The sequence below is a fragment of the Atractosteus spatula genome, chromosome 11 (assembly GCF_055471065.1).
Source record: "Atractosteus spatula isolate fAtrSpa1 chromosome 11, fAtrSpa1.hap1, whole genome shotgun sequence".
Lineage (NCBI taxonomy): Eukaryota > Metazoa > Chordata > Actinopteri > Semionotiformes > Lepisosteidae > Atractosteus > Atractosteus spatula.
The window spans coordinates 4,819,732-4,960,238 of record NC_142716.1 but is presented as its reverse complement, the minus strand read 5'-3'; the positions used below and the strand labels follow the sequence as shown (position 1 = coordinate 4,960,238).

Sequence of the window (140,507 nt, the reverse complement as noted above, 5' to 3'; positions counted from 1 at the left end):
AAGGTTTAAGCAGTTCTTGGTCAAGAGTTCCTGTTCTGTTTTTATTGTGACTGCAGTATATGAACCTATAGTAGGGTAGTTCCCTAGAAATACAACATTATTGTTTTACCTCAACAGAAGAGATACTGGAACCTTAAGGCAAGTTCTAACTGTATTAAAATTTGTTGGGATGTACTGTACTGTACTGATCCTGTAGCCAGTAGGGATTCATGATTAGAGGAAACCACCTTTCCTCTGCCCTGAAGAAAGACTCAAAAACAACAGCACATTCCAAAGGAAGCAGGTGCTCGCTGCTTTCTGTCAATAGCACAGGAGAGTCCCCTATTACTAATCAGCTGCTAATCAGGCAGATGTATCCTGCCTGCCAAGCCAGATCAGACTCTCATTCTGTCAGGCACTGATTCACAGGTGGCAGCCTGGACAGGGAACTCCAGGATGGAGGAGTGGAATATCGTCAGAGGAAGCCAAGCAGGTTTCGGAAGCTCATTCTCTTACTGGAGGATTCTGCTAGAACACACGGACCTCTCCTGAATGATCAGTCGATAAAGTGTGTGCCTGCACAACCCAGTCTTGTTTATATGTGCGTTTTCTTCTTGAAGTTCCAAAAACATGGAAAATGTGTTGCTGTCTCTCACTTTTGCTCAGGCAGAGCTCCGTTGGTCCTGTGTAGGGCTGAGTGTGAGCTGCTGTTGTGTATTTGGTGAAAGCCTTGCAGGTGGTTCTGTCCTGTTTTTGCAATCAGAGCTGGAGACCACAACATCGGCCAGTGGGTCAGTGTCAGCTGAGACTCCTTCCCACACTCACATATCATCCACACACTGTAGCAACACTCCCAGGTTGACTGGGACCACACTGAGCGAATTCCTGTCTATAATTGCTCTCTCTCTCTCTGATGGAAGTAACATAGCAAAGGTGATGAAAAGACATTATCGTTTTTTTTTTTTTGCGCTGCAGTTTTCAGTAACATTAGAGGATGTTTGTGGTCGTCTGTCTCCTGATTTATGCTTTTGCTTTTTATTAAGGCATTGTTACCAGGAAGTTCCTTTGAGCTGAAGTAATCCAGTTTCCTGGAAGGTCACTGCCGAATGCAGGGGCACTTGTAAACCAACTGTGATGTCAGTCAGAATTAAATATTGCTCACATTGTCATTCAGGACTGCAGCAGGGTGCACATTCCATAGGAGGGAAGGATAGAGCTATGTACATACTCCAGAAGTGGAAAAAGCACTTCTGCCAGTGGACAGGGGAGCTGTCTAAACTCCCCTTGACTCTGATGCGGTTTATCTGTTGGAAGTGTAGAAAGCACACAATGTTTAATTTTTTTTAGCTTTAAAAACTAAGTGGTGAGGCTCAGTGCAGGTTTGTTAATACCCCGTGTCCTTCCCTGATCCTTTGATATTTAGTGGGAAACTTTCTGTTGTGGTCTAATGTAGATGAAACGCATTTACAAGCAGAGAATTGAATTCTTTTTGACAGTGTCGTGTATTGCCTGGATTAGGAATAGACTGCTTGTGCTGTAAATAACTTCCCATTCCAGATTTCTTTGTTTTTCCATGGGTGATTTGCTTACTGGTGGGTGACATCTGGTGGTCAGCAGGTTGAAGGTGTCGCTTCAAGCCTGTCCCACGTATGGCTGTGAACTGGTGACAGGCCCTGAGTCTCCTTCCTCACCTGTCCTGTGGGCCTCTTCTTACATAATCAAGGCGTCAGCCCTGCCTGCACCATGAGGCAGTTTAGTCAGGACTAATGAGGCAGAAAGTTTGACCTGGCCTTAATCTTCATGATGACGACAGCTCAATTCCTAACCACAGGGAATCCCAGCACGCTAACACAGAGTAGTCAATAATAAACTAATTTTCTTTTTCACGGGGAAATTAGCTTTAAGTATCCTTAATGCAATTTGGGATAATAATGTAACTTACTCTTCATATTGTCTGCACGCTTTGTCACTTCCTATGGATTGGTGAGTTGGAGCTCACAGGCACCAGGACACATTAAAGAGCGCCCTGGAGGGGTGGCATGGGAATATGGGATTGATGGGAAGCCAGGTAGGTGCCCAGGACCCTCTGCCTTTTTATTACTGAGATTGGCGCCCTCTGCTGCCCACGAGCCAGTGGCAAACTATGGGAGGCTGGTGCAGGGCTTGGAGTTTGGCTGCTGCTTCAAATGACTGTATCTTGTATTTTTATTTTGAGCTCTGTATTTCGAGCTTCTATATTTTAGCTTTTGAGCAGATGAAATACTTTTAATTAAGTGGCGCCCAGTATGAATTTCAGAGTACACTCATATTATTTGTGATGTCTTCTTTATCATAAACTAGGGTGCTGAGCATCTCTAAGCATGAATTTGTTGTGAACAATATCCTGAAGAACCGTATAATTACAAATGGTGTTTAACTTATGTGGTGCATCATGGTGTTGTTTATTTCACTGCTTCGGAAACTGTCAGACCAAAAAATTAGTAATAAATATGGTTACAAAATAAATTTCTTAGATGCGATTTTGCATTAAAATGAGGATTTATGAATAGAATGAATGCTTATATGGAAATCAGCACCTTCTGGAAAAGTTGAAATTTTATTTCATTTGGTTAGCAGTAATTTTATTCATCCCTTTCCCAACTGCTGTACCCAGTTCAGGATCAGTGCAGAGCCATAGCCAAACCCAGCAAGCAACGGCCATGACACAACCTGGACAGGACACCAGTCCATCACAGGACACACACAGACACAGACACACACTCACACAACCTGGACAGGACACCAGTCCATCACAGGACACACACAGACACAGACACACACTCACACAACCTGGACAGGACACCAGTCCATCACAGGACACACACAGACACAGACACACACTCACACAAACTGGAGAGGACACCAGTCCATCACAGGACACACACAGACACAGACACAGACTCACACAACCTGGACAGGACACCAGTCCATCACAGGACACACACAGACACAGACACACACTCACACAAACTGGAGAGGGCACCAGTCCATCACAGGACACACACAGACACAGACACACACTCACACAAACTGGAGAGGGCACCAGTCCATCACAGGACACACACAGACACAGACACACACTCACACAAACTGGAGAGGGCACCAGTCCATCACAGGACACACACAGACACAGACACACACTCACACAAACTGGAGAGGACACCAGTCCATCACAGGACACACACAGACACAGACACAGACTCACACAACCTGGACAGGACACCAGTCCATCACAGGACACACACAGACACAGACACACACTCACACAAACTGGAGAGGGCACCAGTCCATCACAGGACACACAGAGACACAGACACACACTCACACAAACTGGAGAGGGCACCAGTCCATCACAGGACACACACAGACACAGACACACACTCACACAACCTGGACAGGACACCAGTCCATCACAGGGCGCACACAGACACAGACACACACTCACACAACCTGGACAGGACACCAGTCCATCACAGGGCGCACACAGACACAGACACACACTCACACAACCTGGACAGGACACCAGTCCATCACAGGGCGCACAGAGACACAGACACACACTCACACCAGGGTCCATTTTCCCAGAAGCCAATTAACCTGCCAGCATGTCTTTGGACTGTGGGAGGAAGCTGGAGCACCCGGAGGAAACCCACACAAACACGAGGAGAACATGCAAACTCCACACAGACAGCACCCCAGGAACTGAGCCCAGGGCCTCAGGGCTGAGAGGCAGTAATCCTAACCTTTGTGGAGACACAAATCCGGAGTTTGGGGGTTTTCCTTTCAAAGGACATGCTGGGACTAAATTGCCAACTTGCAGACACAACTGGCCTTCAAAGCACAGCAGTCACTTGGGTATTAAGTACAGCTAAAAGCCCTGAACGAAATTAAATTTCCTTTTCAAATAAATGTAAGGAGTGCTGGAGGAGAAAATAGGAGAGGGATAGCAGTTTGTGGGTGGGGCGAGGAGGGTGGCAGGACCTCGGGGGGGGGAGGGAAGCAGAGAGATGAAGTGCATGGGGAGGGAAGTGTTTTTGTATGGTTATTCCTTCTGTCCGACATACACAGTGAACACAAATATTATTCATTAACAGTAATCTGCCATTTTAACACTGATATATGGCCCCCAGGCGCTCAGCCGCTGGTTCATGTCCTGGGCTATAAAACACAGGGACAGTTTAAATATGGACCTGCTGGGCTGGGGCTCCAGAGCGATTCGTCTTCACCCCCTCCTCCTCTCAGAACGCAGGTGCCTCGCCTCTCTCCGCAAATGAACACATTTACAGCGGCCTCACTGCTTTGATGGCTCTATGATTCCTGATGGATCGATAGGTAGCAGCCAGAGCTAGCCCGAGTGTGTCAGCTGGGAGATAATGGACCATCTCCCCCGCGCAGGCAGGCCTCTGACCCGCTCCCAGCTGCCTGGCTACTGCGCGCGTCTGCGTATGTGTGCGCATGTCTGCGCGGGTGTGCGCAGGCCGACGTGCCTCTGCAGGCCCGGGGCTCAGCCTGGGCCTCCCTGCTCTCCCTTCGGAGAGAGAGGGAGGAGATGCCTGGTCAGGCTAGGCCTGGCATCAGGATGCCGCACAAGTGAGGCGCCCGATGATTTTACAGTATAAGCGAGTCAGTAACCGCAATACGTAGTGACCACCAGGAAAAAGTTAATGAAGTGTGGACTCGATAATATAATCTCCTCTGCCTTTTAAGTAGAAATTTTCACTTGTAATCCTTGCTTTCTGTTCAATGACTGTTACAATTGAACAAAATCTAATTGACATAAGAAATCAGTTTATTTATTTCGTTTCGGTCTGCCGCACGCACTCGTGATGAATGCGATCACTGTCTTTGACTGTGTTGTATTTCCCTTTGGTCTGCTTCTGCTGGAAATGGTCAGTAGCTTTGAACACTGGAATTGCATTACAGCAATGTGTGCTGTGGGCTCTAATGTGCTGGGATGCGAAAGCAGCAATAAGGGAGGGCTACGTGGCTGTAAAGTACACTATCCATTCCCCCAGCAGGAGGCCAGGGCTGGCTGTGGAGTGAGTGTTGTCTGTTTCCAGCCAGCAGAGCTGTGGCCCATGTCAGTCAAGGTCATCCTTTATAAGGGCTGTTAGCTGCCATCTCAGTCTTGCTCAGATGTTTACAGCCCCCCAGGTATGTGTCCTACCCCCCAGGTATGTGTTTTGGGGGATTTGTGTGCCTATTTGTAGACCGCAGCTTTCCTCCTAAGTGACCCTCCGGCTCTGCGGAATGAGTGCGGGGTCTGTGGGTCTGCGTGGTGCTGTCCACATCGCATGGGGACTTGTGTGTAAAATGTGAGCTGCTGTGTTCTCACAAGCACCAGTGCAGGATTACCCCAGGAAAGAAGTGCAAGGGCTGTCATGAAGCCGCACGCTCACTTCTGCTTCTATCCTGTGGAAATGCATTTGAATCTGAGAACGGGACACACTTCTGTGCCCAGAAAGGATGTGTGAACAAGCCATCCAATCATGTTGTCGAAGCCGACACCCTGGAACAAGAAACACTGCAATGAGATCCTGGGATCAATTACTTACAACCAGACAGGCGAGATGGGCTGAATATCTCCTCTCATTTGTGATCTGCTGTTCTTATGCGTCGTGTTTTAAGGCCGTAATGCAGCAGATGAGCTACTATTACATGATATTTTTTCGTTAGCTCAATGTGTTTATTTGCAAATAATGCAAACTTTGTCAGTGGAGTTTCATTAATTTAAAAAATACGAGAACTCCACTTGGTAGAGATCATCCATTTAAGGTCAGCGATAAATGACAGACTAGGGTGTCTAGCTTATTGCCTGTCACCCAGTTTTGGCACAGTGAGTCTCTGACTGTGATACAGTATGTTGGATATTTCTCAGTACCTACAGTGCAGAATGCACTGAGGGAGTCCATCAAAAAAAGTTTTTTTTTTTCTCAGACACCTCTTTTTTTAGCGGGTTTTAATGCCTAGTCAAAACATGTGTCTGGTAAAATAAATTAGCCGATGTTTTAATCCATTTAGTGGATCACGGCTTTGAAGCAACAGAGAAAAACTACCAGTGCAGTGTAGCTGTCATAACCTTGCACTGCTCAGCCACTGAGGCTATTGAACTGCTGCCCAGACTGGACCGATAGGTATTGGTGATCAGGACGCACTTTGACAGGTGACTAGCCAGTAATCTCAGAGCCACCCTGTAAGCCCACCAGTAGCAATTACAAAAGTGGACAAGTACAATATTGCAAGAGTATGAGGATTGATGGTTATTAATTATGGATGACTCTTCCGTCTTCTCATTTTAATATGAGGTTTCTGTTTCATACAGTGAAAATCCATAGTTCTTCATAAGGTGGTTTGCTCTCATTAGGGCCCTATTGAATGCAAAGCACCGTGTTTGTGTTGGACAGCAGCGTAATCTGATAACCCAGTCAAGTAGAGGAAAATCAATCTCTTTAGCATGTCAGCTTGACGAGAGGAACGCATCCGGAAATGACATCAGGAGTTCTCAGGAGGAGCTGCTGTGTCCTCTGGTGAAAGTGAGGAAACACATCCTGGTGTCCCAGGCAGTGGGCTGACATCTTTCTGTCCCTTCATGCTCTCCGTCGACGAGGGCTCGATTTCGTGCCGACCGGAGGACGGGCGTCACTAGCAACGTTCAAAATCGTTTCTCTTCACGTGTATTCGTTTATTTTGTTTGTGGTTTAGTATTTTAATCACACAATCAAGAAGGAGGCCAGTATCCCTGTGAGTAACAAATAGCAATATCCACTGTAAAAAAGTGTCTTCATTCACTGCACAAAGAAGATATGAATTAATCTTTCAGGCCTGTAGTGTTGGGGAAGTTCAACGAAATGCCGATTACAGTCATAATTACACTATACGTTAAGGGCAGTAGGAAATAGTTGCATACAGATACTTCTCTCTGGTAATAGCATTACGAAAAATTTAATGTAAGCCTCCCTCTCAGTTGCCTGATCTCTCTGAGACTTAAATGTGTCAGTGTAACAGCGGACAAGGAGAGAGGCTTCTCATCCGTGATTGCTTCTCACTGTGGAGTCTCCCAACGGAACGTCCTCTCCGAGCTCCGGGCTCTGTCCTGGATTACATTCGGTGGTGTTGCTCTTGAAAATACCTCGGCGAGAGCCCACACTGGCATTTAGAAAACTGAGGACATGTGGCTCTTTCCCAGAATCCCCTCCAGGGCGAGTCTTGTGCTGCTCTTATGGTCCCCTGCACTTCCTCTGCGTCTTGGTTGTTAGGACTGGCTTACCTTTGCCTGCGCCGAAGTGTTCAGAAGAGAATTTCTGAGGCAGGCTGGCTCAAGAAAGACCGGATCTAGGCCCATGTTAGCAAAGGTAGGACTGCCTGTCCTATGAATTCTGTATCGTTCTGCTTCTTAAAAACTCTACAAGCACCTTTTGACCAGGCCGATCTCTGCCCAGCTTGACATGGGGAAGGGTACAGCGAAGGAAATATACACGATACTGTCCCTTTCGTGCTCCCTCTGCTTTCCTTGCTGAAGTGCATGCGCACGTGATGCAGAATTCTGGCGGGTCGCGCGCTGTGCGTCACGGCGCCTACGGATTTCTCAAAACATGAATCCCCCCCTTTCCAGAGTCAGCTTTCGTTTAGACCAAGGAGATCCATGTTACTGTCAGCTGTGAAGACTCTGTACTCGGGTGTGGAGATTTAATTCTCTCGGCTGGCTAGATTAGTCATACTTTTCTGCCCCAGGGCTGTTCTAGTGAGTCCCTTCAGCACTCTCGCCGCTACTCTGATGCTTTTGCCTTTTTTAATGGGCTGCACCAGTCACAGCTAAAATATTATGTTATGTCTGGTTCATTTGGTAGCAGTACAAAGTCCTGGCATAACCTATCTTGATTCATAGAGACGACACAAGGAGACAAAGAGGTCAAGCCCGGGCAGCTGTGGATCAGTCTCCTCACTGCACACACCTGACACTCCTCTGTGTTTCTCACTGCGCCCGTGAGGTGCATTAACAAGGCCTTGCCTGCTGATCAGACCCTCCCTGAACACCGAGAGGGCTTCAGCAGCCACTACACAAGAGCCTTATGACAAGTGCAGACAGCTTGATTTACTGGACTTTCTGCTGATAATAATCCCCACAAACTGATATTGTCCAACGTCTCCTTTTTTTTTCTTTTCGTTTAAAAAAAACTATTTAGATTATCTTTGAAATTTATGAAACCTATGTTTCCAATATCCCATGAGCCAGCCTGTAACGGCGTTATTAAATCAATTGGGGATGATTACATTGAAAAATCAATGCAGCCCTGTAATTGCATATTAAGAAGTTATTTTCTGTATTGATAATGATAATACGCGTGTTTACATTTCAGATGATTAAAATCAATGTTATAAAGTGAGTTATGACAGCAACCCCTGACAAGACATGGAGCTCTTTATGGAGCGTGTTTAATAGGGTTGTTGATGTCATGCAGGGATTGCCTCAATCCATCTACACAGACGGCTACTGGCGACTGCAGCGATGAGCTCTGCCTGTGTACAGCTTTCAAGAAAGTGATGTAACTTTTCACTGTCTCCTTTGGCTGGAAGGGTTACACAAAGGCAACAGAAAGACCAGACCCCTCTCCCCTGCAGAGTTTGAACAGCAGGTCCTTTAAACATTTTTGCCTTTTTGATCTTAGGTGTCAGGAGAAAAAAAAATGCATTGACTTTGCTTCTTAGAGGCTGTTGACTCCTATCCTTTTCTTAGCCAGGCTCATCCATCCATTTTCTAACTGCCTCTTCCGATCCAGGGTCCTGGGGGAGCCGGAGCCTATCCCAGCAAGCAACGGGTGCAATGCAGGGTACACCCTGGACGGGGGACACGCAGACATTACAAACACATACACACTCATACCAGGGCAGATACTTCTAGCCTGCCAGCATGTTTTGGGACGGTGGAAGGACACCAGAGCACCCAAAGGAGACCCACAGGGGAAAGCAGGAAGAACATACAAACTCCACACAGACAGCACCCCAGGTCCCGAACTGAACCCAGGGCCCCAGCGCTGCAAGGCAGCAATGTTAACCACTGCATCACCACGCCACCCTAGCCCAGATCAATTACAGATATTGCACAGGTACCTCTTCAAGAGCTGTGCTCCTCAATTTTACCCCTATGCTTCTGTACAGAGTTTTTTTTTCCCTCTCTTGAACAATTTAAAGAATTCAAATGGCCCAAGTTCTTGGAAGTAATTTTTTTATCTTCAACAGGCAAATTAATGGTTTCCCCCAAAAGAGGATTCATAATGAGATCGGTATCTTTAAATTGCTCTTCATCTGTTTGTTTTTCTTTACATGCTTTTTTTAAATTAGCTTAGAATGATATGCTTGTGCTTTGCTAATAATTATTACTACTGCTATTCATAATAATAACTTGTTTAGCAGAAGTCCTCATCCATAGCAAAATAAATTTGCATACAATCAATATCAATAATTGATTCTGCTTATTCCTTAAAAGGAGTTTAGTTTTCATCTACTTTTGCAAACAAAAAGCCTTCTGAGAAGAATGACTAAATGTAAATGTTAAGGTTCCTATTCCCACAGAGAGAAACTGGAGACCGGAGTTGAGTTTTTCAGCAATGCTTTCTCTCCTAGCTTTGTGGTGATGCAGTCTGCCAGGGCTGCTTATTTTGTGTTTTTTAAGAACCCATGAAAAGGAAACCATAATCTGGTTTTTCACTTCTAAATAAAAATTCCCCCATTGAATATAAATAGCTTTATGGTTTTTACCAATCACGTGTACATAAATGATTGATTTGATATGCGTCTTTCATCTTTTTATTGAATATACACAACCTGTCTAGATTTCCTTCAAAACTGCCGTTCATGTTGCTTGAAAAGGAAGAGCATGCATCCTATTGTAGAAGAGCTGAGCACAAGGGAAGATTCGGTCAGTGAAGCCATCCTTATACGGTGCCGTGTTTTTATAAACTGAGGCTCGGGATGAGAGTGTGTGGAGGAGGAACATAAAGAACGCTTTCTGTCTCGGAGAGCAATGACATCATGCCTGTCCTTGCTGTGGTACAGGCTGGAACACAGTGTCCAGACACCCAGAGCTGCTCCCCAGTACTTTTAAGCGTGTTGAAGGTCATTCACTAGTCCTGTCACGGCACCGTCCTTTCCAGAGTTACAGTCGTGGATTCTGTTGGTGATTAAGAAGCATGAAGAGTTTTTTTGTTGTTGCTGTGAGCTTATTTTTGTGACGAACACCTGCAGCAGCCTATAGAACAGGGATCACTGCACTGCTGTAGAATGAGACAAACCCCACCCTTTTCAAAAGCCTCTGTCCCTCAGTATTCAAATGGATTGTGCTGCTGGAAGCCATGGTTGAAAACAGGCTGCAATGGGTTGGGATGCCTGTTCAGTCTCAACAGAGATGATGTGCGCTTTGCCAAGGTGCTTTATCTGCCACAGACAGCAGACTTTACAACCTATTTAATGGGATTGTGTTTTGTTTTTAATTTTCTGTCAGTGATGGTTTAGGTGATGAAACCTGATTAGGCTTGTGCTTAAAGTGTAGATAATGCTATGGTTTGCCGCTGAGCTACTGTACATTATGTGGCCCAGAGATCAGTTGCTTCTCTTCTTTGACACCTTATTCACAGGGCAGCTCCTGACGTTATGGGCCTTTTCTAGAGTGTTTCTGAAACAAGATCTACCTCTGGGAGTCTGTGGTGCCGACACAGCAAACCGAGGCTCACTGTATCACCGGCACACAGTGCTGTCGTACAAGCAGCAAGCCACCACGTTTCTAAAACCACTCTGTGCGCCCTGTTTGAAAAACATTTGGATTCATCTCCAGGCATCCTTTTACAGCTGAATGAAGGACGAAGGCGGAGAGCTCAGCTCTTCGCTTCGGGAAGCTTCGACGAAAGCTTTCAGAGTCGCGGGAGACGAGGGACATCGAGGCCGGACGAGACAACCCGACGCGTCTTCTTGAAGGGGGAATCGAGAGCCTGGCTTTGAAATGGCGTCTCAGGCAGTGGCCCCACAGAGTGTGTCATTGGCAGCTGGAGTCTCCAGAGGGCATCATTGCGGAGATACTGGGCTCTGGAGGGAGGCTGTGCTGTGGGTGGGGGGTGCTCTTTAATCCATCGCTAGATATTGGGGACATAACCTAGTCCATTAGCTGAAATTTCCGGAAATTGCTCGCCTCTCTTACCTGTGCAGGGGCCTGCTGGAGGGGGGCATGCAGCAGCACCGGGTCCAGGAATTCAACTAACCTCCCGATGCTCTGCTGCAGGGTTCCCGGCGGCTCAGGAAGCTTTAACTTTAATTAAAAGTTTCTTCATTCTAGGTGACCTATATTTGCAGCCGGGAAAGAGGAAGACTGGGCTGATTACAGGGCAAAGGGGGAAAGGAAGACAGAGCAAGCGGGAGGCTGTGGGCTTCAGAAGAGCAGGGACCGGGCTCTGGTGACAGGGTTGGTAGCGCCTCGTGTTTCTCTTCCAGAAACAGGCCCGCCAGACTATTCTTCTTCATTAAGATATTACAGCCGTGCTGCCGCGGCTCAGCAGTGGCAGTGCAAGCCCTTCCTCGCCACAGAGAGCTGCTGGCGTATCTCACGGAGAGCTGGAGGCAGGCGCGCGCCGCGCACTCAATTACACTGACCAGCGCGGACAGCCGGGCCACCGAAACAAAACATCCGAGGGGACAATGATGCCATTTCCCTGACTGTCGGACAGCCATCTTTACTGCCGAGAGAGCCTTGTACGAGCAGGTGGAGACAGCAGGCAGTGTGTTTCTTCTTAGTCCACAAAGCACACAAATCAGGATGGATCTGCCTTGAATGTAAGAATTCTAAGACCGATGAGCATTTTTGATTTTGTTTTAGAGAGGACGAAGAATTTTGTACTGGTTTGTACTGCAGAGGATGTCAGGGTTTTTCACGAAGCTAGTAGATGGTGCTACTAGTTTTCCTGTGAAAATCTTCACATTACTAGTATGCATAGTTATTCCCACACAAAGAAGTAGTATGTTTTTTATAGATTAGAGAGCTTTATAGACATAGCTTTCATTTTTTTCTTCTTATAAAGACACTTTTCCAAACACAGACAAAAAATATATGTACAGCATATTTGAATTTTAAGTAAATACATTTTTTTGTTGGAGTCACTCTATCATTTTAGGCATTGACAAAACGTACTGGTACTTTATGTTACTTCAGCGACTAAATGGAATGGAAACAAATCTTTCTCAGAATTAAGGGCGCTATTTAATTCAAAACCCAGAACAGAGTTTTGTAGGTGAGGCTAAAGATTTTGGTGCCCCGTATGACAAAAGTTAACAGTATTTTGGTTTTCTAAAAAATCCAAATAGAGCTGGTAACAAAACTGTTCTGAATATTCAGATAAATAATTCTGTACCATTAGAAATCGTTGTTGAATTGTCTATTTTTTTCCTCTAGCTCTCTTGATGAATAAACAGTTTCATATGGGATATCACCCAGCCTCAAATGTGTTCTGACATTACATCCCGGGCAGCTGCCAGGCATTAGCTTTCTTATTAATGACAATTATCTCCATTTAGAGTCAGAGAGTGAAGCCAGTTCAAATATATGGATGCAATCAGAGCTGGGAGTGTTCAGGAACGTGTTCCCATTTTTCCTGAAGTGCAAGTGGAGCTTGAGGTAGACCTTTGGAATATTATGCAGGTTTTTGAATACTGGGTTTTCTTTAAACAATTCCAAACCCCTTTTAAACTCCCGATGGATTTGTTTTGTTAATTTCCCGGCACAAACTGTCCCAGAGGCTCCTTTAAAAGAGTTAGGGGTTGTGGCAAGTTCCCAAAAAAAAGCCTCTGACCTGCCAGGAGAGAGGAGAGAGAGAGAGAGAGAGAGGCAGAGAAGCCCCACTGACCGGCTGAGGCCAAGATTGGACTAAAGAGGAATCCATACCATTTAGTAGAAAGATCGAAAAGCCCCTCTGTATCACTTAGTACCTGTCTCTTTCTACCTCCCAGCAGAGACATCCTCTGTCTTAACTTTATCTCCGTTCAATCAAGCCCTCGCTCCAGCAACCCGCATCACTCACTGGGCGGCTCTGGGACAGTGAAAGATGGCTACAATTAGCCCAGATACAGTTCAATTATGATAAACAGCATTCGCACCCTTTAGACCATGATTAAAAGGCCTTCCTACCCAGCCTTTGATAGAGAGAACTAATTTCACATTATTATCGCCACCTCTTGATTATAAAACACTCTCCCATTTTTTCCCTCTTTTTTTTTCCCTCTCCAGTAGCTGTAGATAGATGTTGGGGCATCTTTATCATTCACACATCAGTAGCGATGCATTGCTCCCTTGGCCGCCCCATTTATTTTGACTTTCTTTTTTTTTTATTAATAGCGATGCTGCGATTTTTTTTTCTCCCTTTGATCCCGTCTTCGTATGGACCACAGCTGTCTCCCCCCCCCCCCCACCCCCGCCGCCTCCTTCCTCCCACCCAGATAAATACAGTAGTGCAAAAAAGTTAAAGAGATAAAGGAAGGCCCCCCCCCCCCCCCAACAACCAAAATCCCCTGTCACCCCCCCCCAGACACACACACACACACACAAACATGCACACACCTCCCCAAAAGTGCGTATGAACAAAGTCACCCTTTTAGTAACAGGTTGATAAATGGATGTGCAGTAATGAAATGGAGACATCAAGGAGCATGAAAAGGAAGGGAGAGAAGGGGGGGGGGGGGGGGCTCAGTAATCCGACAAGAACGAAGCTGTCCACAGAACGGGTGAGAGAAAAGAAAGAGATAGAGAGTGAAAGAGAGAGAGAGGGGGGAATAAGAAAGATCGCCTTTCGCCTGTGTTCTGTCAAGGGAGAAATTACACATTTACTAAGGTTTTTTCTTAAGTCGACGGCCCCCATAGATCAAACCTCTGGATTTACGAGCCAATTTTCAACATGAAATATAGACACCAGGAATCAATTTTACCTGTGTTTTCTACCTTTTTTTCTGTCTTCCAACAGAACACAGCCCTCAGCTCTAGTGAAAAAAAAATACACCATTCTACATTTCATGTGCTTGTCATCGCGCCGCACAGAACAATATTTTAGCGGCTCCTTTTTGATGTGGAGGGATCTGCAAAAGTTCGGGGTTTTTTTTGTTGTTTTTTAATTTATGGAGATGTTTTTCCCCCCCAGGAAACACATTCTCGCCTGCACGGTTCGTCTGCAGTTTGGAAGTGTTTGGAGGCTGAATGGCCTCCCGCCCGTGTGTAACCTCTCCGACACTGTTTCAAGATTGCTTCAGCGGCAGAAACGACACCCCTTCGCAGTTTTGGATATAATGTTAAAAGGCGGCTCTGAAGGGCGGGAGTGGAGGACAGTGAGGCAGCTCTCTTGAAGGAGAATCGCAGAGGTTTTAATTAAAACGAGTCTTAAACAAGCCAGACAGGATTTCAACGCCACAAGTAACCTACCTGCCTCACTGAATTCGCTTTGATTAGAGCTGATTTCTTATTCCATTTCCTCCTGCACATGACAGCAGGAGCATTGCCCAGCATCATGGAGGAGACTTTGTATAAGACCACAATGCACGCTGTCTGTCTAAAGCCTACCTGTGCTCTTTTATCCTTTATCAGGCCAGTTCCCTTTGCACCGCTTCTATGCCTGTGATTGTCTTATTCCAGTTTTCTGGAACTCTATAGGCTGTCTGTTTATCCACGACTGGTTACCTGGAAACTCAGGTGCATGGAACAGACACTCAAACCAGGAGAAAAACTGGACACCTGTCCAACAGCCTCTGTCTGCTTCTCTGGGGAGAGAACTCGATTCACTCCGAAGATGTGCTGTTCGATCCTCTGAGCTGACATTGAAGCCGCTGATATTTTATCTCTGTAGCCGCGCAGATCACTCTGGGAAAAAGAAAAGTTTTCCATTTCGGGCTCGTTAGAAAAGAGCTAGAGCTCCCTTTAGAAATGTAAAAACCGGATCTTCTTTCAATTTCTGCGGCCTACAAGTCAAGTCTGGGACAGTGCTGAGCGCTTCATTTCACTACCTGACGTGATGCCTTATCAAAACCCTGCCCCCCCCCCCTTTTATGTCCAGAAAGCAAGTATTTCAAGTTGTCTTCTGAGTCCACGGTACTTTCCAAAAAAGAGGATTTTTCTTTGAACGGGATTAGGGCTTTTAAGTGGGAAACCAGACGTTTTCCCTGAAGAGGGACCTTGCGAGAAGACGTTTTAATGGCCCAGACGGCAGCTGTGACATCTCTTTCTCCAAGTCCGTGTTCAGCTGGTTGTAGTGTTTGATCTGCATGTCTTTCCCTCCCCAGCTCGGGGGTGACTACTGCTGTAGCATAACGATCTTAATAGCCTCCCTCTGCTCTGCTTTTCCAGCACCGGGGGCCCCCCCCCAAAAAACAAACTTCTGATTCTCCGCTGCCTTGTACAGCGCAGTTTGGGCGGGTTAAAAAAAGGCATGCAAAACGACCCGATTGATTGGAACCCCAGAGAGAATGAGAGACAAAAGGAGAGAGGCACAGAGAAGCACACACAGAGAAGGGCCCTTCTCTGCCTGTGAGGCCTTGGCAAGTTGCGTTTGTATAAATTTACATTTAAACCACTGGGATCATCCTTTGTACTTTCTACTCGACTTCCTTTAAAATCTTCTAGACTAAGACGGCACCAAGATTCCCACAACATCCCCTCTTCCAGAAGAAGACTACATCTATTATGAGACACTGGCTTTGTAGCAAAGAGCTACAGAGATGCGCTTTCATTCCGGTGAACCAGGGATGTCGCTGTGCTTTTGCGGCCCGTGTCCTGGTTGGTGTTATTTTAACCGAGGCAGATGTGGAGTGCCAGTCTGACGAGGAGGGAGGGTGTGGCCACATCCTGACCCGGAGACAGCGATACAGGCAAGCATCTTCCGGCTGGTAGACATTGGGTGATTTTCTGGGTTACTCTTGCAGCTGCCCTTCAGTTTAGCCTTTCATTGAGAAGCAAATGAGTTGAAGCTGGCTGGACACACAATAATGACAGAGTGTGTCAAGGATTCGCAAAGGGGAAGGCAGCAGTGTAGCATAGTGGGTAACTCCCTGGTCTTGTAACCTGTGGGTTGTGGGTTTAAGACCCTGCTGCAGTTACTACAGTCTGCCCCACTGTATAAGTAGGGACCTGCATTGCTGGTGATGGATGGGTGTCCCATCCAGAGAGACTTCATAGGCTCTCTCACATGTTTAACACTACAGAAACCAGGACGAGCACTGGACTTTAACTTCCTTTACTTACTAACAGGAAGTCAAAATTAAACTTACAGTAAGCTCACAATCATGCATTGCTAGTATTACTTTCTACGCTTGATGGAGAAGTAAAAACCAGAAGGAACATGACTCACCTGGCTGTGATTTGTGACTTTCATGGAACATGGGTGCAGATGGCATCAGTCTAAGCAGGTGGATTTCCAAGCATGCCGTAGGTAATGTTTGATCACAACATATAACGGAGTGATATTGGTACAATGCCGGATGTGGCCACACACTCACTATGGTCAACAGAGAAATTGGTGCATGAACTACTGGTCTAGATAGAGCCACTGGGAAAAGAGAGGTTTGAAGCCTAGGCTTGAAATGGCAATAGTTGCCTTTAACTGCTGTATCTGAAGTGCTGCTAATCCTGGGCGGCAGTTGATTAACTTGGGTGCAGTATTCTTTGACCACTGGTTGCTCTTTTTGTGGCCATTGGATTTTTGTATCCTAGTGCTTGTGCATGCATTTTTCTCCATATTTATCTCCACACTTACGGGGCCCTAATCAATAGGCGTATTAATCATCTGGGGAAAAAAATCTGACAAACCAATTATTAATCTGCCCTGTCAAGTCCAATACAGTAATGAATTTACTAAAAATTGTCTTAACTTCATCCATTCATTAACTGCTGATGGGTGGCAGACTTCACAATGTCAGTGGATTTTCTCTGTTATTGATGCCGGAGCTGACAGCTAATTTACAACCCTGCTCCTTTAGCTGCGCTGTGCTCTGCGCTAATAAAATGGAGCTTGATAATCATTAAGGACCTGATGGAAGGAAAACAAGCTTTGCGATCTGTATCCCTCTCCCTGGCTGGCTCTGGCTTGTGTCTTTAAACAGAACATGGTCTTTGGGGGATGAGGCAGGGGGAGGTTGCATGGTGGGTGCGATAGGGGTGAAGCCTCTTCTGAAGGATCCTCTGGAAGGGCACTCGTGGCTGGCTGGAGAGTTTAATGTCTAACTCAGTTTTCTGATGCTGCTCCAAAGCTGGGTTTATGAGGAGAAACTTGTGTTTCTCACGTAACTTGGAACTGATGCCAAGCAGAGCTATCCAATTCAGGCTATCTTAAACCGGATCGTCATAGAAGCAGTCCGCCTTAGTGCACCTCTTTGATTAAGAAGATATTTATTCTCGGTTTTAAATCCACAAGACACTTGTAACCCAACACTGAAGGGCTGAAAAGGCATGATTTCCTATCAGCAGCAGGACTGAGCTGTTACATACTGAGCTCACTGTATGTAGATGATGGCTTTTTTCCTCATGTGCCCCAATGGTATTTTGGCACCAGAGGCGTTTAACAGTTGGGATTCATTCTGTACCGAACCAGATAGATACTCCTCTCACACTTTCATTTATTTGGCCACTTCTATCAAACGCCTGTACCCAGCCTAGATCTGCAGTGCACATTCCAAGTACACATTTCTACCATCCCACAGCAAATTAAACTTGAGTGAGAGAGCTGAGAGAGATTGAGAGAGGAGGAAGGGAGGAGGGGCGGCAGGACTTTAGTGTTTAATTTTTGGGAAACAGAAAATAAATAATCTGGCATTTTTCAAACATATTTCCAACCAAGTCCATTAAAAACAACCGAGTTTGCTATATACCGTTTGGAAAGGCCTTTCATTTTCTTGACTCTTTTATCTTAGCAAGCAGCGAGCTGTTACTATCATAGCTGTTAGTGCGAGTGGCTCTTCTAAGCTCGAGAAACGAACGCAGTAACGAGGCTTTCGAAAATGGAGAGATCGTCACCGGTCACGATGACTCAGCCGCCCGACTGGTCCCTTGACCCGACAGCTGCGGCGGAGGTCGCAGTGTAGAAAACAGCCTTCGTCCGGTATGGGCACAGGCCAGAGGAGAACCGGAGCAGGCAGCCTGGAGACTGCTTCTCGAGCTGTCACACTGCCTCGCTCTGCTTGTTTTGGCTCTGCTTCAGGTGACCTTGCAGCAGAGATGAAGGAAAGAAGACCGCGGTGTCATCACTTGCCCAGACAGCCTCACGTAGAGCCCAGAGCGCCAGACAATGGCTTGGAACAGCGTCCTGGGCAGCTGGGTTCCTCACTGGGAAAACATCGGCCTGGAAGTTCAGTTCCTCGGGGCTATTCCTCACTGAGACTCGGCTGAAGAGATGTTTCAAGGTTTTGCCCTCACCCTCCTGTCCTTTAAGCACAGCATTCTCCAGATCCCTTCGGTGGATACATTATGTCATTCCAGAAATCTCTCTCGCAGTGGACATAAAGGTATTCAGTTTGATATAAGAAAAAAATTGCATAACTTCAGGTTTAGCTGACAGATTTCCAGATAAGAATTTCTGGGGATCAATCATATTTGGGAGGAGTGCTTTGGTGGCCTAGTGCGGTCATTTCAGTTTTTCCACTTACGAATGTTGAATTTCAGTGTCATCTCCATTCAAGCCTGTGAACTGTTACAGTCTGTCTGCTTAAATGAGTTATCTGTATTGTTCTTGTAATTCAAAGGTAAATTAAGTTTCAAAAGTAAAGGTAGATTTAAAATTACCACTTACAGCAGCAATTTGTTTAACGGTCTGCTTTTCCTCAAGGTTTATTCAGGCTAAGATGTACGAGATGTGAGAAAATTGAGGCCAGTCAACTTCTCTCTTTTTGACTGAGACATTTTTGTCTTCCTCTTGTACTACTGGTATTTAGTAAATGGCTTTGCTTAAGCCATTATAGATGAGGCTTTTTGGAATATTTAATGGCAAAACTACCCATCTCAGTTAATCGCCAGGAGAATAAAAAGATTATGATTCAGTAAAGAGAATCATAAAAGCAGCATGTTTTCTTACTGATCTTGCAGTATGCAATGAATTCCACTCATTAGAGGTCTGGTTTCACCTACGCACTCCATCTTTAAATAGCTTCATCACTAAGAACATGTCCATTTTCACTTAAGACACCCATCAACTTATTTGCTGATAGTTTTGATAACATGAGAAGGGATATCACAACTGAACCTGAGCACAGTAGGTGAGTTAATCATAATGCATTTCCCACTGGCCTTTACCAATCATGGCCTCCTAATAATCCCCATGTTTGAACTGGCTTTATCTCTCAGCTCTCCTCCCCACTGAGAGCTGTTGTGTGGGGAGCGTACTGGCGCAGTATGGCTGCCATCGCATCATCAAGGTGGGTACTACACATAGGTGGTGGTGGAGGGGAGTCCCCATTACCTGTAAAGCGCTTTGAGAAGAGTGTCCAGAAAAGTGCTATATACAGTGCCTTGCGAAAGTATTCGGCCCCCTTGAACTTTTCAACCTTTTGCCACATTTCAGGCTTCAAACATAAAGATATAAATTTTTTATTTTATGTGAAGAATCACCAACAAGTGGGACACAATTGTGAAGTGGAACGAAATCTATTGGATTTTTGAAACTTTTTTAACTAATAAAAAAATGAAAAGTGGGGCGTGCAAAATTATTCGGCCCCTTTACTTTCAGTGCAGCAAACTCACTCCAGAAGTTCAGCGAGGATCTCTGAATGATCCAATGTTGTCCTAAATGACTGATGGTGATAAATAGAATCCACCTGTGTGTAATCAAGTCTCTGTATAAATGCACCTGCTCTGTGATAGTCTCAAGGTTCTGTTGAAAGCGCAGAGAGCATCATGAAGACCAAGGAACACACCAGGCAGGTCCGTAATACTGTTGTGGAGAAGTTTAAAGCCGGAGTTGGATACAAAAAGATTTCCCAAGCTTCAAACATCCCAAGGAGCACTGTGCAAGCAATCATCTTGAAATGGAAGGAGTATCAGACCACTGCAAATCTACCAAGACCTGGCCGTCCCTCTAAACTTTCAGCTCAGACAAGGAGAAGACTGATCAGAGATGCAGCCAAGAGGCCCATGATCACTCTGGATGAACTGCAGAGAACTACAGCTGAGGTGGGAGAGTCTGTCCATAGGACAACAATCAGTCTTACACTGCACAAATCTGGCCTTTATGGAAGAGTGGCAAGAAGAAAGCCATTTCTCAAAGATATCCATAAAAAGTCTCGTCTAAAGTTTGCCACAAGCCACCTGGGAGACACCCCAAACATGTGGAAGAAGGTGCTCTGGTCAGATGAAACCAAAATCGAACTTTTTGGCCACAATGCAAAACGATATGTTTGGCGTAAAAGCAACACAGCTCATCACCCTCAACACACCATCCCCACTGTCAAACATGGTGGTGGCAGCATCATGGTTTGGGCCTGCTTTTCTTCAGCAGGGACAGGGAAGATGGTTAAAATTGAGGGGAAGATGGATGCAGCCAAATACAGGACCATTCTGGATGAAAACCTGTTGGAGTCTGCAAAAGACCTGAAACTGGGACGGAGATTTATCTTCCAACAAGACAATGATCCCAAACATACAGCAAAATCTACAAAGGAATGGTTCACAAATAAACGTATCCAGGTGTTTGAATGGCCAAGTCAAAGTCCAGACCTGAATCCAATCGAGAATCTGTGGAAAGAGCTGAAAACTGCTGTTCACAAACGCTCTCCATCCAACCTCACTGAGCTCGAGCTGTTTTGCAAGGAAGAATGGGCAAGAATTTTAGTCTCTCGATGTGCAAAACTGATAGAGACATACCCCAAGCGACTTGCAGCTGTAATTGCAGCAAAAGGTGGCTCTACAAAGTATTAACGCAAGGGGGCCGAATAATTTTGCACGCCCCACTTTTCATTTTTTTATTAGTTAAAAAAGTTTCAAAAATCCAATAGATTTCGTTCCACTTCACAATTGTGTCCCACTTGTTGGTGATTCTTCACATAAAATAAAAAATTTATATCTTTATGTTTGAAGCCTGAAATGTGGCAAAAGGTTGAAAAGTTCAAGGGGGCCGAATACTTTCGCAAGGCACTGTAAGTTTAAGCAATTATTATTATCAGTTGTGTTTCTTTGCTGTAGCCCTCAGTGAATAAAACTGTATTCATCTTCATGACTATCATCCCAGAGCGTTTCTTGAAAAGAGCAAAAGACCAGGGGTGTTCCCTCAGTGTCCTGGCCAAATTTCCCCCTAGCCTTTACCAGTCACGGCCTCCTAATAATCCCCATGTATGAACTGGTTTCATCACTCTGCTCTCCTGCCCAGTAATAGCTGGTGTGTGGTGAGCATACTGGTGCACTGTGGCTGCTGTTGCATCATCCAGGTGGATGCTGCACATTGGTGGGGGTGGAGGGGAGTCCCCATTACCTCTCAAGCGCTTTGAGTGGAGTGTCCAGAAAAATGCTATATAAGTGTAAGCAATTATTATTATAACAGTTTGGGTCTCCCAGAAAACTACAACCTTCTTCGCACAGATCACACTTCCAAATTAAACCACATTAGGGTTCTCGTTAGAAAACTGTATTAGAATCCCCTGTTAATTGCATTTATAACGAGCAACACCCTGGCCAGAGCTGAACCAGCAGTGCAGCACGGCCCCAGTACCCAGGCCAGGCCAACTGGAACCACTCTGAGCAGGAAATGAGCAAAAAATGAGCCAAGCTAGTTTTGATCACATAGTGTACATACTGTATGTTGTTGAGAAAGAGTTCTTTTTTTTTTGCACACCAAATTTGCATACAAATGAATTTCAAAATGGGCTCAATGACATAATTGACTTGCAATTAGAAATTTTCAAGAGACTGGTCACTTTGCAGTGGCCGGAGCGAATACAAATTGGAAAAGGCCTGCTTAGCATTTTAATGAAGCCTTACAGTAAGCCTGCCTCATTCGCCGTCCCTTTCTGATGCCGACAACAGAAGTGACAGACGCATTTGCCCCATTACTGTGATGCATCATGTGCACTGTCAACAGTTAATGCTTTTTGGTCTAAGTTGTTATTATGAAGAACCTATTTACAGGAGAGCTCCAGAGTTTTTCTAAAATGCAGTGAATAAAATACAGTAGCCAAAGTTGGGGAAAAAAGTGTTTACTCTGTTGTGCTACATCCATTAGGAGAAAGACGTTTATTCCTAGTTTGGGGGTTACGCTAACCTCGAACGTGGGGAACAAGGCGGGACTACACCCTGGGCGGGATGCCAGTCCATCATTAAGCATGCTCACACAAACACAATTTAGAGACACAGATTCACTCAGCAGCATCACCACCTTGCAGCCCCAGATCTCAGAAGCTAAGGAAAGGTGGGCCAGATCAGCACTGAGATAGGAGACCCTAAAGTAAAATCGCTTGCTGCTGTGATGGTGGTGGACCAGTAGGTGGCGGTCTCTTTCACCTAGACCAGGATTTCTTACCAATACCCCCAAAATGGTCACTGGACACACTGTCCTGCGCTACATACCACCTTGCGGATGAGGTACTGGAATAAGGTCCTGAGTATTTGATCATTAAAGATACAATGATGGTGTCCCTACTCTTACGAACATGACCCTGGTGTCCTGTTTAAATTCCATTCTGGGCCTGCACCATCTGACCTACCTAGGGAGCTACCCCTTAATTCAATTGGCTAAGCAAAGTCTTACCTGATCTGCTGTTGTCACATAGTGACGTCACTTCAATGGATGCTGTACTTTGGGAGGAAAAGCACCATTCAAAACGCAAGGAGTTAATCAACCAAGACATAATTTCTTTGGATGACAGGTAGAATCCTGAGCAGGAGAAGAGGAAAAAAAAACTGCGCACTTCCCCTCATTGCTTTCAACAAATTTAGACCTTTTAGAAAAAGGTTCTCTATAATTAAAGTACAAACTGTGACAAGACGTATTATCCTCTTGCTGCAGTCATTCTAGTAAAAAAAAAGGGGGCTCTTGATGTACTTTTTGATTAAACTTACTTAAGAGGGAATAATGTGCTTGGATCACTCCAACAGAGCTACGGCAGTATTCATTCCACCAGCAGGACTGTCTTTATTGCTTAATTTACTGAATTTTTAAATGTGCCTTATGTCAGATGCTATGCATCTTCTAATTAGTTCTGTATAAGCCATGCTGGTCTGCAAAACCACTGATAAATCCTAGGCCCAGGTCACACAAAATGAGAACTTGCCATTTTAATTATTCCTGGTATTTATATACTGCTTGTCATGCCAAGCTCTTTCCGTGTAGGAAGAGGCCCACTTCAACCACACCCGGAGTGCAGCAGCAGCCTGGGTGACAGCCATCCAGTGACAGCCGCCTCACTACTTGAAAATTAAGAGACACAAAAAGTCGGAGAAGCCCCAGTGTGGTCATACTTTTAGGCATCACTGCATGGTCACTGGAGGCGCACAGCTTCCTCTCTCTTTCCGGGTTTTCCGTACAATGCGAGATTCAAATAGTACAAAAAGAAAAAAAATAAATATATTGGGGACTCGGCCCCCAGCCCAATGACAGTGGCAGTATCTAAAGAGTTACCCACCGCTCAATTACTCACTCTTACTCACTGGCTGACACTCTTTTTTCCCCCCCCACCCTCCAGTGTTAACGATAATGCCCCCACGATGTTTTATCGCCGGGGCGGGTTTAGTGCTGCTCCGCGCGCCGCCGCGCTGTAAACAAGGGCCCCAAACGAAGTAATTCACAGAGCTCGTTAACATCATCTCCGTCACTCACCGAGCCGTTAGTGTCAGGCCCCTCGCAGTGCGCCGCGCAATCAGCATTAACCATGTCAGGGCCTTAATGGCTGCAGGCTGTAAAAGCCCCGACAGCCCGAGCATCAGCCGCTGTAGGGATATGACAAACTGCCCTCGCCTCTCCCCTCTCTCTCGCTGTCGTTTTAACCCCAGGTGACAGACTCTGCAGGGATAAACCCAGTTAGCGCGAGACACCTTCCACCCAATTAACCTGAGATATTAGGCTCGGTAAACCCTAATTCCTGCCTTTTTTAAATGCCATTTTCATTTGCTTTCTGTTGCAAAGTGATTTTCACCCTGCACTCTGGGCTACCACAGGGACAGACAGACAGCAGCAGGGATACGCAGGACGTAGGAGAGGGATTGCTTCCTGACATCTCATTTGTTCACGCTTAAAGAACCTCCAGAACCTGAAAACACATGGACATCTGGCGTGACCACAACAGGCTACAGGACTGGAAAAACCTAGAAATCTTCACGCGCACAGTATTGTCCATCATGTACAACTGAAGGAAATTTTGCAGATTTGTGATGAACTGCTCCCTAGCTTTAACAGATTGTCAAAATAGTAATACGTGAATGTTTATAGATGATACCAATGAAATAGTTGAGCTGAGCTCAACTAAATAAATAAATAAAAATAAAGAAGGATGCAAGATGAAGATGACCTCTGGCATTGCATTCAACCTCCACAATAAGCACAACAAGGTGTTCATGACAGTAAGTACACAAATGGAGGAAGCCTTTTTAAGCATGAAGATAAATAACATTTTGGTTTACAGGGAATAGACCTATTTTGACACAGGGGAAGCTCAATCAGGAATTCAAATGCACTCTAATTTTAATGCAAAACGGGTAAATGGCATGATTTATAAATTTGTATTCCTCTCTGGGAAACGGCATCTCAAAATGCCTTGAACATTAAACGTCCACTGAAGTACAATTTCGAAGCAGGCGCCCGCAGAGACTAACGGCCCATGTGCAGGTACACATCTTAATACATCTGCCTTCACTGCAACTTCAAAATGGACATTCAGATTGGCAAGCGATGCATTGTCTCTGGGCTAACTTTGTGGTTCATCCAGGTTCATTTTGTCTAGCAAGCAGGAAAAACAATAATGGAATGGAATGTCAGTCAAAGTCCATGTGCTGGTGCAGTCTGGTTGCAGTGTGACAGACAGATACAGGAAGTGGAGTGTGTGTGTTTTGAGTTGGGGCCAGTGGCTCTGGCAGCAAAGATATGGTCAGTCTGGACCCAGCAGGTTGTCTGTGCAATGACGAATGTGAATCCCAGCGGAGCTGAAAGGCTTTGCAAATCTGCTATTCCTGGTTTGAGGCTGACCAGTCCCTGTGCAGCTCCGCAAGTTCCTTTCTCCTTGTCCAAGGTACAAAAACAATCTGCATCAGAGTTTCTTGGCTTTCTTAATGGAGGAAGAGCTTGAGGCCGATTCCCTTCGTTTCCGCTGTAAGAAAAAAAGCGGAGAAAAAGATCACTGTGGTATTTTTCCAGTTCCAAACAATACTGCGAGCCTAGAAATAGTGCACCACCCTTTTGAAACCGCGGCTTCTACAAAACAATCCGGTTTCATAGGAATGATCATGAAATCCAAGGGATATTTTGGTAGGAAGAGTCACTGCCATACAGAAGGGTACAGTGGGAAAATCACGAGGACATGAGGGGGAAAAAAGCAGATCAACTGGGCGCTGAATGTTGGCCTCTGGATGTTGAACCTGAAACGACGGGGGGGGGCAGGAGAAAAAAGAAAAGCTAAACAGCTCTTCTCTTTCACTCAAGGTGGAGGAGGGCGTTCAGATTTCCAGGTAGACCAAAACGGCCACAACCGTGAATGCGCTTGACCTTTCTCTCCCTGGACTAATCTAATTGTGTCGTCTTTATGTAATCAGTCGGTAAAGGTCAGGGCGGTATTTAACATCGGAACCCTTTAGCTATGGAATTTGCCTTGCAGTAAATTACCTTTATTATGTTTCATTCACATATGTCACCCATACAAAGACTCAGCTTAACTCCTTGGGTGTCAAGAGGCACTGCTACACTGTTAATAGTTAATTCATCAGAGGAACAGACTTGATGGAACCGTGTGGCTTGTCTGGGGTAAACGTGCTTCAGAAGAAAATTTCAGAAGCATAACTGGGGATGTACTAATGTGCTCTTAGTATACCGGGTGTAGGAATAAAAACTATATGACTTTTTACAGGCCTATTTACTGAGCAGTTACCGAATATCTAGAAGACACAAGTGTTACCCATTTCAGCATTATCGGATAGTATTGCAGAAACACAACAACATAAACTATTGATTTACTGAAATGAAAATGGCAAAGCCCTAGTGTAAGGCTCCACATGGATCATTAAAATCTCCCTGATTTTAAATGAGCAGAAACAAAATACGTCTGGATAGATATCACAGCAAACGTTTAACAGAATAAAATCGGACTTGTTTTTCGTTAGGCATTGCAAGTTTGAATGTAGCCAATGAGCCTGGGACTCTCCAAGCATTCCTGTCAAGTGTTAAAGGCAGAGTGGCTCAAACGCAGGCAAGTTACACGAGCCTAACTACAAATCCTCACTCTCCCCTGTGTGCGGCTCCAGTGGTCTTTGTTGAGACACGAAAAACACCACAACGGGCGACTCCAAACCGGGCACGTATACCTCAAAAATATTTTTTTTAAAAAGATTTTTTTTTTGTGGCAAATATTAGCGCTATAATTGACCAACGTTGCTAGTAACAAAGCTGTAAAAAATGTGATTATCCAAAAAAAGTAGCGGGATCGGGAGATTTTCCCAATCCACCCATCAGAATTCCAAGGCTCGAAGGGAAGTGTGAACACAAAAAGTGCTCAGGATGGAAACTGCCTGGAAATGCACGGCCAGCAGCACGATGAGTAACACTTCTGGGAAGACACAGCAGCCCGGTCATGAGGCAGCAGCAACCGGATGGGAATCTAAAAAACCCTGCAGGAGAAAATTCCACACTTCCGGAAAGCGGATATGAGCAACACAACCTGAGTGAGGTAGCCAGACACCTGGGAAACCACTTTCGAACCGAAGGAGATTGTTTACCAGTTTTTATTTTTTATACTGTATAAAAGGAATACTGTGAACAATGGGAGTTGCTAATACATAGGACATTTGGTGCAAATCGTGTTTTTCTTATTTGCAATTTGGGAAGCATTAATTGATCTACAGGCTTGAGTTGCAAGCATAAATCGATCAGATTTTTAGGAATTGTAAAGGTCTAAAACAAGCTGTCATACAGAACACTTTCATCAACACTAGGAATTATTAGGAATTAGACAATCGCATAAGAAAGCACAAACAGGCCTTTTAAGTTATGAAGGCATTGCATGATAATTAAGTACAATTTAGTAATCACACCTATTTTTATTGAAGTAGAAATGAGGAGTTTATGGCACCTATCTGTAAAACCGTGAAACGGTTGACAAATGAAGGGGTTTGCAAAAGCTTGTCAAAGCTTATCGTGATGCTGAGCTGAAAAGTGTGCACAGCATGGAGAAGGTTCGCAGTGTTACTTATGGCCAAAGCAATGCTTTGTGCGTTTTCAGGGAATATTGCTTCAATTTTATCGGCACTCCAACTCAACATCTCGGAATTCTACAGCATCTCTAATTTAAACCCAAAACTACCGCTGAGCAACCTACCACTCTCCGTTCGAGAGCTTGTAACTCTCAATTTTGTCTTCAGATGTTTACGTGATGGGCTTTGTGAAAACAGGGTGCGATAGCTGGCGTCTCTTGGCTTCTTGTGAACTTAACACTGTGGCATCCAGAGATGAGGTTTCAAAAAATCTCCCAGATCAATAGCTTATTCTACTAATTGTCTTGATTAACCTTTTAATCAGAACAGTCCTAGTTTTAACACAACATGCTTTCACACTCCTAGAACCTTATTTAACCCTTGTTAGGCCTAACGTATAAGAAAGATCTTTTTGTTCGACAGCCTTATTTAACCCACCCACTTCAAAGCACCACACCACTGTAGCAGAAGACAACAGCAAAACAGTACTTTTGCAAGAGCATCCTGTGCCTCAATAAATGACTGAAACATTGCCAAAAAAAAAAGTAAATAAAATGTATTTATATAAAACCTCTTTTTATGGTTGGTGTAAAATTAAAGGAAGTTTATGACTGGCACATAAAAAGGCCTGTTATGAAAGGCTGGGTGAAAGTCTAATCCATTTTGCCCTTCATATTGCTGTCACTGGAAAAATGAATCTCTTAAGTGCCTCACCACACACTGTACTCCACTGTTACCATAGGACTGAGGCACCTCTAAACCCACGCACATTAATCCACAACAAATCTGAAAATGTTCTCCATGCCATAATTAAGACTGTGTAAGAGGTCTGAACGAGAAAACCCTAATCCATTTTCCATTGGAGGCATATTAGAAAAAATGTTTCAAAGCATTTCCAAGAACAATGAAAGATAAATGAACACCGTTCTAAAGGAATACCTTTCCCATATGTTCTTGTAATCCTGAACCAATAGCAAACATTGCCTCGGTTGAATCTACAGCAAGGTTTGAAAAAAAGAAACCTTCCTGGTAAGACGCCTTCCCTCATTAATCACAGATTAATGAGATTGTTGCTTCAGTGGCGATTCACAAAGAAACCTGATTACCCACGTTCTGGGCAACTGGTCATTTTAATAGCATTCAACAATAGTTTTAAAACTGTTGGCCTAGTTCTAATTTCAGCCTCTTTCTATCCATACAGGGGCTATTTTACAATATTTGCACTGGCCTTTACCGGCTACAAAACCAGCCACCACTCAGGCAGTGCTGTCCGACTTTACAGTCTGCTATTTCCACGCCGACGTGTTAAATTCACCTGCAAGATCCACAACTCTCTTGATCAAGTCACCCTGGCAATTTGCTCCAACGGATCTGAACTGTAGGCTTCGCCACGCATTAGGGCGAGTTTGTTTTGTGTGTACACAAAGAAACCTCATCCTTCGGGAATGTAATCAGAGAGACGGCCTTGGGATACTCACGGAATTGGGGGTGAGTGGCGCTCCCACCACGTCAATAATTTGATCTTTGCTGTCCCCTTTGGTGTCCTCGGCCCCGCCCCCAGGCTGTCCGTCAGCCCCCAGCCCCTCCCCCATGGGAGCGCTGGCCCCGCCCGCCTTGAGCAGCGCCTCGTAGCGATGCCTCAGCATCTGCTGCTCGTACTCGCAGTTGGCGTGCGCCTGCTTCAGCTCGTACACCAGCACCAGGTCGCTGCGCAGCTCGTTGAACATCTGCACTATCTCCTCCGTCGGCATGGGGTTGAGATCTGCAGGGAAGGAGCACAGGAAGAGCAGTCAGGAGCCTGAGAAAGCAGGAAGAGGTAAAGGAGGAGGCAGGAGTCTAACGTCCAATAACTGGATTAAAGCAACTGCCCAAAAAAATATCCCTGCTGCCTCTGTAGTTCTGAGTGCTTGATTTTAGCTAATCCACTTTAAATTTCAGTTTGGTTCTATATATATTTAATCAAATAACCCTAATATAACTATTAATTGAGAACCTTAACAGTATTCTAAATATAATTTGAGTTCAAATATTTTTGCTCCCGAATTATTCTTTGTAGCTCATGACAAAGGTTTCCAGTAAGACGTAAAAGCTTATACCACTTATACACGCACAAATCTATACCACTGCTGCATCTTAAGGAATCCCTTCATTGTGTAAATACAAAAGTAAAATGTAAAAACACTTCCATAAAACCTATAGGCAACCATGACGGTGTACCATAGTGTGCTAAAAAAATACTGTCTTCTGTCAAAAAAAAAACTATTGGGACTGGGATACAATTCTAAAAAGTGTGTGGCGCTTAAAGGTTTTTTCATCACATAATGATAGGGAATAAACGAGTTATATTTTGAAGCCTGCCCAGAGAACACAGGACAAAACAAATAAGACACAGCTCAGAATGCTTCAAGGAGAAAAAACATGCTGAAGATATTTGCAGTACATATACAGATTTGACAAATACGGGCAAGACATTGAGACGACGTCCTTCGACAACAAGCGAGAAGCGCTTTTCATTGGCCATGTATTTAATTAAACGCTGAATCACGGAGAAGCAAAAACGAACGGGCTAAAAGCCGCAAAAAAATCCCCTGCTCGGAAGCACCTCTCCAACGTGAACCGTTTCTTAAACTAATAAGAAGAATAATTTAAAAGAAATAAACCTGTTGAAGGCCTGCTGCTTTGACAAAAAGTCTACCCTGCAGTGATCAGTGACCATTATGCATTTCCATCTTGCAGACTTTGAGGCAAATCAAAGCCTGGCTCTCTGGGCACAAATCTGATTTGCAGAGATGTAGCCTCTCTTACTGAGGCTTGTTCCCTGCCTCTCGCTCCTCGGTTTTGCATTTGTATTGGATTTAATTGATGATGTACATGCACCAGGCCCCTGGAGGGGGTCTTGCTGTGCTGATGAGCTTTTCTGCTGCACAGGAATACAATCATTTAGAGACAAAGCTGTACGCTTCTTTATCTAAACGCCACTGCTTGCCCCCTTTTTTTTTTGCTTAAAAAAAAAAAGAAACAACAGACCTCAGAGGGATGGTGTTAATTAATCAGACACCAGGACGAGCCGAGAAACGGGGCCCGACCATGAGGCGGGCTAGAAGAAGCATAACAGTGGGACCACGCATGCAAACCACGAGCTCATGATCTGCCAACTCAAAAGCATTTTCAGACGGGGGCTTGCAATTGCATCATGTAACAGAGTGTCAGTGACTTCCCATGAACAACACCGCTAGCCTGGCCATTGTCTCTGGAGGGGCTGATGGCCAAAGTCTTGTGTACATAAAAGGAGTAAGCAGTGGGGAAGAAGAGGTTAATATCCCTGCAGGACAACCACATTCCCGGAACAACTTGATAAGAGGATGCACAGCAGATGGGATCTGTGGGCTCCTTCAAAGGCAGCAAATTGGAACAATCTTATTTTCTTAGACTTTTAACCATGAGGGAGTAGAGTCCTAAAATTCCAGAGAACTATAATCCAAATAATTATGTACATTAGATCCTATTAGCTGTAAACAAATGTATTTAGAAGTATCTTTAAATAAGATAATCATGGAGAAGCAACGGTGTATTAAATGAAAAATGGTTCTGATGAGACATCTCTTTCTGGAGATTTAGGAAGCTGAAAAGGGGCAGAAGTTTATACTTTTAAGGAAACAAAAGTCAAAATTCAGTCTCAAGGGATGAATACTCAACATCATTAAAAACTGCTAAGCAAACAGTTCCAGAGCTGAGTACTTTGGGATCGGACTTTAAATTCGAACAGTGAATTCTGACAAGTCAGTAACAAGCCAGAATTAAGAAAGAGAATTATGCATCTTCAGAGGTTAGGTAAACAGTTTATAGACTATACATTATAATTACAGGATTTTTTTGAGCTCACGTTTCTATTATTTAAATGAAATTCCAGCTTAAGAAGCACACTGGCAGCGAGCAATGCCAGAACAAGATGATTTAGTGTAATGGAAGGAACGAGGCTTCATTAGTGCAAATTACCTTTTGTCTGCTGAAGCAATCTTGCTCAGTGTACACTACAGAGGGTAACACTACTGGCAGCTATACAGGTAGCAAATTACTCAGAGGGTAGGGTTAAGTGAAGTGTGCTGTGTAATGTATTACCTTTAAATGGCAAGCTCGATCACAAGATTTCAAGTGTTTTGCTCTCTGTTTATACACTATGGAACACCTATGTTTAATTCATGCATTCATGTTTAATTCAATCCAGATATTACTTTTAGTCCATTAATTAGCAATAGTGGTTCTTCAGAATAAGATCTGCATAGCAGGGGTCACACATCTGCAGCTGAGCATGTGCAGATCCAGGCGGTCCTCCCTCCTCTAGCTCAACCGAAACCATGCGCACTTCTGTCTGAGCAGCGGCTCGAGACACATGGAACTACAGGCACTCCTGATTCTTTGCTACACCTTATCAACAAAGCAGAACTGGCACTCAACTACACTAAAAGAAAGAAGTTAAAGATACTGCTGGAGACATGAAACACCAGTATGCTGCACAATCAAAACCAACGCTAAGGCCTGGTGGGTTTAATCAAATATTTTACATATGTAAAAAACGCACAAATCAAAGAGTCACGGTAAATTTACAGCATGAAAAGTGACTACTTTCCAAATGAAAACAATTACCACGAGCTAGACCAGGCGTGACCTCCCTGAGTATCAAAACAACGCCGGCTACTCTGACGCAGACCTGATCAGGCCCTGGAGAGGCCGCAGTGGGCTGCTCTGCTTCTCTTCCTGTTCAGCTGCAGCCAGATGGCTGCTCATGGCTGATGGGACTGACCGGTTGGTCCCACAGATGTTCCAGAAGAATAAATAGTCCCGGCAAAACCTTGACATCGTTTTCCTGAAGTCATGCCGCCGTAGCCCTGTGCTACACGTTGATTGGCAGGCAGGAACGGAAAGCACAAAGGCTGCCTTCAATCTGCACCCATGGCGCTGTTGTGAGATGTCCTTTAATATCAGCACCCTTGCACCACCCTCGCAGGACGGCTTCAAGAACCAACACACACATTGCATGCCGTCCTGGGTCGCGTCTGTCCAGGGCCGTCGTCGAGAGAATCAAGCTCTCCCCTTTTCTCTCTGCCAGCACTTCAGTTTTCTCCACGCCGTGAATCCAAGTGACCCTTGAAAGACCGCTGAGCACGCAGGTCATTTACAGACAGGTGGAGAGCAGCACTGGAACAACCGCGGTCTGAAAGGGGCTACAGACGGATCAGGTGGACGCACCACTTCTGAACTGCTGCAGCGGCACTCTGCCTTCCAGGAGCTGGCCTGCTTCGGAGCAGACTTCATGCGCTCCCTGGATGCGTTGTCCGATTGTGGAACACAGCTTCTCTCACAGACAGACCCCTTTCAGCCATGCCAAAAGCATCCAGCTGATCTTCAGCACTCAAGAGGAGCACAGTCATATCTTCTGCTGTTCTTGCATGAATCTCATTCGTGTCCTTTTGAAAGGCTATTCTGACTCAAGTCAAACACTGAGCATCTGGAGTTTAAATGAAACCACATGACCTGAGGACAGTATTTTAGTATCCAAGGGAATACTACTACTCAAATCAACAAACTGATGTAAAATGGATTGTTGCATTTTCATTATGCATCAGAAAGTCCTCTTCGTGCAGCGAAAAAAAACTGTGAATCTTTCATCTAATAATGCAAGAGTGCAAAACAATCCCAAATTTGACCTTTGAAGAAAGCTCTCGTGTTAAACTCCCTTCGCACAACTCATGGCTTTTTAAGTTCAAATACAAAAAAAATCCATGTCACTGTTTGGCTTTCTAGTAAAAGAAACACTGAAAAGCCCCCTTGCAACCCATGGACTTGATCACAACACACTTACAATGACAGAGGCTTCTGTAGGACACTCCATTTTCCAATTCAGACGTTCGACACCAACAGAAGCAGCTTGTGAATAACTTCAGGCAGAAAGCACAGTATTGCAAAAAAAATGACCCACTTAGAGGTAACCAACTCAATTTGTGTGCAACATACAAAAGCGGGGATAATTTCCATAAAAAGAAAGTGCAACGCTTTAAATGAAAAGAATTGAGAACACGTAATGCAGCGCCTGGTGCTGGGAAGCAGTGGTCAGGTTAAACAATCTCCCAGTTCTCGCACTGGGGGTGACTTCACAGGTTTGAAATCAAAGCGCTGAGTGGCTCTTTGAACCGCGCCCCAGTCATATCTCTGTGTTCTGCGCCGGAGCAGGGAAACGGCACAGGAGAAAAGGTTCACAAAATTTCCACAACAAAGCCGATGGGCCTGTCTGTCTTGCAGCCTCTGCCTGTCTGTACTCACCCACTCCCTGTTCTGTGAGGATCTGCTCGATGGCTTTAATCTTCTTCTGTCCCACAGAGCTGGGGAGTTTCATCTGCGGCACACACCAACAGAAAATCATTATAGATCCAGCACCACAGTGAATGAACAAATCTCTCTCAAGGTGCACTGCAAAAAGGTGACTTGGTTTCATTTTAGGCACATTTGAACAGGGTTTTAAATTTTTTTCCTTGAATTAAAAATGTCAAATATGGGTTTTAATGAAGCATAGCAGGACTGCATAATGGAAACTCCTGTCTTTTTATACCAGGTTATTTATGAGGTGAAAACAGTCTTACCTCAGTAGATTTCAACAAGAGAGGTATGAAGACAAATCATGAAAACGACTCTTTGGTGGACCTAGACAATATTTACAGCGGTATTCCTATTACTGCTACCCTGTTTCTCTTTCTTTTCTGAAGAGCAAAACATGCAATGAGGTATTCTATGATTAAAAAAGATTCACACTCAAGGCATACTCGGGATCAGTGCCAAAATCCTGTGTCACTAAGTCATTCTTACTCTACTGAGGATAAATCCTCAATTTTTAATTACTTGATATTTTCATGCTGAGAAACAAGTGATTTGACCAATAACTATCAATGCCTTAAAGAGAATGGTAAATGCTTCTTTTACTGCATTACCATTCCTAGGCAGGTGAACAAATTCAAACATTACTGGATGCCATTCAAAATCTAAAGTTATAAATTCACCTGCAATTTTTAATATTATTAAATCAAGCTGATGAATCAGCACTGGATTACAGAAAACATATAGATACCATGCAAGAATCTTCAAAACTTTGATCTACATTTAAACCTGGAAAGTCAATTTGGGTTATCTGGGTTACTTTACAAAAAAGCAGACACTACAGGCAACAAATATGCTTTTCACATCCCCCCTGTGACACGTGCAGAGTGCATGCGAATGAGGCAGGCAGAGGGCAATAAAAGCTGAATTGAAAACAAATGTAAATTAATTTGCTGAAAAACCCAGTCTTAAAATTAGCAGAATGTCAGAAAATGGAGGAACAAAACACTTAAGTTATCAAAGTTAATTCCTGTGTAATGCACTTCAGAGACGAGGTTGTCACTGCAGTGACACGTCCAAATCTTTTTAGTTAGTGGAGTCTAGCTAACGGATTATCAGCCATATTTGAGTAATAGACTCCTCATTTAGCTTTAATGCGTTTTGCATAGAGAGCAATCTCCTCTCATCAGTCTTAAAGATAAATCGGCTTTCTTGGCTAAATTTTAAAGATATTAGTCTAGCGGCAGCTGCATAAATCATAACATTTTACTAATGAGAGCAAAGTAAAACACACTCCCGCGTCTTAAGCATCAAGCAATTATTTCATGATTTTCCTTTGTTTTCAAAGCAAAGACCAGATCATTTCATACCTCTTTAGAGATGTGGGATATGTGATCTTTGGAATATAGTTAACCCATTCGGGTCATATTCAAAGTCACAGAAGGTAAAAAAAAAGGGGATTGCCTGTACAATGAATTATACAATATTCTATTTGAATATTATAAAATATTCCATAAAAAGAAAGGAAAATATCTTACACTTAGGTGCAAGTACTATACCAGCTGCGTAAATTCTAGACAACCATTCATATTTTCATCACCATTGTACATAAAATATCTACAGTTTAAAGGCGGCAAGTAGGTAATTGAATTCAGTTTTTTACTCTTTTTGACTCTTCGTTCCAGCTGTGCATAGCCATCTAGTTCAATCATTCAATCAAACTAAGTTGTTTTAATTTGCAATAATACTACTGGAATAACTCATATTTCTGGACATAATTTATATTTTGATTAGATACTGATGAATATAGTCAAAATAATCAATTAAGATTAATCGTTTTTTGAGAAATATCAGCATTGGCCAAAGCAGGAATCAGTATGCACCAGATATTGCTTCTTCTTATAATACTTCACATTATTGTGTTTACTGTGCTTTAAAACAGAAGAAACTCACAGCTGTCTGGTTTTGCCTGTAAGCGATTGCATCAGCAAGCAACCCACAATCCTTCCAAAATATTTAAATATTTATTCTGCTCCAGAACTGCTGGCAAAAAGCAGTCCCAAATTAGCAATGCATGCACTCAAAAAAACCATAATTGCGTACCTTAGTATAAACGTACGCCATTTAATATAATGCAATACTTACTAAATCTATATTCATATAGAGATCAAAGTTCATTGTGAATTAAAGTGTCCCTAAGATTAGATTAAAGCATCCAGTTCCATTTAAAAGCATCTTAAAAAGTACTTTTAACATCATTACAATTTTGAAAATACATTTAGAAATGTTAGCAATTTCTTAAATAAAACACCAAATTTGGCCAACTCTTGGCATGATTTAGGTGGTTCAGTTTCTATATCAGGGAGACGTCCATGCTTAAAAATGGTTCATCTTGTTGACTGCGATGTTGATGTTGAACCCAACATCATAGTCTCTCAGTTGAACATGGTTGGAGGTTAATTTAATTGCTGGCATTTAAAGTGCCTTTAAGCCCTAAGGACGCCAAAGACCCAATTCATCCTCCACTGAACTGCAGCCCCACCTGGCTGACGCATGGCAGGCATTCTGCACCAGCAGCCCCACTGCCCAGCAGAGTACATGGAGGAATGAGAAATTGCTTCACTGATTAAATTCAAGGAGAAATTTGGGGAGGCTAGCTTGTGCAAACCTGAAGGGGAATTCAGCACCTCTGTGCTTACAAACAATGCCGAACAATGCTGAGTAACCAGGACTTCACTTTAATGACTACTCTGGAAGATGGCACCTTCTAGAGTACTGTGTGCCCAGTCAACAGACTGGAACACAGGACCACTAAACCCAGTAGCAACCAGGCCCAGCCTTGCTTAGCTTCCAATAGCTGGAAAAGCTGCCGGCGGGTTATTTACCATTTCACATACTGCACATCAGGGGAGGTGTCCATCAATAACAACTACACATCTCGGGCTTCGCAAGCAGCTTAGTCAGTACAGGCTTTCAAGAGCAAAGCTCGGTGATCCCGGGTTCAAGCCCGGGTTGTGTCACATTTAACAGGCATCCCCCCCCCAAGCCGCAGACATCTGCCTGAGCACAGCTGTGGACAGAGTGGGATGAGTGTAGAGTGGAACGACGCTAAAAGAGGACTCCCACGTTTGTGAATGACGCTATCATAGCGTGCCTATCCCAGGTTGGCAGAAGAACAAAAAAAAAAAAAGATGAGAAGATGCAACACAAGATTGAAAGACACACTTACCCTTTGACTTCTAAGCGTGACACCTGCGGATTTGAAGTCTGGGAACTTGATGCCAGCAGTCTCAGGAACAGCCTGTGATGGCAGGGAAGGCAGAAGAAGTCAGACCACAAGCAGGAAGGTGAAAACCCACTTTCTTTAGACACTCCTACTCTTGGAGAAAACCTTAAAGCCAGTCATTTGTTAAGAGTGCGCTGTCAGCTGTATCGCAACGATTGACTACTTAATGCCCGTACCTGTAAAGGTTAGAGTATGGTAAAGGAGGAGAGTGGCTCTCCTTCTGTCCCCATCAAAGAGGGACTGAGAAACAGGGTGCCTGCTACAGCACTGCGCTCAATTTCAAAGTCACAAAGGGGAAAGAAAAAAAATGATCAAATCAAAACCAATTAACCTGTAATGCTTGTACTGCAAATAATCTCCCTGTGTAATTTAACACAAAGCCGAAAAAAAAGCTGAAAAGCAGCCCGAGTGGTTTGAACTTACAGATTTCTTTTTTGAAATAATGAGCCAGGTGAGTGGTTGGCACTTGTCACATAAAGATGCTTGTATTCTTTCAATACAGGGTGTTAAGTAGGAGTCTGGGAAGCGTGTTTTCAATACAAGTGCCCACATTTCCATCAGAGGCAAAAAACATTTTTTGAAAGTTGCCAAAGAATGACGCACCTGCCTGTATCAAAAGCCAGTTCCTCTCTTTGCTGCACAGCTCCATGTATGAATGTGCTTCACTGAACCTCAAGCTGACAGGTACCCCAGCACATAGCCCCTCATTAGAACGGGCTTCCTTTCAGATCACCACTCTTGATGCAAAGCTACTGTTCCTTGGCTCCCAGCTAGATTAAACACTTAATCTAAAATGGTGTGGGTATACAGACATCACACTGCTGTAGCTGTGACATGTAGTTTGTTTTGTACATTGTACCGTCCTGCTAATTTGTATAACTTGTCAGAATCCCACCGTTTGCAGATGTGACGCCTCAGCTGGGATGGAGATATTCATTTGAAGATATTTATAAAGGGCGGTTCTTTTGAACCTTCCCCCCCCCCTCCCCCAAGACGTTCTGTTCGCATGCTAAGGGGTTTTTTTTCCCCCCTCCCCATGGACAGTGAGTTGGGGGGTTTATGTACTTTTGATGCAACCAAGACACCGTGCATTGATTAGTCCTGCTATTCTTTGGTAAAACTCAGCAGAAGCCTTTCATGTCTGCAAAGCGGAAAGGGCTTTGGTTTTCAATCTAGTGTTAAAAAGATCATATAAGAACAGATCCTTCCCATAAAGCACACTGGGCGTCTGAATGCAAAGGTTGCAGAAAACCCCTGATGCTTACAGATGTAGAACTGTGTGCAGGACAATTAAGAACCTGGAGTATCACTTCTTAAACACAGTGCATCCGAAGGCTTCCAGTACATAGTCATATGTAACATACCCTACCAACATCTTCATGAAGGAACAGTTAAATCAAGCTCGCAGTACACTGTACTCTGCGCCAGGCATAAGGGGAAAGAAATTAAGGATGTGAACAGTGCGTAAATAAAGGATAACAATCTGTTTCCTGACACAGACATCTACATTTACAGAGCCCAGACAGTCAAGGCTAAAAAAACAAAGGCCCAAAAATAAGCTTGGAGGTGATGGAAGGACTCTGTCTGTAACGAGGGCAACCAGACTCTGCAGTTTACATTTAATACTGAAATCTCCTTGTTGTGCCGGTGTTTACAATGCAGTTTGACACTGGAGAGGGAAAATCTGTTCCCTGTACATGCATTACCTAAACCCTGTGTTGGGGACAGTGCAATTTAATTACTTTCCATCACTTTAATAGAGCAAATCGGGGGAGTATGCATTTCCTAAATTCTGACCCACTCATAACTCCTTGCGAGAGAAGTGAAAATCACTTTTGGTAAGTGTCCATAAAGGACGGATCAGCATTTAAATAACCATTTCCTTCAGCTGAAACAGCTTTAAGTCCCGTTCTGCAATTTGTGATCTTTACACATTGGTTTGGTTCATATTTCAGTTTGAACTGTTCCAAAAGCTCCAGAGACAGGATAATGCAGACATCTGTTAATATTTTACTACAATGTAGCGTCAAAAAGTAAAACACCATTATGCATCAGATTAGAGAATTCCGCATTCTGATGCGTTAGAACGCGTTTACATGAAAAGTCCCATGCAGACATCACAAAAACCAAAGGAATCGCTGAGGTGAATGATAACTAGTCTGTGTTTATAATATAACATTACAAAAAAAGAGAATGCACTAAAAAGAAAAAGAATCACAATATATTAGTCGTTTTTAAAGCATCTCAAAAAAGCAAGAGCTGCTACTAGATCTCTTCTCTAAAGATGTGCAAACTAGAATGTGTACTTTTACACTGTTCTTTCCCTTATACCGCGGTATTGTCTAAAGGTTTATATAAACTAAGTGTATTTAATTAAAAAAACAACTGAAAAATTAGATGAATATTGTTCAACAGCTAATGCATCGTGTTCATTCCATTAAAAACTTTTTTTTTTAAAGTTACTCATCATGTTTAAAACGGACCAGTCAAATCTGCCCTTGTGTGCAATTCAGGCTACATGACTCGCGTGAAGTTGCTCGCTTCCCAAGTCGGGTGTCAACCATTAGAAGAGGAATCATTCCGGAAGGGTCATCCTGAGGTCCTCTGACTCACTGAAGCCAGGGTGGTCACGAATTTTTTAGCCAAAGAAAAACGTGGATGCAAATGGAGAAACTCCGCTGCCTGCAGTTTGTGCTACAGTCATTAACAATCGCCCGCATAGTCGTCAAGAAGTGCACTCTTGAAAACTGAGCAACGTCAAGCACCAGATAAAAAAACTGAGGGCTCTCTGTGCAGGAGAGCTGGCTTAATGGCTTCCCGTTCCAGATTCTACCCCCTCCCGTTACTAGCAGTTTCACAAGAAAGCTTGCTGGGGGTTCTCCCTATTAATAAACCATTACCTTCAACCATTCTGTGCGGTGGGCAGGGAGGCTTTTATAATATCATCTGCTTATTTCATTAGCGATCGGTTATTTTATTCTGTTTAACCATAAAAATATATATATGACGCTTAAATCCCCATTAATGAAATTAGAAGTGGGTACATCTGCAATGCAAATTAAAGCTCGTAATAGCCTTTGCAGAAACTGCTTTCACAGTGTTCAACTCTTCATAGACCAGCAGATGTCACTAGAGGAAACTGGGTGAATTACAGCCTTAGTGGTTACAAACAATGGGAACACCTGCAATCTTCTTGAAATACAAAATAAAGAAACAGCACAAACTATGGACTTATGTGAATGTTTCTCCAACTTTCTTTAAATGCACGAAAGGATAGGATCTGCTCACGTTTATGCAATTATTAAAAGTCATTACAGCTGCAGGGACTCCAGGCACTTTGTCACACAGCCTCAGGAGCTGCATCAGCTATTTGTGCAGATTGCCCAATTCTTTTGAACATTTCAGTCACGTTTATCAAAAAACGTTTCAATGAGGTTAAAAGTCCGACAATCGGGAAGGTCAGTGCAGCATATTCAAACTCTAGTAGTTCAGGTGGGGAGCTGCGTCAGCATGCGTAGGCTGCAAAGGAACAAGTAATAGGTTTATTCCATGCTGAAAAAAAGAAGAAAGAACACAACGTTTCGGCCGTGGAGCTCCACGGCCGAAACGTTGTGTTCTCTTTCTTCTTTTTTTCAGCATGGAATAAACCTATTACTTGTTCCATATTCAAACTCTGCTGTTCTTCCATATTCTTAACTTTGTGCAGGTTAAGTCTGGTTGTGCATTGAAGGACAAAGCTCCCTCAAACCACAGACTGACTTACCAAGGTAATCAGGTGTCACCGAAGACTGGAATGATATTGGAACATGAGAATGCAGTACCTTCTATTAAGTATATTAATAGCTAGATGTGCACTTCTAAATGTATGTAAAAACATTGCTATGCTCTACACAATCAAAAAGTGAACTGAATATCGACAGCTATGACTGCATTTCAATCACCGCTCATTAATCAAGGTATCAATGCTGATCATTTAACTACGGGCTCATTTCAACCTAGCCCTGCTTGGGGCACAGTGTCGCTAGAAGGCTTGTGTTCAGGACAGCCGTGCCAAGGTCTTTAGTAAGAAAACTGCCACCTGCACCTGGGAGGGCAGCACAGAGAAGTGAAAAGCACCTCACCGGTTTCTCAGTTTCTCGTTTCTGAGGAAGTTTCTTCTTGGTGGCTTTGCGCTCGGCGCGCCTCATCTCGGTGGTGGTGTCGGCTGCCGTGATGAGTTTCTGCAGGTCTTGGGCTTTCTTCTCCCTCTCCTTCTTCCTGGTCTCGATCTTCCGCAGCTCCTGGATTAGATACTCCTCTTCTGCCACCTGCAGGCCAGACAAGAACACAGCAGCAGGGGTCAGGGCACATCCCAGTGAAAGAAGCCGGAAAAGGCTGGCTATAAAAACAGGTGGAAAACGAATCTGGAAATTCAGCCATGTAAAACACATAGAAAAAAAATGAAAAAGCATCACAGAATTAGGCCTTCCTTTCTTGATAAAATTAGTGCACACACAATCATATTATTTCACCCTACCCACAGCAGGCAAAAGGCTTCTCCCAAGACAATGCCCTTTTCTCCTGGACAGAGCACCCCATTTTTAAGAGCTCCCAACACACTCGTATAACTTTAGAAGACTATATTCTGTTCATGAGTAGTTTCTCTAAACTGGATAAACGACAATGATAAAAACTTAAACCAGGAGTTAACAGTAACATTTTCCAGAAAACAACAGAAAACCCTTGAATCTATCAAATCAATAAAAAAAGAATCTTGCAGTGAATTTCTTGCCGATATTCTGAGGAGTGAGAGGAGATGTCGCAAAATGCCTTACAACATGGTTAACATGAATCATGTATTTAGCAACTATTTACATTTTATAACATGCTACGCAGCAGCACAAACACAAGTACAGCCTTTCATTTAAATTCACAATACAATAACGATGGGCTTGGAGATTTTTTTTCCAGTACTTCTTCATCTCAGTATGCAAAGGAATCAAATTTATCTGCAGCATGCAGCCCTACAACACCTTTACTGAACGCAGCTTCAGAAGTGTTTTTAGGCAGGCATGCTGATTCACAAGCCTGAAAGGTGAAAACCATCCATCCTTTTTTCAAACAGCTTCATCCAATTGCCTATTCTGGCAAGCAACAGGCGCAAAGCAGTGTATACCCTGGACAGGGCTCCAGTCCGCTGCAGGGCATACACACAGACAAACACACACAATTTCCCCAGAAGCCAATTCACCTGCCAGCATGTCTCCGGAGGAAACTGGAGCACCCGGAGGAAACCAACATGAACACGGGGAGAACATGCAAACTCCACGCAGACAGCACCTCGGGGACTGAGCCCAATCCGCGAGGCAGCACTGCAAACCACTGAGCCACTGTTCTGCTCCAGGACAGGATCCGCTGAATAGCGCAGAACTGTCTATCCATTGAGTGCAGATATTGAGAATACTCATGGGACTACAGCCTGCATGGGATAAGGCAAGTTCTTCAGATAAAGGGTGCACAAGCTTCATTTTTGTGTCAGCTTACTTTTAAGGCTAAAACTGACATTAGCTGAGCAATCTACACCTGACTAAAGGGAAGGCAAATACCAGCTGATCAGTCAAATCTGGTATTTCTTTCTACAACCAATTAATTTATTTGATGAACTATTTTAATCCTGGTGTTAAGATGAAGAACACGTTGGGCTATTTAAAAGACATTCCACAGGGGGTAAAGTGCAACCAGAAAGCTGAACTGGAGACGTTGGGGTCCAAGGCAGGGACCTGAGATGGGACAGGTCTCCAGTCTATCCCAGGGTGCACACGTGCCTGTGAAAAACCACGAGATCTCCACACTGAGGGAATCGCAACCAGGACCAAATAAGTGTTACAAATTCATATACTTCCCTTTTTACCAAAATACACAACTGGAGGACCACAGAAGGGAAACAAGGAACAAGTAATGCATGCTAAAGATGGAGGTACCAGTTTTCCTTCACTGCATAACAAAAAAAAAAGCCAAAGTCTGAGAAGGAGAAAAAATTATAGCAATTTTAGAAGAAGAAATGCCTTTTGTCGTTAAAGATTCTGCATATTGGATATTGCTGGGCTTTTTTCTAGCATGCTTAGAGAAAGATGACCCCTTCCTCCAGCCAGACAATGACCTCAGAATGCTACCTCCTCAGCACCGGGCTAATTCCCAGTCCAGGGACTGAGCTGTCAGCAGTATGGGCGAAATGAACACAGGCATCATGGCAAGGGGCTCACAGCCATCTGTGTGAGCACATGGCGCCACCTAGGGGAATAAACTTGGTACATCTGGAAACACATTCAGAAACAGGCTCAACCTTCAAACTACAATAAAGTAACGACAGGGAGGAAGCCTCACGAAAACTGCTCGTTACCTACTTCTCAAGACACTCTTGGCAAATTTGGCCAGCACAGAACACCAAAGCGATGCTGAAGGTGACGTGGCAGGTTCTATGGCACCAGGAGCGATTCCCGCGAGCGCTGGGGCTCACCTGCTCCGGCGTGCGGTTGTACAGCCTCTCCAGCTGGTCCTTCCTGCGGCGCTCGTGTCCCGCGTCAAACACGTAGATCTTCGGATCGGTTCCAGAGGGAGCCCGGACCTTGGTCAGCTTGGCGCAGATATTGTAGTAGCGTTCCTTCAAGTCTTCCACAGAGCGCTTCTAAAACCCGAGGGAACAAGCGAGTTTGTCCACCAAGAAGACCGGGCAGCCAATCGGACACAGATCGTGGTGGGGTTTTGGTGCATTTAAGCTTAGTTTATAAAGATGACACCTAATAATCTGTTAAATTAGCTTGAAATGGGTTAAAAGAAGAAGGCAGACTACAAGAGTCCATTCAAAATTCTCTTGAATTAAACAACACTTCTGAAAGGACACTTGGCATTCACCTCACCTTGAAAACATTGGCACAAAATTATTCAAAAACTTCACTGAATTACCTACTACACCCCATTAGATTAACCCATCTCATCTGCCTGGTGCCATGGCCTATTCCCAAGGGGGAAAAACAAAGGAGACTGACATGCTTTTCTTTCTGGATTTCTTGAATCCCTATCCATTTTCATTTTCCACTCTTTCATGGGAAATGCACTCTGATCCTAATCTTCAAAACTCAGTCGTTTACTTGGCGCACTTATTGATGCACCTGGAATTTTTTTTTTGGGTGGCAAATGATGCCAGCTCTCCCCCACGGCTCACCCTGAACTGCTGGTGGTCGTAGCGGTCGTGGATGACGATGAACCGCAGATCAAAGCGCTTGCAGAGGTCAAAGAGGTGATCGGTCTCCGTTTTGGTCCATCCGTCATCATGAAGGTACATCTGATACTCTTGCTCGGAGTACACGGGCACCTGCACAGTCTGAACGCAGGAACAACAGGTTTTACTCCAGGAGCTGCCAATGACGGGACCCCATTCTCTGTTAAACAAATACTAACAAATTAAATATCCGATGCTCAGACAGAAAAACACTGGCTATTCCTATGAAGTGAAACAGTGACAAGAGCAGCAGGCACAACACAAAACACTTAAGTGGACTGAACTCGTTTTTATACAGGACAACGTTTCTCAAAGCCTCCAATGCAAGGTTTCATTTTAAGGGGAAAAAAATTGAATTTTCATTTATTTAACAAGCATGAGCTAGGCAGCAGTTCACAAAATGCCACTTGCTCAGAAAGTAAGCTTGTGTTCTCCTCCATTGGCCCCACCAAGAAAGTAAAGAACCATACATCCTCGTCCATCAGACAGAGACATTTTGTATGTGTTACATTAAGATTGTGAAACCTGGGATTTCACAAATTCCCTAAATATGTGCAGTACATCGGAGAAACCCTTGGTCATTGTATGGTTTTATGTCCCTACTGTAACATACGATTACAATCCACAACCTCTAGTTTTATACTCTATTTAAAGAGTCATGCTCTACGTTGCACTGTAAAATGTCAAACTAGCGACAGGAATGTACTGATTTTCAAAGCGACAACATCGATATCTGCCTCTGTCTGTCTGACTGGTTAAGGTAAAAGATGGGTTAAAGAAATGATATTTTCATACCTGGTTGCTGCCCAGCAGTTGACACTTAAAAATTAGACTATCTATGGACCACACATAGTTAACTATCAATTTTAGGGGATTTGCTTTCAAGAGCTTTTAATACGGTTTGGGTAAGCTAAAGAAAAGGGCTGGTTAACATGAGTAAATTGTTATAACTTATAATCTACACTGTTGATGGGCAATACTTTAATAACTAGATATTATTGTGAAACACAACACATTTTCAGCCCTGTCAGTATAAGCTTATATTTTTTTAATTTGGGAATAGTTGCCGATATATTACATAATACAGTGCATCTTTAGAATGGTGAGAGACCAAATGATTTCAATGGTTTTATTACATAAAACATACCTAGTTTAGAGCACTGTTTTAGTTTAGAGCATCAAGTCCATTGGACTTCTTATCCCTCCAGAATCATTCAGCTTCCTTACAGAAAGCCCAGCCTGTGCACGTTCATTTCATACCTCACACTGAAAGGTGACATGAACAAAATGAGTGATGAGAAAAAACAAACAGTGCAAACAAGCTTGGGAGCCTTGCAGAACCGAGCACATTGAAGATGTAGTCAGCTAGCTGGTTCCTGGGATCGAACGCAACAAGGCATTCAAAACATTGCCAGGCACGCCAGCCACGGCTGCCGTTACATTCCAACTCGCCGAGACTAGAGCAAAGACACCTCTCATCGCCACGGAAATCTCTGCCGGTGGCGCTTCACTAACCTTGTTGAACCGGGCAAAGGGGTAGTCCTTGCCCTCCTCCGCCATGCGCCTCCAGTGGTAGAATATAGCCCCGTCCCTCCTGGCGGGGTTCGTAAAGGGCATCCACTTCCACGGCCGCACCTTCTTACAGCCCAGCTTGGCCTTGACCGTGCGGTAGCCCTGCGTCGTATCGCTGGGCAGCAAGGGCGGAGCATCCCTGCTGACAGACGGACAACACCATTTCTGAACTCATCTTTACACACCCCCCCACCCCCCCATCTTCTGAACACGCCCTCATCTTTACACACCCCCCACCCCCCGTCTTCTGAACACGCCCTCATCTTTACACACCCCCCACCCCCCGTCTTCTGAACACGCCCTCATCTTTACACACCCCCCCACCCCCTGTCTTCTGAACACGCCCTCATCTTTACACACCCCCCCACCCCCCCATCTTCTGAACACACCCTCATCTTTCCAGACCCCCCACCCCCCATCTTCTGAACACACCCTCATCTTTACACACCCCCCACCCCCCCCATCTTCTGAACACGCCCTCATCTTTACACACTTTTCACACACCCCCGTCTTCTGAACACGCCCTCATCTTTACACACTTTTCACACACCCCACCCCCCGTCTTCTGAACACGGCCTCATCTTTACACACTTTTCACACACCCCCACCCCCCATCTTCTGAACACGCCCTCATCTTTACACACACCCCACCCCCCGTCTTCTGAACACGCCCTCATCTTTACACACTTTTCACACACCCCCGTCTTCTGAACACGCCCTCATCTTTCCGGCCCCCCCACCCCCCGTCTTCTGAAGCCACAGAGCCTATGAAATACGGCACAAGGTGACAGACGTGTAACAAATCAACGTGAAAAAAACAAAAAAAAAACAAAGATGAAGCAGTAGAGGAAATCAAGACACAAACTAAAGTTAAATAAGCTTAAGACAGTTTCGCAAAAAGTTAGCAGAGAGGCAACAGCAACAGCAATTTCTGGGGAAGATGCAAGCACCTAGAGAGGACGAAGAGACAAAATTCAGGCTTGCTGGATGGTTTTGTTATTCAGATTCAAACCATTTCGGTAGCTTCAGTAACCTGCTTTGTTTTCAGTGCTACTGAGCAATTTCCCCGTCATCGCTAGGAAATAAAAAAGAAGACGTGTTGCTGGAGAATGTTCCCCACAGTTTATTTCGAAGCCGTTCACAGCAGGAGGTGTTACACACCTAAACCCTCTCTGAAAGCAGCTCGGGCTTTTAATGTCAGCACCTTCCCTGCAGTTTCCCAAATGAAAGGAAACATTGCAGTTGCTTGCATGTGTGTGTACTACAGGGAGTATTTCTATATTCATCTCCTGCCGAGTTGTTAAATACAGTAACAGTTACATAAGTCAGACGGCTTATGTTCTTACCCCCCTTGAACAGGGAGTTTTGAGATCCAGGCTTAACTGGCCAACAAAAGGCACCCTGGACCCGATATCCTCATGAATCTCAAAATTAAAATACGCTTAAATAAAGATGAGGACTCAAAAACACCCAGAGCGGCAAAAGGAAGAGACAGTCTGGCGTGATCAGCTTCATCCGCTAAATAAGGTCATATACAGCGCGCTCAAGAATTAAAGGCACCCAGGATAAAGATAAACAAAAAAAAGCTGTATATAAGAAACAGCACAGATAATGAGCTCTATTTTATGCTCACCAAAAATGGGAAAACTATGGGCTTTTACTGGAATACAAATATTTTAAAACGAACGTTTTTTTAAATGAATAATAAGTTTTTTTTTCTCAAAAACACGTCAAAATGATTGGAGCCCCTTTTAAAAAAAATAAAACAACATTAAATCTGTAATGAAATCCTGCTTCCTTAAAGCAGAGGTAACATGCATGAGAAAACAATGTTTCTTGTCGTCAGTAAGGGCCTTCTTCTGGCAACACTTCTAAATAGCCTTTCGGCATGGATGTACTGTCTAAATGTTGATTAGGTGATATAGTGACCAAAGCTCACCAGACACTGAAGATCTCCAGCTGTGACCATTGGCCTTTTTTTGCCTCGTTCCATACACCCACAACCCTTTGTGTAAAGAAGCACCTTCTGTTCTCTGACTTTTGCAAGGCACCATAAATGCACATCAAAAATATAACTCCAAACTTTATAAATGTACTCCTTCGTTTCTTGTCAGTGTTTCAATACAGCAGACACCAAAAGAGGAATATTCGTACTTTTTATCTGAATACAGCAGCGCGTAGACTTCTCTGTGCATCCCCTCTGGCCTTTTAAACGTCAGAGTTTCAGTCGATTTCTTTGACTTTTTCTAAAGAGAAAAAAAACAAAACATCCAAAAATGCTTCTGGTTAGAGGTACAGAAGAAAAGAAACAATCCGACTATCAACCGCAACACCTCAAATTTAAAAGCTTGTTTAGCCAGCCACTGTAATTGTTTTTATAAAGTTACCAAAAGACCACTGAAGTACTGAAGTGTACTGCACTGGACTATTGAATCCTACTGGAATGTGCTTTCAGAAATGTCACATTCATGTAGTAATATGGATCAAAACCGGCATCTGCTCAGAAATCCATGCAATACCATGCACTAGAAGCCCTGAAAAAGCCTTTATTTACTACAATTAAAATAAATGTTGATATGCAGTGCTCAAACATGCTTTTTTATGTTAGAATATATTTCAAATCATAAACTAGCCATCTGAAATTACAGTTTAAAAAAGGCCATTTAGTGATGACATGGATTTCAGACAATCATCTTTATCTTTAAAGTTTTTATAGAGAGCATAATACACTTCAATAAAACTACCAGAAACACAACAGTAGACAGAGACTATTCTGGATGCAGTTCTGGTCTGGATTCCTCATCTCTAAGATTTCTGCAGTGAGACTGGCATTATTTTAAAAAGGCATATACGAAGTAAAAAAGGACTCTTCAGAATAAGATCATGTACAACTGCAAAGAAAAATCTAATTAATCAATCATTTAAGCATAAGGGTAGCAATAACAAATGTGCAAAAATGATCATCAGGAGCAAAACCAAATGGCAACAATTGCCACAGGATCAAATTATTGCAGTAATAGACATCTCTGTGATGTCTGGAACACAAACTACGACAAAACCTTCCTCACTTTTCAAGAAATTTACACTGCCTGTGTCCCTAAGCACTCCACTAAATTTAAAAACTAAATGAGTACTGATTAAGAGATCTAGAGTTTTGACATGTCTTAGATAGGTAGTTAAAATAGTTTATAAATGCTTTAGTAAGTAATTGATAGCAAAGACTTGAAGAGGCAGAACTGTAATATTCTTCATCTGCCTTGAGCAGCTCATCTGCTATGATTACAGTCTTTTGGGACACATTTTGCAGTCCAGTACATTAAGCCTTCTGTAAAGTACCATGTAATGAACTTCATGAAATTAAAGGCGAAAAAAATAGGGAAAATAAAAGAATCCAAGTAGAACGAGTTTCCATATAACCTGTATCCACTTTTATTTTTCAAGCCACACAGTCCTCCCTGTTACAGGATACTGGATACCAGCTGCCTGGGTTACCTGTGATGACCTGTAAAGTGGCAGCAACCTATTCTAATGTAACTCAAAATGACAGCCTGGCAACTCAACAGGAAAAACAATAGGAGCAGGATGTGCACGACAATAAGTCATGTTCAGCTGTCTGCACGAATTTGTAAACTGTTTTTTTCTTCTTTGCAAAAGGCCTTCTCTAAAATGATATATGAAGTACCGGAGTGAGCCTTTGTGGAGACACAAATGGCAATGATCTGCTCCCAAATGTCAAATGTGACTCTCCGAGACACTCACTAAGCATCATTCCTTTCAAGCTCCTACCAATCTAAAGCCCTGCTGCCCACACAACGGTTGTCTCTGGGAGAAGGCAAGGGCTGGATTTGTCTGTCTAGAGGTGAACTGTCTGCTTGAGACAAGCAGAAACTGTTATTTACAGTACAGATTATTCTATGAATGCTGTGAGTAATAGAAAAGGTCCTCTTTGCTAGCACACAAATGTAAGAAGTCCATCTTTCACCGTTACAAAATTACTTTAGTGCCCATCAGCACAGTGCAGTGATTAATTACACTTGGCCCCCGTCTCAAATCTGCTTTGACAACTCATTGTAAATTGTTTTAAAGGATACAAAATGACTACCAAACACTGGAAAAAAATATACAGCCAGCTGATATTATGAATAAGCACAGCTGTTATTACTGTGTTTCCAGAATTGTTTACAAGCTAGTATTTACACAAAGCTACAAAGATGAGAATGTGCAATCCATCTGGCCTTTATCTGAAAGCTTCTTGTCCTGGTGAGGATCGCAGCACTCTGGAGCAAGGGACTAAGAACACATGACCGCTCATGATGCGTGTGAACACAAGAGAGCACGCTAAACTCCACAGAGAAGGTGGCCTGGGCCCGAGAGCTACAGTATCAGGCAACAGCGCTAGTGGCCAAGAATCTGTGCTGGCCATGAGTGTTTTATAATAAAACTTTTATAATGCTATTGTAGAACACGTCACAGAAGCAATTTCTCCTTTCTATTCGGTTGTCATAACTAAAACAGATTTTTATGGTAACACTGCAAATCATTTCTGGCAGTAAGTTTATTTTTCAAAAGTTTCAAGTCCTGCGATGGACAGGCGTCCTGCCCAGGGTGTATCCCGCCTTGGGCCCATCGCTTGCCTGAACAGGTTCAGGCTTTCAAATGACCCTGAACTGGATGAAGTGGTTTGAAAATGAATGTATGGATGTTTCAAGTGTTGCTTATCATAGTCTCTACTAGATGTGGCAAGTGTGACGAACTCAATTTTCTGCTGCAAACATAGTGTAAAAATGTCATATACCTACAACATTACAGACCTTTTCTAGATGAACAGATAAGTGCATTACATATTCTGTACATCTGGTCTGAATCTGGGAGTTACTGACTGACATTATTCATTTCAACATGCTTATTAATTTACTCAATGAATACTCCCTGGAGTAAAATAACTAATTCGAAGGAAATAAAGAAATAACTCCAGTCAATTTCTAAAACCTCATTAAGCTCTTCTGAAGAACACTTTCAAGTCTTGCAAGGACTTTCAAAGTCCTTTGCTTTCAGGAGGTAACGGACGCATTCAGGTCATCTCACTGAACCAAGCGAAACCAGACAGAAGATTCTGAAAGCCTGGAAGAGGAAGAACACGCTGTATTTGGCATCACTACTCGTCTTCACACCTGAAGAGGGCTTCACAGCCAGAACGTTGGGTTTTTTCTCTTCAGCATTGAAATAAACCTATTACTTGTTCATTTGCATCACTACTGCGTTTCAACAACTTGTCAGGACAGCCCATTTACAGGGGGGTCTAAGTCTCCCTCAGCGCAGTGTGACCACTGGTGCATCGTAGATCACATTTCCAAACAGGTCTCCAGCACAGGAAAGATCTGGAGCCGAATTTTCCTTTAAGCAGAGCATTCGAGCAACTCCGGCAGCTCTTGGCACCGGAAGAGGTTTGTCAACACCCATCTTGAACTTGAGCATGGAGCAAGCTAAAGACATGCCTTACCTTGTCCGAATTAATGATGTCCTTCTTACTAATCGTCCCTGTGTCTGTGTCCCCACCGCCCAGCTCCAGAATATCCCGAACATCTGCACCCGTCGCCATCCTCAACAGAGCTGGATCTCAACCTGAGGATAGTACAGGAGAGGATAATTCTTCAGACTACACATGCATCTATTTCAACATCATGAGATGGACAAGTACATGCACAACCACGTGTACTGGTATCGGGTGCACTGGACAGAAATGCACAAGCGCACATGTAGAGCATACCAGGCAAGGTTCCCCCTCAGGACAACACCAGCTCAACCTGCCAGAGAGTGCGTCACCACGCAGGATAACCCATGATAATCTTGCTGGCAGAAGAATGTTCAGGTATTTTATCCAGGTTATGATTTCAAGGACTGGGTTGCTGTAATAAGGGATTGGAATATTCTGAACCCTCTTACAAATATACAAATAAGTATATCAGCAATTAATTAAGAATTAGTGGCTAAAGTACTGGACGTGTTGGGTTATATTGGAACAAGATGGCCACTTACCAAACAACTATTGCCTTTCAAGGATAAGGAAAAGGTTTCCACATTAGGATCTCTTTAAGAGACAAATCCATTACATTCACACTTGGTATCAACAAACGGTATTGAGACTTGCGGCCTAAGTATTCGCGGAGTAACGTCGAAGAAGATTTTTTTTTTATTTTTGAAACAATGTGACTGATAGTTTGAGATCAGCGAATCCTAACAGTCTATTACCCAACAGTGAATTTGGTCAGACAGCACTTGCACTGTATCTTTTATCTTGCTAGTTCCATTTACAATATTACTGTAGTTAACAGCAACAATGTCTATGGTAATCATTCACTTCAGTTATGTTTTCGGTTAAAATGGGGATCATATGAGCACCGATGTTTTAAAAGTCCATCCTCGACTAAAAACGTTCACTACGGCAGAAACCGAATGAACGGTGTTCAAAACATTATTCTTCCTTCAGATTAATTGTACGTACAACCTAAACGTAAGACATCTCTTACAATACGCAGAATCACTCGGATAAGAAAAAAGCAAAAACCCATTTTAAAATAAAGGCTCGGAGAACAGGCAAGACCTATAGAAAAGACCGGGGATTCAAACATTTGTAGGCCTCTACAGAAAACGATTAAAATAAAAAGCACGATATTAAATGTACCGTTTACAGATCATAAACAGAGAATTTACCTTTTTTGTGTGTAAACAGCACGACTCCTTTCCTTTACACAAAAAAAAATTGTCCCAAAAAGCAAATATTCTGTTTCGCTTGTTACAGCCTTTATTCTCCTTTAAAAGCAACGAGTACCAGTTGAATTCTGGTTGTCGTAGTTGTTTAAACACTGGACTACAGTCCCCAGAATGCATCGGGTGGCGACACTTCTTAAAAGCAAGGAATGTTGAATAGTGATGGTGGATTCTAAGAAATTCTGTTCTGTTCTAGACTTGCTGCCCTGTCTTTCTCACACCTGAAGAAGGCTCCACGGCCGAAACGTAGTGTTCTCTTTCTTCTCTTTTCAGCATGGAATAAACCTATTACTTGTTCCTTTGCAGCCTACGCATGCTGACGCAGCTACCCACCTGAACAAGTATAGTCCAGTCCTTAATATGAGATTTGCTCTGCCGAAGACTGTTCCACAGAAAGGGCGATACAGCTGTCTCGTATGCAGTATCTCTGGGACTCATTACCACAGTCCGTTAGGGACTGTATAGTGTCAACATTTTTTAAACCTATTTAAAGATCTATTTGTACTACATTATGTGTATTTGTATTACAGGTGGCATTGAATGGTGCTTTGAGTTTCTTAAATCAATTAGAATATTACTGTTATTATAAATTGTGTAGCTAGTTTTTTATGGTGATATTCTATAGTTTATTTGAAATATAAAAAATATTTTAAACAGTCCATGAACTTGTGACAAAAAGGCATATTTTTATAGCTTACAATATTAGTGTAAATATAAACAAATTCACAAATCAAGTATTGTACTTAGTTTCTGCACATTTGTAACATATAATGTAATGACTGTCATTGTTGGCAAGAAAGAAAGTCACTTAAAATGTGAGAATTTCATTAGATCATTTTTCTGCGATACTAAACAAGCTCTAGATTTTTTAAAAAAAAAACTTTAATTCAATTTGTAAGGCAAACAAATTTCTGGTGTGCAATTAGTTAACAATATAGCATTAAGCACAAAGGCACAAATGTCAAAATCACAAACAATGTGAACACATTAGAAATGTCATATGGAAAAGCAAACCAGGATACTCACATGCAGACACACTGAAAGCAATCTTACAATATATGAACATCAACACAGTAACAAGACAGAATCAAGTAGCTTACAGCATGGTATTGTTTCTTATTTTTTATATTGGTCCAAATCACAAGCAAAGTACTGAGAACCTTTGTCTATATTGATATACATTAACAATATGATTTTCCACAAATTCAATAACGGAAAACTTATTTTTCCTGATGATACATTCTTTTTCCTTTTATGTGTATTATCAAAAAAGGATTAATATTTTTAACAGTGTAAATCTCACATTAAAAAAAAGTGAATTGCCTCTCATACATTATTAATTTTGTATAGACTTCAAACTAAAGCTCTGGATTCTTTTATACAAATGTGAGGAGGCAGCCTTTCTATTCAAAATACTGCAGCAGATACTGCTATTCCACAACTGCACATTTTCTAAGGGAAATATGAGAAACAACTGCACTAACAGGGCATTATTTCATCTTAACTCATTTATCGTCTACCATGAACTTCACCTATTTTAAGGATTCGGAACACTCTTAAACTCATTTTTATACTAGGCTACCCCTCATGGTTGAGGGCGACAGCCTATGAATGTCAGAGAAGAGGAAAGAAGACGCAACCTTCACATATCTTATGTGCATCTATAGATTAAAACAATCCTGTCACACGAAATGTTGTAGCGAGACGCTACACTCTCAGACTGGCTAAATTCTAAACACTTCACAGTCGATAAGGCCTTTGGTATGTTTGTACAAAAGTCCCCTTTAAAATGTCTGCCAAAATAAAAACTCAAACCTTCAGTTTGTGAACAAAGCGCACATCGATAAGTTTGTTTGGGAAAGCTGGCACGGGGAAGGCACAGGAATCTCGCCTGGTGAAAATAGTTCAGGTGCTTCACGAGCGTTTCTTCCTACATTTCCAACTCGAAACCTACACCAAAATTAAAAGTATTAAAACTAGAGAGGCGAGCCTTTTATTAAGGCTGCAGTATTCCCCTGTACCTGAGAATTGTGGTCTTGCAAATATTGCTCAAGCACAGCCTGTAATGTGCCGACTTCCACAGAACTGAATTCCTTCAGGAATCTTCTATTGAACACTGACGTTCGACATTTTTAACAAACAGCTTATTTCTATTTTCTGCATCTTTGGACCGTCCTGCTGAAGCAGCATTCTACGCTAGGACACTGAAATGTAAAACTTCATGCCAGGCATTTCCCCCCCCCCCACAGTAGCTCGTTTTTCCAAGGCCTACGATTGGATTTCCTTTGTTTTTAAAAAAAACAGCGTTTCCCTCAGGAGGAGGTGTCGGCGGGGACGGCGAGACGCCTCTTCCCCGGGGCTTCCTCCTCGCTCCGCAGGCAGCTGCGCAGGAACGCCAGGCACCGGCCGGAGTACTCCTCCGGGAAGGCGCGGAAGTGGCACACGTGGCCCGACGTGGCGAAGTCGACGCGCTCCGCCCGGACGCCCCTCCGCCGCCGCGCCTGGGCCATGGCCTCCACGTCTCCGGGGGCGATGACCGCGTCGGCCCGGGAGTAGAGGAAGAGCTGCGGCCAGCCCGAGGGGTCCTCCAGCATGGCGTCGTAGTGGCTCCTGTGGATGTGCCTGGTCAGGGGGTACAGCACGATCCGCAGCACCACCACGGCGCAGGCGAACAGCACCAGGAGTGCGCACCGGAGCACCACGTTGGTCTGCGGCCCCAGGGTGGCCTGCAGGGCCCGGAGAGAGCCCGTCAGGTTCCGGTTCCCTGGGGCGCTGTCCACGACCGTGCCCACCACTCTCAAGGTGCACAGCTGGCTGTGGCTGTGCAAGAGCTCCACGATGTAGCGGTACAGCATGAACCCCCCGTTGCTGAACACGTGGAAGAGAATGGGGCTCTTCTCCACCTCGTAATCGAACAGCAGATCCAGGAGCTTCCGGGCGGTGGAGGAGAGCTCCTTGCTCCCGAAAAGCTCAGAGAAGAACACAGCCTTCCACGGCGCAGTGTAGCGTATTGTGATGCAACCCTGAAATGGTGAAAACGGGAAAGGGTTAGGAGGATGAACCACCTGGCGGTAAGGAGACGTCTCGCAGTTCTGGACTTCAGGACGCCCCCAGGGAGACACATCCCACTCAGCACCAAGGGCATAACCGTGGAAACTGTCATCTGCTTCAGGTTCCTCAGGTCTCAGCAGATCTCCACAAACTTGGCTTGGTCTCACATCACTGTAGCCAGTCTGAAAAGGGCACAACAGCATCTCCACCTTCTGCGGAGCCTGAAGAAATGCGGTATGGGGAAGCAGCTACTCATGAACTTTTACCACAGCACCACAGAAAGTGTCCTCGCTGGTGGTATAGCTGTATGGTACAGCAATACTACCATAGGTAACGAAGATGCTCTGCAAAGGGGTGTAGCAATGGTACAGAGGATTTATAGGATGCGATTTAACATCAACTGATGAGATTCGCACCATCCGCTGCTGCAGTACAGCCCAATCCATCATTCAGGCTGCAGGATCCCAACCATCCCGGCCACAAACTGTCCTCCCCCTGCGCTCTGGCCAGTGGTACCGCACTGTTAAAGCACAGACCACTAGGCTTAAGAACAGCTTCTATCTTACTGCAGTGCGCATCGTTAACAACTAACTGTGCAATGCGTCAGAACTCAATGCACCTCTGCACTATGCACTTTTGACTTGGACTACAATGTATTTTTTATTCACTGCCACATATTTATTGTTCTCTACCATGTATTTAATGTTCTGGTTGTTTATAGTGACTGTACACTCTGTCATTATGTATTATGTACCGTGTTATAATGTACCGTCTACATTGTGCGGTGTTGTCTGCTGTACGGTGTATGTCCTGAGAGATTGGTGACTTCTAACATACTTGTAGAGTATTTTCGGCAATAAACTCCTCTCATATTATTGTCTTCTTTCTTTTTCAGCACTGACCTGTTCATTATAAATGGAGCTGTATTTTGCTAGGTGTTTATCATTGCAACCTGCCCAGCCCAGCAAGATCACGACTGGCTCCTTCTGCCCATACCAGTGTTTTTCTAGAGGAAGAAAGCAGTTAAAGCACATAAAATATAAAACAAACTAAAAGCAGATTGACTTCTGATGACAGTTTACAGAAAGCGATTGGCTTTTCTGATTTGTTCCATTTACTTCTTTTATGTAGTTTATTTAAACAAACTTTGTTAGGTTAAGGTAGTCTGAAATCCCCAAAACAATTCTATTTCTATTAACCTGGAAATAAGACTACAAAATACATTTCTATTTCTATATTCTGGATATTGAGAGGAGGGTCGATGGCCCATCTGCGATTCAGTGTTACAGTGTTATTTGTTGTATAATTTACTCGCTCTTCGCTCAGGGCGGCGCTCTGGTTTTGTAGAGGCCTGCTATGTGTACATGTCCTGATCAAACACTTTCTGCAACCGCTGACCAACTGCTGTTTGACACAACGTCAATGATATCGTCACGGTACACTTCATTCGGGAAAACGGTGTCAGCAAAAATCCTTGTTAGCTACAGACAGGAGGAAGGACTACTAAATACATCACTTCTGCGTCTTAATGTTATTGACCGACTCCTACTCACCTGAAACGTGCGGCTCGGGGAATACGATGTTATAATCTAGGCCGACATCTCCCATGCTGTCACTGTTTTACCCCCTCGTCTACTGTTACTTATTTAGCAGCAATGATATTATACAAACTATTATCTTTTATCTGCTTGTCAACAAGACCTCAACTTCTCGTAACAAACGTATGATCCCAGTGTTTACACTGCAAAGCGTTACAAAACCACCCCCCGTTTTTTTTACACTGTCGCCGGAAACTCGGATCAGCCAATCACATGCGCAGGTGGCGGTTTGCTGTGACGTCACTGCATAGCAACTGCAAGCTTCTCCTGGCAACCGTGTATTTCACAAACAGATCGCAGAGACGCCGTGCCTTTTTTGTCGGCTTCACACTTGATATTGGTTACAGCACGACGCTCTTCCTGGCTATTTGCTCGAAAATTGTCAATCAAAGAAGAGGTGGAGTCTTTCCAAAAAATGTTGAATTAATTTGAGGACTGGCTGTTTTGCGTGTAACCGATTTACAAAGCCTTTCCCTCGGTTCCTTCATTTTGCCTTTTGCAGTCTCAGGAAGTTGGGTAAAGTATAACGTTAAAAGTAAAATTGTAACCCAATTACACTTTTGTCGGACATTGGTAGGAATTATACTGTATAACGTCTCAAAGGTATTTATTTCAGTCTGAAGTCAAAACTGAAATTAAAGGCCGTTTTTTGAATACGGAAACTTAGCTGTATATATGTTTTGCAATATAATATATTTAAGGCCGCAAAATCTCTTATTCCTTAACAGAGCAACATTTCCTTAAAGTGCCTTTCACTTAAGTTAAAGCACGTTTTGTGTCAGCTACTCTTGTCTTCCTCTTGTATCAGTGCAGTACGGCGGATTGAGTGCCCTGGCACTGTGGCTGTCTGCTGAAAACTAAAGATGAGCTCCAGCAAAGAGCAGACAGCGGTCAGCAAGGTGGTGGAATTGCTGCAGGAGTGGGACCAGGGCAACAAGGACGTCCGGAAGCGCCTGCTTATCCGCTTCTTGAACGAGAATGCAGGGAAGACCAGCCCTGAGCTGGAACTGGAGTTTGCCCAGGCTGCTAGTCTCTTCCTGGCCAGACTGACTGCTTGGATGAGGCTGACGTATCCTTTAGCTCTTTATGTAAGGCAACAGTTGCATTTTACAAAGAGGTATACTATAGTATTAAAAAAGTTCCCAACAAAAGGAGGCAGCACTTCAGTACATAAAGCCTTAATAGTTAATGGATCCAAGGGTTTCATCCAGCCAATTGTTTGAAAGAAGCTAGAGCACAGCTTTCAACAACATGGCCTGGCAGCTTGTTCCATACTCCCACAATCCTTTGTGTAAAGACACGCCTCCTGTCCTGACTGGAGGATCTCATCCAGCTGTTTCTGGAAAGAAAAAAGGGTATTGGCTTCAACAACATGGCTGAGCAGCTTACTTGTTCCACACTCCCACAACTCTTTGGGTAAAGTAGTGCCTCCCGTTCGTAGGTTTAAATCTCACTTCCACGTAGATTTTGATTTGTGCCCGTCTGGTGCGTGTTTCCCTTTTCATTCTGATGAAATTCAGATTCTTTCATTCTCTGTTAAAGGCTAAAAATACTGTACCTGAGCAAGTATATAGAAAGTTGCAGCGCGCTGCATACCTCAAACTGGAAATAAAAGATAGCAAAGGGTGAAAAAAACGATTTATTGCCCCTGCCTTAACCTGAATTTTCACAGATACATGATTGGCACACATTTACGTTTGCAGTTAAAGGCTATTGGCGTATTCCTCTCTGCAACTGGAAAGTAAGCATTTATTTTATTAATTTTAGAATCACCAAGCATTTTAGTTAAACCCGCCCATAGTGGAATAGTCAGTAGTAAGAGTATTTTTTTCATGTCTTGGGTTATACAGGCAGGCTCCTATGACCCGCCCACTTTTGAGCCAATCATCTTTTAAAACATCACTTGAACCACCTCCCCCTTGAAAGAATTACAGTGTTGATTGGAGGAGAGGTGCGTCCTTCACAGGAGGCTGCAGGGGTTACTCGGTCACAAAGGTCCCTGTCCATCTACCCTCAGCGGCTCCCAGCCAATTGTGCAACACCCTTTGGGGAATCCCAGTCACTCGAACCCTTGATCATAAAACTCAGTCTGCATTTGGACAAACATCTTTACCCATTGAGCTGCTCGGTATCCTCCCAACACGTTTTTGTATTTTTTGTAAAAAGGAAGAATTTAAATTTCTTTAAAAACTAAATGTTTACAATGTGTTATTTTTTCCCCTTTTCCTTTCCTTTTTTTTCTTCTCCCTTTATGTCTATTCTTGCCCCTCTCAGTCATCGTTACCTGATCGAATTTTTGGAAGTAGGGGGTGTTTTGACTCTCCTCGAGATCCTGGGGCAGACACAGATAAAGGAAGAGGACAAAGCCGAGGCTCTTAATCTGCTTCATATTATTGCAAGTGCTGGGAGGAAGTACAAAGAGCTCATCTGTGAGAGCTATGGTGTGTAGAGTTTTCAGTTTAGCAGAGATAAGTGGACATATCTTCGACAAACATTAATTGACTTGCATACCTTCTATCCATATATACCTGAAACATACCATACTGTATTAATTTTGGCCAGAATACAGGGGGAAAACTACAGAACTCATTTTCGTGAATTATGCATGTCAGGTGCGAGGGAGAATTTTGATCCCATAGCCTAAAATACAAGCACGTGTGAGAGTGTGACGAGCTTATACTGGGTTTGTATAGTTATTGGAAGAATGATTGCCAACTCTGGCACTTGATAGTCCCAATCCAGTTAGCCTAAAACATCGCCCTAAATCACCTTTAACAAAAGTTTCTGAACACTCGGACGTTAGTGATTACTTAAGAAAGTAATTTAATCATCAGAGGGAACTCTGGATACTGAAAGGTATTAAGATATTCTGTTAAAATGTATTGTTACTAAGTTGATCAAAATTTAGTTGTTCCTGGCATTTCTTTATAAACAGATGATTCAATAGTCTGGCCTGTCTGTAGAAGCTGCTGGTGTCAGGCTCAACAGAACCAGGGATGGATATATAATATAAAAATAAATATTGGCAATCTGCCATTAGATTATTTCTCCTTGCACTTTTTCTTGTATGGGGCTAAAAAGAGTTAGCATTGTATACAATGTTGGAGACCAAACTCAAGCAGCTTGGGGGATGTTGTGTTCAATGAGAACAAAACAAGGAGTTAATTATCACAATATCAGGATTTTTAGGCTCACGAAAAGTCAAGCGAGGTTTTGAAATGTCTTTTGGCTATTAAAGGTGTGCGTGCCATAGCCGAGTGCCTGGCAAAATCCAAGGCAGAGGACACTCAGGAGAAGGCCAACTGCCTGCTGGAGTCCCTGGCCCAGGGAAACCCGAAGTACCAAAAGCAGGTGTACAAGGGCCTGATTGCACTACTGCCTTGCACCTCACCCAAAGCACAGCAGCTCGCCCTCCAGACAGTCCGCGTTGTGCAGGTACCGGAGCAGGCGCTCTAAGTCAGACTCTGGTGGTGCACGCTGTGGGACTGGAGAGAGAGCACAGCACCTCAGCTCCAAAAAGATGCTGAAATGTATTTTGTTTTGTTCATTTTACGCCATCCACAAAACTACATGGTGCAAAAAAAGGGCCAATGCAAACATTTCAGTCACATTTGCCATTGTCATCAGTGCTGTGTAGGAGCAGCTGCTGCCTGTATTATTGCTTCCCGTATCCTGTCTGTGTGGGCACTAAAGACAATTGTTCGGCAAACCTTTCATTTGAGTCAATCTGATTATAGGAACATTCTTTAAATATGCCAATTTATGTTCACCAGTTGATTAATTCCCTTTTCAAATTGGAGAGAAATCACATAATTTAGGAGTATTGTTGTTATACTGTCATGTTAATCATGCCCTCTTTGGTCTTTTCGTTCTTTTCTTAGATTTTGTTAAAGTGGCAAAATTAAGGGGAGCAAGATCTGTGAATAGTTGGGTTGTATCATTTGATTTAAATAATTTAGAGAATGAAAAATACAAATATATTACTTTCAGGAGTTTTTGCACTCAAGCCTTTCAGTGTTCACTTGTTTCTTCTAGGAAATTGTGAAGGTAGCACATCCAAGCATTGTAGAACCTTTGTTGAATTTATTGAGATCCTTGCATCTTGAAGTCCAGTATGAGGGTAAGTATTAAGCAGGAAGATTTACCGGCAATCCTCAAAGAGAAAATAAACAGAATATTGAATAATTTGAGAATCATCCTGGTAAATCAACAACTATATGATGTTATTGTACAGTAATTTGGTACACAGAGAAAGCGAGTATTATACTTTCCAAAAAGAAATTGTGTTTTTATATTGGAATTTACAATTCAAGTTGTAAATAAAGCTTGTCATAATGCACTTAATAAAGCTAAATACCAATACACTTATAAATTGATGAAAAATTACTGTTCAAATGTGAGTGTTAATGCCTCATATATCCTTTCTCTGTGAGTAGTAGTACTGTGAGTAGTGATGGAAGTTCTGTGTTTCAGCTATTGAGCTGATCCAAGATCTGGTACACTATGATGTCAGACCAGCTCTTCTGAAAGGTTTGGTTGCTTTGCTGAAACCAGCAAAAGAAGGAATTCAAACACCGAAGATCCTGAATGGTAAATTAATAAGGTCTATGTTTGACTTTTATGCGTAAACACTAATATTAATTACTGATTTTCATTAAACAAGTTTAAATCCCCTGATTCTTGGCACGAGCATTGTAGTTTGTATTAACATGTTGATGCACAAAGCTTATACAGTCTTCTACTTGTACATGACTACAGGAAATAAGTGCTAATGATAAGGTGGTAAAGTTGTGTTTACAACCACCAGATGTCAGTAAAACCACACATTTCTCTGAACCTCCCTCCTTGTTTATGGAATATTCTGTGTGTGGTCATACAGGGAGGCCAGCTGTAAGAGCAGGGTTCCCAGGTTGCTGTAACCACAGACTTTGGTCACCTACTGAGAGACAGCTGGTCTGGCTGTATGTGCTGTCTTCCAGAAATAGACTGGTTTTCATAAAATTCCCTGCATGTGCACACCAGTTTCTGACTTGATAATCATGTTGTCTCTTTTAATTTGAAAGCTGTCTCATGTGTTTTTGACATATTTGATTCTTAGTAACCCATTTTCAGGAGTATTCATTGGTAGAGTTCCTAGAAGCTACGTATATAGCTAGGCCTATCAGATCCTCTAAAGCAGACTTTTTTTCCCCAGTGTTAATGCAAAACACTGCCATTTTTATGCCATTATTGCAAATAAAAGAACATGATGTAATTGAGCTGCCAAACATGTTTTGTGATATTTGAAAGCATTAGATTAATTCAGTTTTATTTATTTTGCTTTGTAAGTAACACCAAAACTGTGCAATTACCAATAATATTTTTGGGTTGTTGGACTGTTGACTGTATTGTAGTCTACTTGAAGTTATAAGATATGATAAGATATGCCAGCGTATGAAGAAGGAAGAAGAAAAGAAAAGTAGAACCTATTCCCAGCTATGTTTTGACAGGGGTATAAAAGCACATTAGGGGATATTGTGTATCGTGAAGCGTACATGTTTTATCAATTTATTTAGTAGTATTTAATCAGTGATACTAATTTAATATAATTTAATCAGTGATACTAAACCATAAAGACTCAGGACACAAAATGAGAAAGAAACTGTTGCTCATTTTGCCAGCAGCAGAAATGACAAGTTTGCCGGAGTCCTTGCCAGTGTTTGTTCAGCAAGCTGCAGCAGCTAAAGCTATAAGGTAAGTTAAAATGTGACAAAGCGTTTTTTTCTAAACTGAATAATTGAACCACCATCATCATTAATTCTGCCTATGGCACTCATAACTTAACTTCATTAACAGGAATAAGTCCTCTGCAATTCACTTATAACCCTTACTGGTTAAGCCTTATTGTACTCTATAACTACTAATTAATGCTTAATGTATTATAGGAAGATGCTAAAAACATATCAGAATTAGATGATGTTCTAGCAAATGTTACCATTTCAGTGAAGCATGTTTTTGTGAAAGAGTGGTAGTGGTGTACACCAGCAGTGGAATAGGTGTTGTTTTTCTACACTTGAACTCATTGTGTAATATCCGCTCTCTGAAACTGGCACGTTGCCCCGCAGGACACTGGCACAGGTCGGCCCGGCCCTGTCAGAGGAGCTGCTCCACCTCGGAGTGGTGCATCACCTGCTGTGTGCCATGGGCAACCAGCACCACGCCGACAGCCAGCGCCAGGCCAGCCTCGCCCTGGAGGTCAGCACTCACCCTGCAAGCACATGGCTCAAACACACACTCCACCCGCTTGAGCCTGAAAGAGGGCCAGCGCACTAGTAGCCACTGATCCTGAAACACCTGAAGAAGGCACCACAGCTGAAATGTCGTGTTTCTTTTCTTACCTTGCAGCACAGAATGAACTTTTACCTGTTCCTTTAGATACTACAGTAGGATCTATTGGTTTTACAGTGTCTACATAGTAACAGTGATATTGCAATTAATGACCTTCTCATTTATACTGCAGTGGTTTGTCCGTACCTATCCTGTTGTGGAGGAACATGTACATAAAGCAATGGGAGACACCCTGTTTGGACTGTTTTTAGTAAGTTGGTTTTATATTTTTCTTGGTCATATATGAACGTACGCATTCATATTGGTTTGAGCATTTTTACAAAATTGTGATGGATTGTAAATTGTTCATAAATTGTGTGATACTGATAGTTGTATGAATCAGGCTTCTCAATAGCTATGTGTGACAGCCTTTTTGACAGCACCGCAAGAGCAGTCTCTGAAGTGCTTTCTAAATGGTAATATTTCACTACATCCTGACAAATTCCGTAATATAAACTAAGTCGAATATGTCTCTGTTAGACCAGCTTTTCCCATACTGAGATAATTTAACACATCTGTGGAATGTATGATCTTCACAAAGATTTGTGAATTTGTTTGTTTTTCAGTATATCTCTGAAAGGGTGTTCTCTTCAAGCCCACCTTTATTTTTTTATTTTAATTAAATTGAAATGAGCTGTAGAGAATTTGCCAAAACCTAAAGTGGTATTATGCTTATGTGAATCTTAGGAAAATCCAGAGGTTTTATATATGAAGATGGATGAAATTCAAGCAGATATTTTGTCATCTAACAAAGTTCATATCTCTGGAGGTGAGTATGCCTGTTTATGGGGAAAACTGACTTCACAAAATAAACCATTAGCTATAACTAAATGAAAAGTGAAAAAATTGAATTGATTAGTTTAGTACATATACCAGGAGGCATTACAAATGCATTACAAATACCATAAAAGAGCATAGGCTTTGTTGCCTTTTTACTGCCTCTCTCTGGTTTTTGTATTTATTGAAAGTATGTATCTATACTTAAAGTGCTTTGATTTTAATTTGTTTTGTTTTGCTAACATTATGTTACCTCTTTTCTCTTTTAGTTCTTGAAGACCCTGAATAATTGTTTGTTTTAAATAAACCAGAATTGTGGATGTTAAAGCTTCATTCAGTTGTTGGTGCATAACTTACTTTCCAGATAAAATACCTTTGAAAATAAAAGAATGACAGCCTGTTGACAATCACATAACAACGAGCGCCAGTTCATTTTATAAATATAGCGAAGATTTATTGTAACTAATATATAAACATGTAAAAGGAAATATTGTACGTGTAAACCAGATCTACACTTAACGTACATCATAAAGGCTTTGCTTTTATTTTTCCCGTAGAAGGCGCTAAAGTATCATATTTGATGCAGCGTCCCATCAAATTAAATATATTTTTCCCTTCATAGCATGCAAGGGTTCAGTGAACGTCTTGCTTTATTCACTTTTGCGATCTTAACATGTTGGATGAACTTCTTTTTATGATCAACAAAACGGCTGGTTTCTGATTCATCTTTCCCGGTACAGTGGAAAAACCTTAGATCAATAAATTAAGTTTATGTGACATTTTTACACACGAACATTGTTCTCCCTGCAGTGTTTATCTTTCCTGCCGTTTCTGTAACACATACGTGCTGCGCGTTTCTTCAAATACAACAACTTAAGCAGAACTGTAAGCCACATAATGAGTTGTTTTGCGGGGAAACCGAATACACTGCTCCGGACAACATCTTTAGTGAGAAGTGCGATACAAAGCATGTGTATGTGGACTATTTGTTTTCTGCGTCCCGGTGGTTCTTGTATAAAAATCAGTTAAAATTAGTCCTGCAATGTTTTTTTTTCCTCAACATGGTAGTCGTGCAAAAACTGACAATTGTACAACTTTTGAAAGCTGAGTGATATTTCCAAGCCAAAGAGAAAAATGATGATTCCATCGTCCCCAGCCCTTAGCTGAGACGACGCATTCATCGCCACAGAGCAAAAGGACGCGCCGCATTGGCTTGTGCCCCCCCCGCGACCAGCGCAGCTGTCCGCCTCTTCATTGGTTCCCGTTGCTGTCACTCAACCATGATCCCGCCTCCCGCGGGCGGCTGGCTGTGCCCATTGGTGAAGCGGCCCGTCCATCACCGGGCCCACGGGACGGGTCAGATTTCCGAGCTGGGTCTGTGGGGAGAGGCGAAAAGAAGTGCTGTAACTGGAGTCCGACAAGGCGATGTTTAAAAAATTCAGGCACACACCAGACTGAGAAGGCAGAAGCAGGAAGGGTGTTCAGCCAGACGGGGGTTTTTCTACGACAAGGCAGCCTTGGAAGTGGGAGCTCGCACCGCTTTTCGGAGAGGCACCTGAGAGGCGTCACGCAGAAAACGGGAGGAACTTGAATGATCCGCCAGACGTAGTTAAAACGAGAAATAAATAAACGCGGAGGATCTCCTGGCTGGCTGGCGGGCGGGAGAGAAACAAAAACCACAAATAACTCCAGGAGGGATTGTTTTCAAAGCCCGACGTGAATTCCTGCTCTGGTTGAAGAGAGAGGAGAAGCGGTTTCACCAGCGGGTCCGCGCAATTCGCGCTGCGCTGTCAAGATCGTTGGGAAAGAAACTGCACAGCTCTGCTGCTGCTGCTGCCGCCGATCCCCCCCCCCCTTTTCCTGCACTTCACGTTGTTGCTCTCTCTCGATTTGTTTTGTTTTTTTTCCCCCTCGTCCGCGAAGAAGCTGTTTGCAGGGCGATGTTTTGAGAGGCTCTGCGTTGGTGTTTTGACACGGGACTGAAATGAGGCCCGACCCCCAAGGCCTCTGCACTTAAGTGCAACTGCATGAACATCCAAGGTACGAGACAGGACCGGTTCGCTCTTGCGTTTTCCCCGTCTGTAGCCCGGGGATAGTGTTTTCCTCGTCAGTAATTCGTGTTTTATTGATGCACTGTTTTCACTGCTCCTCCAGCACCAACAGCTAGTTGGTCCCCATTCTTTGTATTATTATTATTATGAGGAGCTAATTATGACCGATTCGGAAAAGCGCTGTGCTCTGTAGGAATTTCAAGATCGCAGGCTGCTAAGATCCAGTATACCGTAAATAAGAGAAAATAAAAAATAACTTTCGAAGTTACAATGTGATCCGAAAACAGTTCAGCAGCAGTAGAACGGGTTTCGGCTATGAAAATGCTCGATAACACGTGAACGACGCTTTGAAGATGCAGCCAAAGGACTTATTTGCACTCGTGCTAGCGATGTAAAAGGAAAAAAAAAACACGTTTTCTGTTTAGTCGGGCGTTTTCCTCGTCTAAACATTAAAAGGCATCAGTTAGTCGTTAGTGGTGATGCTGCGCGGAGAGACTTTGGTCGCTGTAAACTAATAAAATTATCACGCCCTGGAAACCGGTGAAGTCAAAGCCCACTAATATAATAAATGCATCACGCTTTGTGTGCGAAGTTTGTCCTCCTGGTTGGTGTGGAGAGATAGTGGTTACATAGTGTCGCTGATGCTGTTAACTGCGCTATTATTTTAAGTGAATAATGTGTTATATTAACCCTTTCAGGAGAGGTTGGCAGCAAAAGGCGATTGGACACTGCAGTGTTTTCTCCTTGTTGGAAAAAATACCCCTTTAAACAAGCACGATTCTTTCAGTAACGACTCTTCTTGCACAAGAGAATAGCTGTGATGTTTCTTTGATTTCTTGGACGTTGTTTTCTTTTAATTTTACCGACAAGGCAACTTTGTAAACACATGCTTTTGTGTCAGACAGCTGGTTTGCAATGTTGTCTTTTGTCTTTGAGACTAGCATATAGTTAAAAGCGTTTCGTATTCAACTAATTGATATGAGCTCGTTTATGTTGTAAAATACCGATGTTCTGGCGAAGAAGTTGGAAGTAATAGGATCTTGTACTGTGGTGCTCGCTTGTGAGTAGTGGATATTAGTCTGCTAGCACTGATCCTGGGAATTAATTTCAAGCTCCGCACAATAAAAAAAGGTTTAAAACATTTAGATTTTTTTTTTTAGACTTTGGATGTTAACCTCTCGCATCTCCCTGAGGTTAATTTTGGGGAGTTTGCCGTGGTCAATAGTCTGTAAATTTTTTGTACAAATTTGTGTTTGCAGTTTAAATCCTAAAAAAAAGTCCCTGTTAAGCACCCAATACATAATATTCATAACCGTCTGGCCGTCTTGACCTGTACTGATCAGAAGCGCTTTGTCCTTGAATAGTATATGGATGTTGTTATGTGCTTAATTACCGAGTCTTTGTTATCTGTGGCGTGCAATGCATTAAATGAAAGAACCTGGGCAAAAATTAAATTTAAATTAAATTGAACAACCTGATATTTTCTCAATAGGGAGTTTTCCCCCCCTGATTAGTGAGTCGGTGGGATCATTTGAAACTGGCACCCCAGTGTCAGCTGTAGTCAGCCTTCAAAGCTGCTGCTAGCTGGTAAAACTGCGGTAGACTCGCCAGGTCGTGGTTAGCGCTTCCGGCGATTAGCAGCGCTCTGATGGATATTGATAAGCAAGTGAACTTCTCCTTTACTGACTCGCATAGTCTTACTGTAAAGCGACCTATTAGTGTATTAATCCTGTTTCCGGTAGAGCTGCTTGGTTTTAATTGTAGCTTGCTCTGCAGAGCAGCACCCTGTAAGGGGAAGACTGTGGAATTTCTAGGTCGTGGGTGGATCTTTGGTGTAATGTCGCGTTTTCCATAGTCTTTCCCGAGCGTGGCATCTCAAAACGCATATTCAGCCTTTGCGCAAGGATGCTGTTTCACCACTGCCGCGACACCTCTCTGTTTTAGCTATGCGTACACGCCCCCAAAATAAAGAAAAAAAAAGAAAAGCTCTTTGACCATTATTCTAAAGGTGACTATCGAGCTCTCATCTGTATACAGAATGAGCCCGCATGGCTTTATTGAGCTGAGGCAGGTGGTTCAGTGATAAGAATGCTGCGCATTGAATTCATTGCCCATCAAGGATGCAGCATTTCCATTTGTTTTTCAACTCCATTCGTGCAGCTCACATGCTCCCTGGAGACGCCTGGGCTTCAGAATATAGAGGTTTCCGCAAACAGTGTTAGGCCCAGGCTTTTAGTGCTGCGCAGCGATAGGCCACCGTTGTGCGATAATGTAGGTCAGAGAAACAAAATATGCTGCTGAGTTTTACTTTGAAAACATTTGACTATTTAATTACGTCACACTTCTGATTTGTTTTCTTCTTCAGTTGAACACCAGGGAAAACGACAGCCTGCCTTTGGTCACTTTTTAAAAAAAAAAATTGTGAGCGTCTACAAGCGATGTTGGAGAAATGATCCTTATTCGTATAAATATGTAATAAAGACGTATGCGAAAACTAGATGACTTGAGTTTTTCGTAGACGTTTGAAACCGAGGTGTGACTTTTCCCTGTGTAGTCATAGGTTCGTGTGGTAGGAGATGATCTTTGTGTATGTTTGAAATGGCAAAGACACTCCGCACGAGTAACCAGAAGCTGCAGAGGCACTTGGTGCAGAAGCATACGTGTTCTTTCATTATCAGTAATCTCTGGAATTGGAGGCATGCAGTTATTTTAATCCTCACTGTGTACTAAACTGATTGTGCAAAAATCTGATTAAAAGAGACTTATAGTGCAGTACTTACAGCTTTGAGAGGTTTTGCAATAATTAAAGGCTTCTTAGGTCTGAAACATACTGCTGTTTAAATTGTTATAGACTTTGTAGAGAAGTATCGATATTGATAGAATTTGTTTCACTTAGAAATGTGTTGCATCCAAATGCGGCTGGTTACGTTGTAATCATAATGTGCTCCTTACTTGCCTCAGATGCTTATGATCAGTATCTTGCATTTACCTGCTGTGCTGATCCAAATCTTAAGTTGGGATTAAATGTCATCTTCGGTAGTAAAATTAATGTTAACAGACATGGCCAGCATCCTAGAGAGTTGTGGAACATGATCTCTTTTGATGATATCATGCTTCTTTTAATAAATGACTGGATGAGATGCTCTGATCGGTTACCTGCTTGTAGCCGAAAGGGTTAGATGGGCCCAAAGTCAAAAGCTCGTGTGAATTTAAAAAACTGCAATCTTTCATCTGTCTGGATGCAGTCAAGATCCTTCCCTCCGTCCTTCCATTTTCACCCCACTCCCTTGCGTCCCAGCAGCAGCAAGTCATGTAGGCATGTAGGCCATCTTTTTTTTTTTTAACCTCCCCATCAGATGCCAGCTCCTGGATTCCTGAGCTTCCCCAGACTAGCCGAAAGGTCCCTCCAGTGTTGCCCTGGATTGACCTCAAGGTCTCCATCCAGTAGTTCTTTAAAGAAGCCTCCCATGGGGCATCAGGTGCCCGAGCCACCTCCGCTGGCTTCTCTCGATCTGGCGGTGTTTCCTCTCTCTTTGGAGGCTGTCTTGGGATAGCCGAGCTCCTCGGCGTGCCGTGGAGGGCCAGCCCGACAGCTGTGTCGAGATACTTCGTTTCCTCAACTTATACTTTCTGTCTTGTCCGTTTAGTCATTGCCTAGAGTTCATGGCCATCAATGAGGGTGGGGACATAAATCACCCTCTAAATCAGCTCTGCTCTTACTACACTGCTAGTGCCACCCCAATCCAGCAGCCAGCTACCAATGTCAGATGTTTCCTCTTCATCACTCTGGCATAGGCTGTGCTGGGGAGGATGAGGAGTGTGGTACAGCTGGAGCTGATCTTCACCATTTGCTTCCCTTTCTTAAAAATGGGAGCCTCTTCACCCCTTCCCCGGGATGCTGAACTAGGGGTGGTGTCCCTGCCTCCACTCAGCATTGAAGACGTGTGTTATCCACAACACCCCATTGCTTCCGGTAAGGAGGGAGTCTCCACTGGCTTAAGGAGTTCCTCCGTGCTCTTTCCAGATCGTGATTGGTGATTTCCTCCGGTGAGGTTGGCATATCACCAGCCTTGCCAAGAACAGCCCTGACAATGTCTTGCCAACAACTCCTAAGATTTTTTAGAGCATCTTTGAGACATTGCAGTAGTCAATTCTATTCCTTATCCAAAGTCCTCCAGAGATTGCGCTTTGTGAGACCAATATATGAGCATTGCTCAGAAGGCCTCCCATCTTCCACTTGAGTTTCTCTCACCACTGATGTCCACCAGCAAGTCTTAGGCTGGCTGCCATGGGCATTAACCACATTCTGTCCACATCTTTTTGTGTCTGCCTTGGTGGTTGAGGTCCTAGACACAGTCATCTCAGACATAGTGGCCAAATTATCACTTGGAATAAAAGAGAAGGTCTTAATGAGGGGAGAGTGGGCTTTTTTCCCTACACAGAGTTCATGCATTGTGTGGTTATTTCAGTTAACAAAAAACCCTGTTTCTTGTGTAAGAACTCTTTCATTTTTGATTTACCCTTTTGTTTAGTATAAAATCCCAGCTATTGGATAAACACTTGAGTTTTAATACCAGCCTATTTATACTGAAAATAATTAAGAATTGTCCTTGGGGGCAATCATTCTGCTTAATTTTTGTTCTCATTTTATTTAGCTTTTTTGCTTACTTTGGGTTTGGGATGGGATTAAAATTCCTTGTTTTTGGTAGCCGGTTGTAAGATGGCTGTGTTTTCTTTGCTCTGCTGCAATTATTCAGCATACAGCTCAAGCATGGAGTGGCCCTTATGTGTGATAATTAACAGTACGGTGAATGCTGTCTCCAATGAGTATCTCACTCATTGATACTCCATTATGTACACATTAGTTTAATTATTAAATATACCACTTCTCAAGAAATGATTAAACATGGTCTTAAGTTTAGAAGCTCAGCATAGTTTAAATATCATGCATCTTTATGCATGCAGCATTCTTTCTTGTGATTTTGAAATTGCTTTGTTGTGAATGCTATTTTTTAAAGAATTTTGCAAGCATTGCATATTTAGTGGTGCCAGTCTTTTTGTGTATGACTAGAATGCTGGGTATGAATAATAGTATTGGTTAACTAAGCATGATGACTTTTCCCCCCTTTGTTAATCAGTTGCTGTGCTTCCAATCTTAACTTGATCAGCAGTATTGCTGATTATTATTGTAACAGATTCATGTCTGGGTTCAATTCTATAAGACAGTGTGGTAGTTTAGTCACTGTTTTGGAAAGTTGTGTATAGTTAGGAAAAGCGTTGCACATTTGGACTAATTTTTTGGGGGAAGTTTATTCACAAGGCCCAAAGATGAAGAAGAATTTTAAAAACTTGGTAGACTTCTAGTAGTAGAATCTGTTATTTTTTTCTGTCTCTTTCATTTTCTACAGTCTCTGGAATCTTCTGCGGTTGTTGCAAATAAAATATGTTTGACTTGAAAACTATTGTGAACTATTTACTTAATTATTAAAGACTAACATTGTGGTTTCCTCCAGTCTTTTGTTTAAAGGGCTTGCCTATTCAGGATAGGTGCAATAAAAAAATGTTTACAACTTCTAGGCAGGAACTATTCAGAACTTCTTAAGGACACACACACTCCCCTGGCTGTTTTTTCCTGTTGTTTCAGAAAATCTCGGCTTTAGCAAAGATTTTTATTCTTGGGAGAAGTAGGTATTCTCTGCACAACTGCAACATTAAAAAACAGTCCTATGCAAGATATCCATTTAAGGATTCAGCTCCAGATCTGAAACTTCCTGATCGGATAATGGCATCTAGAGTATAGCTTGTGAGGTACAGAGAGACCTCACAAACATTCAGATAATGTGAGATTTTTAATAATTTGAATGTACTTCAGCTAACAGTCAATACTGTTATCTTGGAGAGTTTGATTTGGAGCCCAGGCATCTGTCTTTGTGGAGTTTGCATGCACTTTCTAGTTCCCCAGGCTGTCTGGTTTCCTGCAGAGTGTTGCATTGTCTGTGCTAAAATGTCTTTTTCTGTCTGGCTCTGGCCATTCATGCAATAGCTCCCTGTGCTTTCCACGACAGCCTTCACTAGGATAAGCAGCCTGCTGATGATACATGTTGTGCATTATAAATGTTAGCCCACTTTCTGCTCTGCTGTTGTTACTGATATCGTTAATAGTATACAAATGAAACTAATTGGTTCCATTATGGATATGTCGTTTGCCTTAAGCTATGGCTTCTTCAGCTTCTTGGGCTGCATACTAAGCAGAACAGGAACCACAAAGTTTCATTCAGCCCGGACGGTCCAAACACATTTAGAGAATATTTTCAGGGTGGGGTTTTTAGGAACAGTTATGAATTAACCAGGATGTTGAAAATCTTAATTTCTCAGTTCTGTGCTTTTCAGGCAGCCAGATAATTGTTCAGATGGGAACCAGCAAGAGATGAAGATTTTTTTGGGGGAAAAAAAGGTAGTAGTGAGAATGAACAAGGAAAGGAAGGATGTAATAATCCAGGTATGAATTGAAGCTTTTTTCTATAAAAAGCTTTGTAGGGAAACTGTCCTGAGCCTAGCCGATGACTGCTTGGCTGTGACCTTTTCATTGTCCATAGTTTAGTGTGGGGGTAAACTGAGAGGGTCATGCAAGGTAACAAGCAGAGATACTTCAATGGGAAGCTGAACAGACTGGGGTCACGGTGGTTGATTGGTTTGAAAAAGCCCAGAGTGCTCATTTATAATGCAGATCATTCTAAAAAGGGATAGAGTTTGCCGAGTTATTGGTTTAGCTTTGCGGTAACAGGATACAGCATGCTTGCTTTGTTCTTGGCAAATATTCTTAAGATTGCAACTGTGGGCCGAGCCCATTATGAACCGTTTCACGCCTAAACCTCCATTCATTTTTTATAATTGCGTGTCCTGTGCCAAATGAAGCCCATTTTTGAAACCGACAGCCGACGGGTAGTGATGTATTAACAAAACCGGTCTTCCATGACCAGGATGGAGAAGGACAAGATCTGGCCAGCCGTTGAAAGCTGTATTTATCTTGCATGTTTAAAGAAGAAAAAATAACCTGTTTTGTTTCAAGAACTCATTATCCCCTGTTCGCATTGTTGTTGTTTTTTTTTTATTCCCGTATTGTCCTGAAGCTTCAGATTGACCGTTTTGGGGAAAAAAAAAAGGGGGCGCCGTATCAGAAACGAAATTAATTGGCTTTCCAATTGACCGTTCATACTGGGTTTTTTTGTCTCGGTATACATACAGAAAAGGATGGCTGCTTTGTGCTAATAATGTATGCACTCTTTCAGGTCTGCCACAGCGATTGGAGTCCCACCCACTTGCTTGAAAATGTGACGCGCTGCCTGCTTGCTGTCCCACGAGCCTGCTTGAAGAAGAGCTGTAGCTCCCGCGAGTCGGAGGGGTTGGGATGGATCGGAACAAGCGGAACTCCATCGCGGGTTTCCCGCCCCGGCCGGATCGCTTCGAGGATCTGGAGGGGGGCGGCGGCGGCGGCGGGGAGGCCCCGCCCCCTCACGGGGGGCGGGTGTGCTCCTCCTCGTACCGGGCCCTCATCAGCGCCTTCTCTCGCCTCACGCGCCTCGACGACTTCGTCTGCGAGAAGATCGGCTCCGGCTTCTTCTCCGAGGTGTACAAGGTCAGCGCCCCCGCCGAGCGCGGTGTAACGGGAGGGAGTCCCGAACCCCGAACCCCGAACCCCGAACCCCGAACCCCGAACCCCGAACCCCGAACCCCGAACCCCGAACCCCGAACCCCCCGGCCTGCCCTGGCCTGCTCTTTGGGGCTGGCCTGCCACTTAACCAGGGCGCTATCCTGGCATCCCGGCAGACGCAAAGCTTGCCGTTGTAGCTGAACCCCTAAAACGCAAAGGTTTGACTCTTGAGTGATGAGTTTGACCTGATGAGGACTCCATGATTTTAAACTGGAAGAGACGGGTGGATGAAATGAAGGGTTTTCGCTTGTTTGCAGCAGTTAAGAATAGGAAAACAGTTTACCACATACCTCAACCTGCAGTTTGCTTGTGGTGGGGTTTTGTTGCTGGGAGGTTTAGCCAATGTTTTGAAAAAACGCCAGCTTTTTCTGTCTTTGTTGCGGCAGTTAACAGAAGTTTAGAAGCGCTAGATGAGTTTGCATAATTTTGAGCGAGAATGCTTTTGACCCCGAGCTTCTGTGTAAAACTGATGCAGCTGTTCAACGTCATTTTTTCTACTTTAAACTCAAAGCACACGTCCTTTCTTCTAAAAGGAGAAAACCTTTATACAGAAAGGGAGCTAGCTTGAAATAAGTTGTCGAATACCTTCTTTAAAAGCCTGATTGATCTTGTGCTCATTCAGTGACTGAGTGGTGGCAACTGTGGATTCATTCTTTCATGGGCCTAGCTGCAAGGCAAATAAGATCTTCTTACAGCTTGACAGCGCTCAAAGGGTCTTCAAAGAGCACTGCAGGGGAAAAGGTGACATCTAGATTTATGCAACCAATGGGACTGGGAGTGAAATAATAAAAGGCTTCATACTCTCTTTTCATTTTCAAGCATTGTTTTTACAAACCACGTAGTCAGGGCTGCCCAGTTCAGATATGCGTGGAGCTGGTTTTTGGTGACAGTCCGGGTGCTTTGAGCAGTTTTTATAGGAACCCGTGTACCAGCATAAACAAATCCATGTTGCTAAGCAACGTTTGCGCTGTATCTGGGCTCCTGGCAAGCGTATGCAAATAGCCAAAGCCTGTTTTCGGCACATTTGTGTAATGTCACGTGGCTTTTCAGAATGTCTAAATTCTACTTGTAATTTTTTTTTTAAAGATTGAGAAGTCAGCAAAGATGGTAGGGGAGGCGGGGGGGGGGATTCCCTCGAACTCGAGCTGGTGACTTTTATGACTTCAAAGACGATCATTTCAGAATTTTGCACGGTCAAAGTAAAAGCAGTTTGTTGCTGTTTCTGTCCCGGCTGCAGTGGATGACGTGATGTGCGGAGCTTAAGAGGTCAGACAGGATCTCCCATGCTGCACTGCAGAAGGAACGTGCTCGTTGTAGGCAGGTAGATCTGCTGGTTGGTTCCTGCCATTGTGGGATGTCTATGGCCTGAGTCAAAAGGGTTTGATCTGAATTGTGGTCCCCAGTAATCTCAGTAATACTAGCAGAAGCCTCTTAGTGGGTTCAGACCATCGCTAAATGCTGAGAAGGCTTATGTACTGTGAAGGAAGTGGGGTCAAAAAGGGTTAATACAGAGATGTGTGCTGTGGGTGCTTTTACTACTCACCTGCGGGTGTGCAAGTTGAAGAAATGCCAGGCAACAGCGATTATTTATATTGGCTTTTTTAAAAAAAAAATCATCATTTAATCACAAGAGTTGGTCGGTTATGAGTTGACAAAGTATTGCTGTTGAAACGAAGGAAATATTGCTTAATGACTAACAGCCATGCTGACAGTGTTGCGGGAAATTCCCTCTGTAGCGCATGTTGAAAAATAGGTGATTTCCATATGTATAAATACAGAGTGGTTTGTATCGAACAAGTCTAGTGATGTATAACACTGAAATCTTTTTTGTGTGCTCTGTTATTGGTGCTGTTTGTTGTGTAGAAAGGAACAAATGTATACCTTCTGTGGCCAGAAGTTTGAAAGAGGTAATGGTATGGTTAGAGTTGAATACTAGAAAGTACCATCCATATGTTCAAGCAAATTCAAAGAGTCCACAGGAGAATCCTAAGAAGTCCTGAGAGACTGCCTGTAGGAAATGGTCCTTGAAAGACCTGTGACCTTTTCTTTGCTCAGTCTTTACCTGATGCTGTTTGGGACCTTAGAAATGCAGAAATGGCAGCTTATTTTATTTTTGACAGAAAATGTAGCATTGCAAATGTAGCAGGTTTATCTGAAAGCTCCGGGGAGCGCAGCAAGAATAGCACTTGATTTATTCTCTTAGCCTTTAGTTTTATCTCCCTTAAAAATTACTGCCTTCAGCACCATGATTTAGTGCAACTGTAACCACTTACTAATGATGAAAAAACAAAGCTTTTTAAAACTAGAGTTATAAGATATTTCTTCTTGGCCAGTATCTGTAGACACTGAAGCAGGGCTGGAGAACCAAAGTACGCTACTTCCCATGTTGGCAGAGGCCTGTAGAATTGTGAATATTTTAAGTCATGTGCATTTTCAGTCCGACTAACATTTTGCTAAAAAGCCTATTGTCTTCCAAATATTTAACATCTGCACATCTTTTGCCTTGCATTTCTTTTATTTTTTAGTTTTAAGGAATTTCATTTTCCTTCTGTCCACAACAGAAACGGGTAACAGGTTGCATACAGGTTGCCTCCTAGCTACAGGGGGCCCAATGATGACAGAGAAAAAAAGTAATTGCATTAATAGCAGGTGGATGTCTGTGTTTTGTTAACTCTGTTTAGGTACCTTCAACAGTTACTAGAAGCAAGCACTTGCAGCATTTCACATTGCATTGCTTACAGTCTCCATGTCATGTGCGCTGTGGTCCAGACTAGTTCTCCTTTTTGGTGGTCAATATTTGAAACGTTTCTCTGCACACTCTCTCTTCTGCCTCTGCAGAGATGGCAAATTCTAATTAAGCCAGTCACGCTAAAGTAACAGTACCTACAGTGGCCTTAAATCGCTCAGTAGCAGCCTAAACCACAGCCAGAGGACACAGGTGGAAACTGAATGGAAGTGTATTTAATACTGAGAACAGGAAGCAGTTCTTTACCCAAAGGGTTGTGGGGTTTTAGGGACTCTAAAACAAGCCTCCTGGCTGTGTGGTTGAAGCAGATACCTTGGCTTCCTTCAAGAAACAGCTGAGTGGGACTTTTAGCTCAGTAAGCTACAAAGCTACTATCAAACAGGCGAGATAGGCTGAACGTCCTTCTCTTTTTTGCAACATTTATATTCAAAGTAAACCACCTTCCCAAAATGATTGGGGGCAATGTGGTATTGGGGTGTTGAATTCTTACGAGGATATTGTCAAAACAGGAACAAATTCTTTTCAGTCCTTTGCAACATTTACACAAATCAGAAGAAGGAAAACTGCATCATGATGAGTTTTTGCCATCGGCACGCTATATTTAATTTAGGATTGTGAAATCCAATGTAATAACCTCATGGTTTATAAGGGAGGATACATTCTTAATGTATCTCCACTGTTGCATAGCATGGAATGTTTTAAGTTTTGCATGTGATGAGCATGTGAGCAGGTTCCTGATTCTTCTTGTTGGGCGCTATTGCTGGAGAGAAACCACATCTATTTGAGGCCTTGGTGCGATAGCGTTGCAGCAGACAGCTCCAGCCTGCCCAGCGTCCTTTATGGTAGTCTTGTCTGAAAGTGTTGCTCTGGGCAGGCGCGTTTGCTTTGCTGGTTTTGTTTTGCTCTCTCTCCGAAGCGTGCCAGCTATCCTTTCTCAGCACCGCATCTCTGCTGAAGGAAGTAAACCTGGCAGATATACTGTAACAGCGCCTGTTTATTTTTGCACACTGACACAAGTATTTCCTGTGGTCGTCCTTCCTTCTCCGAGAAGAGGCTGTCGAGATGCAGCAGTAAAAGCCTTGTTTTAATTTCTACAGGTCTGATTGAGTCGATGCTGATGCTTCGCTGACCTCAGTTGAAAACCCATGTGAAGGGGGTACCAGTGGGCATGTACACTGTAATTGGTCTTTGGCATTCCGTTGTTCTGTACCTACAGTACGTTTCTGTTATGGGGAGCTGCATGAAGAAAGGAAAGGTGGAACTGCAAGGTTCAGAGTTAAAGGAACTACTAAATCAGTCTAGTCTTTAAATGGGAAAGATTAGTCACAGTCTCCCTCACGAATACCTCCCCACCGTAAACTAATGACATGACTGCTTTGCAAAACACAGCAGCTTGATTAAGGATGACACCCTCACTCAATCTTAAATGCTGCTCGGTAGTTCAGATGCTAAGTACCGTCATACAGCTGTCACAGTGCCATACCTGTGGTGGATGTTCTGTATTGGTCGCTTTTTATAGATTGGATTTTTAGTAATGAGACTACGTAAATGGGGAAGTTTCCTGATTACAGGGTAATTTTTGGGGATCCTTTTTCAGGGCCAGTTAATGGATTTGATGAGAATACTCGTGATTCCTTTTTATGTATGTGTTCTTTGGTGTTCAAAATACAGTGATTGGCCACCATTTCGAAAATTTAAATCGACCAGTAGTGTTTCTAGTACACAAAGTGATTTTTAAACTTAAGGTAGACACCTGCCATTTGTACAGTATACTTTCTGGTTGGATTGTAGCTCTTTCAGAGCAAACTAATGGTAGCCCTTCTAAAATGTTACTTATTATGGCTCACTGCAGCTAAAACTAAACATTTTGAGTGCTGTAGTGATCTTTGAAGAAGATCAAAGGCAAGGGACTTGTTTTCTTTGAAGTGCAAAATTATAATGACATCATTAAAGAGTACTCCATGACAGTCCAACATTAAAGTTTAAATATTAAGTATTAGAGAACTGTTGATATACTTCAGGGAACATTGGCAAGCATGGTTCATAGAGTGTGGTTGCTTTTATTAGAAGAAAAACTAAAATGTCTACCCTTTTGGCTTACTTTCGGTGGTGTTCAGTCATGGATTTTTGTTGTGATGCCTTTTCCCAGCGGTATAAACTATAGTAAAAATCATCACGGAAATTTGGAGGAGGTTATTTTTTTCCCATCGGTCTATTTTAATCTGGACTTGCAGCTGGGGGGGGGCAGCGTGCTATAAATTCCTATCTCGTTCGTAACTGTATCTGTAGCAGTGTGTAAGATGGTGTGTCGTGTTAAAATGAAGAGCTGACGAGGGCTGCTGCTTCTGTCTGTGCTGCAGGTGCGACACCGAACCTCTGGCCAGGTGATGGCCCTGAAGATGAACAAGCTGAGCAGCAACCGGGCGAACATGCTGAGGGAGGTTCAGCTCATGAACAGACTCTCGCACCCCAACATTCTCAGGTATGCTAAACCGCCCCCGAAAACGGAGCACCTTGCTGTGTGTGGTGCTGCTGATCATCCGTGTTGCACGCCAACACCAGGTCAACATAGAAACTCCACGCAGATAGCACCCCAGGTCCGGATTTGAACCTGGGGCCTACTACTGCTGCGCCGCCGTGATGTGCAAGACGTCATGAAATATCTCCAGCCAGAGAGTGCTTCACAAGTAATACCAGAAAGTTCATCTATCCATCCATTTTTGAACTGACTTATCCAATACAGGGTCGCAGGAGAGCCGGAGCCTATCCAGGCAAGCAGTGGGCGCGAGGCAGGATAACACACCCTGGACAGGACACCTGTCCAGCACGGGAACAACACACACACACACTCACATGGGAGGAAACCCACGCCAACACAGGGAGAACATATAGACTCGCGCAGTTAGCACCCCACCCAGGTCTGGAACCAAAAGCGCTGTGTGGCAGCAATGCTAACTGCTGTGGCAAGGTTTCTTGGAATGTGAATAATAAATGCCTGTGACGCTGAAGAGGAATGTTGATTTTCTTTTTACTGAAGGAGAAAAACTTTCAGTTTCATGTTATTAGAAGGAGGTTTTTTTTTATTCAAAATGTCCTTTTGTCATTGTTGCGTTTAGTTTAGTTATTTGCATTTATTTTCATGATTACAAGGAAAAATAGCTTTTGCATCGTTGAAAGAAACAACAAAATTATTTGGGGATTTACTTTTCATAAATGTTGTGTCCCTTTGCAAAGACAGTGAACTAGTAAGTCAGTCTTCTGGGGATGGTAATAATTCTTTTAGATGGAGTAATATGCTGCCTGTGAAATTCAATAAAGAAAGGCTACAGGGTTTCTATAAATTGTCAGAATGACCCGTTCACAAAACAAGCAGACATGCACTGCTTCATTGCAACATCAGTGCACTTTTGAACCTTGTGTGTCCCAGGTTTTCAATATTCAGCTCAGTCCCTTTGTAGATCATGGTCCTTTTTGTGCTCTGTATTTGAAATTGCACTTTGCTTTTGTCGGTCTGTTTTTGCAATGGAAATAATGCTTGCTGACCTCTTTGTCTTTCCCATTAGAGAAAACAGGTCAGGGGCCTATTAACAATAGATGAGTTGAAACGAGCTGCAGAGGTTGTGTTGCAGTGTTTGGGAATCGCTGCCTTTCAGGAAGCACACTCACAGCTTCACTTTAATTGTTTTTATAGGATAATTTGTCTTGTGACAGAGGCGTGCAGGATAGTCCAGTGATGTTTTATGTTCTCGCGATGTTGGAGGACAATGGGTTTTGCTGTGAAGAAATGCCAGTGTCAGATTAGCTGTAATCTCTTGACTGTATTTCATAAGGGCCCTGTTGTGGTGTAGAAGCTCGGCTAATGCCTGAAATCCTTTTTTTCATCTTTTTTTTTTTTGAGTCTGTCCGGCTGTGTAGTAAGTTTCCTTTGTTTATACAAGGCCACATTTCTCTAAAAATAAGACTGACATCACACGCCAAAGCTCTGAATCTAGAATGAAGTGAACTGGCTCAGTGCTTTTACAGTGGTTATGCAGGAATATCATGAAACACGAAGGCGGTCTTTCAACGTCTGATATTAAACAGGAGGTTGTTTTTTTTTTTTAAACCCACGCTACGAAAGCCACCAAGATGGAGTGACAAATAAAATGGTTCTGAGTGTAACCAGTGATGCATTCTAACTTTACATCTGTGCAAATCCTGGTTCAGTTGTCCCCTATGACAAGGCGTCATGTGCTCAGTGGATGGTCGCTGCTTGCGTATGAGCAGTCTCTGCGTGTATAAAGTGTCAGTGCAGTGAGCGAAGAGCGTGCTGTCAGTGAATGATTCACGGGGACAGTGCCCTGGCAGAGCTGGAGGCAGTAGGTCAGAGGGAGAGGGACTGATTCCACTCAGGCAACCGTTAAAGGAAACGTTCCACGTTTCCAAACACTAATTTAATGCTTCTGTAGAAAACGGGTTAAAAGGTCAACCTGAAAATAAGAGGAATGCGTTCATAGCTATGTTTTTATGGCTTACAATCCCAAGGTTGGGAGATTTATTTTTTGCTGTACAGCTCTTTGGAGAGCTGTGTTCAAGAAGCACGCTGGCAGGAGGAAGACGTAACTCCGCAGACTCGTCCCCTTGGTGCTGTTCTGCTCTGCTGTGCTTGAAAAGGAAGTGCTGGAGGTTCGGAGTAAATGTGGACCAGATGTTTAAGAACTTCTTCAGTGTCTTTCATGGCAGCAGTCTGGCATGCGTGTCCGACACATGGCTGAAAAAGGAAAGCAGCGTACCACTAAACAGTCCAAAAAGGCTGTTTTAAAGCTTAAAGTCATTTTTATCTTATAAAGCTTCACATTTTTGAGGACCAGAGAGCTTTGGCCTGGTTGTGTTACCTGTAGCTGGAGTGATTCACGACCGGCCTTCGCTCTCTCCCAGTTTGTGTACAAGAACGCCATTGTGCTCTTTATTCACGGCGAGTGCCAAAACCTGCCCTGGTCCAGCTCTTTCCATCCGGTGGAGCAGCCCAGTGTAAACTCACTGCTCTGTTGTACGAGCTTGTGCCGTGCAGACATGACCTCTGCACTGCCGTTCCTTGGCTAGGTAAGAGAGGAGCAGTGTGTTCATAGTCCAATCGGTCTGTTATTAAAGGAGGAGAACTGTGGGGCCCTTGTGCTAAAGCTTACAGCTTCAGGTTTATGGCTGTGCTGCGCTTAATGTGCTGTCATCTGCACAGTGTCTGGCTGCCAGGTTAAAGAGGCAGAGGCAATGGAATCACTCTGAATTCTCTGATGTCCTCCTCTTTAAAACCGCATTTTTCTCACATGTGTGAGTAAGGGCAAGGAAGGTGCATGAAGGAGCAGGGGTCAGGGATAGGCCTGCCTGTCTTCAAGAGTTGTGTTGATTTTACTTGGGGCCCCTCAATCACGTCTTGATTGCACTTCAGGGAGTAATTAACCCTTAATATACTAAACGACAGGTCTGGGGTTAGACTCTGACCATAGAAGGGAAAGTTATGGCCTAAGCAGCCTCATTTAATTTGTTCAGTGTCACAATAAAAGGAAATATCTGGTCAGTATACGGGGCCAAAAATTGTTGCCCCCTGGATTTAAACACATGGACACAGACTCCATCCATAAATCTTGTGCAGGGCTGTTGGTATACCAGAGAGCTGGTGTTCAGTGTCTGTGTACTCCTGTTGAACCAGAATTATAGCCTGTAGTAAAACGCACACATCAAACTGTCTGTGTAAGGGTTCACTGGAAGAAGTTAAATGCTCTAGGTTTTTTTTATGTAGTCTGGAACTTTACAATGTTTTTCATTGCAATCGCAATACCTTTCTAGCTTCACAAGTACAAATTGATTTGAGTAATGGTTTCGTATTAATAGATCGCAACTCTATACAAACTCATTCCTCTATCACGGGGCTCTAATTTTATTCGGCATAACTTGAGAGACAGGAGGAGTTTCTGTCTCTGCAATCAGTATTTCGGGTTTGAAACAAGGACCATACGTCTTATTTCCCTGTCCAGGGTTAGACTGGATTTGGATTGTTAATTAGATTGTTCATTTGTTGGTTGCCTGATGGCTGCATTTGTTTTATTATCATTGGGAATCTGCAGTGTAAGAGATGTCTGTTAATTATGGTCTTGAGCCCATTGTTGATCGGGACCATGCGTCACTGGGGGAGTGATGATATGCTGAGTTAAGATGCCTGCCAATTTTGTGACAAGAACCATTATAGTGTTTGGCAACTCAAGAAGGAAGTACAGTTCACTGCTCAACAAATGTTACACACTTATGTGGAAGTCACAGTCACATAAGTCCAACTGAAAAGTTTTAAAAAGTGTTTAAAAAGAAGTAGAGGAATATAAATAGAAGGGACTGTAGATTCTTAAGCAATAGCAATCAGACCCTGTGCTGTAATTATTTTATAGATGCAAGGTAAAAGCAGAGACCTTTGATAGAAGAGGTATTAACAAGTTATTGGTTGAGATGCAGCAGATGAATAAACTATTACATTACCAGAGTCTTTGCAAGAAAGTAAAATGAGGTAGCCAGGGGAGTCCGGGATCATTCTGTTGCTGTGGTCTCAAAGAGCCTAACCTGTCACAACCACGCTTTTGAAGAAGAGCTTTTGTAGGTATTCTTTTAGGAGTGATCCCTATGACTAGGCCCCAAATATATTCATGTTTTCTTCCTTCTTGTATTAATAATCTCATGAATGCCATGGTAAATAAAACTCACAATGGTTTCTTAGCCCTCTTCGTAAAAAGTGGGGTATAATGAACTTAGAAGGACAAGTTGTATTATTTGTACTGATTGCTGTGTCTTTTTTTGTTTGTGTTGTTTAGGTTTATGGGGGTCTGTGTGCAAGAAGGCCAGCTCCATGCACTGACTGAGGTAAGAGAATGCGAGCTGCACTTATTCCTTCAGCAGCAGCACAGTCCTGCTGGCTCGACGCACATCAGTGGTGGGGCGGACGGGTGCTGGGCATGTGGCAGAAGTGCTTGCTCGGGATGATATGAATTGGTTTGAAAGCGGACGAGTACAAATTGCCATCCTGACATTAACCTGTCCGGTTTTTTGAAAAGGGAAGAGGGAAATAAAAGTGGGCTCTTCTGACTGAAATAATCTTTCCTGTTCTGATGGGTAATTTTTGGTTTGCTTCTTAGATTTTATACAGATGGTTTAGACTTTAGAAAAGGTACTGTAATTGTTTTGGAACCTGCTGTCCCAAAACTAGGCATTTTGAGGTCAGTTTTCCTCATTGTTTTTAGTCTTTGGGGCCAGCACTTTTTAATGTTATGGCTTTAGCAGATATGGCCTTAAAGCTATTAATGTGTATTAACTGTGAAGGGCCTGGCTTCGGAGGAGATGCAAACTACATTAAATGTGGCCTGCAAGATAATGGACAGCAGACCTAATCTGAGATCAATACTCAGCGGTCAGGAGTGGAGCTCTGCACACTGTTTTCTCTTTGGCCTTCTCATTCTCTGTGGTAATGCAAGCTAAAAATAAATACAACTCTGGCATGCAGAACTGTAGGAGTATTTTTCAATTAAGCCTGGTATCTCTGTATTGCTGTGAATAGAGTACAGAAAACAACAACAGGAATCTGGATTCTTTTGTTGCTGAGATATTATGGGCACATCCACATCCGGGAGCCGTGCAAAACTTGTGTCACAGGGTACCTTCTAAAGCTCTGGCGTTACCGTTTTTATTTGTTCTGCACTGGGCAAAAACTGAAAATGGTTGCCTTAGCTGTGAACGTGTGCTCTTTGCTGGAATTATTCAAAGGTTCATTAGCTTCATAAAAGAGATCTAGGGGCCAGGAAGAGGCAGTCACCCCTCAAGCCCTACTGAGTCATGGTTGTGTTCTGCTGATGAATGGAGCTCCTTTTTCGATGGTAACGTTTCATCACCTACGGGAGCTGGTTCCCCAGCACCCTCACAGGGCCAAGATGTTACAAATGGTTGAGTATTAAATTTAAGGCATGTAGGTGCCCCGTCCTCCCTGATGATTACATAAGATGAGCTTCTCGCAGAGCAGGAGAGTGACACAAATCAACACAGAGGAATCCTGCTGACTAAAGAGATGGAATCCTTCTCAGCCCTATTAATAGGTCTGGCCAGAGCAACGCCTCCTGGCCTTACGGATACTCTACTAGTTATCCTGGTTTTTGTTCTAACTGGGACCTTAATCTGCAATGCTAATTGCTGCTGCCAGTAATTGATCTGCTTTCATGTTCAGGCTTTGGTTTCTAAAGTGCCCTTGTCCATTGGCTCTCTGTTCAAGTGCTAGATATCCCCTGATCATCTTCTCGTTTTTTGTAGTTCTTAAACACAGGCCAAATAGTTTACGGTTTTTCATTTGGAGCTGCAAAGCAAGGAATTATCATTGCAGCATCTTGCGTACATTCTTTGTTTTAAATCCATATCCTTTTGCATACTTATTGTAGGTGCATTACAGCATCTTTATAGTCCTAACCATATCGCTGAACCACGTTATCTGATTCTTCAAGAAAGTAGTAATAAAATTGTCAAGTTATTTTTCTAATACTGTTCAGTTATAATTAGTGAGTTTCAGGACTGCCCTCATTCATACGAATGAGCTACCTTGATCAGAAAAACAAATTGTTATATCTTGTATGTCTAAACAAGAAATTATTTCTTTTCAAGTTTCGAAAGTTATGAAAACCGCTAAGGACACGTCAAAACAGTTTTCACTGAAACGTGTGCGAATTCTGCCGAGGTTCTGCCGGCAGTACTTCTGTGTTAAACGAGCTGGCTGTTGAAATCCTTTGAGATTGTAAACCTGCTCAGAAACCTGCCGTGTCATTTCCATCTTCAGTTGGAGGCAGAAATACAGTACAAAAAAAGTTAGTGTTTTGTAATACAGCTGCCAAAGTGCTTGCTGTTTTTTAAAAAAAAATGTACTTTTTTTAGTAGGACTCTGACCACATCAGTGGGTCGCTGATATGTGTTTGGCAGGGGGTTTACCTTGATTAATTATTTTTTTATTTGTTATTTTAGAACGTCTCCGCCTGCCACCAAGGGAAGTGTATATTTAGCCTGAAGCTCTGCGTTATTCATATATTAGTGTTGCAAAATTACGTTTTTTTACAACTTTGGGTGGTTCTTGCTCTCATGAGATCAGACCAAATATCTCCGGGCTGTTGCCGGAGCTGAGACTGAGATCTGCCCTGAAATGAGACATGAGGTTTTGAAGTTAGTCCATGATGATTTAACGCTTTAAATTAAACCACGGCTTGTGTCTTTTTGTTCTACAAATGCCGCTGAAAACAAGTACTATCATCCTAATACTTGAGACGAAGTTTTGATCTGTTCAGAAGTTCTGTCAAATACAATTGCAGAGTAAAATTGCTTTTGCGTTGCTCACTGTAGACGCATTGATGTTCGCTGATTTGTATTCGCTCCGATTTGTAATTTGAGGCCTTCGGTCGTCCTCTTCCTGATGTGGCTGCCCTGATCACTGCCGTGTTGCTAAACCACGCAAGGCTTCATGACGGATTGCCATTGATGAGTCAGTTGTTCAATGATGGCAGAGACGGAACAGACTAACCCTGAACACACCTTCTCAAATATGGGTTGGAAACAAAAAGGGGAAAGAACAATATAACATCCCTGAAGACCAGCGCTAAAATGCATGTGAAAATAACTTCTGTTCAGTGGTCCGGGAATTCTGGGGCCTGAGGAGAGCACATTTGTTGCTGAGAAAGGCTCTGAAATAAACACACAACAGTGAACAAGTCACTGATATTGAGGAAGGCTTGGCAGAGCAAAATCAGGTGAACCATCGCGACAGAGTGTGGGGTCCACTCTTGGCTTGCATTAATACAGGTCGCCCTGCTTTGTTTTTTAATCGCCACTCAAACCAGAATGCCGGGGGAGCTGAAATGTTCTCTGCACAGACAGACACGGCTCAGGAAGTCGCTTCAGAAGATCTGTTATCACCCGGGGCGCAACAGATAGCGTTCTCGAGAAAAGCCGCTCGCGCTCGGTCTTGAGCTTCAGCCCATCGCTGAAATCCAGGATGTCTGCCATCGTTGCAGAGCCCTCTGTGGCACCCAGAAAAGGCCCGGCAGGGCCAGGTGCCTGTGTAGTCAGCTTGATGGGAAGAGGTGGCGGTTTTATCTCATTGTAATCAGCAGTGCAGCGGTGTGATCGGGGTGAAAGTGGATCGTTGTTTTCTTTCCCGGCCTGGCAGGTATGGAAAGCTCTTTGTTGGGGAGGTCTGTGAAGAAAGCTTCTAAAAACTTTTTCTCAGTTTCCAGGGGATTCTGGGAATCCCTGGAGTTTAATTTAATGTACCAGGTGAAACGTTTTGTCTTTCTTATGAGTGCTTAAAAAGAATATGTTCTAGTGCCTTTTGTTGAACATGGGCAGTCCTTCACGGTTATCCCCTTTCTTCTGCATTTGAAGGTTTAAAACTGAGCCTATTTGTGTTCTAATTACGGTTTGTGGAGGCAGTCATGTGCCCTGATCGTTTTCCAGTATTTTCCAGTGTGCTTTTTGAAATGAAGGTCTGATGGCAGATTTCCAGAGGTCTTCTCAGGATGTTAGGAGGCCTAGTGATTCGTACACTCCACACTCTACATACGTTGTTTCTGGTTACTTAGAATGGTAAACTACCCCTTACCATTCAGATCGTCCTTTTTTGTAATAAGTCACCGTGTTTGACTTCTTCAGTCAGATTCCTGGAGAAGCGAGATGATCCCTGTCATTAGCCAGCTGTGACTAGGGTTCCTCAATCATGAGTGCCCACTTGGCACAGTCTCCAGAAGCAGAGTTATTAATCAAGCAGGCTGTCTCGGCAAAAGGGTGACTCTTTAAAACTGCCCAGGTGCTTGCTGGCTTGCGGTGACGTCTGTGATGAACACTCCTGTGAGGCCGCTCCTGGCGGGGCATGAAGGCCTCTTCCTCGCTGCAGCCGTCGCTTGTGAACGATACGCAAAAGAAACAGCAGGCGCGTCCAGATTTCGAATGGTATAAAACACGGCGTTTTGTCATCCGTTTTAAGCGTTTAATAAAAATTGCCGACTTGCATTTACAAACGCACAGCTGTAACTTTTGATGGGGGGGGGGAAAAAGTCCGAGACAGTTTGGCTGCTTCTTACCTCTCTTTGTCCTGCGGCTGAGGTCTCCATGGGCGGCTGTTTAGTCCCGATTCCTGCGCAGTGGAAGGGGAGGGACCCCCTGAAAGCCCCGCTGGGGGAGCAGAGATGGGACAGGGTGCTGGCTCCAACCCGAGCCAGCCCTTTCCTGGAATTCCCCTCCACCGGAAGGAATTAAAGATAAGGCCCTGATGGGTGGGGGGAAATCGCCAATGACAATAACAGCGAAGCCATTTTAGTTTTATTTCTGCGTTTCACTGAAGGTCAAATGTGTATTTATTTCTCGTGTATCCTATTCTCCATGCAACAATGTCATAAAAAAAAAAATCTTACGACTCCCAACTCCCCAGCTCCCTCCATGAAGTCTGTGACAGTGACTGTGTATACAAAGATAGCAGACTGGCGCTATGGAAATGAGCACAGCCGAGGTGCAGCATGTCGTGTGAAGCCCATGGCATGAGGCCATTTCAGTCAGCCTTTCTCTTTGCAAGAAGTATTGGCAAAATGAGAATTTCTGGTTAATCCATGACTTCCACAGGGTGCTCACTCTGTTTAAAACATGAGAAAAGAGGACTTGGTCAGAGTTTGAACTCTCAGCAGGTAGCTGACCCTCCTGGTTTTGCAATAAGTTCTGAAACCTGCGGTACACGCTTGCTACACAAGTGCTGGACACGGTACACAAGTGCTGAGAGCTATTTCTTTGGAACCAGAAACCACATGATCTAAACTAAGACTGATTTTTAAAAAAAAGCTTTTTTAAGTATGATTGTCACAGGAATGCCATGTATTTCAATACTGAGGTCCACTGTTTTTCTGCAAGTGTTATATATTACCATTACAGCTTGAAGGCTTTTCCCTTTTATCTTTGTATTATTAGTTTAATTGGCTGGGTTTAAGGTAGATGTACCTAGAGCACTTCAGGAGAGATTGTGCTCACTTGCTAGAGGATTAAGTATAAAAGAGGGTTATAAATAAAGCTTGTATATTTAAATAGGGTTTTTGCAATATTTTACAGGCATCGTCTTGCCTTAACTCTCTGTTCCTTATTATTTCTAATCTTGCAGTCTTGTTTCTCTCCATTTGGATATTTTAAATTGCCATTCCACTTGTGTATTTGTGAACACAGTGGATTACTCTAATCTTTTCTTAATTAACCAAGAAGCTCCCTCAGACGGCAGATGCAGGAGAGTTCCTCATGAGCTGGTTTTACTGAAGATGGCCCATGCCCTTGCCCACCTACACAGTGTGCTCTGAAGTCTCTTATCCGGAGCTGAAGACTGGGTGCCCCCCTCACCACCAGAAGTACACATCCTCTTGGCACGCGTATATTCTGATCAATGTTGTCGGCAGATATCCGGAAGGAAGGTCTTGCAGATTCGTCAGCCCTGGTTTTAATCTCCTCAGCGTCTGGGAATGATTCTGTGTGCTGCGGCCTGTGGTGGCACAAGGAATAAAGGAGACAGATGGGATGAAAGACTCTTAAGCTAAAGAGGATAGTGCTGGTACTGTCACTGCTGACTGCAATTGTGTTTGACACAATGCGCTGGTTCAGAAGCATCAGGTGGACTTGGCGTGTTGAGTGGTCGAGAGCAGGCACGTCTCTGCCTCTCAGGCCTTCTGTCTCCGCGGCTGAAAACCTTGAAACGACGATTCAAAAATTCTAGTGAATCGCGCATTGGAAGAGAAAACAATGGGACAGACAGGATCTGGCTCTTTCTTTGCCATCTTACCGTACAAGACTGGGGTGTTACGCCTGGGTAACATCTAGGTGTTTTCTTGAACCTGTTCAAGATTAGCTGATGTGTGGTGAGCGTTCTGGCGCACTATGGCTGCGGTCGCATCATCCAGGTGGGGCTGCACACTGGTGGTGGTGGAGGGGATCCCCATTACCTGTAAAGTGCTTTGAGTGGAGTGTCCAGAAAAGCGCTATAAAAGTGTAAGCAATTATAAATTATTATTATTATTATTAAAGAACAGAATTCCTGCTGATGAATCTGTGACAAGATGCCAAGAAAGGCTTCCAGCCCTACTTCCCTTTTTCTCACTTCGCTCATCAGCAAGGATGTGCCCGGCAGCAGGACGTTCTGCAAAACCGCCGTTTTGTTTTGTGTACTGAATGATTTAATTTGATTTCTGAAACAAAACCAGCTCGTCAGCAGTATTTTTAAAGAAATTAAAAATAAACCCTTCAAAAGCACAGCTTTGCAAAAAACGTACAGGGGAAACACTTTGTTTCCTTCTATTTTCGGGATTTCGCAAGACTTAAAAGAAAACTTTTGCCAGGTCCTTCATCTTTCCAGTGTGGCTTTGATCCATAGACTTTACGTTGCGCTTTATTAAATTTGGAATACAAAACAAGACGAGATTCGCTCTTCAATCAAATAAGCCAGAGAAATTCCAGCAATTCGTATCGGGAAGAGATGCCTGTATTTTGTGGTTAGTGCAGCTCGAGGTTCAGTAGCCAGACTGAAGTGTAACTTGGGCACCTAATAAACTGGAAATAGCTCAAAGGTCCAAAGAGTCTGATTTCATTCCCTCTGTAGCAACAGTGAGTAATTTCTAAACAAAACAGTGATATAACCTGTTGTTCACGAAAAACAACATCAGTCACTAGGTTTATTTAATCATTTCTTAATCTGACTGGTACATATAGAGGGTGGATTTGCACAGTCACCTGTTCTGTTCAGACAGAAGAAGCCTTAATTCAGACACACTTCCACTGCTGTGTGAATCGGGCAAATCAGGCCTCAGAGGAGAGAGAGCTGAAGGATGGCAAACTGGCATTAAACGTTTTTCTAGAATTTCCAGTTTTGTCGTGTTCTCTCAGGGACTTTCCTAACGTTTGTTAAATTAACATAACTTTCCGTCTGTTTAGAAAAACATGGCAGAAACAAGTGGAATCTTCTTGCCAAACTGTGGTGTGGTGTTCTTGAATGTCTTTGAACTAACCAGGCTTTGCATTTTAGGATTAGTGTGTACATGTTTATTGATTTGTACAATATACCACCAGAATGATTTCTGCAAGTCACAAAGGGAGTTATTAATCTGTTTTTTTTTAAATCATTTTGTTCATTAAAAATCGGTTCTTTTTCAAATCAATCTGGTATGGTCAAAATCATTTTCATTTCATTTCAACATCTGAAAAATTCATTTTTGGTCGCTGTAGTTCTGCGACTTGAAAGATTTCAGGCACCTGATTGGGTCTTGATTGGAGATGAGCATTTTGTGTGGGCAGTTTTGGAATTGGGAAGGAATGAAATAGCAGAAGCAATCAAGGCCCTTAGAACTAGACCCACCCATATATAATTAAATGCAAAACCAATATTGACCTTGTGGAGCAAGCAAATGTTGATTCAACACTGGAAGGTGAAAAGAGTAAAACAGTTCTTTGGCTGTTTCTTGTCATGATCTGCTTGTGACAGTTGAGCATGGATGGTGGGACGTCACATGCCCTGGGTTTGAGCTCTGTGAGAATTATACTTGTGTTCCTTGAGCACTGCAGTGTGACGCCGCAGTGCTCAGGCCTTTCATTGGTCTGAATGTTCTTTCAGTACATCAACGGTGGAAACCTAGAGCAGCTGCTGGATAGCGAAAAGCACCTGAGCTGGACGGCGCGAGTTAAGATGGCGTACGAGATCGCGATGGGCCTGAGTTACCTGCACTCCAAGGGCATCTTCCACAGAGACCTCACCTCCAAGGTGTGTGCGCAGGCAGGGGAGGCCATCCGGCCTGCACACAGCATCACAGACAAAATCTGTGCCTTTATTTAAAGCTTTCTCATTTTCTACAAATGGATTTTTTCATGGCAACATCCTGCCAAAAGAGTTTAATACTGACATAAAATGGATGGAAACTGTTTCCCTGATCTGTTGCGCCTGTGTGTTTCTCCGCAGAACTGCCTGATAAAATGCGAGGAAAACGGCTACACGGCGATCGTTGGAGATTTTGGTCTGGCAGAAAAAATCCCCGATCACAAGTGAGTTCTATGTGGCTCCTTTAGCGAGAGAAAAACTAGACCTATCACTGCAGCAATATTTCTGTATGGCCACGGGACGGCACAGCATCTGTCTGGACATGCCTCATCGCATTTGGAAGGAGAGGTCATGGACTTATCCTTAAAATGCAAGTATTGGTAAAAACCCTTCCGTGCCTGGTCCAGAACCTGATAACCACTTCGGGAGGCAGCACACATGTCCCCTGTGGTGTTCAGTTACGATCCTCAGCCACTCGATACAGCCCTGACCTTTGCTAAAACTGTGCCCAGCAAGTGTGAGAGGTGAGCTGCTGAGTGCATGAACAGTGGGCCCATCAAACAAAAAAGGGAAGGGAAAATGAGCGGTTAAGCCCTTCTTCGCTATTTTATTCAAAACATCCCTTTTGGGATTAGTCAGTTGACCTCAGTGTGGTTTTGGCTTTCAGAAGGCATTTTTGTAAACAAGACTTAAGTTAGAACACCACAGCGGAGCAGGTTTGTCAAATTCCAATTATTGCACATCTGATGAAGTCCTACAGTTCTGCACATCGATTTATCTGAACTCTGTATTTTTTCCCCAGAGTTTCCATCGTTAAAATTGCATGAGCACATCTACATAGAGAATTAAAAATGACTGACTGACTTCAGCTGAAGCCCAGTGTGTTTCTGTTCTGCATTATTATTGTGTTTTTTTTGCATGCTAAATATGAAGACTCTAAACGACATTGTACTCTTTCATAGCGATTGTACAGAGACTTGCACTGGGGATATGGAGGCTAACCCTTTGTGTTTCTAGGTTAATGCTGCTTTTGTGAAATGTCAGTTCCTTTTGTTTCCCTTGGTTTGCCAGTTTTCCTCCTCCTCAGGCTCCAGAATATCCATGTGCACAGTCATGGAAAACACTACAATAAGTCTCTTTAAAGCCATCAATAGAAAAATTGCAATGGAGGTTTTTTTTAAAAAAAATCTTTGATTGGTCCCTTGGTATCCGATAGAAATGAAAGGGTTCAGGAGCAGGCACTCATCTGACATTCTTCTGAAAAAGCACTTCACTTAGAGCTTTTCTGCTTTGAAGTAAAACAAAAATGCCCTGCGATCGATTGTGGTGTCCGTTTGATCTAAATTTAGCTGGCGTTTAAAGTTTCAAGTAGAGGGAAGTCTTTGCCCAGGGTGAGATCTCAAAACCATAAGTGGCGGTGGTGAGCCTTCCTCTGCTATTATTCACGTCCCCATTAATATTTGCAAGTGAGCATATGGAAGGAAGAAGCCTAACGACAGGCTAGCCCCCATCTTCGCCACAGGCCCTGAAGTGGACCGTGACGTCACATTTTAGATGTCTAACCACAGCACTGTTGAGTCTATTTACAGGAGAATTGCTGTAGTGTGCAGATCAGAATGTTGAATGATTGGCAGCCTTACTCTGGCAAGGAGAAGCAGGGATATATACATAGAAGCACTGTGTGGACCACTGAATTTTGACAGCTGTAATCATAAGCATTGGCACATCTTGGCTCGGGGCAAGTTCCACAGACAGTCGATCCTTTCAAATTTCTAATTGCTTTCCATCATTTATTTTAATGACACTAGAGGAAGAACCATAAACCTGTGCAAAGTTTGGAAGAAAGTCCTGGAAACAACTAAATGTATTTGTGTCGGAGTGCTGGGTCGTCTGAGCTGTGAGGAATATTGTGTTCAAAAGTAAACCCAGGAAGAGCGAATAATACAAAGGCAGCAATAGAGAGCCGTTCTCTCCCTGACTTCTGGACACATGAGATTGGTCAAAAACAGCCACAATAATACAGAGTATTGTGGTTTTGTATTTAGACCCAAGAAGTAACAGACCACTGTTCAAAATCCAAGACTTCAAATACTTTTTAAAAAAATGTTGTGCCTTTTTTGGTTTTGCAAGTCCCTTTTAAAACAAAAATGATGTTTTCCTACTTTTGTGCAGGTGCTAAATGTGTAGAGAGCATGAGATGTTTCTAACAGGTTATATCACGAACGTTGCGAAATATGGAGTTCCTAGACTGCTTTTTTAGAGAAAGGTCCTTCCAACGTATTTTGTTAAGGAATGAATCTGCAGGATCAAACATCTGTGAAGTCCATTGGCAAAATTCCTTTTAAAACAATCCTCTTGTTAAAAGACAAAGAAGAATCTGGTATTTGAAGTCTATTTTATATGTGGGCCTGCAAGTACTTCAGCTTTAGGTGTCTCCTTCAGCTGCATCACTGTCTTCTGTTTGTAATTGTAACTAAATCACAATTTAAGTGACTGTCCAGTGGAAATTCCTGTCGGAATGGTATAGGCACGGTTCCTGGGAATTCACTCCTGGACCTCTTGCGTTTGAGGATGTAAAGTGACTTGTATGTGCTGGTGAAGTGTAATCCTTCAGCTACATTTCTCTGCGTAGCTCAAACGGGGAGAAGCTGGCCGTCGTGGGGTCCCCATACTGGATGGCCCCGGAGGTCCTTCGAGATGAGCCCTACGATGAAAAGGTGAGTTGTAGCAAGTTTGTTGTCTCCTTGCCCTCGCGACTGAAGGAGAGGTTTCTGAGACGGATTGCTGTAGTAATTAAAAACAAATGAAAATATGAACCATTTAATTGTAATCCATTAGTATGAAAATGACATTTGCGCCAGTTTCAAGGCTGTCTCAGTCTGTGCATGGCATTTAAGGGCTGGGGCTCGAGTGATGGCTGTCCTTAACGTTTCCCGCTGTGTTTTAGTGTTGACACATTTACCCAGGTGAAAGTCGTGCAGTTTGCAGTGCCTTTTATTTTTGAACTGGTACCAACGCGGTGTTCCTCACTATTTCCAGGCGGATGTCTTCTCCTATGGCATCATCCTGTGTGAGGTCATAGCTCGGATACAGGCTGACCCGGACTATCTGCCACGTACAGAGGTGAGTTTGATGGGTTTTCAGTATATAACAGTCAGCAGTTCAGGAGGAACCAGCATAACCTTGAAAAGCAGGCTGGTGGATTTGTTGAAAGCAAGTTTTATATGAGGTTTTACAGATGTACTCATGCTTTTCTTTGTTACTGGCAGAACTTTGGGCTGGACTACCATGCTTTTCAGCACATGGTTGGAGACTGCCCTCCTGATTTTCTGCAGCTGGCTTTCAACTGCTGCAATGTAAGTATCACCTGGCATTGACTGGGCCCCTCTGATCCTTCCTGTGCTTAGGAAGATGCTCACCATCTTGTCTCTTCCAGATGGACCCCAAGCTCCGTCCCTCCTTCCCAGAAATCGTGAAGGTCCTGGAAGAGATCCTGCCTCGCCTGAAGGCTGAGGAATGCGAACGAGAGAGACTTCACTTGAGTGCCGAGAGCATTGACCGAAAGACTGTCGTCAAAGGTGCGGTCGCCAAGCTTAACACAACTAAAAACAAAAGTCACCCAAGCCGAACATTTGTGTGCTGTTTCATGCATTTAAAAATGCAAGCCTACGCAACTGAAATTTGTGAAATAACGGACACTGATCGCAATCTCAAAACTGTCTCCTCAGTGGTGCTTTCCTCTCTTGGGGAAGAAGGTGGTTCCTATTATTTGTGAGTGAACAAACCTCACCTGATTATTAGTTGAAATTTTGTTCCCTCTTCGAACTCTAGTATTGGGCCAGCTGCCTACACCAGGCCGTCCAGTGGTAGACTTTCATCTGTGATCCACTTTCTGCAGCCTGGGGAGGGGTACAGCCCTCTGCTCCCCAGTGTTGTCTGCTGGAGCACCTCTGCACTGAAATGGAATTAGAAATCCTGACATGTTGCACCCTGGGGGGAGAGAGGATACCGTGCCTTTAAAATGGAATGAGGCCAAAAACTGTTCTGTCACACTGCCTCTTGGAATCGAGGTCATTGATTCTTCCACCGAATGTGTCAAAGGCAGCATCCAGGGGCGTTACATGCGCTTAAAAGAGAAATAACAGAATGTCGCCGGAGTCATATATAATTACTCCGATTCCTGAATTTCCAAATTACACGCACAAGTTGTCGCACTAAGCTGTCAGCTGCGTATGGATTTTTACAGCTCCCCAGTGGGAAGGAAGACCCTGAGGTCTCCAACTCGGCTGTGTTTGATCAGCAGAGCTAGAAATGACTTGGGTTTTGCGTCCCCACAGCAGAATGTTCCGCACTATCAGTTAACATCCGTTAAATCTGAATCGGTCATGTTTCGGGACGAGGAAGTGCTTTCCACTCTTGGCGAGTCTCAGTATCTTCTTTCAGGTTCAGGTTGCTTTTTTTTGTATATTACAGGGTAAGTAACCTTTTTGAGCCAATAATTACAAAAATTAGAAGAATTGGAAACATTGGTATATATCAAGATGCTTTTGTCTGGTATTTAACTCCCTAGCAGAAACATTCTGCAGATCTGTCCACGAGATTCCTGTGTATTTGTGCGCACACAGCTGGAGTCACTGTTTTTCCCCAACTCAAATCTTTTCTAGAATGTAAGCGTACACCTTTTCCAAAGTTTCAGATAATTTCAAAATAACCTATAAAGCATCAGTTTATCTGCACAGTATTGAGCAATAACATACATCAGAAGTCCTGAATTGATGAGAAATGACCTATATATTGTACACTTGTATTTTTTGTGTAAATATCAGCCTTGTTATAATCCTGAAGGAAGGCAGCACACCGGCTGTTTGAACTGGGAAAGGAAAGGTTATAGCGCCATCTGGTGTTTGGAGGCAGCCATTTTCCCTGCGCCTTCATGTATCTGGCCTGTAGCAGCAGCTGCCACCTGTGCCGTCCTGTGCAAGTGGAGGATTTCGTTCTGGCGCGGTCGCAGGTAAATGAGTAACTTCTTGGTCTCATCCTCCTTGAAGGTCCCGGTGAGAAAGGCCAGGGCATCAAACGGCTGAACCCGCTTGGGCTGCAGGACGACAAGATCCCTCCCAAGTCTCCCCGCCCCCGCAGGAACATCTGGCTGTCGCGCAGCCAGTCGGACATCTTCTCGCGCAAGCCGAACCGCAAGATCAACGTCCAGGACCCCTACTACACCCCCAGCAGGGCGGGGACGGGAGGCCGCAAGATTAACCCTTTCAATGCCCGCGAGGACCTGAAGGGCGGTAAGGTCAAGTTCTTCGACATGCCCAGCAAGTCCGTCTTCTCGCTGGTGTTCGACCTGCACTCGCCCCAGGGCGGCCTGGTCATGTCCCAGCCGCAGTTCCGCCACGTGCCCGGGGGGGTCGCCGGCGGGGCGGGGGCCGCGGAGCACTGCCAGGATCCCTGCCTGCTGCCGGGCCGCCGCTGCCGCTCGCTGCCGGTGTCGCCCGTGCTGCCGCCCCGGGACTGGGCGCTGTCCGGCGCCGGCTGCAGGTGCGAGCCCGAGCCGCGGCAGAGGGCTGTGGCGGGGCGCTACGCCGTGCTGGAGATCCCGCCCTACCGGCCCAGGCCCGGGGAGGGCGAGGGGGACGAGCTGGCCGACCGGGGTGAGGCCATGGACTGCTCCAGCAGCCACGGCAGCCCGGGGAGCGCGGAGGACGAGGCCTTCTTCCTGGCCGAGGAGCGGCTGAGCCTGCCGGCCAGCAGCGGGGGCACGGAGAACGGCACCTCCGGCCGGAACTCGGCCTCCACCTGCGAGGACATGGAGGCCGAGGAGGAGGAGGAGGAGGAGGAGGAGGAGGGGGAGGGGGAGGAGGAGATGCAGCGGGACAGCTCCGCGGCCAAGTCCTCCTTCAGCCTCAGCATCTCCGTGGAGCCCGACGCCCCGCAGGAGCCCTACCCCGCCTCCGAGGAGAGCTACAGCCCCATCGTCCTGGCGCCGTGCGTGGCCTCGGGCCTGCGGGACGTCCAGTCCAAGTGTGACATTTAAACAGCGCCGCCCGCCGGAAACAAAGCCAGGGGAAGAATAGGTTCTTTTAAAAGCAACTGCTCCAACGCCCTCCGGATTAGGATTAACATGGCTGTTTTTAACTCAGCGATTCGCAGACTGATTATTTTTCTGTTTTAGGTGCTATTTAATCTAAAACAATTGGACGAATCTCATGTCCTTAGAATTAATGTTGGAAAGGGGATTCCCTTAATGCTAGCAGTGATGTTGTAGGTCCTAATTATCTACCACCTGAATAGGGAAACTGTACAAAAAAACCTAAGGAATAATGAGTAGATCCCCTTTATCAGCATGACGGATAAAGTCTCACATTGAATTAATTTGTTCTTCAGTTAATGTCGAGTTTCCCTTTCCCGCAAAATTTGCAATTGATATTGAATTGTTTTTATTAAGGAACAAGACATTAATTGTTCCGCACAAGAAAACTTTTAATGGGATTACACAATGAACAATGAATTACAGAGAACCTTTGTACAGCTGATTTTGATGTGGTTACTGGGTTATGTTCTCCTGATTATATTTGTATATATTATGTTGTCCCAAAGAAACCGCCAGGTTTTCTATCCACAGCCTTTGACGTGCTGAACAAAGTATTTATATTTAGCAGCCTTGTGTATTTACACTCCACACCCCTGAGTGTTGGTCCTCACCAGGGCTGGTTTAACATCCAAGAGGGGAAATACCCGTCCCAGATTGAAATCAGATATTTTCAGTATACAGCTCGCGGGAAACTCAACTTTGAAATGGTCAGTCATTTTGAGAACTGCCTAACTTTCAGTTATCTAATGATCTGTTCACACATGTGGCTTCTTAAGAAGCAGAAACTATTCTGTGACTGAAGTTAAATTTTAAAAGCAGTTTCAAAAAGGCATTGAACTTATGTTTAAAAAAAAAGCATTTCGGCTTCTTTTTTTCTGGTGTCTCTCATGGGAATATATTTGTTGTTCTCCGTGCACATACTGCATTTCTTGTCCTTTTTAAAAGGCTTGCATTGTCTCACGTGTTTCCCTATAAAACAGCTACACCTTAAGCCGCTATTGTACCCAATACAAATCAAGACAAATTACATCTTAAATGTCCTTGTAAAAAGGAAAGATAGTAAAACATACATTCCTTAGTGACTTTGTTTTGGCAGGAAGAAAGTACAGTATATTTGGTATTGCGTCTGTTTTTTAATATATCCATTATTCTTAGGCATGGATGAGGTAAAGGCTATTCTGAAGGAAAAGTACAATATTCTTAGATGGAACCCTCTTACGATATGTAGAGTAACAAATGGGGCAACAGAAAGAAAAGACCCATTTGCTTTGAAAACCAAGTCAAAGCTTTTTTTTTTCCATTAATAAACCAACAAAAAGCATCTGTAGCTGCAGATGAGATATTTGACTTCAGGTGGTCTTTTAAAGGTTTGCTGAAAACCTTCCAGCCTGGCTGTACAGCAGGGTGCTTGGTAGATCACAGGAAGGCTCAGATCTGCAGAACGGTGACTTCAGTTTCTTGGCATCGTAAATGAACGCTAGCATGAATGAAAGCTATGGGTGACATTAGGAGGGTTCAGGTGTGGGCAGCTTTAGCATTTTACCAGTATTAATGATCTGAATGAAAGGTATAAAAGCGTTTTAAACTTGCTGTGTGGGGCTGATGTGGCTGGGCTTTTTCTTACCGGAATCCACTTCACTCCCACTGCTTTGAGTCATCTCAATTTAATAACACTATCGCTACAAGCCACTTTTAATATTGGACTCCTCTGAAACCTTTTATTTATTAGCTCACACTTGTTGTTGACCGGTATTAAGAATTTCATAGATCCATCACCCCGAATGTTTTTACTGGTTACGGATTACTTACTGTGTTTAATGAACGGTTTAAATCAGTTATCCAGTTCCTTTAAGCCCTCCTCTGCAGGTGCACACTGAAAAACAGCCCAGAACATGGGTGGCCACGAACTGGAGCAGTTGAGCTCAGAACAGTGCAGTTTGGTTTGAGAGCAGCTGTGAGGTCCGTCAGGGAAGAGCGTGGTGCAGTGCTCACTCTTCTCGGCCAACCCCGTGTTAAAGGAGAAAGCCCAAAAAGCAAAAGACGTAATTAGAGTAACAACTTCTGCCTTCCTCGAGGAGGCTCAGTAATTCCCTTTTACAAAACGGGTCCTGTTGCCACTGGCATCTGAGCAGCCTGCCTGCAAAGTCTTAACCTTTGGGCAAGTCTACCCCCCCCAGCCAGCCATGTGTCACTAGAACCCCTTCTGCACACCAGCTGAGCAGGCAGAGCAGGTGGCAGAAATCTGCAAGACCCTTTCACTCTTACACTTCAAACATCTTCAGCCACTGAGCAGGTCTGCTGAAAAAAAATAGCCTCTACTACATACTTAAACATGTAAATGGCACTTGAAACAATAAATGTATAACTGTCTCTGCATTTGTTTTTTAATGCAATTTTGTCACTACATTTCTATGCAATAAAATAACTGCAATGGAATATTTGACTAAAGAGTTTTAAAGAAATCTATTTTGATATTTATGAACGTTTTGCTACGTCTTATTTCAACTTCTGTTGTGAAGAAACTTAATATAGCTTCTTTGTAAAATATTTAAAAGTTTTCTGCTGTCATAATAAATACCTTTTTTTTTTGATTGTTACCTTGCTTTCCTCTCATTTTTATTTTTCTAATGCTGTAGTCTTAACTTCATTTTCATTCCTTTTGACAAGCTGATATGAGCATGATGTTAGCTTAAAAGTGTTAAATGTTAAATTAAGGACATTTTCGGACTTCTGGCTTTCTGAGGAATGTCTGCTTACCTCCTGTTCCCTATTTCTTTTAAAGTATTGTATTTGGCCCATTTTATTTGAGCTTCTTAACAACTGTTTCCCAGAAAAATAACAGACTTAACATTTAATTTGTGCTCATATCTGGAAGTAATTTCAACCACTTTAACAGAAGCGGACATTAATTGCATTTACAGAAAGTGTTTTTCACTAGGGCTTGTGTCACTAATTGGCATCTAATTTGAAGTGGCTATTTTTAGTCTCCATCATGCATCATGGCTTGAATACAAACATCAAGCTTGTTTACTGCTGTTGAGAATATTAAATATTGCTGGATACTACGGTTAACCATGATGCTGATTCTTTTCTTTAGAAATGGCTCATTCGGCAAGTTGCTATGATTAGTGGGATGAAGAGCAGTATAGTACTGACAATACGTGACCAATGAAAAAAAGCCAATAACCCAAAGTTTTTTTTTTAATGTTCGTGTTACAGGACAAACATTTCTCACAAATGAACATGGCCCTGTCAGAAAGTGGCTGAGAAATGAGAGCAAAGCTATCCTGATGTCACTGGATTAAAATTCATTTGCTGTTAAAAACTCATTTCTTTCCTATATATATATGTAATTTCATATTTTCTAATGTAATTTATCCAGGGAACAGAAGTCATTGTATAAAGCCTGTTTAACCAAATGGTTTGCTACACATTTTAAACTGTAATATAGTAACGTTTAGACATTACTATACAGCTCTGTTGGTTAAGACGAGCAGATTCAGTCTACAATAGGCTCCCCAAAACCTAATGGAAATAGAAAACCAATGCACAAAAGGTTACGAATTGAATTTTGAAAATACTTTCATGGTATTATCTGTTAAACAAAGACACTCCAACTCAACAGCAGCTGAAACTCAAAATTACTTTTTTCCGGTGAGGAAGGAACATCTTGCGAAGTCTGGATCAGGACCTGCTCCGTGTGGGACAACAAAATAAAAAAAAAAAAACAACAAACTTCTACAAAATTAGCTCTTGCCCCAGGCAAGTTCCATCTTTTGCGTGTGAGCTCTGGAGGACTTGGAGAAGGCGCTCTTGACAATCTGCAAGGGCACGGACTTGCCGCTGAGGTAGAGTTTGTTCAGGCAGTCGGGAAGAGCAGCTCCTGAGCTCTCCTCGTCCGAGCGGCCCTTCAGCGTGGCGATGTAGGAGAAAATGTAGCCGGTCATGAAGGCATCGAAACCGGCTCGGTGAGTCCCCCCCTCTGCTTTTTTCCCCTTCCCTTCTTCTTTTTCTCCCTGGGGTGCCTTTCCCTCGCTCTCGCTGGCACCTGCAGGCTTGTCTCCAGACGCTGCCTGCGCCTCAGAGGAACCATTTCCGGCCTGTCCCGCCACATCCTCCTCCTCTGCCATCATCTGCGCGTCCTCTAAATCCTCCCCCCCGGCTTCCTCCCCCCGAGGTGCGCAGGGAATCAGGTCCCCCGGAGGAGCCGAGAAAGCCACATCCGCAAGTTCCTCCATGCAAGGTTGCTTAAAGGGAGGGGCGGCGTCTCCCTCGGAGGCTCGGGCTTCCCTCAGAGCTGCTCTCTGCTTCCTTTTGAATTTCTTTTTCCTCTTCTTGTCCTCCTTGGTCTTTTCGTCCTGCTCGATGATCAGGTCGGTGTTGTGAGACATGGTGCACTGCGAGCCATTAGGGCACCAGCCATAAGCCTGTAGGAGACATGGCACAGAGGTGACCTTTCTTTGAGCAGCTTGTGGGACACAGTCCCAGTGAAACTATAAACACAGTGTAAAGCGCAGTGGGTGAAGCGCAGTTGCTTAAGGAAGATCAGGATTGATTCTTAAGAGTTGACTGTCAAACAGCTCAGTCTCGCTCCTTATTTTTCAGGCATGTCACCCACGCAGTTAGATTTCTGCACCCTGATCGCCATGGAAAGAGTTCGATCGAGAAATCGATCAAGAACCAGCCAGGTGAGATCCTCATATTAACTACTAATTACCAAAAGGGCTAGGAGTCAAAGGGCCTCCTCTCACTTGTAAGGTCATGTTCTCGAACAGCCGTTTTTGGCAGCCTCGTGGTTCTCCAGCAGCGGGAGAGGACTGCAGCGATACTCACCGAGAAGCGCAGGCAGATGTCCAGCGGGCCCTGCTCGCTGCCGCCCTCAGAGCAGGGCCTGAAGTCGATGTAGCTGCACAGCCTCCCGGAGTAGCTGCAGAACTCCAGGAAGAGATGGGGGCCACTGCCTCCAGCTTCAACCGACTTGCAATTATCCCGCTTGCTAAGCAAGTAAAAGACAGGACTTAAAACACTGACTACATCCAGGCCAGCTGACAAATATGCAACTCTTTTTTTCCCCATATTCACTTTTTCCATGAGGAAGGTTTAAGGATGTCTTTTCTATTTATTGGCACCAAATCTTTTATTTAATCTGGGTGAGCTTCAGGCCACTAAATTGTGAACTTGCTTCTGTCTTATTTGTTTTTACAGTTGTCTAGACTTTTTTTCCTCCATAAAGTTGTTTTGTTTTCATGCATTTTTGAACAACTGGACTTCCCTGCTTAGTGTTCAGGGTTTTAAACACCTGCAGCTCCCTGCTTAGTGTTCAGGGTTTTAAACAGCTGCAGCTCCCTGCTTAGTGTTCAGGGTTTTAAACAGCTGCAGCTCCCTGCTCTTTGTTTAGGGATTTAAACTGCTGGACCTCACTGCTTACTGTTCAGGTATTGAACAACTGGACTTTACAACTGGGGATGATCCAGTGTATCAAAGGCCCATGTGTTCTGTCCAGCACACGGAGTGGACACTCACCACTTCTTGTAGGCGTACTCCAGGTATGAAGCCATGAAGCGCATCTCGTACTCGGAGGCGTACTTGGTGTCGAAGACTCCGGCGGGAAACATCTCAGACAGGTCAGCCATGAAGGTGGCCAGGCGGTCGGGCAGGTGAGCGTAGAAGCACTGGTACAGGAAGACCATGTCGATCAGCCCGTTGTGCAGCACCAGGGGCTTCCTGGCTCGGAGCAGCTCCAGGAAAAGACCCCGGATCGTCTGCACCTGAGTGTCCCCTCCCTGCCGGCGCCGGGAGGAAGAGGGACAGATTACAACCTCACCTGTTACAGTACCTGGGAGGTACATAAAGAAAAATAACACTAGAAACCTTCCATCCTGTTATTAACATGGACCTGTGAGATCATGACTAGAGAATATCCAGCCTCAGTGTCCGTGTGCTCTCTCAGACTCCAACCGTTTGTTTTTGCCCCATCGGGGGTGGGGGAAAAAAAATCCCTTGGGTATCAAAAGCTTTTAAGTGTCTAAAGAATAATGTGGTGACACACTCAAGCTGGGCTCCATTCCTCACCTTGTCATTTCCCTTGTGGTAAGGGATGCCCTGGGAGTACTGCTTGTTGAAATCGAACCCGTGCTGCACCAGGAACTGCACGGACTGCGGCTCGATGATGTATTCCTCCATGCACAGCAGGGTCAGGTTGTACACCTGCACCAGGTACGTATCGGCGGCCTGGAAGCACAGGGGACGTTCAGAGGCGTACAGGTCTGCAGGCGACCGGTTCTCAACATCTGCGAACATGGCGTTGGCAAACGGACTGATGTGCGATGCGGTCTGACCAATGGCATCTTGGGTGGAAGAAGAGCCAAGTGGGATAGAATCGGGCTTAAGGTTGTTGAGCGCAACTTTCAAAACAGCATGGCAACAGGTTAGGAAGGCGAGACAAATCTAGCTGGTAAGTGAGCCCCTCCTTGCCCCCTGCCCAAGTACCCACTACCCAGCACCCGGTCCTGTGTCAGCAGTGTGGGGAATGACAGGCTGGACATGACTCACTGGCAGTTTATTGCCCGTTTCACTACAGTGGGGTGTGCTGATCACAGAGGCAGAGAGAGAAAGTGCAGCCTGGATGCAGGGGAGGGATTTGTGTTTTTTATTTTAGCTGATTACTATAAGTTTGTGATTACTGTGGTTTCTTTCAGTTGATCAGTGTTATTTAAATTAATTTAAAGCAAATGCACTAGTACTTTAATTATTACATAAGATAGGGTTACTTGAGTCTTTTAAACATACATACTTAAATACTCTTGTGCATTATGCAATGGTATAGGGGTGGACTTGGTTATATGTGAATTTGGCTATTTATGAACCTTTGAGAATGTCCCTACTGTACTGAACAGAGGACAGTGTTTTGACTACTCTTTCAGCTGTTATCAATTTTAATTTCCTAAATTTCATAGACTCGTCCAATCTGAGGACACTATCCCAGGCATGACAGCCACACTTTGAAAACCATTACTCCAGACACACGAGTGAGGGCAACTGAGCCAGCCAGGAAGATACTCCTACACTGCTCTTCACATCCGAATAATACCGAAAAGAATTTCTGCAGCCTCTCCTCTGTCATGTCCCCGCTTCTGAAACCAGAGACAGGCCTTTTTCTCATCGCGTCTTGTGTTGTTTCTACAAGGTGGAAGACGTGTTGGGGTTTTTTTTTGCAGCAACCACACTGGAATTTGAGCAGAAGAAAACGAGAGGCGGTCGCTCCTGACAAGACCCCGTGACCCCATGTGTGCGAGCAGTGCCTGGGATCTCTCTTGCGCTGTAGTGAACTTTTACCACCACCCAGTACCGCTCTCTGCTCAGTGATGTTCCTTCTTCATTGTGATCAATGAGTCCTCAACTGCAGTACGCTTTTAGCACTGCATGGAGGGAACTTACAGCTCCTCCTCACTGTTCGGACTTGCTTGTCATTTGCACATTTACGTTTGCCTAATGTATCCAATTGATTCATGTTTTGCATTTATGTGATATTGTAGATTTTGAAAGTTGCCCTGAATATTGACCTCTAACCAAACATACTAATTATGGAAATTAGGCAGATTAACGAGGAGGGGGAGCAGTTCCCTTCGTTAAGGAGTGGATCATTGTGATCAGCCGATTAACCTACCAGTGTATCAATAAGAGGAAACCACAGTACCCAGAGAAAATCTATATATATGCAGGGAGAACGGGAACTCCACCCGGAAAGACAACAGAGCCTTGAACACTTACTTTGTCCTGGAGCTTCTTAAAACAAGCGATCCCCAAGGACAGAATGGACCGAGTCTGCGCGGCGTGGCATATTGCTTTGTAGCGGTCTTCGATACACCTTATTAAATAACATTAAAAAAAAAAAACTTTCCAGATCAGACCCTTCAAAACGACATCTTGCAAACTAATAATATATTAATTAAAAGGACTGAACAGGTATGACCCTACACCGCACTGAGACAGCACTGGGATTAGTCGGGCAATAATATAATTCAGTAATTCAGGTTAAAACGTGGAATGATTTCATTTAAAATACTAATGACACGCGCATCATTTTGCAACAAAAAGACGACGGATACAAAGAACGCTGAAAGCAAACTCACTGTGCAAGTAAGGCTTTTCTGGATCCGAGACCGCTTAATTCCTAAAGGAAAAAAAAAGTTCAATGTGTATTTGCTTTGCTATTGTCTATATCTTACCAACTGCCAACTTTTTAAGCATTAGAAAATATGAACTCACGGTATCCAAGGCGATGAAAGATGAGGTTTTTATAGACAGTAATATTGCTGGCCAAAGCTCTTTAAAATTATTGTTCAGAACATCGATGACGGGCACAGTGAAGGAAGTCATTTTCCCCTCTTCACGTGTGCAGACCGGGCGGCTCCAAAAAAGTAGAAATCACAAGAGTGGGTAACAGGCAAGTTATTTTCTCCCTCTTCTCCCTTAACACTCACATTGTCATATTGCAACGTGATGTGCACAGAATACTTATTTACTGAAACCTCTTCCACAACTCGGCATGCCTGATTAATTGCACTGCACCACACGATGCGGTCAGAAACAGAAGGCTCTTTTTTTTTTATTTTGACAATCAGCGTTTATCAACGACTGTTCATCACATGGTGGCATCCAGGTGTCTGTGCTGAGGTGTTTCTGGAGAAACTATAAAAATCAATATCTCCGATGCTCAAATGCAAACAAACACCTGAATCTCTGGGAATTAGTGCATTTTAAGCAACTTACTGAGCTTTTGGTGCAGGTTCGACTACTAACGACCATTTTACGTTAAATGCATCACGAGTAAAGTCCGCTAGGCCGTGATCTATTAATCAGCTACACCGTAAGATTTCGCTTAAATCCTCAGATCCATGAATTCAAGATTTCAGCTTCTATCATGAATCCCGCAGTCCTGTCCTATTCCTAAAACTGTACAATGCCGAACACAATACTTTCGATTTCGCTTCCTTCAGGTTGGGTCTTTCCTGGCCCACGTGATTAGAAACGCACAAACTGTTTTGGTATTTGTAGTGTTTAATCAAATAAAAAAAATATTCATGGTTTTCTCAAACACGCATATTGATTAAATTATTTGCGACTATTGTAATGTCTGCAACATATTTTTAAGTATCTTGGCAGTCTATTTAATCAGGCGGTAACAAGGGCACCCTAGCTAAATGACGTCACTAAAAATAGCTGTTGCAGGCATAGTCGCCATTTTGGCTCAAATCTAAGTTAAGGTTTTTTTAATGCTTTGGTACCGTTAACCTGTTTCATTTGCACGGTATTTTGGGTCATTTGTGTCCCAGTCTCACCTCTGATATCAAGAAGTTTCAGGACAGTTTGGTTAATTTCCTATTTCCTGCAACTTATCCCGTCAACCAGAGTTGGGAGCTTCACTTAACTTCTGTACAGGTAAAAAAATGGGAGGATGCTCTGCTCCGAACTGCTCCAACTCTACAACGATTGGGAAGCAGCTATTCCGTTTTCCAAAAGATCCAGAGCGAATGAGGAAGTGGGTCATCAATTGTCGACGTGATTTTGTACCGACTCCGTGCTCTAGGCTGTGCCAGGCAAGTGAGAATTTAAACACGTCGAAACTATGATTATTGTCGAGTGCTGTGTGTGATTGTCATTTCCACCTCTTAACTGCTGTTGCATAACACGTTAAATCCAGAGGTTTGAGAAAGGTGTTTGGTCCGGATATGCAAGGTGTGGGGTTTATTGCAATATCTTTCTCCCGGTACAGGATCACTTTGAGGAGAGCCAGTTTGAAGAGATAGCCAGATCACCCGCAGGAGGAAGGAAACTCAAGCCCAACGCCATCCCCACTCTCTTTGACGTGCCCGACCCCCCCTCGCCTATCTCTGCAGCTCTGCCACCCCTGAAAGCAGAACCCGGTACTTGAAACACCTCCAGCATGAGTCATTCACCATCTGAGTTGGACAGGTCGCACACTACATGCAAACCATTATTCAGCCTTTTTATTTTCTCCTTAGCTGTGCTAGAGACTGCCCTTCTTTTAGCTGTTGTATAGAAATAAAAATGCGCTATGACACGTTTGGCAGGCGTTGGCAGAAGGACTTTCGTTTGAAAAATCTACATTGAACTTCTGCCTTACGGGGGCTGAAACCTGTTGATACCCCGAGTCTCCCTCTTGAGTTAGGATTTTATTTCTGTCCTCTTACTCCACTCATACTTACAAGTAACAAGTGCATTTATATGGTGCTTTTCATCTCAAGGGACCCCACAGACATGAACACCTAGGAGGGGACCCACTGTGTTCTCCACTGAAATGCAGCCCCCCACTTGGGTGGGTGTGGTTTAGGGGTATATAACATGTAGTTTTGAAGCCATAGCACACTCAGCACTCCTTCTCATTAGCGTGTAGTCACTCACTCACCATGGTGGATGAAGGGTGTGAGCCTGTCTGCTGTCCCTGCAGCGGAGAAGGAGCAGACCCTGGTGGACCACGGCTACGCTCGCAGGCAGCCCAAAGGCGCCGAGGCAGACGAGGCCGAGGCCAGCGGCCAGCGGAACGAAGAGGAGATCGCCTGCAGGCTGTGCCAGCAGTACAAGGCGCAGCTGGAGCAGCAGCAGCAGCACACAGCGCGGCTGCAGAGAGAGGCGAGTGTCGAGCCCGCTGGGGAACGGCGGGGTTACCAGCCTGCGGAAGTGAAGGGGGTGGTGTGTGTGGCTGAGCGTGTCCACTTCTTCCCTTTCATGTGCTACAATGGGAGATGAGACTGGAAGCTTTCAGTTAGGAGAGTGGACACAGGGCGCGCTCTTAGTTTAAATAAACCAGGATAATGAAAGCTGTGCAACTGTCTCCACTCGATATTCTTTATTTACAGTTACAGCGATCTTGTATTCGCTGTTACCACTAATGTGCTTGTTCCTTGGGCTTTGTCTCTGCTTGTGTTCTCACTCCTTCTTCTTATTGTGCATGTGTGTATAATGCACTTGGTGGTATAATGCACTTACACTTATATAGATATAGAGACGCCCTGGGATTTTTAATGAGCACAGAGAGTCAGGACCTCAGTTTTGCGTCTCATCTGTAGGACGGCGCCTTTTTACAGTATAGTGTCCCCGTCACTATACTGGGGCATTAGGACCCACACAGACTGCAGGGTGAGCACCCCCTCCTGGTCCCACTAACACCTCTTACAGCAGAGACCTTTGTTTTTCTCAGAAGGTCTCCCATCCAGGTACTGACCGGGCTCATACCCGCTTAGCTTCAGTGGGCTGCCAGTTGTGAGTTGCAGGGTGATATGGCTGCTGGCTGCTGATCTTATCAATCTTATTACCCCGACACATTGCTGTTTTCTAGGATTAAACAGCTTGAATAAAATCAAACAGTATCAAACTATTGTCAACAGCCCAACTATGGTGCTCCATCCTGCGTGAGAGTGAAAGTCTCTTGTTTGATATTGTGTTTTTACTTGTGTGATATTGTGTTTTTAGAGTTGGTACACTGCAGGCACATCAAAAAATAAAACAGTGTTTTAAGATTTAAGGAGTAACCGCAAAAATGATGATTTACACTTATTTTCTGGCATTTTCAAGAAGAGATCATGGAAATAACTGCCAGAAATTAGACTAACCCATTTTCTTTATAACACAGGCTGAAGAAATGAAGAAAAAACTAAATAAGCTCAACAAAATAGAGAAGGGTCTGCAGATGTTCCTGTTCGACGATCAGATCCGCGCCCTGACGCTGGCCAAGCGCTCCCGCAGGGCGGTGTGGTCTCAGGAAACGGTGCTGACCGCCAGGAGGATCCGGGGCGCCGTGGGGGTGAAGGGCTACGAATTCCTGCGAGAACTGGGGTACCCCCTCCCATCCTATAGGACTCTGTGTAACCGAGTAGAGCCCAAGATGATGGGGCCGCCGGCGATGGAGGAAGAAGTGGCCGCCATCGGGCTCTGAGAGGTCGCCTGTGTTTTCTCATGCAGCTCTGGACTTTTGAGCTTGTTTCATTTCATCCCACTTGGGTGGACTGGCCCCTTCGTGAGGAGCACAGAGAGAGGGGAAAAAAAACCTCTTCACATTGAACACGTTCCTGCAATTGTCCGTGAAGAGCGCCGATTTAAAGATGTTCCATGCAGGTCATTACTTCTTGACAGAAAGATGCTACGCTTATAAAGCTTATTAATAGGATACTACTGAAATCCAGGGGAGGGTTTGTCCTGCTAAAATGATTGTTATATCATTTTGTTTACGCTGTTTCGGTGCGTGGTTTATCTTCAACCATACTTAATTGAAAATTAAAGAAACACTTTTTTATGTTTGAAAATAGGTTCTTCCTAGGGCAATTATAAACTCCACTGAACTGACTTTTAAATAACTGTATCCTTGGCTGTTATTGGCCATTCTCAATCATCAGTCGTGGCCTTTTAACTTATTTTTTTATGTGTTTATTGTGGGGTTCAAGTCACCTTCATGACCTTTTATTAAGTAATGCTTCAGTTCCTATTCATAGAAGGGCTTATGATCAAAGAACGATCACATAGAGAAACAGTTAGGCTTTTAATGATTCATGAGCTTGATTTTGATCTGAGAGTCATGACTTGTCACTACAAATTGTATGCCACTTTTGAAGGATGGTGACTTTACCTGTACAGTGTCAACTGTTGCAGTTCTATTTTTTGTGAATGAAGTACTGAGTGTTACTGTGGATGAGTGGGAATTTAAACCTTAATTTGGATAAGGTATAACTGTAGGATTTCCCATTGATGTGTAAGCATGCCATTAGGAAGTTAAGGATGTTTATTGAAAAATAAAAATCCTTAAAAATGTGCTTTATGTGGCTGTTAATAGAAGCTGGGACTCATCTGTTAATGTCTCCTGTTTCCCACTGTTACGTTTTACAGTATAATCAAAAATGCTGTTGTGTACTTTTCTTCTGTCCTAATCTTCAAAGATTAGCACCAGTAGACTCTTTTGTACCCGCTTTTTAAATTCCTTTACTCTATATGGAAATAATTAACTTTATGAGGTTTTACAACGGAGAACAAGGTGATCACTGTACGAAGGAGAAGACCGGCTTTACTTTCCAGCTCCGTTTAAAATATTTACTATAATTAAGAAGCATATTGCCGTATTTTTTTAATTTGATGAGAGGCTAGTCTTTGGACAACTTCTGGTATTAATCCCCGCAATTCCGACTAATTCAAAATAACAATTGTAAGTAGCTTTTAACAGATGTATGGTGAGCGATCTTCCGGTGTGTATATTAGCTTCTCTGCTGTGGTCTTCCTAATACAGTTCGAATTTACCCGCCACCTCTCACAGTGCTAACAAGCAGGGGGCGTTTCCATTCGCTGGAAATCGCCATGTTGCTCATGCTCGGCCCAATCCCAGCAGACGCTTGTCTGAAGCCACACCCACAGTCTTCCCGCAAGTCCGGATGGGGGCGTGGCTTTGCAGGAATGTCCAACTGGAAGCGAGTGACGTTGCGGCGCCGGGGGCGGTGCCTCTCCCAGGGTCGAAGGCGGGAGCGTGTGTGTTCACAGAAGTTGTAATTCTAGGTAAGCAAAGGAAAGTTAGCAACTTGGAGGAATAATATAATATTATTCTTGGACTGTATCGATTGTATTTCTATGTTAGTCTTCCGTGTGTAATTTTTTTGAACGTGCAAGAATTGCTTTTGCTCATTTCCCCTGCGCGTTTGTTAGAAAAAGAAGACGCAGCTGGGACGATACTATAGTCGTTTTAAATTTCCCCCAAAAAAATTATTCACAGACTTCATATACGCTCAGGTCGTTGCGATCAGGTAGGCTATATCAAAACCTTAAAATCTGAGGGAATCTAGTGTGAAGAGCGAAGCGATCATGATTCCGTTTGTCGTTATTTCGATCAATCAACCCCAATATTTACACCACGGGTGTGCGATTCTGGATTTCCCATTAAGTAAGAAAGTATTACATGGTTGTTTTTTTAAGGGATCACTCTTCCACAAGGCGGATCCGTGAAGGCAGATGCGATGCGCAGGCTGAGGTCGGCAGCGAGGAATGCGATCAAGGCGAGAACCGAGGACACGCAGAAAGTCTCCACGCTGAAAGAAGGTGCCTCAGTCGCAGCCAAGGATACCCACGCCGAGCTCTCACGAAGGAAGGCGACGGCTTTTAATAAAACGCCCGGCCGTGGAAGACGGCTGAGCTCGCTTTAGTACGGGATATGCGACTTGAATGCGCATAATCTGATCTCTCAGCCGTAATATATGAGGAAGGTTTAACCACGTCGTTCGCCGACCTCCATGTCGTTTGACATTCTTCTTAACGTATGTCCAGCAGCAGCTCGTTTCACAGATCACAAGCAGCGTAAATGCACATGAGACCGTGGTCTAGCCTTCTGAAGACACCCGGTGTGCGGCAGGCTGCTGCGATCTCCTAACCGCTTGCGTGCAGCGTGTCTTCCCTAACTTCTCCCCTCTTCCGCTCAGAGCCTGCGCTCAGCTCTTCGCCGTACCACTCTTTCCGAGAGCCGGGTGACGTCACCTCGCTTCGAGGGCGGCTGCTGTCCTGGTATGACCAAAATAAGAGGGATCTGCCCTGGAGGACAGCGGTAGGGACTGGACCTCTTTACTGCTGCGTTTGTGCTGCGTCTAAACATTTACACGTACCGCAAATGCAAAGCTCTCACAAACGCAGGCAGTTAACAGCATCTCTGTTCTCTCCATTCTTTCCCGATGTCCTCGTAAGTACAGCACTCCCTTTGGAGTGACCATATAACAGTGGGCGCTGCTTCATTAAGGTAACCGTGCCACACTAGGGTGTAGTCAGGCAGTGCTTAAACCATCCAAACACTTAACGCTCGTTCTCTGCATTGAATGGTAATGGCTTGAATTTGGTCACCAATGCTGGTGCTCACTTCAGAATTTCTCAGTGACCGCAAAATCATGGCTGTCTTTGTCGTGTTTTTCAACTGGAAAAAAATGCACTCCGTATGTTCACTGCTCTTTTTCTGAGGACTTTTTAGTGGCAGCAGGTAGGAGCCAATCCTGAGCTGATACCTCGAATGTAAAACGTCTGATAGCGAGCAAATAAATGGTCTGTGCCGTGCACTCCAGAGGTCTGACTTCTGTTGTGTCCTCTCCAGGCGCTAACGGAATCGGATGTCAATGTGAGAACCTACGCTGGTAAGTCCACTTCAGTGTTGAGTGTTACCTCTGGAAAATAGGAGGAAACTGTACCTCTAGCGTGAGAATACGTGGCCTGTTAAAAACGTGCTTTTTTTTTTTTCCAGTGTGGGTGTCAGAAATCATGTTACAGCAGACCCAGGTTGCAACAGTGATGGACTACTACATTAAGTGGATGAAGGTAAAGAAGTTTGTTTTCCTGTGTTTGGGGGGCGTTTGCTTGTTTCTGGGTTTTACTGTTGTGCAGAGAGCTGTCACAGAGGCAGCTGGTTGAAGATCAACTGACTGGGCTACAATGCAGTGTTGGGACTGCAGGACAGCCAGTGAAGTGAAGGGATTAACATTCTTTCTGTACATGTCCTTCATCTTGCAAAATACGTGACAACGAAACAGAAAAAAAAGACATTGAATTTAAGACATCTGCTCTGCAAGAAAAACATAAGCAGTTTTTCTTGCAAATCAGGTGTCTTATCTTGCTTCACTGCAAGAACATGCACATTCTCTCACTTTTTGTTTAACACTTTCACGTCCTGCTGACATCATTTTAAAGGCAGGGATTTGTATTCAGCCCAGAAGAGAATTCTTTGCTCTGCACAGATGGGAAGGTCCAAAAGTTGTTTTAAAGAAAATGACCTTATTTAACTGACAGTAGCTAAGAAACACCCCAAGGAGTCTCTCTGTCAGCTCCAGCAACAGGGAAAGGATTGAAAGAGTTAGACATACTATAAAATATAATTCAAACACAGTTTAAGCTTCTTCACAGTAGACCAAGAGAACACAATACTGCATTTTTGTGGAATGTTTCATGGTGCACAATTTATTAATGGCTTCAAACCACCAAACTTTTATTTGCACCACAGAAGTAGGGAGGGAAACCCTACCGCAGAGCTTGGTGGTTGTTTTTTAAGCTGTGTTACTAGCTGAGGGGCTGCAGGAGGTGCTGTAAGCTAGTCAAATAATTGAACTGCACTACGTGTTGCATGAGAGAGAATCGAGGAGTACCGTGACCTAGACAGACGCCCAAGGCCACTCGTTGCTGCTTTCAAAACAGGAAAAGACAAAGGATTGCCAAATACGTGCCTCACCCCCTTATGGACCTTCAAAAAAAAGTAGCTTGAGCAGAAGCTAAACAAGTGAGAAATTTAAGGTGCCGAAAGCTTGTGTTCTGTCTCTCCAAAGCGTTGTAAAGCTTTCAGGTTTGGGGTAGTTTGCGGGGTAGTTATCTCTCCATGGGAAGAGGGGGGTGAAAGCCTGTTGCCCCCATAATGGCTGCGTAGAATAAAATTGATCTTTCATTTTCCTGTGTCCCGTGACTTCATTCACTTCCTGTGACTTCCTCTTCCTGTTTCAGAGGTGGCCCACGGTTCAAGACCTTGCTGCAGCCACTCTGGAGGTGATGTGATTTTACTCCGGCAGTCTCCCCGACGGTGCTCCACAACAAAATAGTTTTGAATCGTTTTGTTGAGTTTAATAACTTAAACCTGGAGCTTAGCATATGTAGAAACCATGAAATTCGAGCCTGAAGTGTTCGTTCCTCCAGCCAGGCTTTATTGTATACATACAAGGAACCACAATAAGGACCATAATAGTTATAGTACCTATCATAGCTCAAAGGGGATATGGCTCTACACAGCTTATATATAGCTTTCTCCACACCCTCCCCCTCCTGTCTTTGATGTAACTCGAGGAAATAGAAACCTTCCTTTCTCATCGGAGTTTAGTGTAAACATTCACAATTTGGGTAAACATTCACCACTTGGGGGTAAGTACAGGGGGGAAGCCTCTGTGATCAAGCAAGCATGATGGTCACAGTTCAGCATGTAAAAGCTGCAAGGAGGCTCCATCACGTCCAAAAGAAAAGGAGCATCTTCAATATTACAATGGAACAAGTTAAGACTTATTCCAAGCTGTAAAGAGAAGAGACACAACGTTTCGGCTGTGGAGCCTTCTTCAGCCGTCGCACTCATTCCTCTGCTGCCTTCTCATGCTGATGCAACTACCTACTTGAACATCTTCAGTATTAGAATATCAAACAGCGCTGTTCTAGACGGTAATGAGGTAAGGTGAGATTACATTCAGCAGAAGCACAGAGATTAAAAGTGTTCAGATGGGAGGAAGAGAACAGACTTGGTTGCATTGGTCTTTTGGAAATGTGCAGTTGATTCATCCCAGTATTCGGGCAAAGAAAAGTTCAATTAAAGGCACCACAAGGAGTTTGAGGTCTTTACTGTATTGAAAACATTAAATGTTTAAATAAGTTAAACTTTTAAAAACAATGCTTTTTTCATCACAGGAGTGGGAATAAAATGGGTGTGTCCATTTGCATTTTTCAAGCATTGCTTTGCTTTAAAAAATCATGCCTTTTCCCATATCTCTCTGGCCTCTGAGGGAGTTGTTTTCCCTGGTCTGTGCAGGAGGTGAATGAAATGTGGGCTGGTCTTGGATACTACTCTCGAGGCAGGAGACTGCACGAAGGGGCTCAGAAGGTTCGTTAGCCAGTGCACCTCAATGCACTGCCGTTCACTGTTGGCACTGTTTTTGCTGTAGGCTTTCAATGGTGGCACATGCCTGAAATTAATCGACTTGACGCGTACATAAATAATTGTATGAGCTGGGGTATTCCATTTAATTTTTCTTCTTTTCCTATTAAAAAAGTCTGCAATGTTTGATTTGTATTAAAGTGTTTTAGAATAAAGGCCACAGAAAGGTGTTGGTGACGGAGAAAACTTATATTTACAGTAGTATTACAAAATAATAGAAGAAAACTAGAAAGCAGGCATCTTTCCTGTTTCTCCATGTTCTAGTAATATTGAGCATAGTCTTCAGAGCAATCAACAGAACATGCATCTTCCAAGTTACCCCTTCTGCAGTGCTGGTTGTTAATGCAGTGGAAGGTGTATATATATTTTTTTTTTCTGTTTTATCATAATGATGGCAGAATTTCATGGCAGTGTTCAATGTTCAAAGGTGTTTAAATGTAGCTGAATTAAATTTTGATCCGAATCTACAACAACATTCAGATCATTAAGCAAACCCAGGTGCAATCACCTTCCAAGAAAAGTCCTTCTGGATATTCTGCATGCCCTGGCGTTACTACAACACCAGGAATCACCGGCTTCACTTTGAGCCAGTGGATGTGTCTCACTGTGCTGCAGGAGCCTGTGCTGAGCAGAGGGCCCTGTATTTGTTCAGCTACGAAACCTAAACAACAGCCGCTAGTTTGGGGCCCCCTATACAAAAGAGGAGGCAACCAGAGGGTGGAATAGGCCAATATTCATCACCGCGTTGCTTGGTGTGCTGTGTGTCAGGATTGTAGAGCAGATAGGATGTTGATTGATCTTGGATGTCCCATGTTTAATTTTGTGCTGAACAGTGTGTCCATCAGGGTCCCAGTCTGAGCTGTGGTCTGTTCTGGGGGGGGTTTCAGGTGGTGTCGGAGCTGGGGGGACAAATGCCAAAGACGGCAGAAGACCTGGTGAAGCTGTTGCCCGGAGTGGGCCGGTACACTGCAGGGGCTGTGGCCTCCATCGCGATGGGCCAGGTACGGCCCAGCTGAGACAGCACTGCGCTCGCAACCACAGTCTCGGCCCGCACTGGCGTTCTCCACACCGCGGGGCACCGTGGGCACGCCAGAGATGGCAACATCAGTCCCGCTCTCTGCTAGTGCCAGGTGTGAAGTAAGACCCTGGGCTCCTGGACGGGCGAAAGAATATAGGCCACCGCTGTCCACTGTCGGCGTCTGTGTTCCAGAAGTGTACACTCGTAGTTGGTGCTCTCAGCCCTGACCGGGGCTTCAGTCTCGCGGTGTTGCTTCTGTTTCCAAGGTGACGGGAGCCGTCGACGGGAACGTGGTCCGGGTGTTTTGTCGGCTGCGCGCCATCGGAGCAGACAGCACCAGCCCGGTAGTCACTGAGGCTCTGTGGTGAGGTTACCGTGGAGACCGTTGGGGAGGTTTTCATGTTTTTATCGTCGAGATCATTATATACAGATGGGTTTTTATCTCCATGATTCGGTGACAGCTGCTCGGTTGTCACGTTTGGATGGGTCGCGCTCATGAAATTCTGAAGATGGATCGTCCAGGGTGCTTATAAGGGCAGGTCTCTGGGGGCTCACTGTGGTTCCGTCTTCATGTGACCGTGTCCGTTTCAGGACCCTGGCCAATACCTTGGTTGACCCGGACAGGCCCGGCGATTTTAACCAGGCGCTGATGGAGTTAGGCGCAAGAGTGTGTACCCCAAAAGGCCCACTGTGCTCCCAGTGCCCAGTCCAGTCACACTGCAGAGCCCACAGAAAGGTACGTGCAAGCCCCAAGCCTCCTTAATTCCACAGCACTGAGAAGTGCGCACTGCCAGTGTTATTGCTGTTTGCTTTTAAATTACTCTTAAACTTCCTTTAGCACAGTGTACGCAAAAATGTGTGAAATTGCAAGTTGAGAGACTGGGGAGCCACTCTCCTACTGGTGGCGAAATTAAGCTCCAAGCGCTTGCTCTCCTGTGTTACTTGTGTGTCCTGCTAGGGGGCAGTGCTGTATCATTGAACTCCCCTTCATCTCTACACACAGCACTGTTGTCCTGGCTCAGCACACCCACAGCATTCCGCCTTGTCCAATAAACACGAGTGAGCTACTTTATCCCCTGCTGGGGTCCTTTGTTCTCTCAGTTCAGGAATAAGGTCTTTTGGTAAAGTCGGTCTTTGGTACCCAGCGAGTGAAGAAGCTGAGATTATCTTACTTGTATCCATCTGGGTTCATTAGCTTTGCACCAGGATGAGTCGGTGCCTAAGCCGGAAACACGATGGGGCTGTTCTGATCAGAAAGTACTTGTCATGCCATCAGTCCCCCTTAGATCACCATGACATTTCCACTGTGGACACATACAGGCTGGCTCCTGCTAGACTTTTATGTTTTTGCTACATCATAGAATTGACATTCAACTTTTAATGTTAGGTTTTTGGGCATCTTATGCCAATGTACATGTGTAACATGGGTATAATAATTATCTTATTGTTTTATGCATGCATAATCTTGTACCTTAATAAAACAATACACATATTGTTGAAAAAAACCCACGCAGCCCTTGTGTTAGAACCTCATGTTTCCTAATCAAGCTCTGGGACTGTGTGCTCTGTTCTGTGTAGGTGGCTGTCGAACAGGAGGAGGGCGCACAGAGGCTTCTGGGTAAACCAGCTGTGGAGCAAAGCTCTCCTGATATTGAAGAGTGCTGTGAGTTAATTTTTTAATGTGCTGATTAATTATAGTAGCAAGCTGTTTTTCTCTTGGCAAAGGGGAAATGTATTGATAACATGCATGGTACGTCAGTCCTGATGGGTGTTTAAATTTATTGCAGGGATAACTTATTCAGTTTTCACAGCTGCAAGGAAGGTGGGTTCAGTTTCATCCTTGGACATGTTTGTGTGGAGTTTGCATACTCTCTCCCATGAATGTGGATTTCCACTAGGTGCTTGTCATATGGATTGGCTGATCTAGTGTGTCACGGTGATTGGCAGGTGTACCTTCCAAGGGAAGAGCAGTAGTCCTGTGTTGTGCTCCGAGAGTTCAGGATGGGCCTTGTCTTGCTATGACCAATGCCTCATGCACTCCCTAAGATACGTGGGATCGTGAGGATGGATGGATTGCACTATTCTATTTACAGAAATGTCTAGCAGTTGCTCATACAGCCAGGGAAGTATTCATTTACACGAGATGTATTAAGTCCTACCTGTTTTCTCGTTAATCAAGCAGATTTTCACTCTTGTGAGCGGAGCTCTCGTAATGCATTGCCCAGCTTCTTCTTTTCTCACACCTTCTGTGATGAGGAATTTACTTTTTATTTCTCATTACATTTTAACTTCTTTATAATAAAGCCTTGTGTGTGTTAAGGTCATGTAGTACGGGATTGTGCAGGAGTGATATCGTTTCCTTATGTTATCTATTGTTTATGCATTCGATAAAAAGTGGGTTTAAGCATGTTACTCAAATAATGAATCAGGAATGTTATCGTCTTATTGTTTTCATACTTGGGTACCGGTCTGTGCTATATTAAGGTGAAGTTTGGGTGTTTGAGGGATAATTCGGAGTCCTAGACCAATACGAGATTATAGCAAGGGAAACAATGGGAATTTAATTCTCATTATACGAGTTTTCACCTTACAAGCAGTTTTTTGGGGAATAAATTGAGCCCAAGTAAAGAAGAATAGTTGTATAATATTTATAACTAATTGAAAAATTTAAAAATCTTAAAAGCATTCATGCTTTTCTTAAAAGTTCAAGCCTGAAAAGAAAAACATAATTAAAATGCTTACAATAAAGTTTCTGAATCCACACAAAACCATATATTAAAAACGGCGCTTAACTCGCATGCCTAATTAAAATGATCATTAATCAATTAAGGGGGCAAGATTAAAACTGGGGTTCGTTATTTTTGGTGTGTTTTCTTAATCGGGGTATCCCTTTAAATCTTCCGAAAGTAGTTATTTCCCATCTACATACACTAAAGCACTGCTGTTTCCAAAACAAGGTGCACTAATTTTCACTGAGTGACTTGAGTGCTTCTGCTTAGCAGCCCCACAGCCTGATCAGTTCATGTTTCAGTCCTGCAATTTGACAGTTTAGCCTAGAGTGCATTTTTTATGGTTTTCATTGTCCCTTAAAAGAGTTGTCTAGACAAGTAATCTTAACAGAAGTGGAGAAGTATGAGGTTTACAGTGTTTAAAAATAGTTAGGAAAAATCGCCCTACATTCAGAGGGCAATGAATACTGTTTATTGCCAATTAAATAGAGATGGACAGTTGAAAACTAAACGTCAAACACAAAGTGCCCAAGCTACATTTAAGGATCCTTTTAAAAAAATATTCTGCTAGTAATTTTCAGCTGATGGTTGGAACTGGACAGGTAGGTAATTTATACCTTACTTCTCTCTCCTGTCACAGGAGACAGGGTGGCCTGCTCGTGTTTGTGCAGAGATAAAAGTGGAGGGCTAATGTTAAACCCAAAGGAATCTGAGAGCTTGCGCAAATATTGACAGAAATGCAATCCTTCTGCTGCACTTCAGACTTCGGTTTGTTGTTGCACTGTTTGTACCAGCTGTTGTTTGGCTGTGTCAGGACCATACCAGTGAAACAACTCATTCTTTGCCCTACTGGTCATAGTACACACTTGGCTGGGCTGGAAAGATGAGACTAAAACTTATTGGCTAAACACAAGTGGGCCTGATTGTTAATCGCCAGGTGAATTTGACCCTGTGAGATGTTTGGGCACCTTCAAACCAAACCAAATCACAGCTGCCTGAAGCCAAATGAAACTTCCTTTCCTGATATGTTCCTATAATATAGTATAATTCTAACAGTGGTTTGTTTTTTCAACAGCCTCTGTTTGAGTGTCTGCCAAACCTCATTCCTAGCTAGTGTCCTAATGTGTTTTTCAGGTTGGAAGTTACCCATTTGTTGAGCTTATAAGAAATTTTTCAAAAACATTTGACTTCTTTGGCACCCACTGTCATATGATGGCTATTCCGTTGGGATTTATTTCTCAATTCAATTTGGATTTCATTGCCCACGTCCAGATTCCGAATGCTATATGACTGTTCCGAGTTGCCGTGGGTCGGAGCGAGCTGGTGTTGATTATTCCCAGCATGCACTGCTGTAGCGAGCGTTCTTTTTTTTTCTTGGCGTCTGTAGGCGGCTGTGCCCTGTGTATCCCTCCCGGTGAATCCTGGGACAGCACCCTGGGGGTGACCAACTTCCCACGGAAGCCCAAGAAAAAGCCCCCCAGGGTGGAGCGCACCCTCACCTGTGTCCTGGACAGGAATGGTGCCAAAGGAGGGAGAGAGTATTTCCTTGTACAGAGACCGAGCAAAGGTCAGCACCCAAGACAATCCTGTGTACGCCCTCACGTCTGCAGGATAGGTGACGCAGAAAACGTCCTTCAGTATGACAGCGATAATTGAAGCCCTCAGTGAAAAATGTTACAGGGTCTGGCGGCCTTTTCTGTTCCAACTTCTAACGCATCCTGTCCCCTCTTCTCCCTGAAAACCTTCTCCGTTACTTTCCTGGCTTTCTAGATCTCTTTCCTCTCTTCTCGCCGACGCCTGCCGACAGTGAGGCTTGTGTGATATTGGTTGTCCGTTTTATTATTTTTACTGAGTGGATCCTTAGCAATGAAAAGACAACGGAATTAGTGCTGCCTGGAGATGTTGGCTTTATTGTAACATTAGTAACATTAGGGTTAGATTCATGATGAGTGCATTTCAAACTGCAATAAAAGTAAAGTGTGCACAGTAAAGTGTAGCACATTAAATCAGTCATCACAGTGACTAGTGAGCAGGAAGGGCTGCCTCATGTCACAATTCTCAAAACTCTTGCTGTCGCCCAGGGGTTTGCGACAGCATGGTGACTTACAGTACTTTCACAAAGTTCACGATTCTGTGCTTAATTCAGAATTCGTAAAAATATTTCTGTAACGTCAATTAATTTATTTTGTGAATGAGATTTAATAACCAGTCTGAAAAATTGGGACTGCAGCTCCCCTTTAAACATACAGGCTGGAGACTTTGAATTGCACTGAACCTTTAATTAGCAATACTAAAGGGAGTTACATGTTGCAGATATTTTTTCTGTGTTTTTTTTAAAGCCACTCTGTGACCAAGGCTGTCTTGCAGTGTGGACTGAGAGTGTGACAAGCGTGTGTGTGTTGTGTATCTCTTCACAGGGCTGCTAGCTGGGATGTGGGAATTTCCCAGCATGCTGCTTGAGGAGGTGCATGACTCTGAAAAAAAGCAGAGGAGTGCACTGCAGGCACAGGTGCAAAAGATCCTGGGAGATTCCTTAAAACAGGGGGCTTTGCAGCATGTAGGCGAGGTGGGTGTTCCAGAGTTTGAGTTTACTGCCTTTCTTCAACTCTCCCATGGGTGTTGTTAGTACAGCACCATTAAAGACCTGCTGCAGTGGAATAATAGGTGTGTCTTGTACCTTACAGTACAAGCTGCTTAAAAAATTAGTTGGCCAACTAAAAAACTGTACGGCCTGGGGCTTTGTAATAAGAGATGTTGGGAAGCATATCGCTTTGCATAGTGAGAGTGCACACCAGATTGGCACTGAAATCAGTGTCCAGTGGGGATGGCATGTTCCTTGTGTACAAACTCAGGTGGACACTGGTGATGTAGGTGCCCAGTTCCACCTGCGAGGAAAGATATCCAGAATTCTGTTCATACTTATATCAAATTGTTCATCAATGCATAATTTTTACAATACAGCTCTTTGAATTAGCCACGTATCTGTATTACCATTCTGTACTCCTCAAACCACTGTAGGCCATCATAGAGGTGCCAGCGATGCCTCAGCAGACCGACCCCAAGTTCTGCGGGTGGAGATCATCTCCTGCCCTTTGCTTTTGCGCGCAGCGCGACATGTGGTTTCGTGTTTCTCCGTTAAGAAACGGAATGCAGTTCCTGTACAGGGCTGTGCCACTCCTCAGGTCTGGGTTCCTGTTTGGCAGGTGGTGCACATCTTCTCTCACATCCACCAGACCTATGTGGTGTACAGCAGCAGCCTGCCGGACCCTGCGGGCTCCAGCCCCGCTGGGGGGCAGGAGGACTCACGGGCACGCTGGCTCACCGAGACAGCCTTCCAGGAGGCGGCGGTGTCTGCTGCCATGAAAAAGGTGAGGGCTTGGCTCGGCGAGAGTGTGGCCAGGGCGCTGCCAGCCTAGTGAAGCTGCCAGTCTCTGCTGTAGTGCCCCTGAAAGCACTTCAGGACAGGGACTCGGCATTGATCCGCTACTAAGGACCAAAAGTTAGATTAAGGGCTAATTGGCTTTGTCTTGTTTTATAAGCTTTGTCTTGTTTCTAACAAGCATTCTCACATTTTTCTTAAACATCCCAATCATCTTGGAGATGATCCCAGCTAAGGCTCTGTTGCCTTGTTCTGAAAGCTGTCTGAGTTTGTTCTGTCTCTCTCTTCCTTCCAGGTGATGAAGCTTTATGAGAAGATGAAAAGCATGAAGACGGAGAGTTGTAAGGTAAGATCTTCACCCACCCAGAGTCTTTCGCGGGGTTTTTTTTTAACCTGCTCGGGCGGTTCGGTTATGTCCGTGTGAAGAAGAGGCTGGCTTCTCTTTATGTATTTTTTTTAAATTCAGTTTAGCCCAAGAGTCTTTTTGATCTGATCTTTGGCGAAACATATTTGAAAATGGGAAGCAGAAGCCTTCTTCACACCTGAAGAAGGAACCACAGCCAAAATGTTGTGCCTCTTCTTTTCAGCCTGGAATAAACCTTTACTTGCTCCTTTGCAGCCTACGCAGGTGGACGCAACTAGCTACCCGAATATTTGAAAGTGGTGCTAAATATCCCATCTCCATGATTTTGGCAGACGGTTTGGAGGAAGGTTATAAGTTAAAAGGTCTTCACCCAAGTCAAAAATCCTGCAGCATCAGATTCATTCATTTCGAATTAAGTTCTATGATTTATTTTGTGGTTTAAATGCCTTTCTTTCCTTCAAGGATGGGAAGCGAAAACGAAGCCCTGATGGTGAAACCAATAGCAGGCACAAGTCCCAGAAGACCGCACGTAAGCAGGAGCCTGCTGATGGAGCCAGGCAGCTGTCTCTTCACAAGTTCTTTCAGCCAGCCATCAAGCAGGAGGCTGAGGACATACCGTCTTCTTGACCGGAACTCCAGGACAACACCTTGTGGCTCTCTCGCACAGACACTGGCCTTGTGCTGGAAAGTGTGGGACTCAACACGCTCCTAAAGAAACCCTTTTAATGCAAACCTGCTGTGCAGCTGAGATCTTGTCTCTCTGGAGAAACTACACCCTTTGTGCCATTTGCTCATGGTGGGTAAAATTACTGTAATAATTCTGGGGCTGTGAGCAGAACCGTTCAGTTCCCCAGCTGCACAGAGATTTCCAGCACACAGGGGTGCAACGTGGAGCATTATTGATCGTTTTTAGAACTCTCCTTTGTTTATTTGTCCCCAATCATTCTTCCTTGGAGACCTCCCTTGACTAGACTTAAAACAATGTGATACTTGAAAGCATATTAGGATATAAGAAATATCTACTATTTTATACTATTATTTGTAGTAGTGTCTTTTAACAGAGCTTTTCTTTCTGATCTTGGGGATCCTCTGGTTCCCTGTGTGTTTTTTTTCTGGTAATGTCCAGGTGTCCAGTTAAAACAAATGTGCCCAAATGATCACTGCCTGCTGGGACTTGCTCACAGCTGCTTTTAGATTACCCTGCTGTCCTGTACTGTAACATGCTATACCTTAGCACTGTGTAAGATTCAGATATGTATATGTTTTATATGTCTCCTAAAAGTGTGTGGTTTTATAAACTATTTTAAACAAAACATCATTAAGAATAGATTATATTGGTGTTGATGTTCATTAACATGTTTTTCTTCAGAGCTATTTAAAGAAAGGTTTGATTTTTTTTTTTGGCGGGGGTGGGGGGGGGTGTACTTCAGGCAGTAGACAATGTAAAAGAGAAAAAGGCCTTTTTTCACTTGGGAAATATTCAAGACTTGCTGCCAGTCTGGGGAGGTTCACTCTCTATAACCATCTTTCTGACTGAGAGGCACCATAGTGTTGTGAGGTTCCCTGTACCCACAATGCATGTGGACAGCAAATTCAAATTCAACAAGCTTTATCGGCATGACCAAAACAATCGTTTCCAATAGCAGTTGGCAAGATATTTCCAACAAAAATATTGAGAAGCCCACTCCAGTCCTCGGTTTGTGACTAGAGATCACGTACTGGGCTGCTGATTTACCTCTTCTTTCCCGCAGTAGGATTGACAGCTGTTGTGATAATGGCAAGTTTGGGGAATTATGGGATAGGATTCGCTGTTTCAGGGAAGAATGTTTGTCAGATTGCTTTTCGTTTCTTGCAGTCGTACACTAGTTCTTACTTAAGGCAGAGATTTTCGGGAGACAGCTCCGGATTCTCAAAGCCAAGACGCAATTAACTTTGTCACCTCAGTTTGGGGTCAGAAGTTTTTGACAGGTGGAGACAATTGTGTACAGAAAACTCGTAAAGTAAGAAGGCTCCACGGCCGAAACGTTCTGTTCTCTTTCGTCTTTTTTTCAGCATGGAATAAACCTATTACTTGTTCCTTTGCAGCCTACGCATGCTGACGCAGCTCCCCACCTGAAGTAAATGATGTAGACTCTTGGTCTGCGTCTGTTGACAGTGAATCGCTGCTGTGCAACAAGGGAAAATATTGTTCGGGTGTAGACTAAATATCGAATTTCTCTGACCCCTAACCGTCTACTTTATCTACAAAATTTAAACTTATTTAGTTCTGCAGTGCTACATTAATGCAACCCTGCATTTAAACTCCTGTGCTGATTGCGCAATCGAGATTTCCTAACAGGTAGCCTTGAAGCCTGTTCACGGGAGATAAATACTTATTATATAATACACATTATTAAATGATTGTTGTAGTTTGACATATAAAGAGAATCCACCCGTACGCTGTTTATTCAGAGGAAAGACCACAATTCAACAACTGTCGTGCAAGTCATCCCGCCTGGTAAGAAAACTACGGCTTTATGTACTAGAAAACCTAACCACAAGCATAACTTTTTAAAATAAACCGGTTAGAAAGGTTGAAAAAAGTTTCAGTTAAAAAAAAAAACTTGTTGCTGCATAAAAGTGCAGTTGTAACATTTGTTAACGATGTAACTTTTTTAAACCCGGGCCATCAGCGCTACGTAACGCTTATCGCCGTGGTTTTAATAACTGAACCCTTGTTAACGTTACGAACCGTCTTCTTCCACAAGGAATAATACTACGTGGAGTTCAAGTCCTAACGGGTTCTTCTCTGGTCGTTCACTAATAGGATGTAGCCTAGAGTTTGTGCCTGAGGTTCTTTTTGTTTACATTTTCATTTCGTGATTTAACTGAAAAACACCCTACCTACAAACGCACCCAAAAGAAACCCCAAAGAGATAGTGCCAATAAAAGAGGGAAAGGAATGAGCTTTATCTCCAGTGAAGTGTGCATGCTGTTTGACCAGCAGTGAAGAAACGTTTTATTTGACCTGGGACGGTCCGGTTCGGCTCTTCCTCCCTGATTCGTGGGGCCGGGGGAGGGACCCCTCGTGTTAAAAACCGCATCGAAGTCAGAAACCTCTTCAGAGGAAACACCCGATCTGTGGGAGTGACCAGTAATGCTGTTTTTGATATTTATATCTAAGACGGGTTGAAAGGATTTAAAACTACTTTTGGTATGTAATGGAAATACGAATTTACCGTTGTCGGGCATAACGCGGTATTGCCAATTTGTGTCAAAATTCCTCAGAAACAATGTCTGGCAGTGATAAACAGTTTACGCACGTCTGCTGTTTAACGGATGGAAAACTTAAGTTCGTTTTAAACCTTTCTTGAGAGCGTTTCAGAAATTGCTGATAAGTTATCCAAAAAGTGACATTTTAAAATGTTATGTTTAGGTCATTTAAGGGGTGGTGTTTTTTTTTTAACGCTTCCATCCAGCCGTGTTTCTTTCAAGGAGATGACACGACACTCTTTTGCCTTATTCTTATTATACTGTGAATTTGTGTGGCGCCTTTACTCTACTAGTGACACATGGCAACCTAATGCACAGAAGTAGAGGTGGGAAAAGTGCTTTTTACAAACTGTATGTTATTACCAATCAGTGCAGTGTGATCTGTAAGGGGGTGAACAGCAGCGGACTTGGTTTAACTTCTCATCCCTGTGGTCAGCGCCTCTCACAGCCAAGTGTTCACGATCACCGTACTGGGACATCGGTTTGGGACTTCAGATCCAGCTTCTGGTCCACCAACACCACCTCCAGGCGCAACCTGGTTTTCCTTGGAGGCCTTCCATCCCAGTACAGGACTTCCAAGGAAAACCCGGTGTCTGCTGTAAGGGGCTTGGGTGGCTCTCTGCCCTTCTGGACCAGACTTTCCAAGCCAATGCCCAAGCAGGGAAAAGGAGGACAGACACTGTGCTGCTGTGGGTGGTGTGCTCCTTCTGAAGAGAAGTCAAAACAAGGTCCTGGCTGCTTGGTCTTTGAAGATCCCAGCTTAGTGTTTGAAAAAGGAAGGTTGTATCTCCGCCAGGTTTGTAGGCAGGCTCTTGGCTCATAAAGGATGGTGAACTTCAGTGATGCAGCCATCCTATGTACAGAAAATATTTTGGGATCGTTTAAGATGGGAAGCTGTGTATAAATATAAATGTGATTAATTGTATATATATCAATATCTTAGCGGAAATGACGGTGATCACAACGACGCGAAAGTGAGAACCTTTGTTAAACGTCAGCTCTGTCCCCCTCCAGCGCGTCTGGGACACCCATCGACAAGCCTGGTCCCGGAGCCGGCTCGCAGGGACATGCGGGGTCTCTGGGCCCTGCTGCTCACCGCTCTGCCAGCCCTGCAGGGGGCGGCGGTGTTGGCCCAGGAGCGCAATTCTTCGCGGCTCTGCCAGCCCCCGCCGCGCTGGGAGGTCAGCGGTCAGGCCCCCATGGAGGAGCTGCGGGGCCGGGTGGCTGTGGTGGCCCTGCTGAAAGCCAGCTGACGGTTCTGTCTGACGCAGGCCTCCCGGTAAGCGTGAAGGCGGGCCTCCTGTGTGCACAGCGTAGCCGTTTTTGAACTGGTGCTTATCTGCAAGCTTGACGTTTAGAGGAACTCTGAAGTGATCGGATTTGTACAGTATGTAGGCCTTTTTAGGATTTTCTGTGACCTTCTGTTTGCTGTTTACTAGCCCTCTCTAACAGAGGAGGCAACACAAGTCAACACGCTCTCGGTTTGTCTTGCTTTGGGGAGTTCTCAAAATTAGGGCTGTTACACAATCTGTTCACGGTTGTACTCCAGACTGCAGGATGCATACGGCGTGCGTGACTGGTAAAGGCCAGGGCTACTCAACCTTCCTGATTGCAGCCTTTCCAATTCACTCTTCCAGTGTTTTGCTACAACCAGCCCCCGGATTAACTGCTAACGAGCAGGATCGATACAGCAATTGTGGAGCGGGGTGTATCAAAACTGTGGAATGGATCTGATTGGAAGGGCTTGCCCGTGGAGTAGCCCAGTGTTAGGCGGTGACTGCATGTCCGACACCAGTTGGCTATACCTGCTAGCGCACTGTGTGTCTTGTGTCTGTCCAGCTTGGGAGACCTGCGTACCCGGCTATCCCGCAGTGGGATGACAGACGTTGGGTTCCTCATAGTGAATGAGAGGGACCCCGTGTCCAGAGCCATGTTTTGGGAGCTGAAGAGGAGAGCGCCAGAGGGGATCCCTGTCTACCAGCAAGGCCTCTTCCAGAGCGATGTCTGGGAGATCCTGGAGGGGGAAAAGGATGACTTTCTTATATACGACAGGTACATCCCTCAGGGCTCTGAGTAATGGGCAGTGATACCATAGTGGGGTGTTGGGTCAGTGTACATCACGTGGCAATTATTCGTTTATATGGCTGATGCCAAATTTACACTCATCTTTACAGACGGGTGCTTTATTAAATAACCTCGCTCTAAGGTACAACAGCAATGTCATCACCTGGGCTTCGAACCCACAACCTTTCATTTAGATGTTCAGAGCTCTAACCAGTGCTCCACTCCTGCCCAAAGCAGCTGCTGTGTCAGCCTGGCTTATTCAAATAAGTCGTTTTGTAACTCACGTTTGATATTGGTATCATTGCAAACTAACAATGCGCCATGTTACAAGAAGCCTAGACTTCTAAAGGAAATGTAATCATGCTACAATGTGTGCTGCAAGAATGCTTTGGTTTATATATAACACTGCATGGGTGCAGCAGGCTATCTGAAACATGACACTTTTTTTTCCCAGAAATAAAATGCAAAGACTGTATACAGTGGTTACTGTTTTTTTTTAAACAGATGTGGGCTCTTGACCTTCCACATTGTCCTGCCGTACAGCTTCCTTCATTACCCCTACGTTGAGGCTGCAATCAGAGCCACCTACCTCAGGGACATCTGTGGGAACTGCACAGTGAGTACAGAGCTGCAGCCCAGGGATACCGATTGTGGTTTTACTGCCATGACTGCAGGATTCACACAATTCAAGTGGCAAGTGCACAGATCAGCAGACTGACCTAGAGTTCGAAATAAAATAGGTAACTTATTAAATGTGTGCAACATTTGTGTCCTGCCCTCTCTGAAAAGGCTTTTTGCATGTTTTATCATTGCACTACAGCATATTATGTAACATCTCCTATTAGCTTAGAAATTCAGAAAGCACCCAATAATAACAGATGAAGAAAGAGTAATCTGCTAAATTTAGTTCTTGCTTGCTTTAGTGTGTAGTAAATATATTTGATTGCCAAAGATCTACTTATAATGTCAAGTTATTTGAATTGACTTAATGGAAAAAAATACCAACGGACTTTCAAAGCACTGCCCTACATTTTCAATAACTGCTGTAAAAATGTTTTCTAATGCTTGTTTTTGCAGTAGTAGTAAGAAATCTTATCCCTTTAGCTAGACATTTGGACAGGGGCTCTGACTTGAGATGCGTGAAAGAGCAAAAAGCTCAGGGTTCAAGCATGAACTGAAGACACATAAATCTTATGTATTTTTTCGTCAGCAATATGTGAGAGAGAATTTGACTAAGGCCTTGCATGCATTTGTTCTAAGTTTGCATATTCTCCCTATTTTCTTATGGGTTTTCTATGAGAATTATAGTTTCCTCCATTAGTCCAATAACATGCTGTTCGGGCTACTTGGCATTTCTAAGTAGTGTGTCTGATTATCTGTTAAAGTTTGTCAATCCAGGATGTAGCCTGTTTCAGCCCTGTACCCCATTTCAGCTGGATTAGGTTAGAGATAAGTCTCCATAAGTGGTTATTAAATTAATTTTCCACACTGACACTAAAAAAACGTTTTTTATTAAGTGAAAAATGAATTATGGCATCAATTGCAAAGCCCTGAGTGGAGGTGGATATGTTGATCTTTCAACACAAAGCTTGATGCTCTAATTGAGTAACTTAGTGTTATTTGATGGGAATGAGCACAGATGGGCTCAGTGGCCTGTCCCTACGATAATGCTTTCTCTTGTTCATATGCTTCATTGTTTTTGATGGTTCTTGTTGCAGCTGGATTCAAACGACAACCAAGGACTGAATGCCTCTCAGATTCCTGAGAGAAAAGAGAACGTCACAGACGCCGAGTGCTTAGACGACCACGAGCAGCACCAAAGGGAGCAGAGCAACGGCTCCCAGCCATCACGCCACAGCCATGCCCATCACAGTGGGCACCGCCTGGTACACAGTCACTGTCGTGACAAAGGCAGGAAGAGACCACCCTCTCCGCAGAACAGCACTCTCTCTGCTCACCAGCATGCACACTCCCACCACAGCATCCACAGTCACCACGATCACCACCAGCACTAAGCAGGAACTTCAAAGGCAGTGCACCTTCACAGCTACTGCCTTTTCTCTCTGTGCCCTGCTGTGCATTTATGGAGGGTATTGCTAGACGTTGCTCAGTGAGATTTGCATTCTTGACATTATACTATGAAGAGTGCTTACCCACGTTCTTCTGTAAATACATGTAATTAAGAGTCTGGTAATAGCATGCCTCTATATGTATTCAACAGCGAATATCCCATGTGCATTCATTACTGTCTTGAGTCCAAGCTGATCTCTTTCAGAGCCTCTTCGGAAGCTTCTTTTGTGCTGTACGAATCTTGCTTAGTGGTTATTATTGCATAAATGTTTGAATGCATCCCTGGTAAAAAACAACAAAATTACAGTGTAGCCCTGCACCAGCACAAAGTGACTGATCAGTCAGATTTTTATCGAGGTAACATTTTAGGGTTTTTTTGCAAACTAAAGACCAGGGCTGATGACAACAAATAGCACCACAACTTTCAATTTGTTTGTTACAAATGCTTCCTTCATGGTCATTTTTCAAAATGGTGCATAAGGATTCACCTACTACGTCTGTTTGTCTCATAGGAAACAACTGGGTACTGTTGTTCTCCGGCATTAATTCCATGATTGACAGAAGATGCTTAATAAGAATAGATGGTTCTAAAATGTTTCATGAATCCCAAACCAGGGTGTGAAGTTGCACTGATGGGGTTTGAGGAACTGATCTGCAGATATTTGATTTTAATTCTGAGCCAGTGCTTTCCAGTTCAAAGTTGGATCATGTTGACTGGTTCGATGCCGAAGCCTGTTAGTCTTCTAAATTGTAGCTGACCTATCTCCCTGATCTTGCCCTCGGTCAGTCCCAAGATATTAGTGATTTTTTGTCCACACCTGTTTGGTCCCTTCCAGTTATCTGCTCCACTGCATTTAATGAAATCTGCAGCTCAAACCACAGAGGGGTGGCTACAGACGGATGATGTGCAGAGGAGAAAGTGAGGAAGGAAATCATCTACACAGGTTCCTCTTTATGAAAATCACATTTCATATTGATATTATCATCAATCTGGGGGCTGAGAGGTCAGGCTGATTTCAAAAGGAATGATCTTGGTTCTTAACTTCATTATAAATGTCTTACCTGAGTTTGTGCTTTTGGTTTTTTTCTTTTCAATCATTCAGTCATAGCAGGTAAATGGTACACGGATCTGCTTGAGTTCTATGGATGTTTTTAAATTCAGGTGCCTTCTTAAAAAGTTTCTTTGGTAAAGCACACAAATACGCATTCTTGCTTAAAGGTGAAATACTATTTGTAAGACATCTTTTCAAGGTGTCGTGATAAATAGATTAGTATGGGTGACTCTTGTTACACAGAACGTTCTAACAAAGATTCTGACACTGCAGCTCTGTATTGCTCGCACACTTGTGAATGCTAATGGAAACTTGCACCCTTTTTAGGGTCATCAAAGCTGAAAGTAACATAGCTGCAAGAATGGAGTCCAATTATCTTCTAAAAAGTGTCCTTGATCAATCTGTTTCTGCAACTTTAAAGCTCAAAGCAGGACACCTGTCCGTTCCAGGGCACACAAGGACGATATAGAGACACTAGCTTCCCCTCCAGCATGTTTTTTGGGAGGAAACTGGAGCATGCAGATAAAACCAGGAGAGCATGCAGACTCCACACAGAAGGTTTCCAGCTGGGAGTCGTACCCAGAATAGCTGTGCTGCCCTGCCACTTTGTGTTAATATTACAGCTGTGAATACAAGGAGCAGTTTGGTTGGCTGGTGCCATTGGATGGTCAGCTCTTTCATTTTTCACGAGGTGGTATTGCAATCTGTGTCACTGGTGCAAGATAGTGTTTTGTATGGACCACGTTTTCCTAGACTGAAATTTTCCTATGGTTACATACACAGATTAGCTATGGATGCAGTTATTTTTGCATTATATACCGTATATGTGTTTGTGCGCTGAATACTGTCTTAAATCATTAACATTGCTCACTAGAAAGGCGAGAGAGTGGCCTAATGTACTGTTTAAAAAAAAACCCCTTAAACCACTTTTCCACAATATATCTCCGCACAAGATCTAACTGCATGTGGTTGCTGCAGTTTGGGCTGACTACAGTTTTGACAGAAGGATGTTTCACGTTATGAATACATCATTACAAATGAAGCTGAACCTTCGCAGAAAAAAGAAAAAATGTTCTAAACTAAGAAAAACGTATTGCAACAATAAACGTTTTGATTGCGTTGACTGGTCTGGGCTGAGCGATTGTACCATCCCATCTCTTTCTGTACTGCTGTTCGTTTTTCGTAGTTTTAAACTGTCGCCGGGTTGTTCAGAAACATTTGTGACCGGGTGAGGGAATGTCATATGTCTGACACATGAGAAGATAATATGATAAAACGTTATTGAGCGCCTGCGCCTCCCGTCGTCAGGTGGCACTAGAGAGTCGTTTGTGTCAAAGACCAGTACTGTTCTTCATGTATGCGCTAGGCTTGGCTGATACAGGACTGGTTGAAAACACCGGTGGCTTGATCTGAGATTTTTCTCCACTGGCTTTGCCGAGTTCTTCAACTACAGCAATTTTTATCGCTCCAAGTAAGAGTTTAGCTAGTTCCTACTGTATGTGTATGGTTTGGGCAAAACCAGCGTTTTGCCTTAGAAGAATCGAAGTCATTCATGAAACTTGCGTTTTTAATTATGTAATAACGCAGAGAACTTGGTAGAGGGGGGGAAATCCATTTACTGGTTGTATTGTAAGATATCTGCGATTTAATGGAAATCCGTAGAAAAAAAAAATATTTGATCGTGCAGTATATGATTATCATGTAAAGAGTGCAATAGCCTCAATTTGAGATCATTTGTTGCTGGAGAATTTTTCGATACCAACGCGTGTGTGATGCGAGAACGATTCGTGCTCTGTGCCGAAAACACCCGCTAGTAACTATCTGAACGCGCGTTTCAACTCATTGTGTAATTAATCCAGTCTTTGCATTTTGTGAACGAAATGGATATACTATAGTTACGTTAAATGTTTTCCCAACGGTAAAACTTCGTGAACAAACATACTGACGAGTTTTTGTCAATTCAAAAAAACACAGGAGTGGAGTGCCTGCGGGGCGTTTTCTGCACAGTGTATCTCTTCTGCAGTTGGCCGTCCTGCGCTGTGATTAATTCACTCACTTTTCACCTCGGGACAGGTCTGAATGGCTTCCGCCTGGCAGAGGATACAGCGATATTACGATTGGGCCTTGGAGAATGGAGGTAAGGTGGACATAGTGAATTGTTGAAAACGCACCGAAGAGTTTCTTGTGCACAGTAATCGCAAGGAGTCCTGCGGAATTTGCTGGTGTGACACCCAGCTCCCTCCCCTCAGGTGCTATCTGGGTTTGAAACGTTGTTACTCCGGCCGTGGTGGTGCTTTTCATGTTAACTGTTCTGAGGCGTGTTGGGTGAAATCTGAGATGTCGCTGTTTTATTTTTTTTCCTGGACTCACCGTCTGCGTAAAAACTACTGTACTGTACAACACAGCACTCATCCATCCCATGACGGGTACATCAGGAGGTGCCATTTACCCTGAATTAGAAAAAAAAGGCAACCACATTCAAACAAGTAGTATATTTTTTTAGAAAAATCTATAGTAAGTAGTAGGAAATGCATCCAAGCTTTTGGGTTTGTATTAAATCGCACCTTGACTTTAATATCAAAGGGTTTACTGGGAATGTCCTTCTATCATCTCTTGGGAGCATATTGCTTTAAAAAAGGCTTTTTCAATTTAGGGGCTGTGACTAGCAACACAAGCTCAAGACGGAAGTTTGAGAGAAGCTCGATGAGCTTGGTCTGGCATTCAGGCTCTGCCTGGGGAGATGAACTATTGGCTTTTAAAGTGTGCTGAGCAAAATGGCATGGTGATGTATTGCCTTGTATTAAAGCAATCAACTGTATGTGCGTGTCAGTGGGGAAAACCGCCGGCCTGTGTTTTTCAGATAAGCGGACGGACCCCTGGCTGTTGGTGTATTCCCCAGTGCCGGTCTCGGTCATTTTTCTGTGTTACCTCTTCCTCATCTGGGCCGGGCCCAGGCTGATGAGGCACAGAGAGCCAGTCGATCTCCGAGCCGTGCTCATTGTCTATAACTTCTCCATGGTGTGTCTGTCTGCTTACATGTTTTACGAGGTAAGACGCCTGATGGAGAGACCCCCAGGCTGCAGACTGTCTTCTCTGTGCTCATCATGTCTGTCTGCTTTCTGCAGTCACTATTCCTTTGACAGTTTACTCATGCTGAGCCCCAAATCTTAGCTTGTCACTATACCCTACCTAGACAATAGGCTTTAAGTGCTTAGAAAAGTTAAGTCTGGCTAAACTAACTTCTTGCTCTTTTTTTGAACATATGACAACAGTAATGAACACATACCAGGAAGATGATATACAGCTGTTTTCCCCCTAAAGACATTTGTTAAATTAATTAAGTTAATTCCTCACTAAAGGTTCTAATTCTCAAACTACAACTCAAGAAAATGTCTGTATTTGGATTTTGAACTGGGTTAGTGGACAGAAAAGAGGGTGTGCTGATAAGGATCACTGTTCTTCTCTAGATTGTGATATAGTGAGTAAATTAGTCTCGTTAACAGATGACATCAAATGAGAAGGATAAGTAAACACTTAACATGCAGCAAATTTATTATTTTTCTGAAATTCAAAAAGACATAGATGAATTCAATACTGGACAAACACCTGGCAGATGACATTTAATGCAGGCAAGTGCAGTGTGTTACATGCAGGTAGTGTAAATATAAACCACAAATATAAATGTAAAAATACTGAACTTAAAGAAGTGACTTATGAAAAAGACAGGTGTTTGAGTGTGTAGAAGTAATGTTGATATATATATATAGTTAAGAGTATAGAATTTAAATAAATCAATGTTGCTGATTGTTAAAACTGTATAATGCACTAGAAAAACGTCAGGATTGTGTACAATTATGATAAAGATAGAGAGAAGACTACATAACTCAGGACTTCTTTACACAAAGAGTTCTGGAATCTGGAACAAGCTACCCAGCCATCTTCTCAAAGTCAAAACCATCACTTCTTTCAAGACCCTGTTAAATGAGATCTCTGGATCAATGATCTTGAATGCTTGTTCGCAGACTTCATTGTGTTTCTTAATACACTGTACACTGGCTTCAGAGACCTCAGTACTATCAAGAAAGAATCTTTTGAACATTTTCTTCAACATTGTAATAGAAGATTGGTTATTATTATTTTAGTAGATGAAATGTGCTTTCTGTTTTACCTGTTATCTGGGGTAGATTGTATAATAATAATAGGTGGCACGCATATTGTTTTTATAATGTTTATCAAACCATATTTTGTCTTTAAATGCCTAAGTTTTACTGAAGGAGCCTGAGTAATGAGGTAGTACAATCAGAAGGTTTTAAAGCAGAATGCCCGTGTCTTGCTGGGATAAAAATCGAGTATGGTTAACTTCCTGAGACAGAAACTGATATCAATGATGTAACAGAAAATTAAACCAAAACACGTCTATTTCCGGTAACTTTACAAAGGGCTGCTGAAAGGGTTTGGTTTGTCTAACTGTATGAATTCACTGTGTTCTTGTTTTTTCTAGTTTTTCATCTCTTCCTATCTTGCAAGCTACAGCTACCTCTGCCAGCCAGTGGACTACAGCACCAGTGTGCTGGGAATGCGGGTAATAGCATCTGAATTTACCAAAGAAACACTGACCACTTTCAGACCTGTCTTTAATCAAGTGCCTCTTTTATATTCCTTCAAAGAAGAGCTGGCTAGGACCATCATGTTTTTGATGTTCTGGTGCGTAGAACACAAGGGCTACGTTTCTATTCAAAGCTTTGCGAATTGTCCCTTACCGGTCAATTAAACAGAAGGAATACTCTCTTTCTCTGGCAGATGGCGAGAGTATGCTGGTGGTTCTTTTTTTCCAAGGTCATAGAGCTCCTGGACACGGTAAGGTCACTCGGTCTGATGACACTCCCCACTGCATAAAATCATCTGTGGAACTTCAGTGCCATTTAAAAAAACTCACACCCACAATCCCTGATTTCAGGTGTTCTTCATTCTGCGGAAGAAGAACAGCCAGCTCACCTTCCTGCATGTGTATCACCACGGTACCATGATCTTCAACTGGTGGGCAGGAGTCAAATATGTGGCTGGCGGCCAATGTAAGAATCCTTGCTTTCTTTGGTACTGATTCAGCTGGGCTCTTGGTTAGAGTATCTGTCTGTCTCTCTCCTAGATGGAACCCTTTAGAATTAGTCTCTGTAGCTCAAGGATCTCCATCCCTGGTCCTGGAGTGCCCCTGTCTGGCAGGTGTTGTAGGCCACCGTTAAATTGCCAGTTTCTAAAGATATGGAACACTTTCATTCTGATCACTTAAACAAGCGATTTGTTAAGTTAAGTAATTCGGAGATCATGTAGAGATCACCCCTTCTTTCCCCGAAGATCAGAGTTCTCTTAATTAAACGGATTAGTTGCTTCAATTCATCAAAAGCTCCCAGGTGTTTGAAAACGGAGGACCTGTAATACTAACTGGACTGGGGCTCTTCAAGACCAAGAGAGCTCTGCTCTAGATGGTTCCGCCTCCCAGCAGCGTGAATACACAGGAACAAACTAGGATTCATTTCTATAATTCTTTCCATCTAGGAATGAACACCCATTCAGGTTAGGGCGAGATTTAAGGGAAGCCTTCATCATAAATTATGGGCCTTAATATTAATTAGCCCTTTTGCCACCTCCTATTGCATTGTTATTGGATGAAGATGTAATTCACCTCTATTCTCATAACGACTGCTTTCTTGTTATTAATATAACGCTGGTCTGCCATGTTAAAGGATGAATGAATAGTGTCAGGAATGATCAAAGTCATTTATTGTCAGAAGCTGTATGTTACTTTTCTAAAACACCTAATTGAAGGCATCAGTTTTAAGCAGCAATATAGAATGTTGCGTCGGGATGCCTTTAGGCTCACGAGTCATGCGTGTGAAATTGCAGTGTACACGTTTTCAAGGACGTCGAAAAACGGAGCTGGGCACTGGGCTGAGACTCATGAGCTGCCCTCAGCACCTTCCGAACTGGGTGTGGTGAGATTGGGTGACCCCACAGGCCACATGGAGATGACTGACCTTCACATAGTTTAGAGCCGGACTGCCTCAAAGTGCCTTCCTTTTCTCAGTAATTGGCATTTTGTCTTGTTTTTTTGCTCCCAGCGTTTTTCATAGGCATGGCCAACACGTTTGTGCACGTTGCGATGTACACGTACTACGGCCTAGCAGCCTGTGGGCCACGTGTGCAGAGATTCCTGTGGTGGAAGCGCTACCTCACTAGCCTGCAGCTGGTGAGTGTCCCCGAGTCCCTCTCGCCTCGGCCTAGTTTTGGCCCGCGCCACTGAGGTCTGTGGGTCTTTTTGCTTTGCCAGTGCTCAGCCGTCTTTTTCCTGGAAACCTAGTCTTGATTCTGCTCAGTGCCGCCCTTCGAATCGCTTGTTTTTAACAGGGTTTGTGGAGCCTTGGGCAGAAACTCCCTCACAGCCATTTTCCGATGCCTGAAACTTGGCGAGCAGGCTCCTACGTTTTGCCAGCACTGAGAAAAGTAGCATCCTGAGTAGGAAGTAGGTAGATAATGGAAACTTTTATAAAAATGAAATAGCATAAGCACTGTATTATTGTAGTGTTTTAGCTTTAGGGGGTTGTTACAGTATTTATAGGAGGCCAAAGATAAAAAAAACAATGGTCAGACCAAAGTGAAACCCCCAGAGGTTTCCAAGATGAGACACATTACTGTGCGGGAAGAGGAGAGTTCAGCTGGTGACGGTGGCCTGCCTGTGCTTTCAGCTCCAGTTCCTTGCGATCATCGCCCACACCGCCTACAACCTCTTCACGGACTGCGACTTCCCCGATGCCATGAACCTGGTGGTGTTCGTCTACTGCGTCACCCTCGTCTTGCTCTTCAGCAACTTCTACTACCGCAGCTACCTCGCCCAGAAGAGCAAGCACGCCTGATGCTTGTCGGCTGCTAGCTGCAAAACCAATTACGTCTTCCTGCAATTGAATACAATTGTATGAATTGTACAATTAAATTGCGTATCTGATCTAATCAGGTGTGCGAAACTAAGCAAGGTTGGACTTGGTCGGTACTGGGGTGGGAGATCTTATACAGGGAACAATGTTGCTGCTGTAAGTGGTGTTGGTTGACCAATAGGTGGAGCTTTTCCCTTTGGACCAGAGCTTCCAAACCAATGCCTCAGTATAATGATAAAATAAGGGACAGTGTGCTGTAGGAGTTGCTGTTCTTGGGTATTAACCAAGGTCCTGACAGTTTCGTCATCAAAAGATAACATGACACTATGTTGACATTTCCCCCTTAAATCAAGTGGTGAAGCAACTGCTGCCTAGAGCAGCCTCTGGCACACGATAGCTGCTTAATGGCCAAGTGTGGGCTGTGCCACAGTGGCAGATGGAGTGGGTCTCCTCCCTATATAGAAGGTGCTTTGGGAGGGAAAAATGCTGCGGAAACGCAAAGAAGAAACTGTTATTAAGAGGCTGAGTTTTCAGTTTTCAAGACCAGCACACGGTTGTTTGCACTAGGAGTCGGGGTGCTCTTCATGTTCTTGGGGTTCTTGCCCAGAGGGGGGGGGGCAGGCAGATTCACCTCATCACCTACACGGCTCTTTTCCTCTCGGCCCTCAAGGACAGCCCTCCCCACCCCCACTCATCGCTGAGAGACCGCCACGCTCGGCCGGGTCCAGTAATTGAAATAAACCAGGCCGGGGCTTTTACGCTGCACTTTAGTTATTTATTTAATCTCCCTTGGTGACACTTCATTTATCTTATAAATTATTGGTTTGGTTGCAGCCAATCAGTGGTGAGTGGAGGGAGGTGACGCCCACTTTAACCCTCTTTGTGGTGGAGGGAATTATAGGGACTCGGACTCCGGGCTGCTGAACAGACATCAGGAGACACCTCTGATCTTAGTGCCCATCCCTGACCTACTGTATCTGTTGTATTTTTGTTCAGTACCCGCACTCTAGATACAGTCTTGAGCAGGGCATTTCTTAGAGGAAATGGTCCGTTTTCTGTGGCCTAGTAAGTAGATGTTCACAGGGTACAGACGCATTAATGCCCATGCTGTTGAAGGGAACGTCAGCCAGTGACCACAGCACCCAAAGTTAAAAAAGGCTGAATGAAATTGTTTGATCTATCCATAAGGCTTTTTTTTACTGTAGAGCTGCACCAGGTTTCTTATACAGTGTAGTTCCCTCTCTTAGTTGTCCTTACCCACCCAATCTGGGGTAGTTTGCTGTGTTCCCCTACTTTACCACACTACTTTCACAAGTTTCTAAGCCATCTTTGTGCCTCTGCAGCAAGTTCGCCCTTTAGGGATAGCGTCCTGACCTCTGTCCTGTTTGCTGAGCCTGTGAACACGTTGTTTTGGCTGTGCCTCTGACCAGAATATTGCCGATGCCGGCTGTCTGGTGTGCTCCTTTTGTGAATTTGATCCTGCAGGGCTGTGGCCCTGGGTCTCGCAGTAGCAGATTAATGGAGGCTGCGCATGTCTTCCTGTTTTTCTCATCCTCTCTCATTGCAGCCGCCTGTCCAGCTTGGTAAATCTGTGCGTGCACCGTTAAGGCAGTTCAATTTCTCAGGCAAGTCTATTTCTAATGATAAAAATAGTCGTCAAGAGGGAGAAGTTCTGCATTTACTCCACAATTGCTGGAGGCATTTTCTATTTTCCTGATTTTCAGATTACTTATTATAATCCCATGAAATCTCCACACCAAAGACCTCAGGAATGACAAATAGAAGCTGCAATACCGTTAGAGAATGCGGGCCATCCAGATAAATGACTTTCCCTGCCTGGTATCATTTTTATTATATTGGAATGTTGCAGAGAAGTCACAGATGAATTCTATGCGGCCTCATTCAGGGTGCATTATACTGCACAATTTACTCACTGCCATTCCAATAGCCTCTTAAATCCACTTTAATATCTGTGCTGCACAAATGAGCTGCTACCAGGCTGAGGTTTCCTGGTGGCTAAGCTGCCTGCTTAA

The 140,507-nt window shown here is 43.7% G+C and overlaps 9 protein-coding genes across 16 annotated transcripts; 6 read left to right on the top strand and 3 right to left on the bottom strand.

Moving 5' to 3' along the window:
- Positions 1-22,195: 22,195 nt before the first annotated feature.
- Positions 22,196-54,954, bottom strand: dmap1 (DNA methyltransferase 1 associated protein 1). Of its 3 annotated transcripts, none has more exons than XM_088927551.1 (11): positions 54,923-54,954; positions 51,383-51,504; positions 48,037-48,128; positions 45,826-46,024; positions 44,254-44,412; positions 43,549-43,716; positions 41,174-41,359; positions 36,996-37,067; positions 33,719-33,791; positions 28,879-29,162; positions 22,196-25,308 (listed from the first exon to the last, which is right to left on the bottom strand). In XM_088927551.1, exons 2-11 carry the CDS (start codon positions 51,479-51,481, stop codon positions 25,249-25,251), a joined length of 1,392 nt encoding a protein of 463 aa, XP_088783677.1. In that variant the 5' UTR covers positions 51,482-51,504; positions 54,923-54,954; the 3' UTR covers positions 22,196-25,248. The 3 variants fall into 3 exon arrangements, with proteins under 3 accessions (XP_088783677.1, XP_088783679.1, XP_088783676.1); XM_088927553.1 differs by lacking the exon at positions 54,923-54,954 and adding an exon at positions 52,594-52,736 and having other exon boundaries at positions 45,826-46,021; XM_088927550.1 differs by lacking the exon at positions 54,923-54,954 and adding an exon at positions 52,594-52,664.
- Positions 53,253-57,483, bottom strand: tmem53 (transmembrane protein 53). The gene is made up of 3 exons (XM_088927554.1): positions 57,255-57,483; positions 56,604-56,707; positions 53,253-55,673 (listed from the first exon to the last, which is right to left on the bottom strand). Exons 1-3 carry the CDS (start codon positions 57,307-57,309, stop codon positions 54,963-54,965), a joined length of 870 nt encoding a protein of 289 aa, XP_088783680.1. The 5' UTR covers positions 57,310-57,483; the 3' UTR covers positions 53,253-54,962.
- A 214-nt stretch (positions 57,484-57,697) lies between these two features.
- armh1 (armadillo like helical domain containing 1) lies at positions 57,698-70,288 on the top strand. Its single transcript, XM_088927188.1, has 14 exons — positions 57,698-57,815; positions 58,113-58,368; positions 58,972-59,040; positions 59,574-59,740; positions 60,538-60,734; positions 61,335-61,419; positions 61,773-61,889; positions 62,960-63,032; positions 63,404-63,533; positions 63,799-63,876; positions 64,353-64,434; positions 65,682-65,816; positions 69,850-69,937; positions 70,141-70,288. The coding sequence occupies exons 2-14, from the start codon at positions 58,163-58,165 to the stop codon at positions 70,286-70,288; spliced, it is 1,575 nt and encodes a 524-aa protein (XP_088783314.1). The 5' UTR covers positions 57,698-57,815; positions 58,113-58,162.
- Positions 64,944-100,507, top strand: tesk2 (testis associated actin remodelling kinase 2). The gene is made up of 11 exons (XM_088926785.1): positions 64,944-66,482; positions 73,783-74,129; positions 79,311-79,432; positions 83,784-83,832; positions 91,619-91,765; positions 91,961-92,043; positions 94,452-94,536; positions 94,859-94,942; positions 95,089-95,175; positions 95,256-95,397; positions 96,868-100,507. Exons 2-11 carry the CDS (start codon positions 73,902-73,904, stop codon positions 97,854-97,856), a joined length of 2,016 nt encoding a protein of 671 aa, XP_088782911.1. The 5' UTR covers positions 64,944-66,482; positions 73,783-73,901; the 3' UTR covers positions 97,857-100,507.
- A 592-nt stretch (positions 100,508-101,099) lies between these two features.
- toe1 (target of EGR1, exonuclease) lies at positions 101,100-106,939 on the bottom strand. Of its 2 annotated transcripts, XM_088926789.1 has the most exons (8): positions 106,686-106,901; positions 106,182-106,323; positions 106,046-106,086; positions 105,684-105,780; positions 103,986-104,144; positions 103,437-103,696; positions 102,747-102,909; positions 101,100-102,340 (listed from the first exon to the last, which is right to left on the bottom strand). In XM_088926789.1, exons 2-8 carry the CDS (start codon positions 106,290-106,292, stop codon positions 101,660-101,662), a joined length of 1,512 nt encoding a protein of 503 aa, XP_088782915.1. In that variant the 5' UTR covers positions 106,293-106,323; positions 106,686-106,901; the 3' UTR covers positions 101,100-101,659. The 2 variants fall into 2 exon arrangements, with proteins under 2 accessions (XP_088782915.1, XP_088782914.1); XM_088926788.1 differs by having other exon boundaries at positions 106,182-106,939.
- A 257-nt stretch (positions 106,940-107,196) lies between these two features.
- LOC148823383 (uncharacterized) lies at positions 107,197-109,965 on the top strand. Its single transcript, XM_088926790.1, has 4 exons — positions 107,197-107,512; positions 107,689-107,839; positions 108,385-108,566; positions 109,567-109,965. Exons 1-4 carry the CDS (start codon positions 107,363-107,365, stop codon positions 109,867-109,869), a joined length of 786 nt encoding a protein of 261 aa, XP_088782916.1. The 5' UTR covers positions 107,197-107,362; the 3' UTR covers positions 109,870-109,965.
- A 1,923-nt stretch (positions 109,966-111,888) lies between these two features.
- mutyh (mutY DNA glycosylase) lies at positions 111,889-124,422 on the top strand. Of its 2 annotated transcripts, XM_088926786.1 has the most exons (15): positions 111,889-112,007; positions 112,385-112,506; positions 113,041-113,080; positions 113,188-113,261; positions 114,432-114,473; positions 115,495-115,566; positions 116,508-116,621; positions 116,905-117,002; positions 117,230-117,374; positions 118,217-118,301; positions 120,755-120,934; positions 121,785-121,933; positions 122,571-122,735; positions 123,042-123,092; positions 123,573-124,422. In XM_088926786.1, exons 1-15 carry the CDS (start codon positions 111,926-111,928, stop codon positions 123,735-123,737), a joined length of 1,584 nt encoding a protein of 527 aa, XP_088782912.1. In that variant the 5' UTR covers positions 111,889-111,925; the 3' UTR covers positions 123,738-124,422. The 2 variants fall into 2 exon arrangements, with proteins under 2 accessions (XP_088782912.1, XP_088782913.1); XM_088926787.1 differs by lacking the exon at positions 112,385-112,506 and having other exon boundaries at positions 111,974-112,007.
- Positions 124,423-125,537: 1,115 nt separating this feature from the next.
- On the top strand, positions 125,538-131,562 carry selenop2 (selenoprotein P2). Of its 2 annotated transcripts, none has more exons than XM_088928206.1 (5): positions 125,538-125,607; positions 127,377-127,641; positions 128,202-128,414; positions 128,931-129,042; positions 130,145-131,562. In XM_088928206.1, exons 2-5 carry the CDS (start codon positions 127,430-127,432, stop codon positions 130,439-130,441), a joined length of 834 nt encoding a protein of 277 aa, XP_088784332.1. In that variant the 5' UTR covers positions 125,538-125,607; positions 127,377-127,429; the 3' UTR covers positions 130,442-131,562. The 2 variants fall into 2 exon arrangements, with proteins under 2 accessions (XP_088784332.1, XP_088784331.1); XM_088928205.1 differs by lacking the exon at positions 125,538-125,607 and adding an exon at positions 126,223-126,303.
- On the top strand, positions 131,361-138,568 carry LOC148823380 (very long chain fatty acid elongase 4-like). Of its 3 annotated transcripts, none has more exons than XM_088928208.1 (8): positions 131,361-131,440; positions 133,622-133,685; positions 134,409-134,596; positions 136,050-136,130; positions 136,349-136,405; positions 136,506-136,620; positions 137,665-137,792; positions 138,289-138,568. In XM_088928208.1, exons 2-8 carry the CDS (start codon positions 133,628-133,630, stop codon positions 138,454-138,456), a joined length of 795 nt encoding a protein of 264 aa, XP_088784334.1. In that variant the 5' UTR covers positions 131,361-131,440; positions 133,622-133,627; the 3' UTR covers positions 138,457-138,568. The 3 variants fall into 3 exon arrangements, with proteins under 3 accessions (XP_088784334.1, XP_088784333.1, XP_088784335.1); XM_088928207.1 differs by lacking the exon at positions 131,361-131,440 and adding an exon at positions 132,768-133,019; XM_088928209.1 differs by lacking the exon at positions 131,361-131,440 and adding an exon at positions 137,951-138,065 and having other exon boundaries at positions 132,768-133,685; positions 138,289-138,380.
- The last annotated feature ends 1,939 nt before the right edge of the window (positions 138,569-140,507 follow it).

Coding starts and splice junctions, on each gene's coding strand:
- dmap1 (XM_088927551.1), bottom strand. CDS start 51,481: ATGGCGACGGGTGCAGATGTTCGGGATATTCTGGAGCTGGGCGGTGGG. Junction 41,360..43,548: donor ACAACCGCACGCCGGAGCAG/GTGAGCCCCAGC, acceptor TCTGGCCTGCAG/GTGGCAGAAGAGGAGTATCT. Junction 29,163..33,718: donor CCTCACAGAACAGGGAGTGG/GTGAGTACAGAC, acceptor CCTTCCCTGCAG/ATCTCAACCCCATGCCGACG.
- tmem53 (XM_088927554.1), bottom strand. CDS start 57,309: ATGGGAGATGTCGGCCTAGATTATAACATCGTATTCCCCGAGCCGCAC. Junction 56,708..57,254: donor CCCCGAGCCGCACGTTTCAG/GTGAGTAGGAGT, acceptor TTCTTCCTCTAG/AAAAACACTGGTATGGGCAG. Junction 55,674..56,603: donor GCTCCATTTATAATGAACAG/GTCAGTGCTGAA, acceptor TCACCATTTCAG/GGTTGCATCACAATACGCTA.
- armh1 (XM_088927188.1), top strand. CDS start 58,163: ATGAGCTCCAGCAAAGAGCAGACAGCGGTCAGCAAGGTGGTGGAATTG. Junction 59,041..59,573: donor TTCCTCTCTGCAACTGGAAA/GTAAGCATTTAT, acceptor TGCCCCTCTCAG/TCATCGTTACCTGATCGAAT. Junction 64,435..65,681: donor CAAAGTTCATATCTCTGGAG/GTGAGTATGCCT, acceptor CGACCAGCGCAG/CTGTCCGCCTCTTCATTGGT.
- tesk2 (XM_088926785.1), top strand. CDS start 73,902: ATGGATCGGAACAAGCGGAACTCCATCGCGGGTTTCCCGCCCCGGCCG. Junction 79,433..83,783: donor TCGCACCCCAACATTCTCAG/GTATGCTAAACC, acceptor TGTGTTGTTTAG/GTTTATGGGGGTCTGTGTGC. Junction 95,398..96,867: donor CCGAAAGACTGTCGTCAAAG/GTGCGGTCGCCA, acceptor TCCTCCTTGAAG/GTCCCGGTGAGAAAGGCCAG.
- toe1 (XM_088926788.1), bottom strand. CDS start 106,292: ATGACTTCCTTCACTGTGCCCGTCATCGATGTTCTGAACAATAATTTT. Junction 105,781..106,045: donor AGAAAAGCCTTACTTGCACA/GTGAGTTTGCTT, acceptor TTATTTAATAAG/GTGTATCGAAGACCGCTACA. Junction 103,697..103,985: donor ACCACAAGGGAAATGACAAG/GTGAGGAATGGA, acceptor CGGCGCCGGCAG/GGAGGGGACACTCAGGTGCA.
- LOC148823383 (XM_088926790.1), top strand. CDS start 107,363: ATGGGAGGATGCTCTGCTCCGAACTGCTCCAACTCTACAACGATTGGG. Junction 107,513..107,688: donor CGTGCTCTAGGCTGTGCCAG/GCAAGTGAGAAT, acceptor CTCCCGGTACAG/GATCACTTTGAGGAGAGCCA. Junction 107,840..108,384: donor ACCCCTGAAAGCAGAACCCG/GTACTTGAAACA, acceptor CTGTCCCTGCAG/CGGAGAAGGAGCAGACCCTG.
- mutyh (XM_088926786.1), top strand. CDS start 111,926: ATGCGCAGGCTGAGGTCGGCAGCGAGGAATGCGATCAAGGCGAGAACC. Junction 112,008..112,384: donor AGTCTCCACGCTGAAAGAAG/GTGCCTCAGTCG, acceptor TCTTCCGCTCAG/AGCCTGCGCTCAGCTCTTCG. Junction 116,622..116,904: donor CCTCCATCGCGATGGGCCAG/GTACGGCCCAGC, acceptor TCTGTTTCCAAG/GTGACGGGAGCCGTCGACGG.
- LOC148823380 (XM_088928208.1), top strand. CDS start 133,628: ATGGCTTCCGCCTGGCAGAGGATACAGCGATATTACGATTGGGCCTTG. Junction 133,686..134,408: donor TTGGGCCTTGGAGAATGGAG/GTAAGGTGGACA, acceptor TGTGTTTTTCAG/ATAAGCGGACGGACCCCTGG. Junction 136,621..137,664: donor ATATGTGGCTGGCGGCCAAT/GTAAGAATCCTT, acceptor TTTTGCTCCCAG/CGTTTTTCATAGGCATGGCC.